The sequence below is a fragment of the Lampetra planeri genome, chromosome 39 (assembly GCF_965212315.1).
Source record: "Lampetra planeri chromosome 39, kcLamPlan1.2.h2, whole genome shotgun sequence".
In the NCBI taxonomy this organism is placed as follows: domain Eukaryota; kingdom Metazoa; phylum Chordata; class Hyperoartia; order Petromyzontiformes; family Petromyzontidae; genus Lampetra; species Lampetra planeri.
In genome coordinates this window covers 5,349,682-5,493,860 of record NC_136145.1, presented here as the reverse complement: position 1 = coordinate 5,493,860, position 144,179 = coordinate 5,349,682, and the positions used below count along the sequence as shown (strand labels likewise).

The following is a 144,179-nucleotide window of genomic DNA, read 5'->3' as shown; positions in this document are numbered from 1 at the left end:
GGGTCAACGGCGGCGTGGTGTATTCCGCAAATATGGCCGACTGTGAGGGCAGGCACAAGCCGGCGTGAGTAGGTTAAACGTTGAGTTTTATAAGGGCACCACGGGGTGACCAGTCCCTCCCCACCCAGCCCCACCCTCTCCACCCAGCTCCTCCCCACCCTCCCCACCCAGCCCCTCCCCCCCTACTCTCCCCTCCCCACCCAGCCCCTCCCCACCCAGCTCCTCCCTCCCCACCCAGCCCCTCCTGCACGACGGACGGACACAATAATCCCCTGTGGGCTGGTGTAACCAGGAGGTTCCTACCAATAGATCCCCCTCGTCTACCTCCACTCAGCAGTGTAACTAAACTAACTGTTAACTGCTTTTTAAATTGTATTTTACCAGGTAAGGCCAACTAAGCTATACAGCTCTTTTTCAGACGCGACATGACCACAAATGATAGCTCAGCGAAGTGGCTTCTCACGCGGAAATGCAGCCAAATGCTCTGCACGCATATTGATTCTAAGCGTGGAGGGAAAAAACTGGAGAAAAATCCACGCACTCACGGGGAGAGAGACACGCAAACTCCAAATATACAACAGGCGTCAGGGTTGGGATCGGACCCACGACCTCCTCCATACCAGGCGAGGTAATTAACATCCTTCCATCGTGGCGCCCTCGAGTGTAAATGCGTTGCACGACAGTTCGTCGATGGGTGGGGTAAAGTGTGGGTACTCCCACCTTCTTGAAGATGTCTGATCAACATTGAAGAGTATCCCAAGAATATCGTCGAGAGGGGCTGTCTTCGAGTGGAGGCCCTTCTGCCAGCAGTGACATGGGCGAGCAATTGCAGGGCTGCACCTTTAACATTTTGTTTTACCTTTCACATTATGTCCACGAGTTAGTATAAACTTGAACGAATTAAAACAAAAAATATTCTGGGCCTCACAACAAAGACATCGTCATCTTTCGGTTTGATCCAGCCTTTGGCTTGACACCTCCTTGGGCACGGACCTCTGTCGAGGGAGGGAGGGAGGAAGCTTTAGAAATGGAAATAAACAGCCCGTCAACGGGGGTGCAGTTAAGTGGCAGCTTTCTATTTCGTGGGGGAGTGGGGGGGGCTGCGTCACGTGCTCCCCGGCTGGAAACGGGGCGCAATCGAAGCCCTCTCGTCGCGGAGCCTTTCGCAAAAAACAGCCGTTGACTGGAACAGGATCTGCCAGTTTGTAATTTGCGTCGGCGGCATTGTCTCATTTGGAAGAGGAGACGGGGATCGAGCAAGAAGTCTGGCTGTGGGTGGGGTGGTGGGGGGAGGGTACATCACAGGGGTGTGCCAAGCGGTGTTCCAGACCGACTCAACGTGATGAGATTTGTCCATTTACGTTGGACACTTGGATCTAATGCATCTCCAAACAACAACAAAAAAACCCCAGGTCAGAAGATAACCATGGCAGCATTGATATTTCACACCAGTGCTGGTGGAATAGGTTTTTCTACGACTAGAGGGAGGAACCCCTATCAGTAGTAGATGTGTGTGTGTGTTTGGCCTACTCTTCCTCCACGCCGGCCAGACGTCGCTCTTGGAAGAGGCATGAGGGCCCACGCTTTGCCCCACTGCGTCCGTTCGTAACCCCCGCGTTAACCTTAAGTCCGCGTGACGTTCAGCTGCAGCGTAAATTGGCGAGGGCGGGCGGGGGGGTCCCGCTAAAAATAACAACGCTTTAAAAAAAATGAATACGCGATGTGGCTTTCCAAGCCAATGAGTTCGCATCTAATGAGACGGAGCTGTTGACAAGTGCGCGTTATTGTCCCGTTGGCAGCGTCGTGACAAATGACAAGAGCTCAAATGATCTGCGCGCAGAGCAGAGGAACCGCGACCGTGCCCTTCGCTCCCGATGAGTGCCTTTTTTACCCAGTAGCATCGGGTTTCAACACCCGCGCAGTGACACCCGCGCATCGCAGTTTAAGCAAGCAACGGAGCAGGCTTCTTGTAATCCCCTCCACCCTGGCCTCTGTCAGTGTGCGCGCGGTTGCGCCGGGGCTAATCGCTCGGCAGGTCGGATGCGTTGGGGGTAAAAGATGCGGAGAAAATCCCGCAACCTCCCTTCGCGCCTCCGATTTGCGCCTCCCATGGGCACGGTTGGCTACGTGCGGCGCGAAAGAGTTTGTTCAGCGTGCATACAAAACATCCCGAGAAGAAGTCTGGCCGGCGTGCAAGAGTAGGCTAAAGTACTCATGGAGGGAGAGGGGCGCTTTAGAGCTCTGTCCGGTGGAGGTCATTCAGCCAGCAGGGGCCCGAGAGTGCAATTGCAGGGCCTGCGCCATGACCTTTACCACCGTCTCTGTATTAATCTACGACTTTAACTTGCGGATAGGAGGTGTAGTTTGCGTGGATTTAACGCGGTTAAATGGGTCCTTCCCAAATTGCCTGATATCAACATGGACATGATATTGATACTGCACTGTGTAATTGAGTTCTTTCCTTGTTTTTTTTATAAAGTCAAGAGGTGAAAGTGTCGCTATTGTATTTCTGAATCCATTGATGGTCTCCGTTCCACTCCATTGAGGTCGGGGCCAGGCTTCTCGAGGGATTAAGAGAGAGGTGTGCATTTAAACGAAACTCTTTGTTTTACCAGGCAAGGCCCACGGAGCGATGCAGTTATTTTTTTTTATCAGAAGCGACCCATCACAAATGATAGCTCAACTAAGTGGCTTATCATGTGAACATTTAGAGCAGATAATTACTCCTAAACGCGTGACGTTGATTCTAAAATCCCACCGACCACGGGGACAACACGCAAACTCCAAACATACAGCAGCAGGCGTCAGGGTCGGGATCGAACCCAAGACCTCCTGTATGCCAGGCGAGGTAGTTAACATCTCGCCACCGCTCTGAATGGAGCCCTGACTTTATAAGATGTTAAAGCTAATGCTCCACAGCAATGCACAATGAGTTTGTTTTACACTCCATCGCTTATTTGCGTTGAGCAGGGCCCCCCATTGTCCAGAGCAGCCCTCTGCGGCTCTGGAGCCGTACGCGGTGGCTTTTGTTTGAGGGTAGCTTCGTATCGTCATTTATCAAGGACCCATCGTCTTGTATTCGCCACGGGTATTGCTGCTCTTGAAATATTGATTTTTTTTTTTACCGAATTTGATAAAGAAAAATTTTCTCTTGTCGTTATTTTGGTTGCCGACCACTGGTTTATACGCTCTTGCCAATGGCATCTGGCCACCCAGCATCATTTGCTTAATCACGCTGCTTCTGCTGATGAGACCCAGTCAGTCGAAACCGGTGCACAGTTGTGCTCGCTGAAATAAATGCTGCTGAATAATATGCGTCTGGAAAGCCAGTAGGCTGATGGACTAATACTAATGTTGTATTTATATGTGGAGATACGGAACGGAGTTTTTTTTTTACATATATGCATTTTTTTCATCGGATGGTCGATGTCAGCTTTGCACAAATTGGTACGTATTTGATTCATCCCAAGGGGGTGATGGTCTGAGTTGACCGCCAACTGGGATTTGATTTCACTACCTTAGTATATTTCCAGTGATGCCGTCTCACCCACAGTTTATTTTTTACCAGACAATCTACGTATTAATATATATAATGAATCAAAAAAAAAATTAGAATACGCATTTTGAATGTGACAGTTAATGAAATTCAGAGCAATGTTTTATTTTACCCTGAATACATTAATTTTGCCTTCAATCAAACAGTTTTGTACCCATTGGGGAAAAGCATGATGAATGTAATTCCCGTCTGCTACAGCATACGTTTGGAATGAGGACAATTTGCAAATTGCATGTAGACCACCACTTCTTTCCCACGTATAACACACCTGCCGTTTCACGTAGTGCAGCACAATTTGTGCTGATGTTTCAAAAGGCGTTTACGTGTTAAAGTCAGGAGTTCTGAGAATGCCGATTAATCAGCCACGAATTGCCATCGACATCCTCGCTTTGGTGGGCACGGCCGTGGAGTTGCAATCGCGAATTCTAGATTTGAAGCTTTCGTGACTGCAATGATTCATATTCTCAGGTTTTTTCGGTAAAGTCACGTAGGTAAAACATTAAAAGTAATGAAAGTAAAATAAAACAAAACAAAAATAAAAATAAAATTCACGACGTTTCGGAGGCAACACAAGTCTCCGTCATCAGGTGGGACCGTCACAGCCAGATTAGCTGCATCAAGGTGCAGCCTTGATGCAGCTAATCTGGCTGTGACGGTCCCACCTGATGACGGAGACTTGTGTTGCCTCCGAAACGTCGTGAATTTTATTTTTATTTTTGTTTTGTTTTATTTTACTTTCATTACTTTTAATGTTTTACCTACGTGACTTTACCGAAAAAACCTGAGAATATGCAATCGCGAAGTCGACGGCTCGATTCGACCTCCCGGCGCGGCAGCTGAAACACCGAAATCGTTTCTCAAAGCAACGGAGCAATCACCGCCTCTGTCCACCCAGAGGTTAAACAACATGGGTTACACCCTCAGGTCGCGCGTGGTGTGGTGAAGAATGTGTAGTGTAGCGGTTAGCGTGCTGCGCTATGAACCCGGCGACCCGGGTTCGATTCCCGCTCACGGCCAACATCAGTGACGATTATCTGAACCGGTCCCGGGCCCTCCCCTAGGTCGACTCAGCCTCAAATTAGTACCTGGTGCGGTGTGTAAACATTGCCACTAGGAGACAAAGGCGGTCGGGCGTGGTGCTGGCCACCCTACCCCCTCGTGTACCGTTCCGGCCTTCATAGGTGCTTGCTAACAGCACTTGCCCCTACAGTCTGTCAAGGCTGTATGGGGGATCTTTGTCTTTGTATCCCCCACCTCTTCCAATACGGTGGAAGAGTAGGCAAAATATCCTATAAAAGGGCTCCATTGAGCTCTCTAAAGTGGCGGCCTTTCTGCCAGCAGGAGAGTGAGCAAGTAATTGCGGGACTACGCCTTAACCTTTTCCAAATTTTGTGCGGTCGATTAATCGGTTTCTCGGGCTCCTTCCCGTGGCCAGGTTCGTAGCGCAGTGCGCTAACCGCTGTCCCACTACTCTCCACATACATGCAGACACACACAAGACGACAGATACTTCGTACAGCCTCAACAGACTGTCAGGGCAAGTGCCCGCTATCGAGTACCTCTGACGGGCGGCACGGCACATGAGGTGGTGGGTGGCCAACACCACGCCCGCCCGCCTTTGTCTCCCCCAGTGCCGATGTTTACACATCGCATCGGGTACTCATTTGAGGCTTAGTGGACCTAGGGGAGGCCAAGGACCGGTTCAGATAATCGTCACTGATTTTGGCCGGGAGCGGGAATCGAACTCGGGTAGCCGGATTCGTAGCACCGCGCGCTAAGCGTTATTTTGCCGCTCTCCGTATATACACACACACGAAGCACTATTATAACATGAGAATAGGTTTTCCCCCTTTTTTTCTGGCAACAAAACTGAAACCTTTTTACGAGGAATCATGTGTGCATTAACCACAATACTTGTGGTCAGAATGCAAACAAAAAACACACTCTGATAATGTATGCATTGTCCATGAAACTGATTGGTCCACACCAGAGACAGCTTTCTTTTGAGCCTCGTCTCAAACGGTGCTAGACCAGAAGACGCCAAAAGGCGTATAGCTCAATTTAACAACAGTGTATAACTGCGATCACTCTCGCCAGCAGCAGCAGCGGCAGCAGCGAGCCTTTCCAGGAAATGCAATATCAGCGCCGGCTTCTCATTAATTATACCAAAGGCACTGCAACACTCGGTGTAATAAATATGCAAAAGCAGTTGTCTGTGCTTCCGTGGTTGATTCTGGGCCGCTTCCTTTCATCAGCCTGAAAACATAATTTGCCACCGAGATGGGCAATAAAGGGCTTTCATCAGTAAATTACACAAGAGCGTTTAAGACTCGAAATGCGAATGAAAGGGCAGCGATGTTGCGACCAACGCAGAATTTGTCGTTATCCATTGTACACACGACTGGCTTATCGAGTGGGCTTGATTATCTTTGATATATGATGATGATATTATTATTATTATACTGTACTTATATTATATTCAGTATAATTAAAAAAATACATTTTATATTATTTAATAGAAGCTAACATAGTTTCGTGTAATAAAACACGATGAACTCATTAATTCGGTATAACTTAGAATTTATTAATTTAATATAATTGTAATAAATATATTATATTAATTATTGCGTATTTCCTTTGAATATCTGGGCTTTGGTGTCATTGTTGGGAGGCAGGTGGCTTTGGGTTCAAGCCACGGTGGCGAGATGTTAACCATCTCGCCTGGTATACAGGAGGTCGTGGGTTCCATCCCAACCCTGCCGCCTACTGTACATTTGGAGATTGCGTGTCTCTCTCTCTCACCGTGGTCGTGTGGATTTTTCTCCGGGTCCTTCGGGTTTTCCCTCCGCATTAAAAATCAACGTCACGCGTTGAGAGTCTTTGGCTGCCTTAAATCTCCACGTGATAAGCCACTTCGTTGATTTATCATTTGTGCTCATGTTCCTTCTGAAAAAATAACTTCATAGCTCAGTGGGCCTTACCTGGTAAAATAAAAAAAAAATCTATATTTCTTAGTTTAGCCCCCTCTAACTGTCTATGTCTGCAATCATAATCATCGTTAATCATAATTGGCATCACTATCATCTTCACCACTACCAACATCATCATCCATCAATAACTGAATCATCACGAATGTATGAGACAATCAGCTTAAATAATGATCATCATCATTTACATTACCATTTCCATAATCTCCATCACCACCACCGCCACCATCATTGTCACCATCGTCAGTAATTCATCATCATGATAAGTCACCTCACCATCATCACCACCACCACCACCATCAGTCAATAAATTGTTACATCGTCATACATCATTAATCACCATTAACTTACACCATCGTAAGTAATTTCATTAGTCATCACCATCAATCACCACAATAATCATCATCATCATCATCCTTTCACGTCAATAACCTGAGTTCCCCTCTATTTAAAGTAAACAGTTGTCATGTACAGTTACTGGTCGTGGCCATGGAAATGTGGAATTTACTCCATTGGCTCAGGGCTGTTGACAACAATGCGCACCCTACCCACAAATGTTTTTTTTTCTAGACAGACAGCATTTCCCAAAGTCGTACGCGGCATTTCCATTTTTCACGACGGTCCTCAGACTCTATTTATTGGGGGTGTTTGGCCACTTCCTTTTACGACGATTTGTCTCCAGGAGTCCCCCAAGAGACGACGAGCCGAGTACATACGAGATGATGACACTCAAAAAAGGAAACCCTTACTTGCTGTGCTGCACCCCTACAGGTGGTCATCTCGCACACGATGCTTCCGTCTCTGCGTCATAGGGGCCGTTCATAAATGACGTCACGCACCTAGGGGGGGGGGGGGGGTCAGACATTTGTGACGATGTGTAACGGAATGTGACGTCACATCAAAATTCGCAACTTTAAATAAATATAGACAACACGTTCTACTGAATTAAATAGACTTTTTAATGTTTTCTCCTACAACATCAGAGTGTAGCGCCACATTAAATACGAACTATAATAACAATAGTTTAAAGCGATTTTAAGCATGTTTTTTTTGGGGGCAGAACTTTGTGACGTCATATTTGAGGGGGGGGGGGGGTCTGACTTTTTGTGACGCCGTGTGACGAAGGAGGGGGGGGGAGGTCAAAAATCGTCCAAAATCGCGTGACGTCATTTATGGACGGCCCCATATCCCACCGAACCATGATGCTTCCCTGCAAGCTTGAACAGCGGTGGATCGCGTCGCCACCGCACGCGGATCATTTATTTGCGACCGTTATTGCCGAAACGCATTAGCTCAACGTAATTCAGCACTCAACCCATACATTTTTAAATATAAACTGACTGCGGGATTTTTCATCTAGTTGGGGGGTGAATTTATTGTTTACAATGTGTCTCCTGGCTCTCTCTCTCTCTCTCCCCCCTGCACGGGGTGAAATGTCGAGACGTGCCCACGTTCGCAATCCGATGGTTTGGTAGCAGTGGCCGCGATTGTTTATCCCCGGAGATGGCAGTACAGCAAGTGGGTTTCGTGAACCCATTTGCGTGGACCCTTTAAGCGTTATATCCCTGTGCGTCTTGAGACTTGAGTGAGCCTTGCCTGGATAAATAAACAACAACAACGACAACAACAGCAGCAACAACTATTGTTGTGTTGGTGTGCAGTGGTCATCGTACCCGAGTAAGATTCCGTGACAGACGGCTACCACCAGGCCACGCGAACCAATGTGGTGAAGTATGGTTAAAACAAGCCCCACGGACGATGATGCCATCGGTGGATTGACAAAGAGCTGAACATGTGTTATCGTTGGTTTGTTAAATATGGAAGTGTTTCGATTTAAAGCTTTCGTGACTGCAGGGATTCATATTCTTGGTTCTTTCGGTAAAGTCACGTAGAAGGGAAATAATACAATAATACAAATAAAACAATACAATTCAATTTTTCTTGCCGTGGTTTTCACACCTGATGATGATTGCTTGTGTTGATATCGAAACGTCGTGAGAATTTTATTGTTTTATTTTTATTATTTCCCTTCTACGTGACTTTACCTAAAGAACCAAGAATATGGAAGTGTTATTAAATGAACTTGCAATCCAGAGGTCGCAATTATGCAAATCCCTCCCCTCCGCCCCCTCCTCTTCCGCCCACCCAGCAGTATAAATGGGCACACCACACAGAGAGTCGATGGTCAGGTAGAGTGTGGTGAGGTCAAGCGGCGTGGGTGCTCAGAAGTCTAGCCACCGTGGAAGAGTAGGCCAAATGCCCTCCAGTAGAAGATCTGTCTCGAGATGAGGGCTGGGCAATCTGCGGCTCTTTGAGCGCTGCCTTCCGTGAGGGTTTTTCTTGTTTTTATATTAGGAACCCCTGCCATCGTCTCGGATTCACCACACGAATTACGCTAATTGTAAACAAAAATGTTTGGCCGGTGTTGTCATTTTGGTCGCCGCGCCCTGCTCTAGATTAGAGGGGGATCCGCTCGAGTGAAGGCCATTCCACCCCCCCCCACTCCGATGAGCACGGTTGGCAACGTACGGTGCGAAAGAAGTCCAACGTACATGAACACACACAGCGGCAGCAGCAGCAGCAGTAGCAGCGGCGTGCGCGAGTAAAATTTCGCTCGGGCGAGATGCAGACCCGGGTCGCGGGGAGCGGTGGTGCAGCGGTTAGCGCGCTAAGCTGCACCACAAAAAAAAACCCGGCAACCCCAGTTCCCGCTCACGGCGAACACCCCGGTGACGATTGTCCGAACCGGTCCTCGGCCTCTCCCTAGATCGACTCGGCCTCAAATGAGTACCTGGTCTGGTGTGCACAACGTCGCCACTGGGGAGACAAAGGCGACCGGGCGTGGTGCTGGGCTCCCACCGCATCGTTCGCCGTGCCGGCCTTTGTAGGTGCTAGTCGCTAACAGCACTTGCCCCAGCAGTCTGGTTAAGGCTACACGGGGGATCTGTGTCTTTGTGTTGCCCACAACAATCCACGCGAACGAATTGAGTTGCGATTCGCAACGGAAACGGACCGAGGAGGCTTCTGCGCTCTTCCGACTGCGTTTAGACAAAATACAAAAAGAAAACACGCGGAGACGGAACATAAAAGCGATGAATTGGGATGGAGCGACACAACAATGGCATTCGGGTGAATTAAACAACGTACAGTGTGCGTTGTGCAACTGGGCTTGGAGATTTCCATCTGGGAAATAGAGGGAGGACTGCAAAGAGTGTTTGTGATAAATTATTCATTTGAAATAAAAGCATTAAATCCTTTTTTCCGCCTTTTTTTGCGGTCGGTCGGTAGGGGGTGGGGGCAAAGCGATGCATGTGTGTGGGTACGTGTGTGCGTACGTGTGTTTGTGTACGTGTGTGTATGCACATGTGTGTGGGCACGTGTGTGTGTGCACGCGTGTGTGTGTGTACGCGTGTGTGTGCACGTGTGTGCACGTGTGTCTGTGTGTGTGTGCACGTGTGTGTGTGCACGGTTGTGTGTACGTGGTCAAGGTCTATGATACCATCAGTAGGCCTGGGCTCTGGGTTGTTCTTCGTGCTTTCGGAGTCCCTGACCTTCTGCTCACGATCATTAAGGACCTTCATAATGGTGAGTGGGCCCGGGTAAAACTACGTGGCCGGGAGTCAGAGCCATTTTCTGTACACCTTGGGGTGCGACAGGGATGTACTCTGGCTCTCACATTATTTAACATATATTTAGACCACGTAGTTCGTGAAGCCTTCAATAGCTGTACCGGAGGAATTTCCATCTGGTACAGATACAATTGGAGACTGATCGATGCCCGGGTGCGGTCAAGGGATGGCTCCCTATTGCTCAAGCATGTTATGTATGCCGATGATCTGGTAATTACTGCTCACTCTGAGGAGGAGTTGGAGGCGCTGCTGCTAAACCTGGAGCTTGCCACTAAGAGGTGGGGACTTACCATCAGCCCCACCAAAACAAAGCACCTGCCTGGGTATTTTGTACCATCGGACACTCCACCCCCACAACTCCCAATTGGTGATAGGGCAGTTGTGGAGAGAGTGGAGAGTTTCCCATACCTGGGCAGTGTGCTCATGACCGGCTCCGGTTTAACAGCAGAGGTCTCACTCCGAATCAGTCGAGCGGCGATATCTTTTCATCGGTTGCGTAACGCTGTGTGGAAGCTACCGGGTCTTTCGCTCCGCACGAAGCTTCAGGTCTTCTCGGCCACAGTCATCCCCTCCCTTCTCTACGCTTGCGAAACGTGGACGCCTGACCTGTGGCATCTGGTCTGCCCCGTGACCTCGTGCCAGCGGGCGTTCGACACTTCACGTGGCCTCAAGGTGCACATAGCCTGGCACAAGCATCGTGGTGACGTCACCGCCACTTAGTGGCGAATGGCGGTTGTTGTACGTGTGTGTACGTGTGTGTGCACGTGTGTACGTCTGTGTGTGCACGTGTGTGTGTGTGTGAACGTGTGTGTGTACGTGTGTGTATGCCCGGCAAAACAACCTCCTACCTCCTCGCGGTGCCGGACGGGCAACATTGTCGTGGGCAGTGCTGTGGGGGGAGGGCCAATGCCCATTGGCCTCTCCCCTCATGGCGTCTGTGACCACCACAGTGGCTAAACGGGGGCTCTGGACGGGTGCGAGGGGCTGGTAACCCCTCCACCTTCAATTAACCACCACTAAACTACGAAGTAAACATAAACCTGTAATTAATAAGCTTGTGCCGGAGGCCCCGGGGGGTCAGGCTTTTATGACGTCTCCTGGCCAAACCCCATTTGGCGGAGCCAGGAGATTGAATTTTAACCCTCGGGGCTCCTCCAGAAACAACGAAAAACCATTGCGGATGGCCACGTGGAATGTTCGAACGCTCACTGCGGAGGAGAGGCTGCCACTCCTCTGTCGGGAGCTGGACCGGTACCGCCTGGATCTCTGTGGCATTCAGGAGGTCCGGTGGACCGGTTCTGGCTCCTGCCACCATGAGGGGTGGACAGTCCTCTACTCGGGGCAGGAGACTGCCAAACAACAGGGTGTGGCTCTTCTTCTGAACAAAAGAATGAAGGGGGCGTGGGAGCGTGGCGGTGAGGTGTGGGAAGCTGTAAGCCCCAGGATACTTTGGGCTCGCCTTCCCATCAACCAGAGGCGAGGAGTGGTGGTCGCGGTTACTTATGCCCCCACCGAAGACGAACATCTGTGGAGGGATGCAGGCAAAGCCGATGAGTCGGACGCTTTCTATGACCTCCTGTCACAGGTGCTGGCTAAAGTGGCCAATCGGGACAGAGTCATCTTGTTGGGTGACTTCAATGCCCGAGTTGGTCATGATGCTGGCACCTGGTCTGGAGTGATTGGAAGGCATGGGCCAGATCAGCTCAATAATAACGGTAGGAGGCTGCTAGATTTTTGTGCAGCCCATGGGCTTGTAATTACTAACACGCTCTTCCGGCATCGGCGCATCCACACAACATCATGGATGCATGCCGGGTCCAAGCAAGAACATCTGCTGGACTACGTAGTGACGGACCAGCGGATGCGAGCCCATGTCCTTGACACCAGGACCTACCGTGGAGCTGATCTGCCCTCTGACCATCGACTAGTCATCTGTAAGATGCGCCTGCCATTCTTCCACTCCGGTGGTGGGTGTACACCCAGGATCCCATTCCAACCAAAAGTGGCCTGGTCTAAGTTAGCTGATGAAAGTTGCAAGCGAGAATTTCATCATCGCTTGCAGCTGGGGTTGGCATCGTCCCCCACTCCACCTGATGTCGAGGGTAAATGGGCGAGGTTTAAGACTGTGACTCATGCAGCTGCAATGGCTGCTTTGGGTACGCGGTCCAGACCTCCCCGGGAACCCTGGCTGACGGAGGAGGTGTTCAGGTTAATTGAGAAAAAGCGACAGGCCCACTCTCATCGCCTACAGCATCCCACGTCAGAGAATGAGGAGGTTTACCGCAGTCTTCGCTCGGAGGTTCGGAGAGCCGTGAGGCGCTGTAAGGATGGGTGGTGGTCGCGGGTTGCTGAGGAGATGGAGTCTGCCTCAGTGGCCCGCGATCACAAATCACTATTTAACTCCATCAAAAAAGTAACCTGCAGCGCCACACCTATTACCATCATTAGAGGAAAAAACGGTGATCCAATCTCCGACCCCCAGGAACAGGTTTGCAGATTTGCTGAGCATTTCTGTGAGGTCCTGGGGGAGGGAAAATCTCTCAGCCAGGAAAACATCATGGCACAAAGTGGGGATAACCCTGCTGAGGCTGCGGTGCCTCAAATATTGGAAGAGGTCACCCCCTGTGAGTGGCTGGCTGAGGTACCGGCTGTTGAGGAAGTACTGAGGGCGATCCGGAGTCTGAGACCAGGGAAGGCACCGGGCAGAGATGATCTCCCAGGCGAAATGCTGAGGGAGGGTGGCGTTTGTGCACAGACTGCCCTATATGACATCATAACAACAGTCTGGACCACTGGACGGGTTCCGCAGGACTGGAAGGATGCCCTGGTGGTCCCCCTCTTTAAGAAGGGGGACCGTACCGACTGTAACAACTACAGGGGCATCTCACTCCTCAGTGTGCCGGGTAAGGTCCTGGCAAGGATTATTCAACATCGCCTTGCTAGGCACGCTGAGGAGAGGCTTGCGGAGCCCCAATGTGGTTTCAGGAAAGGGCGGTCCTGCACAGATGCCATATTTTCTGTCCGTCTGCTACAGCAGAGGTGTAGGGAATTCCAAAAAGACCTACATCTCTGCTTTATTGACCTGGTCAAGGCCTATGATACCATCAGTAGGACTGGGCTCTGGGTTGTTCTTCGTGCTTTCGGAGTCCCTGACCCTCTGCTCACGATCATTAAGGACCTTCATGATGGTGAGCGGGCCCGGGTAAAACTACGTGGCCGGGAGTCGGAGCCTTTCCCTGTACACCTTGGGGTGCGACAGGGATGTCCTCTGGCTCCCACATTATTTAACATCTATTTCGACTGCGTAGTTCGTGAAGCCTTCAATAGCTGTACCGGGGGAATTACCATTTGGTACAGATATAATGGGAGGCTGATCGACGCCCGGGTGCGATCAAGGGATGGCTCCCTATTGGTCAACCACGTTATGTATGCCGATGATTTGGTAATAGCTGCTCATTCAGAAGAGGAGTTGGAGACGCTGCTGCTGAGACTGGAGTGTGCCACTAAGAGGTGGGGCCTTACCATCAGCCCCACCAAAACTAAGCACCTGCCTGGGTATTTTGTACCATCGGGCACTCCGCCCCCACAACTCCCAATCGGTGATGGGGCAGTTGTGGAGAGAGTAGAGAGTTTCCCATACCTGGGCAGTGTGCTCATGACCGGCTCCAGTTTATCAGCAGAGGTCTCACTCCGAATCAGTCGAGTGGCAATATCTTTTCATCGGTTGCGTAACGCTGTGTGGAAGCTACCTGGTCTGTCGCTCCGCACGAAGCTTCAGGTCTTCTCGGCCACGGTCATTCCCTCCCTTCTCTATGCTTGCGAAACGTGGACCCCCCTAGCGGAGCATCTTCGCCGGTTGGAAACATTTAGGCTGGCCTGCATACGATCCATCCTGGGTTTAACCAGGCTGGATTGTGTGAGGAGCTCACAAGTCCTTGAAAGATCTGGGCAAAGTCCCATCAGTGAGCTCCTCCGGCAGGCAAGGCTGCGTTGGCTGGGTCATGTAGCCCGCATGCCCAGCCACCGCATGCCTAAACAGCTTTTGTTCGGCCGGATCGAGGGGGCTAAACGGGCGCGGCACGGGCTAGAGAAGAGATGGAGTGATGTGGTACAGGAGGACGTGGAGCTGAGTGGACTTGCCGATGACTGGTACCAGCGGTGTCAAGATCGGCCTCAGTGGAGGAGGCTCGTGAAGGACGCTACTGGGCAGTTGGAGGCAGTCGCCCTCCAGCAACAACGGAGGGCGGAGGAGCGACGCTCACAACAACGAGCGGAGCGCCGGGTGGCTAAAGCACAGCAAGTTGGCACAGTAGGGGGCACAGGTGGTGCATCAGCCAGTCATCTCGGTCATCTCGGTCAGTCGACCCGTGGCACCTGCTGGGTCTGCCCCGTGACCTCCTGCCAGCGGGCGTTCGACACTTCACGTGGCCTCAAGGTGCACATGGCCTGGCACAAGCGTCGTGGTGACGTCACCGCCACTTAGTGGCGAATGGCGGTTGTTGTATGCACGTGTGTCTGTGTGTGTGTGCACGTGTGTCTGTGTGTGTGTGCACGTGTGTGTACGTGTGTGTGCGCACGTGTGTGTGTGCTCGTGTCTGTGTGTGCACGTGTGTGTACGTGTGTTTACGTGTGACATGCACGCGTGTGTGCACGTGTGTGTGCACGTGTGTGTGCACGTGTGTGTGCACGCGTGTACGTGCGTGTACGTGCGTGTGTACGTGTGTGTATGCACGTGTGTCTGTACGTGTGTGTGCACGTGTGTGTACGTGTGTGTGACATGTACGTGTGTGTGTACGTGTGTGTGTACGTGCACGTGTGTGTGAGTGTGTGGGGAGCGGTAGTGCAGCGCTTCGCTGCTTTGCCACCACCCGAGTTCGATTACCGCTCACGGGCCAACATCGGTGACGATTATCTGAATCGGTCCTGGGCCTCCGCTAGGTCGACTCAGTCTCAAATGAGTACCTTGTGCGGTGTGTAAAAATCGCCACTAGGGAGACAAACGCGGCCGGGCGTGGTGTTGGGCACCCACCGCATCGTGTGCAGTTCCGGCCTTCATAGGTGCTCGATAACAGCACTTGCCCCAAGAGCGCGTCAAGGCTAGACGGGGGACCTTTATCTTGTGTGTGTGTGTGTCTGCTTTGGAAGACGAAAAATCCATGAAGTGATACAGTGCTCCCACTTATATTCGAGCACACATTTCCCATCAGGAGCTGTTTTGATCAGAGAACACGGCGGATTAAAGGGGTTTAATGTATAATTCACAGCGGTATGAGGATGTTTAATATATAATTTAGTTAAATATGAATGCGGTCGGGGGAGAGAGCAACTAAACAATCTGCTCCTACCCAGATTTTTTTTTTCATTTGGTTAAAACAGACCGCGATTAATGCGGCGCGGGATCCCAGATTGATTATATTTGCGTGCACTTCATTTGCAATTGTGTGTGTGTTTTTTTTTAAAGGAAGCAAAATAATTGATTTTACTCCAATTGAAATGAACATCGCTGCACTGTATTAATAAACAGTAGCCCGCTACATTCTGGAATGTAATTTTTTTGTTTTAATGAAAATAAAACGACGGTAGAAATTAAATCAACATCCCTCTCAGTAAAAAAACAAAACATAGGGGAGCGGTGGCGGTGTGGTTCGCTCGCTGCGCTATGAACACGACAATCTGAGCACCCCACACTGTGACCAGCGTGGTGAAGTATGGTCAAACATGCCCCCACGATGCCACAGCGTGGAGAGGCCTGAACATTATTTGTCGATGTTTTATTTTCTATAATTGCGACAAGGAGCTGTGGGTGTTTTATTCAGATTTGTCCCCATTTCTTTTTTAACAGCATTAATTACGGTGGTAATGCATATTTTTTTAATCTGGGAGTAACCTAGGCTAGATTCACATATCCATTCTTTTTTTACATCACCAAAACGTAAACCCAGATTACACCCGAGTGTGTAAAACCACCGCTCCCATATATCCTTAACAGACTATTGGGGCGAGTGCTGTTTGCGAGCACCTATTTTCTGCGTCAGACGACACACTGGTAGAGAGGTGGGAAATTGGTTGAGCAGGGACCCACACTGGTAGAGAGGTGGGACCCAGACCCAGCCACCTTTGTCTCCCCTGTGCGGAAAGTTAACGCACGGCGCGTAGGGCACTCATCTTGGGCTCCGACAATGATCTCGCACGTAGCCCACTGTGATGATTGCGCGAGTGTTGACGAGGCAAGGCCCATTAGCGGACACATATTCAAGGCCGGCGAGACTCACTGTGGTGTGGCGGTCGTGGTGGTGTAGTGTGGCCAGGACCACACCCGGCCCCCCTTTGTCTCCCCAGTGCGCGATATTCACACATCACGCCGGGTGATCATTTACGGCTGAGCTGACCTACACACACACACAACGACCCCCCATGTAGCCTTTAACAGACTTTTGAGGCAAATGCTGTGAGCGAGCACCACGCCCGACCGCCTTTGCCGAGTGGCAATGTTTACACCAGGCCATAATTTAAGGCTGAGTCGACCTAGGGGAGGGCACACCACCGGTGCAGATAATTGTCAATCTCTGGTGGCCGTGAGCGGGAATTGAACTCGGGATGCCGGGTTCACAGCTCAAGCGCTAACCGCTACACTACCGCTCCCCCCCCCCGACACACACATTGCATACATGTACACACGTCCATGCTGACACAAACACAGAAGACAAAGATCCCCTGTACAGTCTATTGCCAGTAGCCTTTAGGGGGTAAATGCTGTTAGCGAGATCTATTAAGCGCCCTAGCCAGCACCACACCAGAGAACCTTTGTCTCCCAGTGGCGATGTTTACACACCGCATCGGGTACTCATTTAACGCCCAGTTGACCTAAGGGGCCGTCCATGAATGACGTCACTCGATTTTGGACGATTTTTGATACCCCCCCCCCCTTCGTCACACGGCGTCACGAAAAGTCAGACCCCCCCCCCCTCAAATATGACGTCACAAAGCTCTGCCCACCCCACCCAAAATAAAAAATGCTTCAAATCGCTTTAAACTATTGTCATTGTAGTGCGTATTTAATGTGGCGCTGCACTCTGATGTTGTAGGAGAAAACATTTATTAAAAGTCAATTTAATTAAGTAGAACGTGTTGCCTATATTTATTTAAAGTTGCGCATTTTGATGTGACGTCACATTTCTCAAACCTCCCGCCCCCTCGTCACACATCGTCACAAATGTCTGACCCCCCCCTCCCCCTAGGTGCGTGACGTCATTTATGGACGGCCCCTAAGGGAATCCTAGAACCTGTTCAGACATTTATCAATGTTCTTGGTTGTGAGTTGCAATCGAACTTGGGTTGCCGTGTTCGTAGCACAGCACGCTAACCACCGCAACTACAGCTCCCGAAAGACGCACACACACACATACCACTCCACAACTAGAGTGTATTTATTAATCAATAATTTACAATCTGCGTTTCGTATCGGCGCGGTGTGTTTTAGACTTTCTCACACGGTGCTCTTGAATTGTACGCCACACGATGGGTTTTTTTTAATCTCCACCCCCCCCCCTCCATTAGAATTCCAGCGACACTTTGGCAGTGTTGACATCTCTTCTTACCACCCCCGCCTCCTCCTCCTCCTCTGCTCCGGGCTGCTTCAAGTCGGGCGGCATTGCGCACTTTTCGACGAGCGCAGCATTAACAGGCGCAGAACGGAATATAAGTCATCTTCGGGCTCCAAGCCACGTGGCACAATTATCATATTACCGATCCTCATCACCTATGGCAAGGGCCCGGAGAGATCTGCGGAAGCCGACACTTTCGTAGGTTTTGCAACATCGGTAACATTATTTATTAGCCAACAACGTAAGGCAGTCACGTGGGCTGTAAATTGTGTTCTTTTTTTTATTGATAGCCCCATGTGCGGACCGTGTGTTTTTAAGGGTACGGGAATTGCGTTTTTGGCTCGTCACCAGAAGTGTCGGCTGTTTATTGTTTAATTGCAGCGGGAACGCCTCCGCGGATCTCTGAGCAGCCTGCTTTTGTTGGTAAGTGATATTTACGCACCCGATTTGGAGCCTCCCCCCCCCTAAAGATAAATAATATTTGGGAACCCCATGCACACCACCACCCATCCATTTAGATTTATAAACTTCTATTGAGATGACAGAAGAGGTAGACAGGATACAGAGATGTTGGTGAGATGAGAGCCGCATAGACAAACAGAGTTAGCGATATGAGACGTTCGAAACGGATATTTAGACAAAACGAGAGAGAGAGAGAGATTCGGACCAGAGGCACGGGGTAGCGTTAAACGAGAGATACAAGATGAGACAGTGATGAGAGAGATGAATTCGGATTTTTTTTTGTTATGTTACGTAAATGTGCTTTTTGATATTTGCTCGGATTTGAATTCGAGCTGATGCCGTGCGTGATGTACGCCCATGGGTTTTCATTCCTCCGAGCCCCATCAGCTGAGTTTGCTTCATTCGCGTTACGCCTCGCGCCGCCGCCGAAGAGTGACACATCATCGCTTGGCCGAGTGCGATTCTAGCAGCACGAAGCGAGTTGTGCTCGAAGCGCGTGACATCTTCTGGACGCAAATATCAGCCGCATGGTGCTCATACGATCAGCTCCAACAACAACAACAGCAGCAGCAGCGCCACCAACGCGGCTCCGATCGCAAACGAGGCGTCGGCGGCGTTGACGGGTGAGCCGTCGGGGGAGCCGTTCCGCTGCTCGAGTCAACGTGGGACGGCTCTCGGCTCCGGAGTCGCAACCGATGGACATTCCACGCTCCCATGCCGGGGGCCAGGCGCTACAAAGGGCGATCACCGTTAACCTGATTATTGCCACGGCTGGAGTAGACTAAAAACTAATCAGTTTTCTTCTTTTATTTTACCAGGCAAGGCCTACTGAGCTATGTAGGTCTTGTTTTCATAAGCGACCTAGCCATGAATGATAGCCCAACGAAGTGGCTTATCACGTGGAAATGTATAGCAGCCAAATACTCTAAACGCGATCTGATTCTAAATGTTGGAGGGAAAACCCAGAGGACCAGGAGAAAAATCCACGCGAGCACGGGGTGAACATTCAAACTCTAAATATACAGCAGCAGGCGTCAGGGTCGAGATCGAACCCCTCGACCTCCTGTATACCAGGCGAGGGAGTTAACATCTAATGATAACCACATGAAGAGGCGTCGTCTGCTTTTCAGTGGACGTTAAAGATTCCCTGACGTCATCCTCAGGACGAGCTCATTATGTTCCAGCATCAGTATCCAATGTTGCTAAATTCGAAAATTACACCTGCAAATTACTAAATTGGGATCTCATACACACACACAGCAGCAGTCATTACCCCCTAATAGCAGACTATTGCCCCAGGTTACTCTTGAAAATGAGACTCGATCATGTCCTCTTGAGGTCTCAACTGGTTAAACTAAATAAACCTGAAACTGTTCGACTTCCCACAAAGTGGTACTTGTTTATTGACCCGGTAGAGATGATTTGCTGAATCGGGATAGAAATGCGGCGCCAGTGCTTATACAGCCGATTCCAAAATTCACTGAGTTGAACTGCAAATACAAAGACCCCCCTATAGCCTTAGCAGATTGTTGGAGCACGTGCTGTTAACGAACACGTATGAAGCCCACACAAACACACACGAACAAATTACATTAAATTCGAGAATTAAAATATCGCTTTGCTTCTCCTGCGGTGAACATTATGGTCACGTGTAAAGCGGGTGGGAAAGTGCTGCCCTCCCCTGAGTGGACCAGAGGTCAATTGAAGAAGGCATCTCAGAAGCAGGTCTGTGATATCCGCTTCCGTGGGTCGTTCTCGAGAACGAAAGGTCCTTATTTGCATGACATTGCACCGATTGCACAATCGGAATATATGTATAATTTTTTAAAAGTTAGATGACACAAGAGATTAGTTTGATGACGCAAAGAGACATTAACAAGAGGAAGAGAGATTCAGCTAGATGGGACAAGCGAGAGGAGAGGAAATAGCCTAAAACACAAATAAGCAATCGCACCGGTCAAAACCCGAGGACCAATAAACCCCGTAGCTTCCAATCTTGTCAGATTTATGTATGTATTTATTTATCTATTTATTTATTTTAATGCAGCGTTGATATAAAACAAGATACGCATTTCGGGGAAGGTCGTTAGGCAGCCTTGTCCCGTTCACGTGACCTTCCGTCCACGTGACCTTCCGTTCACAAGGCCGGGGCACGTCGTGGCGGCGTGTCAAGCATAAGCGCCAACTCTTATTTATATATTTATCTACGCGGGGGTTTTTTCTTTTTGTTTTGGGCTCCAGCAGGGTAGTTCGGGTTTCCCATTCATCCAGCGGGCTGCGCCACGGCACCAAACACGTAAGGTTCCACCGGGGTGATTAGGAATAAAGGGGGCAGTGTCCAGTTTGGGACTGATATAGCCGCTCTGTGAGCAACGGAGGCTCATCATTTAGGGACCCCAGGAGTGAAAGAGAAAATAAATGCCCCATTAGCAATGCTCTTACTTACCTGATCATGATGCTGGGCGGTGGAGTCGGGCTACCGTCCTTGGTCATAGCGCACGGCGCTACGAAGGAGGGTCGATCGCCGCCAACGTCAACTATTAGATATTTACATTTTTAAGGCCACACTTTTATTGACCAATGTTGGAGGGGTTTATATATATATATAATGTGTGTGCTTATGCACCGCTGCCAATGCGGTATCACCAGATGATGTGCTCTTTGTTATTCTGGAGATCAGTGTTCTTCATTGCAAGGCCCGTGGGCCCCTGGCGGCCTTCAGTTCGGCCCCTGACCGTGCGGCCCCCGACAATCCACACAGAATGAAGTCGCCCCCCACCATCATCATCATCGTGCTGCTGTCAAACCCAGCAATGGTTTCAAACGCGTGGCGGCCCCCACACTGACGATGTCTCATCGGCCAAAGTGGCCCACTCTTAAAATTAGTGAAGAACACTGCTGTAGATTATGAACTGCATTACACCCTGCCTCCCCCCCCCCACCTTTGTTTGTATGTTGAACTTCTTTCGCACCGTACGTAGCCAACAAAAAATCGGAGGCAGGAGAGAAGGACAGCACACTGAACTCATCACCCCCACACACGTGTCCATGCCCCACCGAGATATTTACCCACCAGCCACCACTGTCCGTGAGTTAAAGACCCATGCTCTCATTCGTTCATCATCATCAGCAGCAGCCATGGTCAATCCACTGCTGGATGAAGGCCTCCCTAAGCCGCCCGCCACCTCTCGCCATCGTGCGACGTGGTAATTCCACCGAGCGCCTGCACACGAATTTATTCCATCGTTCCACCTCGACGGCGGACGTCCTCTCGGAAGCGCTCCATCCCTTGGCTCGCCACTGCCGTGATTATCGAGGGCCGCCAACCTTCTACCATTCCAGCTGTGACGCGTCCTGCCCACAGGGCCCCACTGTCACGAGCACTCTGGATGAAGTCGTGAGCCCTGCGCATGTTCTCTGATCCATGGCTCCTCATTCTGTCTCTCGGTGTAGTTCCAAACTTGCATCTCTCCACGCACTCTTTCGTTCTCTCTTTTTGCATTCATGGCCACGGTTCTGACCCATATGTCACAGCAGGTAGTGCACACTGTTTAAAAAGCATTTGGCCTTAATTGATGGGGTTGATGTGAATGGCACCTGAAATAAAGTTGAAATCTTGGTCGGGTGTCAACTTAGCCCATTATCCCACCAGGATGATTAAATGATGTACTGCAGTTGTCCCGTGGGGTCACTCGCCTCCTGTCGTAGGAATGTGGAATTTCTGGTTTTATTCTGCGCGCAGGAGATGAGCGTCACATCACACTCGTTTGTTTTTTAAGCACTAAACCACCTTAATATGTTGATTTAAAGCTTTTCTTCACCTGAGGACGGCTGCATGCGTTGTGGCCGAAACGTCGTAAGAATATTGTTACTTTCGGTAAAAAAAATCCCGGGAAGAAATGTAAGTGATCTTGTTGAGGACACGTCACGAGAAGGGTCGGTGGCCCAGACTAATGATGGAGTGCCAGCCAAGGGAGGGGAAAACGATGGAGAGAGAGCACGTTTACCCTGGAGACGGGGCGATGAAATCAGCTGGTCGTGCAGATGCTAGGTGGACCGTCCCATCATCTTTCTTGGTTCTTTCGGTAAAGTCACGTAGAAGGAAAATAAACAAATAATAATAAAAATTACATCATGAGATAAAATTCTCATGACGTTTCGGTCACAACGCAAGCAGCCGTCTTAATGACGCTATCTTTCCGACAGCCCTTTTCGTCACCTGAGGACGGCTGCTTGCGTTGTGGCCGAGACGTCGTGAGAATTTTTTCTTATTGTGTTTTATTTTTATTTTTGTATTATTTCCCTTCTACGTCACTTTACCGAAAGAACCATGAATATGAATCCATGTAGCCACGAAAGCTTTCAATCGAAATCGTCCCATCATTGTACGAAGGTGACAGCTGAGGGAGGACCTCGTCCGGCAGTGATATGATCATGGGTGACGATTAATAATGATACGAAAAAAAACAACGCCATTCATTACCTTTGCCCAGGAAAGTCTCACAGAATCTCATGAATGAATTCTAGATTTGAAGTTTTCGTGACTGCAAGGATTCATACTCTTTGTTTTTTTCAGTAAAGTCACGTAGGCAAAAAAAATAAAATAAATTAACTCACGACGTTTCGGAAGCAACACAAGCCTCCGTCATCAGATGTAAAACTCCTCCAGTAAAATTGAATGAATATGTTTCAAGAGCGCCGTGCCGCTGTTAAATGTTTATCCAGCTCCTTTGCCGAGTGTTCTCTCTCCTCGCTTTTGAGCGCATTAACGCTGCAACCAATGCAAGCGCAATCATTGTTTGTCATTTTGACGCGCGAATGTTCATTATAAAACAACAACAGCGACAACAAAGGACGGCTGCTTGCGTTGTGGCCGAAACGTCGTGATAATTATTTTATTATGTTTTATTTTTATTATTTCATTATTTCCATTCTACGTGACTTTATCGAAAGAACCAAGAAAATGAATCCCTGCAGTCACGAAAGCTTTAAATCGAAATTTAAAAGTCGACGTTGTGCGTTAGTGGCTGTTTTTTTGTTAAGCCGGGGTCTCATTGAATCGAACCCAAATTGCACACGAGGGACGCCAGATAAGGCACGCGGCGCCTACGCGCACAATGTACTTGAGCACAAAGGTTGACGCTAAGATTCGTCGTGTTTTGCCTGGGGCGAGTGTTGTTAGTGAACACCTATTCATGCGCAGCCCACAGAGGAGCCGTGCGGCCAGCTGTCTGGAGTTTTTGGTTTCTCTTCTCGACCACAACGGCGTGCTGATTTTGGGCTGAGTGGGTCTAGCGGGAACTCACAGCTGCCAGATGTGGTTGCTGATGCCCGTTATTGTCTCGGCAAGAATGTTAACTCAGTGTGTGTGTGTTGCGAGGTAAAGCAATTGGCTCATACACACAAAGGCCAAGACCCCCCATATAGCCATTTAACATAATGTTGGGGGCAACACGGTGCTTGTGCCAGGCTCGGTGCACTTTAAGGCCGCGTCAAGTATCAAAGGCTCGCTGGCAGGAGGTCGCGGGACAGAACCAGGTGCTATGGGTTGCCTGACTGAGATGACTGGCAGTGCGGAAACACACACAAATACACACCGATAACCCCACCGTCATACGCTGCTGCCAAAGCACCTTGAACGTATGCCTCATTTGCCAGATAAGTTAAGCAGCGCTGAGCCTGGTTATTACATGGATGGGAGACTACCACGGTGTAGCAGGTGTTGTAGGCTTTGGCTGCGACGCGGCCAGCGGATGGTAGAATAGCAGCAAAATCGGTGAATAGCCACGTGCCAAGTTTTGAGTGTTTCCCCCTCGTTTGCGTGGTGCGTTTTTCTCCGTGTTCTCCGGTTTCCTTCCATGGCATTGCCCAAACCATCCCAGTGCGGCTGGACCTCTCCTGAATAAGCAGTTTTGGGACTCAGCTGAGGCATTTCTGGATAAATAGAGGGCATCATTATTTTCTTTTTGTAACAGACGCAAGCACGCACGCACACGGACCCCGAAAGCTGTCGGCTAAAACGGAATTTTACTGCTTTTAAATAAGCACCCACGAATTGGGTTGTGCCTTCTTATTTCTGCCTCGCTCAAGGCATTTCATCAGGGCCCGGAGCTCTCATAGGAAAACAAGCAATTTGCGGCCAAATGTTTAACATTCCTGCGTAAATCCACCCACAGCATTGAATTACACGCATGGATGTGCCCACCGCTTTTATTTAGCAATTCTGTCGGGCTTTAACGACGACAATGCGCCGCTACCACTGCTGCTGGCACAGCGGTGCGTCCGACGGTACAGAATGGTTTAATTTTACGTGACGTTACTTTGTAGGACGCGAACGAGGACTGCATACTCCCACCGAGGCGCCCACTCACACACCCTGCGTCTCTCCTGAAACAGCTGCTAACATTTCCGTGTATGGTTGTGATTAGGGCTTTGCAAAATAATGTTTGTGCGTGTGAGCGTGCGCGCGTGTATTATGTGTGTGTGGCGAGTGGTGGCGCAGTGGTTAGCGCGCCACGCTATAAACCCGGCGAGCCGAGTTCGATTACCGCTCACGGCCAATACCAGTGATTGTTGTCTGAACCGGTCCTGTGCCTTCCTTGGGTTGACTCGGCCTCAAATGACTACCCGCTGCGGTGTGTAAACATCGTCACGAGGGAGACAAAGGCGGTCGGGCGTGGTGCTGGCCACCCGCCCTCTCAGGTACCTTTCCGGCCTTAAAACGATGCTCGCTCACAGCATGTGCCCCAAAAGTCTGTTAAAGGCGACATGGGGGGTCGTTGTGTGTGCGTTTGTAGGTCAACTCAGCCGTAAATGAGCGGTGTGTGAATATCGCGCACTGGGGAGACAAAGGGGGGCCGGGTGTGGCCACACTACACCACCACGCCCGCCACGCCACAATGAGTCTCGCCAGCCTTGAATGTGTCCGCTAATGGGCCTTGCCTCATCAACATTCGCGCAATAATCACAGTGGGATACGTGCGAGATCATTGTGGGAGCACGAGATGAGTGCCCTACGCGCCGTGCGTTAACTTTCCGCGCTGGGGAGACAAAGGTGGCCAGGCAGTTTTTTTTTTTTTTCCTGCCACACCAATCACTGGCAGTAATAGTCGCTCGCTAACAGCACTCGCCCCAACAGCCTGGGCAGCCGAACATGCATTTGTCTATGCGTGCCTATCAGCACTGGGGAGACAAAGGCAGCCAGGGCATTGTGTTGATCGCACCATCTACAAGGCCTTAATAGGCGCTCGCTAACAGCTCTTGTCGTATGCGTGCGATAAATGCGTAGTTGTATTTCCGTACCGAGTGCGCTGTTATTGCGATCCCGGCAAATTCTGGGTTTCCCATTTCTCGCCGTGATCGTTTCCACCTGCGGCCCATTGGTGTCGGAAGCTGTGTCGGAGCCTCCCTTAGGTCAACTCAGCCATAAATGAATACCTCAATGATGAAATGTGATGACAAAACAAAAGTGGCCAGCCACGCGTGATGCTGGCCACAATCGCCTTTTTAGTGTGGCTCTGTTGACCTTAATAGCCGCTGCTAACAGCACTTGCACAATCTTTAAGTTTGAGCGGGGGATTTTTTTCTCTTTGTGTGATTGTGCGTGCATGCGTGCGCGTAACCATACTATTATTACCATGTTTGTGAGAAAAAAAACATTATCATAACCAAAGGTTGTATTCCTAGTATGATATATGATTAAGTCTGCGTGTGTAAAAAAAAATATTTTTACAAGGGTGTTTTTTTTAATGGCAGCAGATGTGTTCTAGGAATTGTACTTCATTGATTAATGTGTTTCTTCTGGAACAGACATTATCACATTACTTCACTATTAACGTTGTAAAGTATAAATGTGCTTATCGTTACTTAAAGCATGGTTCCCAGCACGGATAATTCACGGTTTTTCGCTTGCAAATTACGCACGTGTGATTTTTATTTTATCTCTTTTTTCTTTTTGATAAGTCGTTTAGTGCAGACGCATTACGAACAAAAAAAATCAGTCACTATTAACAAAACCCCGACAGCATATTCTCGCACCTGCGAACAGCACGGCTGGCTACATTATGGTGCGAAAGACGTTCAACATACACACCGCATATGAATGAACATAAACACGAGTCAAGAAGAAGAGTTCCTCTGCTCAAATGATCGCGGGGTGCTGCTCATCTCTGTTGGCAGCCCAGCGTCGGCAGTGGAAATTCCACATTTCCCATGGCAAGTGTCAATCTCTCCATAGAACGAGGGTGGGGGGGGGGGGTGTCTGCATGGAGCCTTCCTCGAGTGAAGGTCCTTGCGGCCGGCAGTGGCACGGGGAAGCGATTACAGGGGGATTGCACCTTTACCTATTCAGATTATTTTGCTGCTATAAATGTCCACGTGATAAGCCACTTCGTTGAGCTGTCATTTGTGGCCAGGTCGCTTCTGAAAAAGAAGCTAAGAGCTTAGTGGGCTTTACTTGGTAGGGTAAAGCAACGTTGTTTAGTTTCATTTGCGTGTATTTTTAAGTGATCTGTTTACCTTTCCTATACTTTGAACTCCTATGGTGTGTTTTGTATTGTTTGTCGTTGTGACGTTTTCACCTGGAACTACTGGACATCTGTGAAATAGAGCTTTACAGCGCATAGGATTCTTCTAGTATATAAATATAAATTCTGATTCTTACCTTCCTACAACGTTGTAGATGTCTTTTTTGGCCCCGGTGAGATTGCTTGATATGTTGTTATATTTACTGCTGCGGTTGTGAGCCGCATTGCTCCTCCGATGGGAGCTCAGGTTCCAACGCGAGTTCATTCGGCACGATGTCCGACGTTTCAATCAAGTCCAATTGGAGAAAAAACGCATCGGCAGGGGTAATAGCTGACGGTGTACATTAGGCCAATGTAAAGGCATATTCCTTTGTATGGCACGGTGAACTTCATCATCATCTTCATCGCGATCCATGGGCAGGTAGCACGGAGGTGTCCACTGCACATTTCGCCAATTGTTTCCACTTCCCGCCGTCTTGTTCCATTTTGCTCAAGTGGTGAGAACTTAGCAGCATCATATGCGTACATGTATGTCGATATTGTTAAGCTCTCCAGTCGCCTGCGTGGAGGCTCGGTGCATATAGAAAGCAATGAAACCTACAGACGTGTGTCCGCTCGGACATGCCACACGGAAGTATGAAGTCAATGTTTTCCAGATTAGTCACGCGAATTATCCAATATTCCTCCTCGGTTACAATCATCCGCAACAACCCCAGAGGATGCATTCCTGACTCGCTTGCGGTATGCGGTTGTGAGTCAGTTTTTAATTATTGTTTGTGAACAGCTTCTGATAAACCACGTAGGTTGCAAACACAGTAATGACTTCTCTTGTTGCGTGTGCTCTGTGTTTTGGTGCCATTTCTCAATTCGTCTATTCATTTTTTTATTTTGCTTGGTTGTAATTGGGCTTTCATTCGCTTGGCAGTGGCTGTCTATGGGATTTGGTCCTTGTATATAATGAATGTACAGGGTTGTGGCATTCCATTAGCATGAATGACGCAATATCAAATGAAAGGATTCATATTTTGTATTGAGTGTTATTATTATTAAATACTGTACGTTAGATTACAAATATTTGGCAATCCACTGCAGGAGGAAGCCCCCCCCCCTCCCTCGCGCCTATCTGGGCGTGGGCGTTCGTTTGGCCATACTTCACCACTCCTTGTCAAATAAATGATGCCCTTTCTTCTTCTTCTTTTAATCTATATATCCAGGAAAGCCTCGTTGAGTCTCAAGACTCCATTGAAATGTCCCGGAGATAGAAGTACAGGATGAATATTGAATCTGTCTGTGTGGAGCTTTGAGTGTTATCCTCCGTAGTTGTGCGAGTTTTCTCCAGCACCCCCTTCTTTCCGTGCACGCGACGGAAGCGAAACGCTCTTGAAGGAACGTGGCCAAGCATCTCACAGCAGGACCCTCTTGTACGGGAGTCTTGAGACGCATGGACACTTTTTTTTAGGGGTACATGGCACATATTGTAAAATCACACTACACATAAAATCAAACATATAGGGGTACAGAGTGTTGGGGCAAGTGCTGTTAGTGAGCACCTATGAAGGCCGGTACAGCACACGAGGCAGCGATGTGATCACCGCCGTCTCCCCAGTGCTGATGCGTTTACACACTTAGCAACTGATTTAAGGCAAATACACAAAGACAAATATTCCCCGTGTTGAAACAGACTCGTCGGGCAAGTGCTGTTAGCTGCATGGCATACGAGGGGGAAGATGGCCAACGCCACGCCCGGCCGCCTTTGTCTCCCCAGTGCTGATGTTTACACACCGCACCAGCTGCTCATTTGGGGCTGACTAGACCCACACACCCACACACCCACATTCTCCGCACATAAACTTAAGTCACAAACGCCGGGGGCAGGCTGACGGTGCGTGTCATAACAGTGGCAGTAAAGGCATCACAATTGGGTTAAAGGGGGATAAGTCAACGACAAAGCCAGTGCCCGCACTGGGCTCACAAGAGGTTATTTTAATGTGCCAGATACATTGGGGCCTCTCTAAACAGGCGGCGATGGATGTGGGAGGGGTGCTCGGTAAAAGTACAGGGGGGAGCTTTGAGCGAATCTCGGCATTCCAGGGGTGAAGAGCGTAAAGAGAAACAAGCGGAGACTCTATTTGTATAGTGGTGTGGGAGGGTGGCCGGCCTGTAAAGTTTGTTTGAAATGTTCACTAAGAGCCTCAGCACAGCCCGTAAGTAGCTATGGGTGAGCGACTGCGTGCGGGTATTTAATTTACGGTAGGGAGGGGGGGGTGGGGATTACCCCAAGGCACATCGTGTAATATCATTGTCTACTAATGCGTATCACCAAGTCGCCCCCAAATGCACTCCGATCACGAACGCTGGCTGAGCACATTGTACAGGGTTCGTACTCGTATGAGGTTGAGCTAATCTAGGGGAATGCCCAGGCAGGCACCGGTTCAAATATCACCCGCCTCTGATGTTAGCCGAGGATAAGGGATCAAACCCAGGGTGACTCGGATAGTAACTCAGTGGGAACCGGTGCGTAAACACGCACACAATGCATGTGCACGCACCGGCACACGCTAAGTGATTCACGTTAAGAACTATGGCCAAATAACCTTCAACGCATGCCATCCCATCGGCTCTCTGAAGCTAAGCAGTGGCGAGACGCTATCTCCCTCGCGTGCTATGCAGAAGCGTGTGGGTTCGATCCGGGACCCTGCCAATGTCTGTTGTATATTTGGAGTTCGCGAATTATCTCTCTCTCCCCCCCGTGGTGGTCACGTGGATTGTTCTCCCGGTCCTCTACAACATGTATAAACGCGCGTTCAGATTATTTGTCTGCTACCATAAATTCCCACGTGTGATGTTAAAAGCCACTTCGGTGAGCGATCACGCGTGGTCAGGTCACCTTCTTGAAAAAGAGCTAATAGCTCAATGCGCTTTAAACGGTAGTAGTAAAGTAAGTTTAACTTTAACATCTGGGCATCCATCGGAGTGTGACCTCCCACCGGAAGGCTGCAGTTTCACAAGATTGTTCCGTGACCTTCGACCTCTGGGTAATAACAGCGATCGTGTGATGATGCACGGAGTGAACCAACGGCGTGGGGTCACAACTAAGTCCTTTTGCATTCGCTCGCCGTTGGATCGGCAGATGGATATTTATTCTTCATTAACTGCCTGGACTCCATGCGAGATTGACTTTTCCCTGCTGTGCTCTGCTCTTATCACACAGCATCACAAAGCCAAAGCGATTTCCTGCTCACATGAGCAACTGATGCTTAATCTCCTGCTTACAACCCAGTGCGGAGCCAGTGGTGGAAATTCCGCATTATTATGGCAGAGGCGAGTTCATCCATAAGACAACCACTGTTGATTACCTACCCCCCCCCACCCCCAACAAAGTGGTACGACATGTATCGACCCTGGCGGTCTGATGGGCTGACTCGACCCCCAAATCAGGATTTGAACTCGCTACTTTCCAACTGAGAGCCACTTGTTCTACCGCTGTTCCCACCTGGCCAGGTTGCATTACGCCCACCTGTACACAAGCATACGGAAGCCGCACGCAGATACAAACACACGTGTTCAAGATTTTTTTGCCCGATAGAGATGCCGTGACAAACATTTAGCACGCCGCGTCGCGATCGAGCAAAGCCTGCACGAGTCAAATGTAAACTTTGCCAACGTGTACTGTACACGCGAACTGTATACAGCTGTCAGTGAATAATCCGTAAGTGCAGGGGGAACAAGATTGGTCACGCAAGAGGACACGATCAGGAAAGCAGCTAATAATTATTGAAAGCTTGCGACTAATCAACTGGGAAGGCGCCGTAGTGGTGCAATAATCGTTTTGCACACTCGACTTTCAACGCAGAGGTCGAACAACGGGGCGAGTTTATTCAATCGCCTCGACCTCCCCGCCTCCGATCATCGTGTCTGTCCCACCCAGCAGCGGTATAAAATGGGCACAATCACGGCCGAGTTTCGTCTGCAAGGTTGGTGTAAACTGCAGGGGTGGGGATCGTCCGGCCCGCGGGCCGTATAAGGAGCGCGAAATCATTTGGTGTGGCCCTGCCAAGGCAACCGCAGGCTGGACTCGAAATTCAAAAAATCTAGGAGCGAACCTGGAAAAGCAGTTGCGAGTAGCAACATCATCAATACCGGCTAACATCACACGCCTCACCAAAGAGAAGCAGTTCCAGCCATCACATTAGGGGGTGAGTTCATTAAACGTTTGACCAAATATAACAGGCACATTTTTAAGTTGATCATTTTGTATGGCCCGCGAATGATGTTATAAATGTCCAAATGGCCCTTGGCAGTAAAAAGGTTCCCCACCCCTGGACTGTAAAGCGTGGGTACGGCCAAGCCGCAGCCAAGGCGGTCTGGCCCATCTTTGCAGTTGGTAGGTGGCATCCTCTCTTCGTGCAGACAAGACGCCTCGTTAATTATCTTTAGTTTGTTTAACGTTTCGTGTGGCGTAAGAAATAATAACCTCTCGCCGCGATGAAGAAACTGATTTCACGACCGGTGATGGGGCTGTTGTTTTTTGTCCAAGGGTTCTCTCTTGGCCTTGAAGAGACTTTGGACAAATCGCGGCGCTTTTTTTTTCAGAGGGCACTTGGATGAAAGTCGAGGGAAACGTTTCTTTTTTTAAAAGTCTTATGACCCACGCACACACACACTCACGGAGGGGGAAGGGTAGCTATCGCCGCCTGCTTGCACTTTGTATAGCGGATAGGAGCGCTTTGTAAGGCGAATCGTGTGTTACGGCGGTGTTGTTAACCTTTTTTTATTTTAATGGACCTACACGTTCACGCGCTGGTTGCACTCTCTTACAAGTGACCGCGAACGCCTCCAATGAGTCTCTGCGATGCACATTTTATTTTCAAGAGGTTTCCCATCGGGGTGCGTTTTTAGTTTTTGGCCAATTCGCTTTTAACGAAGCCGTAATTTTCACGCGCAGAATCAAAGTAGACCTCGACTTGTGAGAATATCTAAATAGATTTAAAGCCCTTTGTTGTTGGTTGAAGGCGGGGGGGGGGCTGATTGATTGATGGTCGAGGTACCACTCGCCACTGATGTTCGCCGTTGCCGGGAGTCTAACTCAGGTCGCGAGGAGGTAATACTGAAACCCACTTGCCCTACTTCCTTTCCGTCGATGTCTCTCGCAACAACATACGACATTCGCCACCCAAAGTGGCGGTGACGTCACCACGGCATTTGTGCCAGGCTAGGTGCCCTCTATCTCACACCAAAGGCAAAGATCCACCCCCCCCAACCCTCCCTCCATATAGCCTTCAAACTTTTGGGGCAAGTGCTGTTAGCGAGCGCCTTCGAACACACACGCACACACGCGAGACTCCATCTGTACGCGATCCGTCTAACCCCAAGCTAAATGTTGTTGCAATTGGAGGCGCAAGAGGCGTGTACAATGACTTGATTGTGCGCCGTGAATATCCGTCCGTGTGTCCAGGTGAGACCTGTACGTCGGAGGCGGTGTCTCTTCTAAAAAAAACACCGGCAGAGCTCAAAGCGCGCAAGCTTTTATTTTACACCTCCACCATTATTGCCCTCCGCTGGAATGTCAATTGGTGCCACAAAGGTGCTCGCAGCTAACTTTAACAAAAGTAAATTTAGCCGTCCCCTTTGATCGCGCTTTGTACCTCTTGTTATGTATATAAAAAGACGGAACAAAATGTTTCGTCGGCGGGCTCGGGCATTTATGGGGCAGGGAGGTAGAGAGCGTGACATTGTTTTGCTGAGGGCTGACATCGGACAGCTATTAAAAAAAACGTCGCCGGGAATGTGCGTGCCGAGTCACTGCGATGAGCAACGATGCAGCCCCGGCCGTGGGGTCTACACGCACGTGTGCGACATGGAAAATAAGAAAAGGTTTTTTACCCCTGTCTGGCGATAAAACGGGTGGCAAGATTTTTCGAACGCCAAGTGGGGGATCGCTTTTTTGGTTTAACACGTGGGATTTCGCGACCAATATTATTCATAATAAACGTTTTTGGGTTAGATCGCGTTATTTATAAATGTGTCGTAACCCTCCTCCACCCGACACGGCCAAGTCAGAAAAAATGTGTCACGTTGACAAAAGACAAATAGTTCACTACTTTAGCCCACCGGTGTGTTGAAGAGTGAATCCACAACATTTACAATTTTTGAGTACGACGTTTCGCTGGTAATTACATCCAGCATCATCGGGCAATTTTTTGTTTGTTGTTGCAAAGAATCGAGTGTGCATGTAACCACACGTACACGTTTGAACATCTTAACACCTGTTTTATTGCCAGAAAGGGTCAAACCAATTTTTCATACATCGATACTGGCAAAAAGGGTCCCATAATATGTGTATGTTTAACACGTAGGCTTTCGCGACCAATATAATCCATAATAGAGTTTTTTTAGAAATGAGTTTTCAACCTAGATGTAAAAGTAAATAGCTCCAGTGGTTTCCAAATATCGGAAGAGCGTTCCAGACGGCCGCATCAGCACATCTGAAAGCGCTGTGCGATGCGGCCACAGTCTTTGTTCGATAGCTAGCGAAAAGTCGCCGCTGTGAGGATGACCGGAGTTTTGTGTGATGCTTTGACGAGATCGGCAAGGAAGTGGTATTGTGGCAAGCACTCTGTGCAATGAGCGCTAAAAGGCCCAAAACCTCTTTCCTGAAGGCCCCAACTATATTCTTGGTTCTTTCGGTAAAGTCACGTAGAAGGGAAGTAATAAAATAATAAAAATAAAACATAATAAAATAAAATAATTCTCACGACGTTTCGGCTACAACGCAAGCAGCCGTCTTCTTTTTTTTTCTTCACCTGAAGACGGCTGCTTGCGTTGTAGCCGAAACGTCGTGAGAATTATTTTATTTTATTATGTTTTATTTTTATTATTGTATTACTTCCCTTCTACGTGACTTTACCGAAAGAACCAAGAAGATGAATCCCTGCAGTCACGAAAGCTTTAAATCGAAAAGGCCCCAACTATTTTAAAAACAAAAAGCTCCACATCTTTCACCCGACTTTCGAGCGACACTGAGCTGCTTGCCTCCGTGTCTCAAGAGCCGCGGTCGCTTCACGCCCGTGAGATATTTGTTGTGGCGCGTTACCAATTGCCTTCTTTCTCAAGTCAAAGTGATGTCCTTCCTTAAACGGGCATTGAGGTGGGCATTGGTGTTCCCCTCCTGTCGCCTAGTGGTGGGAATTTTCACGTTCAGAATCGTAATCTTTTATTTCAGAATCTTGTATTTGTCCTGGAGGAGGAGGAATTTGATGAGCTTCTGCAGATCGTGTTCAGAGATGTCCGGCAGGGGTGGCAGGTCGGCAAATTACAACAACAAACATTACAAAAAAACGATAGATGCGCGAAAAATAAAGAAGCGGTAAGGAGGTCACTTAAAATAAATAAATTAAAAATAAACTATATTCGTATAAATTGCATAAGCATATCATACATGCCTGTCGATTTGTCAACACTAAATGCAAGCATACTCTTTGGTTCTTTCGGTAAAGTCACGTCGATAGGAAATTAATAGATCACGACGTTTCGATCGCAACACAAGCAACCGTAATCAGGTGAAGCAAACACAGCAGGAGAACTGCTGACGTAGGAAAACGAGCTTTTTCCTACGAAACGTCGTGATCTGTTAATTTTCTATCTACGTGACTTTACCGAAAGAACGGAAGACTATGGATTCCTGCAGTCACGAAAGCTTCAAATCAAGACTAAATGCAAGTTTGGGCAAAGAATCACAACGAAAGACGTTACTGTGGCAGGGGCGAGTCTATCCAATATGACAACAGCTATTGACTCCTCCCCCCCCACAAAGTGGTACTCCTTTAACTGACGCCTGAAGGGATGATGGGCTGAGGCTACCCCCAGCCAGGATTCGAACTCGCAACCTTCCGATCGCAAGCCGCTCGCTCTACCACTGAGCTACTTGGCCGCTTTCTGACCTCGGTGGGTCTTGGTGGTCAAATTATAATTAAGCATCGTAGGGGAACATGTTAGTAAAATAATGTCTCCTTACCATATTTGAAGCTGCACATATACAAATGTTTAACACGACCTATCAGCCACACGACCTTCTGATAGTGCAACACATCGGCAGCATTGGTTCAATATACAAGCAAGCTCTTCACTGGTTTCGACATCCTCATAAGCAAAGCCAGGCTTGCTTAAACCAATATAATCTGATTAGAAAAGTTTGGCTGTGTCGGGTGGTGGCGGGTTTAATGACGCATTAATATTTAAACGATCTAACCCAACAAAAAAACCTATATTATGGATGATATTGGTCGTGAAAGCCTACATGTTAAACTGCTACAACGTATGTGTATGCATGTTGAACTTCTTTCGCGGTGTACGTAGCCAATCACGTGAATGGGAGATGTGGATAATAGGTGCTTTCCAACAGATAATAGGTGCTTTCCAACAGCACTCGCCCCTACGGTCAATATGATTCAGAAGGGGATCTTCATCTTTCGTGCGTGGGTTTCCAGTGATAATAATAATTTGCAATTATTAGGCGCCTTTCACAACATTTCAAAGGAGGCGCCGTGCACAAAAAGGACAAATATAATAATGGGATCGTGTGGCAGAATAAGAGCCAGAGATGAACAATGCCGATTAGAAGTAGGCTTTAAAAAAATATGGTGTTTTTTTGTGTGTGGACTTAAAGAAATCATCAATGTGCGTATGTGCATATACATTGATGCTCGATAACATAACTTGCTCCTAAGGGTCTGTTAAAAGCTAGACGGGGGATCTTTGTCTGTACACATGTGGGTGTGTGGGTAGCTCTTGGTGTGGTGATTAGCACACTGAGCTCATCACAGTATCGCAACCAGTCCTAGGCCTCGCTTAGGATTAAATCGGCAATCGATGCAGTGTGTAAACATCGGTACTGGGAAGACAAAGGTGGCGGGTCGTGGCCACATTACACCCTCACGGCACGTAACCAGCCTTAATAGCTACTCCATAACATTAATAGCATGGTTGACAGCACATTCCGCCATTATTGACAATTTTGAAATTTTTGTTCTGAAAAGTAATGCACAAAACAACACGACACGCAATCTCGGTTCATTTGCTAGCCGTGAAACGCATCCTCCATCATTTGTTGTTTGAAAATGGCCTGGGTCTCCACTAGGTCAACTCGGCCTAAAACGAGTAGCTGCGTGAACAGCATCAGCGATGAGGAGACAGTTGACGGGGCATTTTTCCGGCCACCTCCTAGCGTTCAAATGCTGCCCTTAATAAACTAAACTATCTTGATTTGAAGCTTTCGTGACTGCAGGAATCCATACTCTGGTTCTTTCGGTAAAGTCACGTAGGTAGAAATAAATTAAAATAAAACAAGTCACAAGGTCTTGCTGAGGTCCAGAATCAGGTCTTGCTGATTTGTTTAATTTTAATTTATTTCTAACTACGTGACTTTACCGAAAGAAAAAAAACATCTTCGTGTTTCTTTCGGTAAAGTCACGTAGAAGGGAAATAAAAAAATAAAAAAAATAAAACATAATAAAATAAAACATAATAAAATATTTATTACTTTATTATTTCCCTTCAACGTGACTTTACCGAAAGAACCAATAAGATGAATCCCTGCAGTCACGAAAGCTTTAAATCGACCCATGTTTTATTTTCTACTTTACCAGATAAGGCCCAATGGGCTTGCTTTATTGCTCCTTTTCAGACGCAACCTGGCCACAAATGAGAGCTCAACGAAGTTTGCTTATGTGGAGGTTTCTAGCAGCCAAATACTCTAACCGCATGGTTCTAGATGCGAAGGGGACAAACCGGAAGGCGTGGATAAGAATCCACGCGGCCACGTGGGGAACACGCACACTCCAAATATGCAGGCGTCACGGTCGGGATCGAACCCACAAACCTCTTGTAGACCAGGCAAGGTAGTTAACATCCCCCCCCCACACCGGGGTGCCCTGGTAATAGGTTGTTCGCTCAGTAACACTCGGTCCAGGAAACTTGCAGTAAAAACTGTGTAGGCTAAATGGGTGTGTGTATGTGCGGTGTGTAAACATTTCCACTAGGGAGACAAAGGCGTTCGGGCGTGGTGTTGGCCACCCACCCCCTCGTGTGCCGTGCTGCCCTTCATAGGTGCTCGCTAACAGCACTTGCCCCTAAAGTCTGTTAAGGCTATACGGGGGATATTTGTCTTTGTCTTTGTTTATAGGGAGCCGTAGTGTCGCGGTTAGCGTGCTGCGCTACGAACCTGGCGACCCGTGGTTCGATTCCCGCTCACGGCAAACACCAGTGACGATTATCTGAGCCGGTCCTGGGCCTCCCCTAGGTCGACTCAGCCTCAAATGAGTACCTGCTGCGATGTGTAAACATCGCTGCTAGGGAGACAAAGGCGGATGGGCGTGGTGTTGGCCACCCACACCCCCTCGTGTGCCGTGCCGGCCTTTATAGGTGTTCGCTGACAGCCCTTGCCCCTACAGTCTGTCAAGGCTATACGGGGGATCTTTGTCTTTGCTTATAACCGAGGCTGTATCATAAAAGTAACAGCTTTCTCACGTGGTCGAAATAATTGCAGTGGAACATTTTTTTTTGTTATCTACGTGTGGCTTAATAATACTGAGAAAGTGTGGGTTCACTGGTTTCCTTGAAGTCCCCTGAGCAGTTCAGGCCCAAATAAACAGGCAGAATTAAACACGTGTTTGCCCAGTTTCGCCCTTTGAAGCCAAGCACAGTTGACCAATGCTTAACTGCCAAAGCCTCAAGCCAGGCATTTGTAGTCTTTGTTTGCGACTCGTCTCTAGCTGGTGTGGGTTTATCTTTTTTTCGGGGTGGCATTTTGACACGAACAACTGGGTCTCAATTACATTCATTGCCATCAATGCAAGCGGTGGGAATGTTTCGCTGGATATTGAGCGTGTAACATATTCGTTGTGTGCGGCCGTTGAAAGTGGTGCACAAGCACATGTAATAATAATAATAAAAACTACTCAACAAGTTTGTTGACAACACACCCGACCCTTAAAAAAAAGAAACAAACATATTTTAGTGGAGACGTTTGACGGAAATGGCTCAACATAATTCCTCATCTCATCTGCACTTAAGATTGGCCATTGCTCGAAACGTTGCCAAATATTGATTTTGACGCATGTTTTGAAGTTTTTGTTGTGAGCATCTTGTATTGTGCGTGGCTCTTTATTGTATATATTTTTGCACGCCCATTTATCGGTGCAATGCGGAATGAAGTCCTCTCCACACCGTGTCCGTCATGGGGATTTGGTTTTTGACCATACTTCACCACGTCTGGTCAGTGCGGTGGGTTGGGGAAGTGGTGGAGGTCCGGAACCAGGTCTTGCTGAGTTGGTGACACTTTGGCCAGGAATTGAACCGAGATTGTCAGGTTCATGGCACAGGTTAAAATGTGTTTAGGGGGGGATTAATTATGTTGTCATTTGGTTCATTGACCTTTTACAGACGGATGAAAAACCAGCAGCACAGTTATTCATTTTTTTTTAAGAGCACCCTCTGGACCGGAGTTTACCATTTTTGGGTGGCATCAGCAGCGTCGGGCTTGTATCTGTGGCACGATAATTTTCGAAAACATCAAGGAGCTTGACATCAAGCCCGAAGCTCATCATCTTGGCAAATTGCCGCGTGGGTGGTAACGGCCAAATTGGCACGTTGCTTGCACTGTACCGTACTTCTATGCTCCTCTCCACCAACTGCACTGAACAGCGTGGTACAGTATCATACTGTAATCACCCCGAGTGGGGAAGACATCATCCAGCAGTGGATTGACCAAATGTTTTGCAATGTAAATATTAGATCATAGTTCCAACAAATTAAACGGAACTTGTTAAACATGGGAATCGGGGTCAATGTGGCCGGCTCTTAGTGAGTGGTGGGTATTCAATGTACAATTGCTGTTGACTGCATAATATAATGTAGTACTAGTTTTAGCGGCCCTGAAAGAGATGATGGGTTGTCTGTCGGCCTCCTACTGGTATTGTTTGTTTTCTTTCTTCCATCCACCATGCTTAATAACATTGCATTTTAATGTAAAATCATTTTTTTTATGTCCGTTTGCAACACAATACCTCCTAATTTTAAGTCAAATTCTTTTTTAAAATGTGTATTTAACTTTAAATTAGGACGGTACACGAATTACACTGTGTAACAAAAACATGTTTTTGTTCCTAGGTAGTAAGTGTTATTTCCTAATTGCTTATGCCTCAAAAGTACAGAACATGGCTATTATTCCCCACAAACTTTGCTTTTGTGACCAGGACAGTGATATTTTGAAATGTACCTATTTTCAATGAGAAAACGTGTGCATTTGTGTATTTTGTTCGCATAAAGTCCTGGTCACAAAAGCAAAGTTTGTGTGGAATAATATCCATTTTCTATACATTTTAGGCATAAGCAATAAAAAAGATAACACTTAGTACCCAGGAACAAAAATTGTGTTACATAGTGTTATATTTTGAAAGCTCGAGGGGAATTCATGGTTTGACCTTGTTTCTAATAGTTTGTCAGAACAAAAACATTTCGAACGTAGCTTAAATATTTAACAAATCCCCCCCACCCCCATCATACCATTGTTTTCATTTTAAAATGTAGAACTCATTACAGTTTGAAAAGTCAGCACCGCATAATGTCATACTGCGCCCCTCATTTGAAGTTTAAATACACACGCGCGCGGAACAAAAAAAAAGTTAAACCTCTTTAATATAGATGCGCTTTTTTATATTTGAATACTCTTCAGCTGCCCGCAAAAACAACTTTGATATTTATTATACTTTTGAGATTCATAAACCCACACGGAGGTATTATCCCCCTCTAACTTGTTTCATGTAGCTCTCTTAAAGGTCCCCTTTTAAATAACTCAAGGCTTATAAATAGAGGTTATTATTATTTAAACTTCTGCACAAAAGGGGGGGGATGGATGCAGGCTTGCTTGCTCTCGACTTGTAGTGCCGCCAGGAGTTTGCCTGCCATGTGCGCATGGGGGAAGGGAGGTTTTGTGGTCAGTTTGCATTCTTAACTGGATCAGGGGCTCCTTTCAAAGAAATAATGTGGGTTGCGAGAGTGAGAGAGGGAGGGAGGGAGGGTGGGTGGGGGGTATGTGTGGTAATGGTCTGTAAACAAATGAGTCCACTAACACCTTTTCTGCTGGCCAGAGTGAAAATTGTTGGCAGTGCGATCAGCTCACATTTGGAAGGCTTGCAAGTTCAAATTAAAGTGTGGGGGGTGGGAGCACGTCCATTATCCGATGATCACAATCATCATCATAATCATCCTCTTCATATTCGTCGTGATGTATAATAGTCAGCGTTATCATAGTTGTCATTCCTGTGTGCGTGTGGGGGGGAGGGGGGGGGTGTCACTAAATGGGGGGAGCGGTGGTGCAGCGGTTAGCGCGCTGCACGACGAACCTGGCGACCCGGGTTCGATTCCCGCTCACGGCAAACACCAGTGACGATTATCTGAACCGGTCCTGGGCCTCCCCTAGGTCGACTCAGCCTCAAACGAGAACCTGGTGCGATGTGTAAACATCGCCGCTAGAGAGACAAAGGCGGCCGGGCGTGGTGTTGGCCACCCACCCCCTCGTGTGCCGTGCCGGACTTTATAGGTGCTCGCTAACAGCACTTGCCCCTACAGTCTGTTAAGGCTATATGGGGGATCTTTGTTTTTGTGTCACTAAATGAGTGCCACCTTTAGTGTTTGACCACTACGGTGAAGCTCACTGCAATGGGAATGTGGAATCAACGCAACTGGCTTGCTCCGAGCCCAGCAATGGAGATGAGGGCTGCCCTCCCGATGCTCGTCTTGAGCAGGGAGACTGGTGACCTTTGGGAAACTAAGACCCCGACTATGTGTGCACGTACAGACACCCATTCGGTAAATCCGCTGCCAGCTGAGGGCCTCCCAACACCGTGCACGTCGTGTGGATTGGGGACAATTTTGACCACACTTCACCACGCGACTGTTATTTAATATCGCGGTAAACAATTTTACAATCAGCCAGATACAACCCTCCTCCCCCCCCCCCCCCACTTTTAACACGTGTAATATTTTCTTGGGTCTTTCGGTAAAGTCACATAGAAGAGAAATTATAAAATAATAACAAATAAAACATAATAAATTTATCACGACGTTTCAGGCCACAATACAAGCATCCGTTGTGTTGTGGCCGAAACGTCGTGAGAATTGTAAAATGATAAAACATTATAAAATTCTCACGACGTTTCAGGCCACAACACAAGCAGCCGTTTTGTTGTGGCCGTAACGTCGTGAGAATTGTATTATTGTTTTATTTTTATTATTTTATTATTTCCCTTCTACATGACTTTACGGAAAGATCCAAAAATATGAATCCCTGCAGTCACGAAAGCTTTAAATCAACATGTGTAATATGATGACGGTATTTTCTGGACACGTCGCCTTAGAAGGGGGATTCATTGCCGGCGTAACCAACAACAAATTGACAGCGAGAGGAGGGAAATCGCCCGAGAAATCCGACAACCGCGGAGATGGAGCAAAGAGATGATCTCGTGCGTAGGTGTTAAACGGAATCCTGCATCGCAGGGCTGTAACATGAATTACAGTAACATGTAACGTGTTTTTTTGTAACACATGACATGTTACGTAACCTTCCGATTAGCATGTTTGGCTACGTACTGTGCAAAAGAACTTCAACATACGTACGTGTTCATGACGGCTTAGGGGTGACCTTCATCCAGCAATGGATTGATCATGGCTGATGATGAGGATGATGGTGTTGAAGTATTTGAAAATTAATGATGGGGAACCACTCATATAAGAGAGTGCCAGACGTAACTAAGCAGCAGCACCATGAGAAAGCAAAACAATAATCTTGCATAAACATGTTTGAGAGAGTCCAATTGGTGATCCTGAGGCTTGTAGTAGCAATTCCACGTTCCTGTGACAGGAAGCCGGTTTCACAAAGTCGACAACTGTTTACTTTCCCAGTGGTGGCTTAGGTCACTTGGCACTGGAGGGGGGATGGTCAATGATTATGATGCTGATGGTGATGTTTGCTGATTGACGGGGCTGAGGTTACCCTGGCTGGGATATGAACTCGCACTGCTGTTATGATTGGAAGCCAAGTCCTTAAATTTACATCTCGTGTAAGTGAAATGTTTTTTTGTTGTTGTTTCAAAATACACAATTCGGATACACAAATTAAGTGCCGACTGCTCCTTGGTTATGGTTGCACCGTTCGCCAATAAACTGAGGGTGATGCTCGTTCCAGGCTAGGTGCACTTTAGCTCAAAGCCTCTCCTTCTCACTGGAGGTCACGGGACCACAGACCCATGCGTTATGGGGTTCACTGATTATGGTGACTCGCCTATGCACCACCTGCCCTATCCACTGTGCCACATCGACCTCCCCCCCCTCCTCCTCCTCTGCTCGCCGTTGTGGGCATCATCCCTCCACATTGTTGCTGTCAGAAGGCGGCTGCTGCCAACTGTCCGGTAGCGCCTTTCATGAGCCCGTTCCGCAGAGACCGCTCTCGACACTGCGAGCCCCTTGTCGAACCCATTTAGCGCCTCTAACCGCATTGACACACAAAGACAAAGATCCCCCGCCCCTATAGCCTGAAAGACTGTTGGGGCAAGTCCTGTCCCTAATGAAGGCCAGCATTGGCACGAGAGGGCATGGGGTGGCAAGCGCCACGCAATGCGAGTGTTTACACAACGCACCAGGTTACAGTTCTCATTTTAAGGCTGAGTCGTTTCTGGGGCAGGATGAGTTCAGACAACCGTCACCAATGTTGGCTGTGAGCGGTAATTGAACTCGAGCCACCGGATTCTTAGCACAGTGCTAATCACGACACTACCGCTCCCCTCCCCTCCACTACACTGCAACAAAGACCCCCCGTGTATACCCTTTAACAGGCTGCTGGGACAAGTGCTGTTAGCGAGCACCTATGATATACGAGTATGTGTGTGGCCAACACCACTGCCGACCGCCTTTGTCTCCCCAGTGGCGATGTTTTTTTACACCGTACTAGGGTACTCCATTTGAGGCTGAGTCGACCCAAGGGAGGCCCAGGATCGGTTCAGAAAATCGTCACCGGTGTTGGCCGTAGGCGGGGGGAATCGAACTCGGGTCGCCGGGTTCGTAGCGCAGGGCGCTAACCGCTACACCACCGCTCACCACTTACTTATTCACACTTTCTGCTCGATAATGTGGCAATGACCATGACTCATGATGATATAATGTCGTAGATGAAAATTCTGATCACAATGTAAGTAAGTCCATAATACCTAATTAAGGTCAATTAAAATAAGCATCACATTTTGGTAAGGCATTAGTGGTTGTCTTGTGTATAGACTGCCATAGTAATGAGGAATTTCCACCAACGGTGGAAGGAAATGAGTGCAGCCTTGTTGCTTTATTTAAACAGGCAAACACTGACTTAATCAACCCGTCTGTATTGAGTCCTTGGAGAATAATTATCTTTTTGTAAGGCAGACCTGGCAGCAGAGACTGAGTAACACTCACACACAGTGACACATCACATTGTGTGATACACACACACACACAGTTAAGACTCGCAAACATCAATTACATGGACACGTTTGAGGCACACGCAGAGTTTACATACACACCATGTCGTACACAGTAAAAGATCAACGAAATAGACTTTTGCCTTTTTTTACCAATACAGGCTGGTGGGGAAAGTGCAACGAACGGGTGCACATATTTGGGATTCGCGGTGCACAAGATGACTTTAGGATTTGTGGTTGCCAAAAACTACACTCGGCCACCTTTGTCTTCCCAGTGGTGATGTTTGCACACAGCACCAGGTACAGCACTTATTGAAAGGTCGATGTGACCTAGACGAGGCCCAGGCCCGGTTAGGGTATAACATGCCACTGATGTTATACACAGATTTGAGAGACGGACACAAAGACACACATAGTTATTGCCATACAGACACGTACTTAGACCCATATCTACACATCACATATTACACGTGTATTCGACAAACAACATCCAATGGTATACACAGTTAAAGACCATTAGACCACCACGTAACACATTCCAGCTCAGAAATGCAAAGACGCACACACAAACCACGTATACACATAAGCAACTCTGGCATGAGCACATCATTTAATAAACATAAGCAGTTGATGCAGGATGTAACATAACAACCATATCAATGAACAATACAGTTCATATGTACCTATCTCACTATACTGGTTCCATATTAGTTTGTTTTGGGCTTAGACCACGTGGTGGCACTTTTATGCCAAAATCCTGGTCATTAACCCTCCACGTTGTCTCGCTCACAAGGAAATTATTTATACTTGGCCAATGTTATCGATACAATTCTGATCGATACTGGCCTGAGACTGTGTGTGGGGGGGGGACATGTGCTTCTCCCCAACTGCTCTAGAGCTTCCTAGGGTAACGACCTCGGACGCCATCGTCGAGCGAATTGAGGCCACCCCACCTCGTACCCCGACTGCTGCTAAAGTCGCCGCACTGCCCACAGGGCGGGGGGGGGGGAGGTGTCACTCCCGTTGTAATTTGTGACTTGTGTGTTTTTTTTTCAATGCTAGATTCTTTTTAAACGGCTTCTTTTCCCGAGAGAGAAAATCCATTCCCAATGGTTCGTCGGCCGAAGGTGCTCGACGTGGCATTCAAACATGAAAGCAGCAATTCTGTTGATTTGACGACGGCCCAAGCACTCGGTGATTCACTCCAATCAACTTCACCTGCTTATAGCTCGCCCGTGGTCACGATTACCGTGAACTTCACCCACCTACTTCCTGCACCCCATGGCGAGGACTCGGTCGAGCGGACTGACAGTTCCGTCTCGTCCACCCAAACACGCTGCATTCAACAACCACCCAACACTGCAGGTCACGGCAACGAAGACGGAGATGATCAGATCGCAACAGCCTTGAACAGACTGTTGGGTCAAGCGCTGTTAGCGAGCACATCCCATGGAGGCCGGAAGCGGCCGCCTTTGTCTCCCTAGTGGCGATGTTCACGCACCGCACCAAGTACTCATTTGAGGCTGAGTCGACCTAGGGGAGGGCCCAGGAACGGTTCAGATAAACGTCACAGGTGCTGGCCGCGAGCGGGAACCGAACTCGGGTCGCCGGTTTCATAGCACGGCCTTAATAGGTGCTCGCTAACAGCACTTGCCCCAACCGTCGGTTCAGGCTGTACGGGGAGTCTTTGTCTTTGTGTGCGTGTGTGTGCGCCAAAGCTATTTTTGTCAAGCCTTAAAAAAACAAGGAACTGAAGTGACACTTAGCATTGAAAATTTGGTGTACAGTATAGAAGAAATATACTGCAGGATTAACACGCTTTTACATTTAATAATTAAAAACCCATAAATGATTAATTCATCTGCTTTGGCATTCACTGATGTGTCAATTGATCAATTGTTTTGCAATTGGGAGGGGGGGGTGAAACAAAGATCGAAAAAGACCATAACCATTATCATCACGAAGTGTGCGTTCTCTCTCCCACGTGGACACCAATCCGAGTGAATTTACGCTTCCAAATTTACAGATCGCAGCAGTGAACTGTAAAAAAGCGCGTCGAAAGGTTAATGTCTGACATTGCAGAGGGAATAGGGGAATAAAACACGTGAATTAGAGAAGATACAAAAGTTAACGCAGACATCTTGACTCAGGGTCATTGGACATTAGTGAAATATCTATAAATGGATCATCCTGTGTTTATTGTTAAACCATGGCTGCTGAGCCATAGGCCCAATACGCCAAACGGCCAGGTAACAAACAGTACCATAAAAGTTGTGATTTATGTAACGTTTAACACGTTGTTCTTTTTAATTCAGAAAGGTTATATGAGCTTGGGGGAGGGGGAGGGGGGGCACTTCGACAGGTTCGAATGATATACATTATAGATGCCATCGTGGTGCAATGGAATACGCATCAGACACAGCACAGGCTCTGTAAACTTCGTGGTTGGCGCGTGTGGTAGTACTGGGAACATCGCTATGGGTGTTTTAATGGGTTTGTAATAAGCTGGAGGGTATCGGGCGGGGAGGGAGGGAGGGAGTGAGTGAGGATGGTGTGGTGGTTATTGTGGGAGCAGGAACACGGCTGGTTTAAAGGTGTTTGTGTAAGCTTTGGGGTAACAGAGGAAGGGAAGGGAGTGGTGATAGGGATGGTGGCGATGGTGGGGGCAGGGCTATGGGTTTTAAATGGATTTGAATAAACTGGAGGATAACAGGGAAGTGAGTGAGGTGAGGGTAGTGATGGTGGGAGCAGGGCTATGGTTTTTAAAGGGGTTTGTCTAAGGGGGGGGGTGGCAGGGGAGGAGGGAGGGAGGGGAGGGAGATGCTGGTGGTGATGGGGGATGGGTGGGTGGGTGGCTGTAGGGATAAGGGATGGGTGTGTGTGTGTGCCGGGTTGGGTGCTGGGACGGAGTGGGTGGGACGAAAGTGAAGCTTGTTCGGGCTGAACGTGGATCTTAGCGCAGTCGGAAGGTTGAGGCAGTGCCGTGCTGCCCATAGCATCGTCTTGTGTGTGTGTATATGAACGCGGACGGATGTACGCATAAGGTAAGCGTATACTCGCATATATAAAGACATACACAATGTACATATATGGTAATAGATACGAGCAGTTTCCGCAAGCGAGTATTTACTGCATACCGTACGACTACACACACAGCGCCGTGTACATGTGTGTGTATATATACACACACACACGTAAACGTGTACAATAACTATGCATGGAATACGCGTGCAGTATATCTAGACATACGCGCCCGTAGGGATGCACACACACACACATAGAGACGTAATACATCAAAAAATATACGTACATTTTCAAATCTACATTAATGCTTAATAAGCACAGAAGACGCACACGCACTCGCACACTCGCGTACAAAGATGCGAAGACAAAAAAAAATTCGCCGTGTAGGCTACACACGCGTTTGGGGCAAGTGCTGGTTAGGCTATGGTTGTAGCGGCGTGGGTTCCGTATAACCACGCCCGTCCGTCTTTGTCTCCCCGGCGTTAATGTAGCCACAGGCGCACACAAAGGATGAGGCCACGCAAACGCCACTCGTTGCGATTCAACTCTATCGCCGTCGAATTGGCCGCATTGAATGCCCAGCGTTGCGCTTAGAAACGCGCGCGCGCGCACACAGACAGACACTGCGCGCTTACACCCCAAACAACAATGCAACAATAATAATAATGACACAAGGCATTTAAAACGGAGCCGAGACGTATATATCGGGCGACAGGCGAGCGCACAGCAGCGCGTTCGCGGAATGTCGGTCGTTGGACGGCAAACTCGTGTCATCTGCTGGTCATTATAGAATATATCTCTCTCTATTCGTTACGTTGGGGGTATTAACTAACGCCGCCTACGCCAAACGCAATGACAGAGGGCATTTAAACGGACCGAGATTAATAGAGGCAGCTGTATCATCCGCTCGTGGATATCAATAGACGATAGCGTGAAACTAATATCGTCAGCCGGACAGTACTATATTTGGTGCATATTCACGTATTGCTATAGACTGTGCACGGTGAATACGTGTTTTGTATTCCGGGTAATTAATTTCATGAGCTGTCCATTGTAGTAGTATTATCATCATACGCGCGCGCGCGTGTGTGTGTGTGTGTTAGACGAGTGTGTATTGTTAAGTGGATCGTGGCGCCTTGCCTGCTATTACATTACATTAACACCATGTCGGTTTTATATAGCATTGAGCGAATGTAGCCACAACAGAGAGAGAGACGCGTTTACTCGATATGGGGGGGGGGGTGAGATACGATTTGTGATTGCGTCTGGCCGCTAACTGCTGCTGCTGCAGCTGATGATGGTGATGACGATGATGGAGACTCTGATGTTGGAAATATCATCTTGATTGCGACGCTGATGATGATGGCAAACGATTAATGATATCACACTGCGGTGACATCGGTATAATAAAAATAATTGATATCGTTGGCATCGTAATACGAGTCTGGGAAAGGCTCTATATGCTGGATAATTTTTTTTTTAATTGGACCTCTCTGGTATTGTTCTATGGGATGGTTGGATGGGTGGTGCTGATGGTGGTGGTCGCGGCGGCGGCGGCGGTGGTGGTGGTGAAGGTCTGATAGAGACGAGGATCGGAGACGGCTGGACGCATGGCTTGCAATCTGCGGTCGCACAAGCATGTCCGGTGAACACTACGACAGTGGAGATGACTGGGAAATCGGAGTGGGCGATCTGATCATTGACCTCGACGCCGACTTGGAAAAGGATCGTCAGCAGAAGCTGAAGGAGCAGCAGCAGCAGCAGGAGGAGGAGACCGCGAGCAGCAGCAGCGGCGTATCGCCTTCCGGGAATAACCGCAAGAATAGGCACAGCAACAGAAAACATACGAACAAAACGAAGGGCTTCCCTGAGAGCGAGTGCAGCGGGGATACCGTGGACGCAGGAAGCGGCGTGGGCTCTGTAATTGTGGACAATAAGGACTCTGATCAAGCGGCAGACATGAAGTTGATCAATAACAACAGCAGCAGCAGCAGCGCCTCTGAGAAGACTGGGCGTGTGAAGGCGAATAAACGAAACAACAAGACCTCGAAGGCCAGGAACTGTCGACCGTTGTCTACTGAGCAAGGCACTTTAGCTGAAACTGCCTCCACAACCACCCCCACATCCACGATCACAACCACCACCAGCAGCAGCAGTCCCACCACCACCACCACCACGACGAGTGAAAGCGCTGTCCCATCCAGCCCACAGACACTTGGAAGAGTTGGAGGTCGCGCATCTGGGAGCTCGAACAAGCGAGACAAAGCTAAGAAGAGCCTAAGTGCTGGTGGACAACATAGTTCGATTGACGATGATAATGATGGTGGTGGTGGCGGCAGCGGTGGTGGAGATGGTGGTGGTGACAATGTCAACCATCAGCATAATTCTAATCGTGGAAGCGGTGTCAATGGAGCTCAGTTGGATGATTCGGCCGAGGATAAGACGGTGTCTCTGCGGGAAAGCTGCGTGGATGTTTCGATGATGGACTTGAGAAATGTCGATGAATCTCAGTCCAACTCGAAGACTGCCAAGACTGGATTGGTAAGTGATTACAAACGCATCACCGTCGTCATCATCTCACGATCATTTACATTTTTTGAGATGTGATTTTTTTAAATTAAATATATATACGGGACCCGAAGAAAAAAAAACTGCTTCTTTAAGAAATATATACATTTGGGCAATTTTCTTTAAAAAATTCTACGTTGCTTGCGGAAATAAACTGGGCGCTTGTGGCCAAAGAAATTCCACACGCGCGCGCACACAAATAACGTAAAAAAATACTAACATGATGTCAGCAAACCTGCTTTTAAGACCCACAACACAATCAAACTATACAATAGATGCCGCCATACCATCCATACACGTGCCTATAACCATGATACATTGTTGGCATGTACGAGCACATGTTTGTTTTAAATGTATAATGCACATAATGCAGTCCAGGAGAATCAACGTCAATGCACCAAGTCAGTACTGTACAGTATATTTCGGTCAACATGCGCCTTTGTGAATGCACAACACCATGCAAGCAAGACGATAATTGCCCATATCTGTCTAAATTAAATTAAAGTGCACGTGTAATTTAACCATGTTCAGAAAATTAAGTGGGCCTCGACAGGACATGTCATGTGTACAGATGATGATGATGATGGCCCGGTAATGATCACGTCCAAGAGAACGTCCACCGTGGAGATGGAGTGATGAAATCAGCTCGGGTGCGAGGTGGCACTACTAATAATATTATACAATCGCAGGGTCGTGAGAGATTGCGTGGGTTCGGGGGGGGGGGCTTCTTCATCCATCCAGCGGTGGATTGACTGACTGATGATTAACTGTCTGCAGCATGTGAGCGAGCCTGTTGAGTCAACAATGTCTCGCAAAAAAAATACCACGAAAGGGTTATATATACTGTGTGCTCCTGCTATTAGTAAGTATTTATATATAGCCTTGTTAATTCTGGTGTATTCGTTCATTGGATTGTTTCAATGGAAACACTGGGAAAGCTGTCAATGCCAGCCAAGGTTTACGTATATTTTGTATGTATTACGTCTCTATGTGTGTGTATCCCTACGTGTGCGGGTCACGTTTACGTGGGGACAGTAAAAATGATGTTGCCCTCACCCGCTCCTTCTCTGTATTGTTTGCCATGGAATTTTTATCACCCTCCCCAACCTCCTCCTCCCCCCGTTCGTCTTGTTCAGTCGTCTTGCGACAGCTCTCCCGAGTCGAGCATTCTGGGCTAATTTTAGCGAGCGAGCAAATGCACACATTGCACCGAGCAAAAAGGCGTGGTTACAAAAAAAAAACCCAACACACAAACCCACTTGGGAGCACCCCAAGTGCGAATTAACTTAAATGGCAAAAGGCACACATGTTAACAGGGGACATCTAATCTCAGACCTCTCATAAATGTCCTTGGAGCTGTACTGTTATTATGTTTGGCAGCGAGTGTGTGTGTGTGAGTGCATGGCGTGGTGATGTGGCTACCTACCCCCTCGTGTGCCGTGCCGGCCTTCATAGGTGCTCGCTAACAGAAATTGCTCTAACAGTCTGTTATGGCTGTACGGGGTGTCTTTGTCTTTGTCTGGCGTGGTGCTGGCCACCTTCACCCCCCTGTTGTGCAGTACCGGCCTTCATAGGCGCTCGCTAACATCACTTGCTCCTCCATTATGTTAAGGTTATACGGGGGATATTTGTCTTTGTGCGTATATGTGAGCGGTGGCAAAGTGGTTTACAAGCTGCGCTACAATCACCAGTGACCCTTGGTTAGACTCCACAATGGCGACGCAGAACATTAATTGGTGGGAAGTTGGTAACTGGACCTCTGTGGGTCTCAGTAGGGTTGCCTCGGCCTTAAATAAATACCCCCCGGAACGGTGTGTATGCAAGGGTGGGGGGACAATGGTGGCTGCGGTGAATGTGGAGATTACCATACCTTTAGCCCTGATGTATGCGGTGCCAGCCTGAATCGGTAGCTCACTAACAGCACACTTGGACAATTTAGGTGCGCAAAACGTGAACCGAAAAATGTTGAAAGTCCTTCCCTTTCCTGTCAATGACGGCGTAAGAAATCTGTAATTATTTTTTGTAATTAACCTGTCGCATTTTAATTACCAGCTATATTACGTGTAGGCTCAATTAAGTGGCAACTTGATAATCCCGTGGTCCGGGAGGGGGGAGGGGCACGCTCCTTTTTGGTGGCGAGTCAAGATAGGAAAACAAAAGTGTTTATTTTAAACTGCACGCAAGGAAATGTCCCCCGTGCCCCGCATTCAAACCCATCCCTCGATTTTGTTTTTTAGATTCTACGACAAAAAAATGACATCTCTTTTTGAAAGCGACCTTGAGGTTCGAATTGTGGAGATAACATTTCGAGTATTTCGCAATGCCACACATGCCATTTGTAAATGGCAGACACACAAATGCGCGCGCATGCACACGCATGTCCTCCTGACACGATGCTTAAACCGCTTCTTGTTAATGTGCGACTCAAGCGCAGCCCTCCGCCGCTAATTCGACGTCCGCGCCGTAATGGCGATGCGCTTTTTTTGGGTAGTCTCCGATTTTATTTCGTGACAGATTTGAGAAGCGCCCGAAACAAGCCACCGCGTCTATAGGCCCCATGCGAGCCGTAGATTTAATTTGGCTTATTGTGATGATCGGTAGGCAGCGGGGGACAATCAATTTGTGGCATTTTTTGCTTGATTGAGTGAGAGCTGTGTAATTATTTTGATCCCAATCACATACATTGGCATTTGTGCATGCTAAAGAAATGTATTTCGCTTCTAAGCAAGAACCTAGAATTGGTTTGAATTCGTTCATATGTCTCTACCCTTTGGAAGCATATGTGTGGCGAAGTAATATATTATTTAGCCGCTTTAACAAAGCTATATACAAATAGCAGTGTCTTTTTTTACGGAGAGAAATGGCTTTCCATGATCACAAAAATATATATATATACCCCAGACTAACGTATCCTGCTGGGTGGCCCTTGTGGTTAAAGCACTTGGCTCACAGCTGGAAAGTTGCAGGTTCAAATGCCGGTCAGGGGTTGAATTTAACCAATCATCGTTTTGTGTGATTGGTAAAAAAAAACGTTTACCGAGGAAGTGGTTATGACACACCAGCTGCACGACGCGTTGTGACCCACACACACCCGAGTTTCGGTCAATGCTAACGTCGGAGGCAAGTCATCTGAAGCGGTGTGTCTCTCAACCCCCTCGCCTGCCACTTGGTGTCTCTTGTCAAGACTGGCTTCTGCCAAATGTGGAATGTCCATCACTGGCTCTGATGGCCACCATCAGTGATCTTCTGCCCCACGCTCATTTTAAGCATCGGAACATTTCCACGAATAAAAAAAGAGTAATAGTCAGAAATACTCTCGCTCGCAGTGTGGAGAACGAACATCCATGGATTCAGATATCCACAATTTTACGCAACTTATCTGGAACAATCGGATTAACTTCACTTATCCGGATTTTTTTAGCAGATAACAGGAGTTGGAATGTCATTACCCCACGTACATGCTGAGCAAGAATATGACCGTCCAAGACCCACGAAAATAGGATGAATTTGTTGTTGAACTCCACTTGTCTGCAAAACATTTGCGGATAACAGGAAGACGTTCCACAATGACGGATGGGGAACATCCGCAGATGATTGTGGATAGCAGGTAGAATTGGGCAGCGGATTTAGTGGGAGTGTTTTGTGGACCGCACAACTGTCGCGGGTAATAGAATCGCGAATAAAAGTAGTTTCTACACTCCACGACTGTTTCCGTTCTATTGACAACAAACACTCTACCACAATACACTAATTATTAGATTTTAAAATTGTCTGGCCTGTGAGTGTGCGTGCGCGCGCGCCTTCGGCATTTGTCTGCGGGATCATCTCTTAATACTCTGGAAAGATTGAGGGAGTGGTTGTGGGAGGGGGAGGGGGGTGCTGGAGAGTGTGTGTGAGCAGAAGGGGGCTTGATAAGACATATTTGCACAGCATCCAAAAAAAGACACCGAGCAGTGTTCTAAATCACTGTCAAAAAGACATCGCAGTTCGCCAGTGGCGTTGTTTTTTTTACGCGGTGCGTTAAAATATTGTTTCCGAGGAATGTTGACGAATCCTGGAAGATGTTGGGTTAACCCCTTTGATAAACATTGTGGGTTTTTTTTCTAACCCCCCCACCACCACCACCCCCTTTGCAACACTGTACAAGGCTGCTCGATGGAAATTGAAGGAGAGTGATCTTTCCTTTGTGCTCGGAGCCGTTTTAAAGTAAAACCGTGCCACATAAGAGAGAGGGAGGGGGGGCTCCTCTATTTTTTTTCTTTATTCCCTCGACGTCTCTTTTGTCCCTTGTGCAGCTTTTCTTTGAAAACTTTAGCTGCTCTGTGCAGTTTTTTTCTCCCCTCGCTCTCTTTCTCTGTGTGTGTGCCGAGTTTGCCCTGCAGCGATATATGGAGGCAGATGGCAATAAAGTGGGAAAAGGAGAAACGCAAGCAAGCGCACGCGCGCACACACACACACGCATTCGAAATCAACCAAAGGTCTGGAAGTTTAACAAGATGTATTGAGTCGAAACTTTTTTGGGGAAAGGTGTCGCTGTTCATGGATTCAGAGCAATGGAAACCTACTTTTTTGTGACGAGACAACCGCTGATGGTTTGCGTGGCGTGGTGTGGAACGGTGGCTCAGCGGTTAACGCACTCATTGCGAAACACACCGCCCTAATATGAATCCGATCCCCCCCCACCACCACCACCACAAACGGTCATCATCGGTGACTGACATCCGAACCATGGCCGTGTCTTCCCAAGGTCGATAGGTCTTAAATGAGAGAGACAAAGGTGGTCGGCGTTGTGTGCCGTGCTGGCCTTTGCAAGTGTTTTTTATTTATTTTATTTTGCCAGGTAAGGCCCACTGAACTATAATAGCTACTTTTTTCAGAAGCGAGCTAACCAACACAAAAGATGAGCCCAACGAAGTGGCTTGTCGTGCAAATGTATAGACGTCGGACGCTCATAACGCGTGTTTTTAAACGCTTACCAGCATTTGCCCCCAAACAGCCTTCTTCTCTGTATGCTATGCGTGGGTGATCTTTGCCTTTTGCACGCGTGCGTACGTCAATAGAGTCCCTGTGTGTGTTTGAAGCCCCAAAACAGCTGGCAAGACTGCACCTGTTGCAACTAAACTTGGCAGGTTCGTGAGAGCCAGTGGTGTTTGGAAAGGTTTGCTCGATTTTATTTTTTTCGCATTGGGCCGGATCAATTGTTACTTTGCCTGGCAGCAGCTTCGTTTGATGTCCTCCTGTTTTATCAACAAAAAAGTTTGCCTTTGGCCAAACTTCGATAATAAGGTGTTTACTGCAACTCGGGCGCTCGTAAAACTTATCGGCAGCCAGTGTGCGGTTGTAATCTACTCCTGGAATCGGATTACAAAAGGCAGGTGGTGTTAATCCAGATTTTTTTTTTTACAGTTCAGTATTCTCTGACCCTCCACGGTGGTTGATAAGTTTAGCGCGGTAGAATCTGGCTGTTAAGCAGCGCCGTACGCGAGCAACGCATGCCGTATGTCATCACACTGGTGGGAGAGGAGGGTAGGGGGGGGGGGCAAATGTCAACTTCTGATATAAGCAACACTGCTTCACTAGATGAGCCTTACTCCCAAGTGGTGTGCTTCTACCGACCACTTTGTGGGACGTCAATAGTGGCTGCCATTTTTGATGTACTTGCCCCTGCCATATGAATGTGGAATTTCCATTACTGGTTTTGCACTGAAAATGAAAGCTGATTGTTGCTGAGTGATTTCAATTTTAGTGGGAAGTCGTCACTTTTTTTTCTCCTCCTGTGAAATCGGTAAAAAATTACCATATACATGTTAATTACTTTGATCACTTAATTAATAATATTAATAATAAAAGCTACAATTATTCAAAGGGGGGAAATTATGCTGTCACAAGCTTAAGAATGTGTGAGAGAAACCGTACACTGCATGCAGGGCACGAGGAAATGTTCGGAACATTTCATGCTTTAAGTCTCTCGCACAAAAAAAAATCTTTGCACAAAACTATTTCCAACTCGTAACATTTTAAGGGGAATGGAAATGGGGCGACAGCATTTTCTAAAAGCCCCCCCTATCATTAGCGCTGAGAAGAATTTTTATGTCATGGTTTTTATTACCGAGGGTCAAAGGTCATTGGTGTTGTACAAGGTACAATCAAACCCCATAGGTCTCTTGATCCTTCTGATCACAAAGAGCCCTTGCCTCATTACGATGACAATTACCAACGGGAATGCCGTGACTTTGACAGGTGGACAAATTAAGACCGTCGCATATATAGATGCTGTAAAGCCTCTAATCGTAATCCTGCAATCTATATCACTTATATGTGCTGTTAAACCAGTTTTTATACTGTACAAGTGCACGTCCATCGTTTTCAAAATCTGAAATGTCACCTTTGCTCACTCGCCCGGCAGTGCACAGCCACCACCTGAATTAAACCGGGAAGAAAAATCCCGCACGTGCCTGGACTCCGTGACACTTTCCAGGGAAGTGGTTTTTAATTGGCGATAATAACCTCGCCTTCCGAGCTGCGCAACGAGACGACGCCTCTTGACGTCACGGGGAGGTGAGGCTTGCGATGTCATTGTCCAGGCCAAAAAATATGTTTTCCATTTTTACGCTGTTTTTTTTTTCAATTCCTCGTTTTTTTGGGTAACCCGTTTTATCGATCAATGTGACCGGTTTTGTTGTTACGGGATAAGTCTTTCCGCCTGCGATTTTCAAGTAAACATTTGATTTGGCTCGTCCTTTTAAAGGACATCGTGATGCCACGCTGTAGATGGATGGCCGGACGGCCGCAATGCAATGGCGCTTCGCAACCGTGGTTGGAGAGTGTTTCAAAGCAGCCGTTCAAGTGCTGTAACATAATGTTTCGCTCTATCTGCATCAACATGAGGTCAAACGTGTTGGCGCATGAGGACTTTGCTTCTAATTAGACTAAGGCGTTTCATTTCACACGGGCAATTGCATATCATCAAAGCGAAGGCGGCTGTCGCGACAAGTGGGGATTCGGGAAGTGATTAAAAGTTGACCTAACGAATGCGGTGCTTTTGTTTTAATAAGCCCCGCAGTGGCTGTGCGGCCACGGGGAAAACAACTAAAGAGTGTTGCTGTGGTTTACAAGGCCCCACGTTTTTTTATATTAAAATCTCCTGCACACGACAATATGAGCTGCGTTGTTCAAATTGAATAGAAAAAAAATGGTCCCGCGTGCTCCGGTTTGCCTTCGCCCCATGAATTATGCTGCTGCAGCTGCTGCAGTGTAATGTGTAATCAAGTCTAAGTCTGCGTGTCTGCCAACTCAAGTGAGTCATGGGGAGGGGGGGGGCACATATCTCCGTCCATGGCCCTGAAACAAGCGGTGGAAATTCCACATTCCCATGACAGCAGCCAGGTTTTCCCACAGGACAGCCGATTTTGTTGCTCTCGCCGTGCGGAAAGTGGTGCTCGTGTCGATAGTTCCCAAAGGGTCAATCAGTTGCACATTTTTTTCTTAACACTGACAAGTACATATAAAAATAACACACCTCCTGTTTGACTTCATACGCAGGGGAAATGCTATTAACGTGAACTGAGTAAGGTCGGCGTGGGGACGCGAGGGGGCGGCGTGGACAATCGCTATGCCTGGCCGCCTTTCTCTCTGCAAGTCGTGAAGGGTGACAAGATGAATCATGAGCTGCATTACCAGTTTTTTTTAATTAATCTTGAGTAGTATGAAAATAAGGCCCGGATACAATGTTTGGGATAATTTTTGTTTTTGGTTTTCGGATAGATCAACAACAACAAAAAAGCGGCGCGACATCGTTAAATTACGTCGCTTGAAAATGAAATTACTTCCGTGGCATTGGGTGACATCACTTTTGTGAGCACGCAGATATGTTAAATTGTTACGTAATAATGATCGGAAAATCCTCCCCAAAAAAATCTGAAATTGTCTTTTGGAAGCCAAACGTTCGAAATGTATTATTTTTAATTCCTGAAACCCATCTTTAACGAACTGATCTCGTATACAGTTTAATCAGTTGACCCCCCCCCCCCGCCCCCATACAATATTTTAAACATGGGATCTTCCCCTTTCTGGCAACAAAACAGATGTTAAGATGTTCAACACGCAATGGATACCTTGCAAGAAATCAAGTCTACATTTAACCACGCGTACTTGGGGTGAACATGCAAACAAACATGCTCTTTTTAATATATGCATTGTCTTTTGAAACTGTTTGGCCTCCATTTACTTTGATACTGACAAAAGGGTCCCACGATATTGGGACCTTCCGATTTGGGAACCTTGCATGCTGACCACTGCGCCACCCACACCCGGCTTCGTGGAAATTATTTAATTAGTACGTAATAATTCCATTTTATAGAGCGCCATTCGTGCAATTGCATCCCACAACGCTGTACATCAATTTGCCAGTCCCCTTGCACAGACGATACAAAAACAAAACCCCTCCGCTTGCCCAGCAAATCATAAACTTAATAGATGAATGCATAAAATAACGAGGGGAAAAAAAAAACGGACCCGGCAACTGGCATCTCGTTAACGCAGCTGGCGAGAATGTGTTGGTCTGTGGCCCCAAAACCTTGCCAGCGTAGTCGAGACTTTTTGCGGGCGCACCCGGCCGTTACTGCCGCCAGACTGAAATCCATCCGAGCTTTTTGGGCAGGCCCGAGATTGCGGGGGTCCTCGCCACCTCGAGGTGAGGCTTTATCTGAGGCGCGCGCGACAGCTCCACGTTACTTATAGTCAAGTGCTCTCCGATTGCTTCGCAGCAGTTTGGCCTGGGGGTGGCTTCCTCCCCACCCACCCCCCCTCTCGCAGTGGTTGAGAAAGGTCGCGGGGTATCTTATGGGGATGTCACGTTTGCCGGCGGCGGCCGTGTCAGTGGTGCTGTGTCACGGTAATGTTACGTACGCCTGCGATGGTGCAGCACCGTTTGTCAATCCGCTGCTGGATGAGGTTTGAGGTTGCCTCTCCACCGTGCCCTATGTAGGGGTCGTGGCAGTTGTTTGACCCCTGCTTTGGGCACGCTGGTCAGTGTGCGTTGGTGAAAGAGGTGGGGGTAGGGTGGGTGAGCGTGTGGGTGATAGGTTTTTTTCTGATGCTTTGGTTCCCTCCCACAAACCAAACACTCGATAATGGGATTGGCCAAACATCCCATTTCAGGTCCCTATTGATAGTCTTAAGTCTCGGGAAGGCTTTCTTGAATTAAACAAAGGGAATTATGATAGACATTGTACTAAATTAATTGTATGATCTTCAATACAGTATAAAAATAAGCCAATGGTATCTGGCGATGCTGCAATGGCAGTGGTGCACAGGCACAATTAACACAAAAAAATAATTATTAACACCACCTTAAAAAAAACACAATAGCCATTTTTTTTTTTACACGGCAATGGCTTGCTATTTAACGAGCAAATGTGCCGACGCTCAGCCAGTCGTGAGAATTCCTCATTCTCAGGTTGGGAGGCCCAGTCCATCCATTGGTACAAGCTCTGCTGTCTCCACCGATGTTGACGCTGCTCATTCCCATCAACCTTAGGGGGGGGGGGAGTGGGGGGGGGAGGTTGATGGGCTCGACCCACTGAGCCTGGGGATTTTAAAATCGTGACCTCCGATCGTGAGCCGAGTGCTCTGACCTCTGAAACAAGCATTGGCTCTCCTGGTCACTAAAAACCCTTTAAAGCCACGGCCGTGTAACGCTTTAAGTGGCGGGTATGAAAATTGGACGTAACCGCATTGTCAGGAATGCCTTGAACAAGATGCCGATGCTTTACATTTCATGTCGGAGCCCCCCCCCATGCAGCTGTTAAATTACATCCCGTGATCTTGATCGATCTCCCAGAGAAAAGAGGGAGGCTGGGTGGGGAAGGGGGGGGGTAAACGGGAGCAATGGGAGCTTGAGGGAGGAGGAATGGAGAGAGAGAGAGAGTTCCTTTGTTGGAAGGAGGGGAAAAACACACACATCTACTTGAGTTTTTATGGATTTTCAGCATTTGGTTTCCTGGAAATGTACAAGTTGGCTTACCCCTGGTGTAATGGAATGGCTGCTTTGTATGAGCGATGGGTGCGTGTGCGTGTCGTGTTTGTTTGCGTTGCCGTTGTTGCATCGCTAAGTTATTCACATTTGTTGAGTAATTTCTGTCTGCGTGCTTCGTGCACGAACTTTTAAATTGCGTTCCAAAAAGCGAAAACCGCTCCTGAAATTCCCCAGCCGCACGTTCTGCATAAAAAAAAAATAAAGCCTCCCTTTCCAATCGGAGACTCGTTAGCCGCTGGTGGGGAAATTCCACATTCATATGGCAAGCGCCAGTGAAGCCGCAGGACAGCCCCTGGTGATTGATTGGTTGAATCGAGTGGTGCAACCTCGACATACGGTACTAATTTTGCTGATCCTGAAATGGACGGTGATTATTTTAATGACGAGCCGGGCTGCGTTAACTGAGATAAAGAATTTAACGTTAACCCGATACTTTAAACTCACGATCCTTTGTTAACCAAATAAGCAATACTTTACCGTGCATTATCAGCATCGGCTGCGGTCATTCCACTGCGAGATGAAAGCCTCCCACAGCCATCGTCATCTCTCGCGGTTCTGCAGTGTAACGATCCATCCGGTACCATCACATAAGCTCATTTCATTGTAGCCTCTCCACTGTGGATCTCATCTCGGGTGTGTTTCCCTCCTTTTGATGACCATTCGAGACGGCATATTCACTGTTAAGACTTGCGCAGGACATTGCAAGAGTGCAAAATGGCCTTACCAATACGTAATTACACTGGTCAACACACTTTTTTCTGGTATAAGGTATTCCAACGGTTTTAAGGTAATTTTGGGGTGCTGATTCCAAATCTGGCATCAGTTTTTGTCTATCACATCAGGTTTTTTGAGATATCAAATATTGCATGTATTAATAAAAACTGCAGAGGAAAAATATTAAATGTGGATATCTACATACAATGATATTATAAACACTATCATAAAAATAGAGCACCATATTTTAACACTAAAGCAGTCACTGACTCGCAACAACTTGCAATCATAAGTGACAGAGTTAATTTCGGGTAAAATCAATGAAAATGGGGTATGCCGATAGCATACAAATTAGATGTGATAGAGCAAATCTGAGATCAGATTTGGAATCGGCACCCTGAAATTAGTCTGAAACAGCTGCAAAAGTCCAGGCCAGAAATTTTTTTGACCAGTGTTATAAGATGACGGTGTTCGGCTTTGCTCGTATATATACACACACACGTGTTTTTACGGAGGCGCCGTAGCATTGTTGTTAGCATACCGTGCTACATGAATCTGACGACCTGGGCTCGATTCCCACTCCCGGTTAACATTGGTGGCTAAATATTCGAAAATTCACGGGCCCTCCTCCCCCTATGCGTGTATCCAATAAAGCCTCAAATGCGTCTCAGCACTCCCATTTACAGGAGCGGGGGGGTCCTGCTTTTTGGGATGGTTGGCCGTTGTTTGGTTTCATGTGTCCCTACAGTCTGGTCAGACTATACGGGGGTGGGGTGGGGGAAATCTTTGTCTCTGTTTATGCAACAGAGATATTATTGGGGCCAATGACAATTGCCAAAGCTCAAGTGACAAGCTTGGGTCACGTGGCTCCGTTTTTTTACTGGAGCCGAGTCAATAGCTTGTCAAAGTAGATCTCATTCCTCTCCTCTGGCAGCAAACATCGATATTGAGTACACGGTAAACGTATTGGGTGTCGTGGATATTGTGCTGTAGCAAAATATTGCTGTGCGGGGGGGGGGCGAGCGGTGGCACAGCGGTTTGTGCAGCTGCACTCGGACTATAACCCGAGTTCGGTTCCCGGCCGTGGCTAACATCGTGGTGTTAGCGCTTGGTGCACAGCCTATAATGCTCTCCATTACCAGGCAGTCTCTGTTAGCCAGGCTCAAACCTGCTTGGCGTTGAAGGATCCGACTACTTCGCGTGTGTGCGTGTGCCTTCGCGTGGTCTGACCGTGGGGAAAATCACGTTACCAAGTGCAGCATAAAATATTTTAAGTACAGCTCCAGATTTTTGTTGGAGGGTAATTTTGCAAGCTGACACGTGTGTGCTTTCAAATGGAATGTGTGAACACCGACAAGCCGCGAGTATATTTTATGTATGCGGCTGATTTATTTTATGACTGCCAAGACGCCCGACGTCGCAGACTTTGGGTGGTGGGGGTGAATCAGCTGTAAAATAAACGAAGCAGTCAGAGCTGTCTCTGCACTAAGTGGATCTTCGCGCAGATTAGGGGGAAGCGAGACGCAGAGAGACACGGAGAGAGAGAGAGATACGAAAGAGAGATGCAAAGATTGAGGCACATCGTGATGGACACACCACGTGACAGCAAGAGCGATAGACAGACAGCGAGTGAGCGAGAAAGACAGAGGCACACAGAGACACGGATAATAGAGGCGCGCATGCACACAAAGGCAGAGAAAAAAACACACAAGGAGACAGACATGCAGAGAAACAAAGAGCGAGATATATGAAGAGACCGATTGGAAGAGGCACAGAGTGAGATACAGGGGAAGTCGCTGAGAGACAGGAAAGGGCCAGAGAGTGGCACACTGGCACGCTGACAAGAGAAAGACATGCACAGAGAGACGCAGGGATTATACATTCTAATGACTGTCATGTGTACAGTATAAACATCAATTTAAATGTTGCAGTGCGGACCGCTGTGATTCACAACTGTGAGACGCCACAACCTGCTTGCTTGGCTGTGAGCTGTCAGGAGATGGCAGGTCCAGTAGGTGGGTTTTTGAACCCATCTTTACGTTGCTTCAGTGTCATCGCTTTTGAGAACCATTATGGGGTTTTTCCCTTCCATGTGCAATGCATCGTTGAAATTAGGTAAATGGCCAAACATCTCAATGCGAGACCCTCTTGAACAATAAAGGTGTTTGTAGGATTCTAAGCTTTTTTTCTTTCCTGGATATATAAACGTGGTGGATTTAAATAGACGTTTTGCGCCATTGGAGATTTTGATTAACTGTGGGAATTTCATTACGTATCATTTGGCCTGTCCAAGACCAAAAACATTTAATAACGGTTAAATTGCTGACTTTAGGAGGTGTGCCGACCTCAAAAAAACAAATCCCAACAGCCCATTTAGAATTGCAAAACAGAATTTTATCTCTAGTGCCGCATGGATTTTTTTTGTAAATAAAGAAGTCGCAAATCCTCCATCCGCAGCAGAAATACATTTGGAGGGGGGGGGGGGGGTGCAAAATCACCTGTTTTTTTTAAAAAGGAAATATTCCACACCGCGTGAAAATTGAAGATGATTTTGAGGGTTCTCCCGTGAGTTTTGCATGTTGGGTTTTTTTCTTCTCCCAAGCGAAATGTGAGTTGCAAAAAAGAAAATGTTTGGCTCTTGCTGTTTACCGCCGCCACCCCCTTAAGTCACATTTTCATCGCAAGTATGGAATTCATCTTTAAAATGACAAACCTGGAATGAAGTTGCTAAAAAATATATATTTTTTCGTGCTAAATCTTACAGTGGTACAATGTAACATTTCTGGTTTATGCAATTAAATTTTTTAAAAAACATTTACATGGATAAGAAATGTGGGCTATTGTTTCAGATGCCACGCCTGGAGATCGATTGCAAGCCCACTTCGCTAACCGTTACGCCACGACAGCATTTCTAGAGAATATAGCGTGCCACGTTTATTCCATCGGTTCAAAATCGGCAACCAGTTGGGAAGCTGCCTGGTGAAAAGCCACACCGAGGGCAATAACACTCCAGACGGATTAACCAATTGTTTTTCTTAAGTATACCCGCGTTTGGCAGTGGTGCACAAGCATAAATAACACATTCAACGCAATCGTCGCCAATAAACGCTTGCCCCAAACGGAAATCTGAAATATGGAAGAAAAAAAGGGGACATTTTGGAAAACAACGCCATGGCCTGAAATGTTGGCTTGGCGTCGGTGAGGGCGATCTTGAATTTTAGGCTGAGTCAACCTAGTGGGTGGACGACGATGATGTTATCGACGAATGCGTTGCTCAGATCCGCGCCCCCTCCCCCTAGGTTGACCCAGCCTAAAATTTGAGAACCGCGTGTGCCGTGTCGCGCACGGCACATGACCATTAACGTTTGTATTTGAAAGTCTACCACCTTTTTTTCTCTTGTGGTGAAATTTGTACGTTCGAACCTTAATGGGGGTTTGTTTTTCTATTTATAAGTCTCTGCGTTATTGCAACAACCGTTTCTTCCCCAGCCTTTGTGTGCGCATTCGCGAATGCGTGCAGAATTGAATGCAACGAGGCATTTGGCAAGACTGCGCTACTGTGCTCATTAATAGCCTATTGAGTTAAAAGAGATTTAACAACCCAGTAATAGGAGTCTGGCAATCCTCAGCTGATGTCATAATACATTAGATTGCTTTCATAGCGTGCTCTATAATAGACTTGCGTAGCCTTACACTGCTCATCCGCTGTTGCGTTCGTATGGGTGCGGCGGTGCCGGCGGTTGTGGGCTCCGTAAAATATTAATTACCGAGGAAATTAGATTTATTGACTTGTCGTTTTTGCAAATAATTTTTGTCTGGGGCCCCCCACCCACCCACCCACCCTTTCTGGTGATTGCGAGGATATAAAGGGGGCGATGTGATGAAAGATTTGCCGTCGCACGCAGGGGATCTCCCCTGTTGTCTTTATTGAGGTTTGGGGGGTGAGGATTTAGTGGGCAGATTGGCAGCTTCGTAGGCCACGTGATTACGCCAACGGCGTCCGTCGGAACTTCACTCGGGCCGGCGATGGGAGAAATGAGTTGCGCAACGATTTGAATCTATTCGTCGGCGCGACGATGCCGACCCCGGTTATTGATCCTGGCGGCAATCGCAGCGATTCCGGCGAGCGGTGATGGTGGATCACGATGACGAGCCATTTGACCCCGGCCCGGCAAAAAAAACCCGAACTGATTTGACTTGTACAGCGCTGACGGTCGGTAACACAAAGCACAGCCGTGACAAATTCGTCACGATATACACATCCGTGCGGTGACACCCCGACACGATCAATCGCACGAGAATCAACACGCACGCACGCGCGCACACCTTAGCGCGGACACACGATCATCAGGCACGACCGCATCCGCCCCAAAACAAACGGTGGAAGAGAAGAAATAACCGCTCGGCATCTTCACATTGAGTGCAGGGCAGGGCGGGCGGGTGGGGAGGGCAGTCTTGCGCGTACGGCCCGTTATATAAACAGCGGTTCTCGCGTGGCTTTTTCTCTCTCTCTCTCTGCCACTGCGCCCGAGTATTTATGGCCATCATCAAGGTCACGTTTTCGCCCTTGCTCCGCAGCCCGTGTGTATGTGTGTGTGGTATCGTTAGGCGCGGGGCATTCGCCGCTCGCTCGCTCGGCCGGCAGGCCGGGCGCTGTTGCACGCGACCGCTCCTGGCAATTGTCGCTGGTGTTCGCGTGTAAATAGGGGTTGACATTTATTTTCTTTGTATTTGTTTTGTTGTAGTTATTTTTATTGCTCTTTGGCGTACGCGTGCGACCCCAGCGCGGAACGAACGTTCGATCGTTTGCACGTTTTGTGTAACGTATTGCTTGATTGTATTTCTTCCGAGTGGTTTGTAAGTGTGTAGCTCAGATAGTAATTGGACCTCTGCTATTAACCCGTGTGGATTGCAATGTTGACTCTTGCTGATGCGTGTACTTGTCCCCCCCCCCCCCCATGCTGTTTCTGCTCGGGTTCAGCCATCGGCTGTTTGAACAGTTTGCGTGTGTAATGTGTGTATGGGGGAGCAGCGGAGTGGTGGTGGTCTAGTGGTTATCAAGCACACTGTACTATGAACCCAGCCACACGAGTTAGATCCACGCGCAGGTCCAACATCATTGGCGGTTATCTGAACCCACCTTGTCTTGCACCGCCCAGAGGTTCTCGCTAACATCACTTGCCCCAACAAGTCTGCAGGGCTATGGGGGGACCTATCACTTGCATGGAGATTGGTGGTGCAGTTATTATCACGCTGCGTACAATCCCAGCAACCTCGGTCTGTTCAATGCACAGCCACGAGCAACACACGTAGTTGGTCAGTTGGGATCCGAAGTAGTTCTGTGGTGCCATATTTTTTGTTTTGCGAGGGCTGTTGCCTGAAACGACGTGCGAGGCCCTGCTGACTTCCGGGCAGGTGGATCCAGGAGGACTGCTGCTCAGTTTTGTTTGCGGCTTTGCTCTGAAGCTGTCCAACGTGTGCTCACCTCGCCGTTGTTCAATGGGACATCCTAAAACTAAAACCTATTTCTTTAATTTTATCACTGAAGGTTCACTGAGCTCCATAGCTCTTTTTTTTTTTCAGAAGCGACCTGGTCACAAATGATAGCTCGGCAAAAAAAAGTGGCTTATCTCGTGGAAATTCATAGCAGCGGCACAAAAAATACTCGTAACGCATATTTCCTCGATGTGGAAGAGGGGGGGCGGGGGGGGGGGGGAAACGGGAGGACCTGTAGAAAAATCCACGTGCCCACGGGGATAGAAACATGCAAACTCCAAATATACACAGGCGTCTTCTTGGTTCTTTCGGTAAAGTCACGTAGAAGGGAAGTAATAAAATAATGAAAATAAAACATAATAAAATAAAATAATTCTCACGACGTTTCGGCTACAACGCAAGCAGCCGTCTTCTTCACCTGACAACGCAAGCAGCCGTCTTCAGGTGAAGAAGACGGCTGCTTGCGTTGTAGCCGAAACGTCGTGAGAATTATTTTATTTTATTATGTTTTATTTTTATTATTTTATTACTTCCCTTCTACGTGACTTTACCGAAAGAACCAAGAAGATGAATCCCTGCAGTCACGAAAGCTTTAAATCGAAATTTATACACAGGCGTGTTAGGTTCAGGATCAAACTCCACGAGCTGCTGCTTACAGGTGGCGCCCATATCCGACGTTCCCCCTCCACGCGATGCTGGAAGTTTTTGAGGAAATGAATAGCACGGCTTCTCACTCCGTCCCTCCGATCGTTTAGCGTTGGCAGCTGCCGCTGGGAATTCCCCCCCTCTGTTCTTGGGCTGATCATCTCGTTCTCTCCAAGAAACCCAGTGTCGTCCGGTAGCCTCTGCGTGCTAACCATTGCACACTCTCGAATGAAAAGAGTGATTCATATTTTAATTGCTTGTATCGTTACAACATTTGACAAATATTTGCTTTGCCCCGATAAATTTTTTTTCTTTTTTTTTTACAACAAGAACATTGCACGCTGGAATACATTCGCCCGTGCGCACGGGCTTATTTAACATCGTCTTAATTCTTAATCCAATCTCCGGTAATGAAATGCCATCTAACCCCTCGCAGCCCTCCTGCTGCTCGTGTTACTGTGGATGGCAGAGGTGTCAAATTTAACACCCGCTAATCCTCACCCCAGTGGCTTTCAGGCCCCCGTGTTTTCAATAGCAGTGGGTGGAGATGTTCAATTGAACACCTCCGCTGGAGTAGTAGAGCAAGTTAACCTACAAGCAAAATAAACTAAAAATAACTGAATGGATTTCTTAACCCCCCCCCCTCCCTCTGTTTGAATACAATATTTAAGTTAAATATGAACTATTGAAGCGGTGAGACGCTTATTAATGACGGATTTTTCTCACCTCCTTGCTCTTGTGAAAATACGTGTTTGTTAGTAATAGGCCATTAAAGCGATTTAGTCGTCATGTTGTTAGATAAACAATAATTTACAGCCATTTGTCGGTGCCGCTGCTGGATGAAGGCCCCTCCCCCGTGCCACGTTGGTCACGTGGGTTGTTTCATTGCCCTCTGTCACTCTTTGTGCTCACTCACAGCACGTGCGCCAAAAGTCTGTCACATCTATATGGGGAGAGGGTCGTTGTGTTTGTTAGGGGGTGAGTGGGGGGGGGTCGTGGTTAGGCCCCCCCTGCGCTACGAACCCGAGCCAACCCAAGGTTCGATTCCCGTTCTCGGCCAACAATATCCGAACCAGCCCTGGTCCCTCCAGCTCTGAGGATACAAAGACGACCGGGCGTGCTTGTTGGCCAATCTCCCTCCTCCCCCTCTCGTGTGTCGTGCCGGCCTTTAATACGTGCACGCCAACAGCACTTGCCCCGACCGGCTGGTAAAGGCTATCGGGGGGTGGGGAGAGATCTTTGTCTCTTTGTTTTGGTAGGTGGGGGGAGGGGTAGTGGCAAGGATTGGTTCAGATATCACTCGCCACAGGCCCTAGCCATGGCTGGGAATTCAATTCGTGTGTTTGGGTTCTCCGAGTGCAGTGGGAGCCCCACTTTTGTCCACAACTACACCCGCCACCCCTGGTGTTGTTTACTCGATCGCGTGAGCCCTATCTTGCAATATTTTAATTGGCCAAATGAATAATTGAAGCTTGGTAATTGAGCAGCCCCGCCGTAAATACATCGAACAAATGAACGAATTTGTCGTGAGCATGGGTTCGCGATTCATCTCGGGACCATAATGTTGTGCTGCGTCAATAATTTCCCCTGGTTCGATTTCTACGCAAGGGGCCGTCCATAAATGACGTAACGCACCTAAGGGGGGGGGGGGGGTGGTCAGACATTTGTGACGATGTGTGATGAGGGGGGGGGGGGAGAAATGTGACGTCACATCAAAATGTGCAACTTTAAATATAGATAACACGTTCTACTTAATTAAATAGACTTTTTAATAAATGTTTTCTCCTACAACATCCGAGTGCAGCGCCACATTAAATACACACTACAATGACAATAGTTTTAAGCGATTTGAAGCATGTTTAATATTTTTTTTGGGGGGGAGGAGGGCAGAGCTTTGTGACGTCATATTTGAGGGGTGTCTGACTTTTTGTGACGTCGTGTGACGAGGGGGGGGGGGTCAAAAATCGTTCAAAATCGCGTGACGTCATTTATGGACGGCCCCCAATCCAGTGCAGTACAAACGTTAACCTAATTGAAATTGTCTCCAAATTTTCCACGCGTGGTCCTATGAGCATAAGAATCAATTGAAATAATTGTGCTGAACACAAAAAAAAGTCATTACCTAATAGGTAAAGGATGCAGCCCTGAAAAACTTTCTATCACCACTGCTGGAAGCCTCCACTCGAATGAGCTCTCGAGAGGGTGCTTTGGCCTACTCTTCCACACTCGCCAGACATCCTGTGGGAAGAGATGGGAGTGTGCCCCCCCCTCCCACGCGTTACCTCCACCGCGCGCCAACCTGCCGATCGACTCGCCGCGCATGAGAGCTCGTTTGGTGCATGCTGGGAGATTGAACCGTCAAGCTGAATCTTGCAAGTCCCAGTGCTTGCCGCGTGCTCACCATTTACGGACACGGCAAATTTTAAAATGGTGGCGGGGCTTTCAGCGATGTAAGGCGCGGAAAGAGCCTCGGAATAAGGGTTACGCTGCAATTCTTTGCAGGTTTCATCGGCCGTATTGTTATTCTCTTAACTCGGCTAGCGCGCAGTTTTTTTCACGGTGTTCCACATTTTTACACACGCTTCCCTCCATACAAAAATAAACATCGCGTGTTCGTGCACAAACGTAGACGTCCAACCTTTCTGGTGTGATGCCTGTGGGAATATAATCATCGCCGCCGCCTTTATTTCCACAGTCGTTGACTTTGAATATGTCCTTTTGTTTAAATCTCAGCGGCAAGCAACCAGCGCCGTTAATGTCACTTCTGATTGATACTGTTTGGACTTCCCTTCACTGAATGTTAAGGTCTTTAGAATTTATTGTACTTAAATCTTTGTTTACACTTGCTCATCCCTTACCTTGCAAAGCCACTCTGCATCGTCCTCTCCAGGCCCTGACTCACTGCTCGACGTATTTTTTTGCGAACGCTCTTTAACACTCCACAAAGCCAAATGGCATCTCGTTAAATCTTATTAATTAGCTGCTCGACAGTACATTTTGTGGCGGCCTCCGTGGCGCGTTCTATGGACGCAAGCTTGACACGAGCCGCCTCCTAACAATATCGCTGCCCTCCCCCGCAAAGCCATTCCATGAATTGTCACAAATTGGATTCGGTGGTTCGGTCCCCACGCCGTCGTTCAATCGTCCGTTCCGTTTTCACCGTCCTCCTTAGTGTCGTTTTTTTTTCCCTTCGTAAATTTTACTCCTGTTCATTTTGTATCAATTGGCACAGCTTTAACATTGCCATGCAATTTGCAAATACGCACTTGTAAGTTGTAGGGAAAAAAAGGTCTTAATTCTCATGTGCTCGCTTTAATGGATGAATGTGTTTCAAAGGTAATGATTGATTTTTCGGTCTGTGGATTAATGCGTCGCTCTCGTACCCTCTAGCTTCTTATGAGAGGCATCTGCCAACTGCACTGCAGGCCTTTTATTTACCACCTCGGACGTTTCAATTACCGCTTTTGATATCGTTACTTATTGTATTCGCCATCGCTTGCAAATTCCCCGTCGCTTCCAAAGTCCCAATGGGTTTAAATAGACCCAGACCCGATTGGGGATGGGGAGAAAATGGAGTGGACAATTTACGTGCACAAAAGAAAATTTAAAAAATGCCGTTAACACATTCGTCAGTGACAACACACTGTGGCCAAAAAAAACCGTTTCGGGCAATAGCCCTTTATTTCACAAACATTGAGGCCAGAAATACAGTGGATAGTAAGGCGTGGAGACTACAGTTTGTGCACCGTGTGGCCTGCTGATAATTGCGTAAAAAAAAACAATTCTGATGGACCAATTTGTCCAAAATGGTATAGGAATAGTTACAGCCGCTATTGCTTGTGCACCACTGCCGCCAACAAAGTGTCAGCCAAATAATTAGCTTTAATTCCGTGTAACGGCTCCATTTCCAATCTAACTCGGGAGACCCCCCCCCCCCCACCCTCGGCGCATTGCGGAATACATTGCCGGGTCTTGCAGAGAATTGGTCCTGGTGAGTGAATTAGCATTGCGTGATGGAATCGGTTCCCAGGGGGCTCTCCTTCACACAGCTCCTTGCCAGCCTCGGTAGTCGAAGTGCAATGTCTACTTGCAGCTGGGATGCGTTTTTAGGGGGTCTGGCTAGGAGGAGGAGGGGTGGTGGGTGGGTGGGGGGGCTTTGATCCCATCATCTGTAGCTCTTCCGCAACCACTTCCCATTTCGCCCGGACTCAATCTCCATCGCGAGAAAGTGGATAGGTCAACAGGAAGCAAATGCGATTGCAGGAAATTGCATCATCACCAGGAGGCACGCGTAACTGATATCCCCATGCCCCCCCTCCCTGTAAAATGAAATTCCCCCAAAAATGGGGTTCCCAGTGAGGGGGGGGGGGGGTGAGAGGTGAGGAAGGGGGGGGGGATGACACGAAATAAAATTGAAAACAAATCAATAAAAAAATCCCAAACACGTAATGAATTGTAGATTACTGTTATACGAACCAAACCCGACGGCTGTAAGATCATAACTGACATTCACATGGGTTAGTAAATAGAGGCAAAGGTGCAACCCTGCAATTGTTTTCTATTACCACTGATGAGAAGAAGAAGGGCCGCAACTCCTTGAAGGAGGGACGCATCTCTCTTGGCCGGTAGCTCCAATTCACGAGAAGTTAATTTCATCGAACGGAGTTGGCGGCAACACTGCTCTGTCAGCTGGAGGTCGGGGCGTGGGGGTGGGAGATGGGGAAGTGTGCTGAGACTCGGAGGTGCATTCGCAAGCACATGTTGCGCTCGTTGGCACTTATTACATTGATGGCACCAAGGGAGCTTGCTCCTGTGCTCCTGAGCAAGAAACATTGTGTGCTTATCATCAGAGAGCGTACAGACTCTTAAGAATGCCAGCCCTGACACGCGTTAATCGCTCCCGAAATCGCCGGACTTCATGGTCCCTGCGAGCTTCTTTTTCCTCTGCGTCTGGGCGAGCAGTTGCGCGCGGCATGGGAAATCAAACGGTCGCGGGTTGAGATTGTTACGATCAATCGTAGTTCGCAAACGTGTCCACGTGGCGATGAAATGCGTCGCTACGAATCTCCGCTCGAAAGTGGCGTGTCGTAGCAGCAGGTTGTTAGCAACTTGCGAGCGATGGTGGCGGCAGCAGCAGTACCAGGTTGCGAGCAACGCACGCGTATAAGCAATTCAATCGCATGGGGTGTGGAGGTGTGATGCTGATCTCCGGGGTGTGGGCCCGGCTTCACAAGAGCATTAGCCTCCTGAGCTTCAGAGTCACAATCGCATGAGAGCCTTATAAATGCTCACCGTGCACATAGTGTCCGACGGTAGGTGAATAATGGTAATTACTTATTTATCCAGGAAAGCCACACTCAGTCCTCGGACTCCTTTTTCAGACGAGTCCGGCAATTGAGTTTGTTTTATTTTAAGATGCTTTCCGCCAATTGGCGATGTTATGCACGCGCGAGGAAAGCACAGAACGGGCGTGGTGGAAATACTCCACCTCGTTACAGATGGCGATGAGCCTACTTGCTGTACTTGCCTTCTCCTTGCGAGCCGCAGGATGGGCAGCTCGACGCGACTTGTTTCTGGATACGTTCGCGTACGTAGGTATGTTGAACTTTTTTTCGCTTTGCTCGTCGTCAATCGTGCAAATCGCAGGTGCAGGGCAAGGACAAACAAACGAAAAAATACAAAGCCGTTCTAATCAAATGAGTTTTCAATCGAGATTATTTTTACAAGTGCACAGCTACAGCAGCTTCCAAAAGTCGGAAGGAAGAGGGCCGTGGAAGCTCAGCTGAAAGCGCGTGATGCAATGACCGCGACCATCTCTGTTCGATGGCCAGCCCTCTACCCCAGTTTCCTGCAAGTCAAATGCGATGTTGCATCAAACTTGTTTAACCGATGGTGGGCCACCTAAAATTCCAGTCGGGAGCAGACTCGGCCCACCATCCCTGTAGGGTCCGTACAATGTGTACCTTGTGTACCGCTTTGTGCGGAAGGCACTGCTGTTTTTTTTCTTCCTCCCGTGGATAGGGTTGCGTCTTGTCCATAGGAATGTGGAATTGACACCAACGCTATACACTTTGGTGCTTCTCAATCAAGCAAAGTGGGGATGCGCTGACTTTTCAAAAAGCTGCACTGAAAACGTTGGCACTAAATATTTTCTGCCAGATCTATGGGACCTTTTTTGCCAGTATCAAAGTATGAAAAATAAGAATAGGTTTCACCCCGGTCTGGCAATAAAACCAGAGGTGTTAAGGTGTTCAAACACCAAATAGAAACCTTTTTTCCCCATGGAATCAAGTCTGTGTTAACTGCACACAGTACTTGTGGTGAACATGCAAACAAAACACGCTCTGATAATATATGCTTTGTCTTTGAAACTGATTTTCCTACACCCAGAGAGAGCCCTCTTTGTGTCTCAGCAGTGTCAGACCAGAAAACGCCAAAAGTCGAACGATACAAAACCTCTTTATTTTTCATTTTTTTTCTCCCTTTTATTTTTTGCGCAATTCGTGGGCCCTACTTTTAAACGGCATAACATCCTTATTTCACTCCCAACAAAGAAATCCTCTAAGTGCTTTTATCTGCAAGTGGGAATGCATTTGCGAGGCAGCGTGCGTGTCCACACCCCAGCTGTGTACATTGACTGGGAGCAAAACAACAGCGCGCGGAGGGTTAGACAAATGCTCTGTTATGACTGCCCGGGCAGCCGAATACGTTAAGACCATCTGCTACAGAAACCTCATTGTTTAAAAGCCTTTTCCCTGGAAAGCCATCTCTTGTTAGGGCAAATGAAAACGGATTCTCCGTAGTAGTAGTAATGGTATTATTTTTTTCTTACCACTGTCTGGTTGCTTGTGAAGAGGGAAATGGTTCGGTGGGGAGAAAAGTGTCCGTATTTAATGGTTCACCCTCCACTGTGTTAGAGGAGTCTAGGAAATATGTACCCTGCAACCTTTATAACGTTTAATTTAGAAGTCCCATCATTGTGATATATAAGCCGTGACAGGGTTTAATATTAATAATTATGTATTTACAGGAAAGCCTCGTTTGGCCCCAATGGAGTCTCTGTTTTGCAAGCTGCCCCTCCCCCCGCCACACTGAGATGTTTGTCCAAAACCCATTAACGAGAGTGTTGACTTCGTGGTGCTTGACGAGGAGGAAACCGGAGAGCCCGGAGAAAACCACCAGCAGCAGCAGAAGCGCGCGTGCGACGGGGGCGGTCGTGACACGCGCGTACGTAGCAAGCGCCGCCCCCCCCCCCCCCACACGGCTAGCGACACCTGGCCAGGGCACTGGCGGATCACCCCAATCCTCGACGGCGCTGGCGAGCGTTTGACATGCGGGCAACGTCTGTCACCGGGTGTGGCAGGGACCTTCCTGAAAAAAAAAATTGGGTAGGGTGCCTGTCCCCCCCGCCCCCCCCCCCCGCCCCGTTAAATGAAGAGTGTTATTGTCGTCACTGTTAAATCCTTGGGAATTGCAGGAAAGAAGTGGGGTGGATGGTTGTGTGGGGAGAGGGGTGTTTACATTCGGCGTCCCTTACCCACCACAGTCCAGACTAGATTACATTTACTTCTATAAACACGGCAATGCAGGGGGTCAAGCTTAAAGCACTTACTACGAAAATAGACACTCATCGGCTTTCAGCGAGATACCCGAACACACCCCCCCCCGCCTCCTAAATCTTAGGGCCGCTTCCACTTACGGAGAAAAGGTGTAATTTTCCTCTCGTCGACATCGTCGTGAGCCACGCGGGGCTGGGCGAAGGCCCGCTCCATGCCATCCTCCACCGCTTCACGGCTCCACTATCCATCTCCTGTGCTCCTGTGTGCACGGTGAACTTGTTTCGCGCACCGCACGTAGCCGAACGTGCTAAGTGGAGGTGCGGTGGGTTGGTGGGGGGGACAAAAAACTAAACGTGAACAAAAGCATCTTCTTGGTTCTTTCGGTAAAGTCACGTAAAAGGGAAATAATAAAATAATAAAAATAAAACGTAATAATCTTAATTTTAGAACTTTCGTGACTGCAGGAATTATTATTTGTTTCTTTCGGTTAAGTCACGTCTAAAGATAAAATAATAAATTAAATTAAATAATAGAATACGACGTTTCGATTGCAACACAAGCAATCATCATCAGGTATAATGAAATAGCGACATAAAATCTAACCAGAAAACTATAGACAGACATATTAGCAGACAGATATCACCAAGATACATAGTGAGAGCAACACAGAAACAAATAATAATTCCTGCAGTCACGAAAGTTCTAAAATTAAGATTGAACCACTTCTACGGGGAAGTTTTAAGCTTATCTTTTTTCTCTCTCTCTGGCGACTTGTTTTCTCTGCCTGTGTCCTCTCTTTAGATTGTTCACACTTAAATTCTAACTTAGCAATCTTTGAAATACGTAATCAACCAGGCTATGCGTTAATTGTGTGTTGACCGACCCTCTGTGTTGTATTACATTACATTTCGATATTTTACTAGGTTATTTAATTTTAGTGTGTCCTTCTCCTGATTTTCAGGCTTGCTTGCCGTGCCATCGCATTCGCAGCACCACGTCTGTTGACCACTCATTGATATGCTAATTTTTTCTCTAACCCTCCTCCCTCTCTCTGCCTCCGCCCCCCCCCTCTGTCTATTTAAGGCCACCACACAGAGACGATCACCCCTCTCTGTTACCTGTGTTGCTCTCACTATGTATCTTGGTGATATCTGTCTGCTAATATGTCTGTCTATAGTTTTCTGGTTAGATTTTATGTCGCTATTTCATTATACCTGATGATGATTGCTTGTGTTGCAATCGAAACGTCGTATTCTATTATTTAATTTAATTTATTATTTTATCTTTAGACGTGACTTAACCGAAAGAAACAAATAATAATTCCTGCAGTCACGAAAGTTCTAAAATTAAGATTGAACCACTTCTACGGGGAAGTTTTAAGCTTATCTTTTTTCTCTCTCTCTGGCGACTTGTTTTCTCTGCCTGTGTCCTCTCTTTAGATTGTTCACACTTAAATTCTAACTTAGCAATCTTTGAAATACGTAATCAACCAGGCTATGCGTTAATTGTGTGTTGACCGACCCTCTGTGTTGTATTACATTACATTTCGATATTTTACTAGGTTATTTAATTTTAGTGTGTCCTTCTCCTGATTTTCAGGCTTGCTTGCCGTGCCATCGCATTCGCAGCACCACGTCTGTTGACCACTCATTGATATGCTAATTTTTTCTCTAACCCTCCTCCCTCTCTCTGCCTCCGCCCCCCCCTCTGTCTTTTTAAGGCCACCACACAGAGACGATCACCCCTCTCTGTTACCTGTGTTGCTCTCACTATGTATCTTGGTGATATCTGTCTGCTAATATGTCTGTCTATAGTTTTCTGGTTAGATTTTATGTCGCTATTTCATTATACCTGATGATGATTGCTTGTGTTGCAATCGAAACGTCGTATTCTATTATTTAATTTAATTTATTATTTTATCTTTAGACGTGACTTAACCGAAAGAAACAAATAATAAAACGTAATAAAATAATTCTCACGACGTTTCGGCCACAACGCAAGCAGACGTCCTCGGGTGAAGAAACAGGTCTGTCAGAAAGACAGCGTCTGAATGACCTGTTCTTCACCTGAGGACGGCTGCTTGCGTTGTGGCTGAAACGTCGTGAGAATTATTTTATTATGTTTTATTTTTATTATTTTATTATTTCCCTTCTACGTGACTTTACCGAAAGAACCAAGAAGATGAATCCCTGCAGTCACGAAAGCTTTAAATCGAAAAGTGAACAAAAGCAGTTGTAAAGGAGCGAGTTGTTTTCAATCTAGACGATTTAAAAGTGCGTACCTCCCGTGGCTCCCTTAATATATCGGCAGGAGGAGGCTTTACAGGCGGCCGTGGAAGCGCATCTGATGGCGTGCGATGCGGTTGACCGTCCCTCGTTTGACGGCCAGCCAAAAGCGTCTGCGCTCGGCCGCTTCTCCTCCTTGGCACAGTGCCCCTCCTTGGGCTGCCATTCCGTCGCCGCTCTCGACCGTCGGTTGTCGTTGCTCTCTTAGCCCAGGATGCGTCTTGCCCAAGCGCGCTCGGCTCTTCCGTAAGTGAATGTGACGTCTCTAAACTTGCGTTTTGCTCTCCCATCCATGTTGTGGCTTTTGTCTGTCTCCGTGTAATTCTGCAAGAAGCTCACGCTTCGTTGTGCACAATTTTATGCTTGTGTTGCATTTTTTTTGCCCTGTCGGTTTTCATGCTTCTGATACATAAATCATAGCTGCAAAACGGGCACCGATTGAAAACTCCCCCCTCCCTCCCCCCACAGACTCACAACTTCACTCCCATGCCTGCAAATGCGGCATTTACAGACATAGATTGTTTGTTAATTCCATCGGACACCCTTTCAATGGAGATATTTTTTTGTCAATACGGGATTATCCTGGTGGAAAATGTTCTCCATCTCTGGAATACTTTGGCACCGGTACGTGGGCGTTCGTGCTAATCGGACTTGCGAATAATAATGATAATGCAAAGATGACTGTGCAGAAGTTTCGTACGAGCTACATATCGCTAGGCTTCCAGTGATGGCACTCAGACTTAAATAAGCAGCAGCAACAACAAAAACGGCCCTAGTCTTTTGGTTTGTTTTGTTCGTGTGCAGTCTCTTCCGAGAGCTTTCCCGGCCTGCACAAACCAAGCGCGACGGGCTGCTACGAGTGAACGCTGTAAATGGTTGTGTCGAGTGTGGAAGAGTAGGCCAAGGTGTAACCCCCCACGGAGAGGGGCTCAAGGTGCTCCCTCCAGTGGTGGGGGGAGGCTCGTCTGTGAGCATGGGAAAAATTGCACGGCTGCGCTTTTACCTATGCTTTGGTTCTTTCGGTAAAGTCCCGTAGATCGAAAAAATAACAATAAAAATAATAAAGTGAATAAAAATATCACGACGTTTCGATCGCAACACAAGCGGGTCGTCGTCAGGAAAAGAAGGGGTTGGCCTCCAAAGGCAAACTGTTTATAAAGGTTTGGAGATGGGCGTATACCAAGTGTCTCAGCAGCACCAGCAGCGTGGCCATTGCAGCAGCAATGCCATTGCAGCAGCAATGCCAATGCAGCAGCAATGCCAATGCAGCAGCACATTTACCTGTTACTCGCAGGGGTTGTTGAGCTGATTCAGCCAGTCACTGATTAACCAATCTGAACAGCTCGCTAAATTAAACATTACCTCGGGATGGGGGTTGTTCAATGGCACACACACACACACACATCCCTCCTCCCTCTCATTACAAGTTACAGGTCGTTAAGTGCGCAGTTAATTCGAGCCAGCATAAAACAACTTTCAGTGTGCTTCGAAGAGCAGGCTTGCCCACTCCTGCTAATTTTAGTTTCTCCCCACTTGCAATTGCTCTGACTTGCCAACGGGCACTCTAAGGATGAGGGAAAATTGCCTTTACATGCAGTGTGCAGAAAAATGATGTTGTCCAATTTTCAGAACATTGAGTAATACGTTCATGAAGCACAAGTACATCTCTGCAAAATGATATTTTGGTCTTACTCTCAGTTGTGTGTGGCCTTCGGGAATAACTTGTCATAACAGTATTTAAGCAGGAAAACTCTGGGCCGATTTTGACCTTCGGGGTTTCATCAGCAGGGTCATGCCCGTTAAAAGAGGATGGCTGTTACGTTCCCAGAGATTAGAACTGGGCTGTGGGTCAAGTGCTTTGACCAGAGTCACTCTAGAAATATCAGCGAGAATGTTTGGTCCATTGTTGAGCCACTGCTGGATGAAGGCCTTCCCTTGCCGCGTTTTGGCCGCACCTCACCACGCCAGGCAGCGTGGGTTGGTGAAGGGCTGAGATACGACTCGCTACTGATATTCGGTGTGGACCGGGATTCAAACTCGGATTGTTCGGTCGATCGCACAGTGTCAACGACTGCGCAGCCACTCCACAATTCCGTGCGGTGATATCGCAAATAACATGAACATATATGGCCGACGGTGAAGTATGAACGTGCGTTTTTAGAGTTTTTGGCTGCTGTAAATTGCCACGTGATAAGCTACCTTTGTTGAGCTATCGTTTGTGGGTCAGGTTACTTCTGAAAAAATAATCTATATACCTCAGTTGGCCCTTAACTGGTAAATGTAAAAAAAAAAGTTTTTTTTTTTAAACCAATGGAGTGACAGCCAAAGGAGTGGAATGCGTCCGATAGAGTACGTATACCGAGGAGATGGAGCGATGAAATCTGTTCGTGTGCAGGCGCCGGGTGGATCGTCAAATCGCAGGATCGCGAGAGGCGGTGGTGGTGGTAGTAGCGGTGGCTTGGGGGGGGGGGAGAGACATTCATCCAGCAGTCGATTGAACATAGCTGCCTGCTGATGATGAATACACAACTAATATTACACTGAAATGAATAAGCTTGCCACGATAACAACAAAAAGTGTGGCTTTTTGGAATAGGTTCCTCAAAATGTGTGACGGTCAACGACTGGCTGTAATATCCACATAAGCAGCAAGGTGGATTTACAGTATAACTGAAAGCAATATTAGGCTCTTTTTCCCATTCTTCTTTTCCCTCCCTTCTCTCTGCACGGAGATCATATCGTCAAAGGTCATCTATATCAAGAGAAACGACGTCTCGCAATAATGGGTTTTAGAGAGCGGGAGTGACTTTGACCTGCGACTCGTTCACCGTCGAAGCATTGGGGGTCACGATACCCAGGCTCCGGGGCCTTCCCCAGACACGCTGTCGAGATTGATTAAGCATTTCAAGAGTTATGACAGGGTCGCAGGCACAGCGCGGGGACGGGCGCTTGAAAACGCCGGCGCTGTGCTGAGAATTTACCGGGCGGGCGACACGGGCGACGCGGCACCAGGCACCTTCCGACCGATGTAGCGATGAGTTCAGATCCCGGTGAGGGTTCGAGTTGGTCCCCGCAGACATTGCCCGGGGCTGTAGTCGTCGTTTTTAGTGGGTTTGCGTCATCGCTGCCCAGATACTGGAGTGAGATGTAGGCTTGAGCTTCATTGTCACCATCATCATCGTCGTTCTACATGCAAATGTTAAAACAAAAACTCAAAGCGCTCGTCAACGACACTGTGGTCTTAAAAATATATAATTGGCGATGGTTTGGCCAATAGCCCTTCTTCCCAGCACACGTGCCCTTCATGGTGTCATCGTTGTAATCGTCATTATCAGTAAATCAGTAATATAGTGTGTCCATTGTCATCATCCATCATCATCATTACTTGGTTTCTTCTTCAATATGATCATTACAGTTGTTAAATTACACGCTTTTCATGCCTTCATTTTTTGTTCGTGAAGCAATGTAGTCGTGTATTTGGCGTTTTTCAACCAGTTCCCTGTTCCTGTAACACGTGACGCACGGACCGATACTCTCTGTTTGTACCGCGACCTATGTAACCATGATTGTGTCATCCAAGATCTGTACTTTACAACAACTGTACAGTCGAAGGACGCCCATGAAATACAGCCGAGCAGCAAATTGGGGCCCTTCTGGCTGAAATAATAAAATCTCTAAAACTCGATCACCATCATCATCATCTTCGTCTCAATATTATTATCATTATGATCAGACCGTAGTGTCAGCGTCAATACAGTAGTGCTGTCATTGTCATCACCAAAGGCATCGTTATTTTAACTTAGTATAAATCATCATTGTGATCATCAAAATCATTATTACCATCACATCATCGTAATGAATAACATGCAACATGTTTTGTCATATCATCTTCATTTTCATCATTTGGCACCGTCATCATTGTCATCACTGTCACAGTTATTATCATCAACAGCAGAGTATCTTCATAATATTTGTCATCTCGCTAGGATGGGTGCAGGAAAGTCAACAGTAATGTCATGGTATAGACTGGTCCCCTGCCACAGCAATGTAGAATATATTGAAGGATTGGCCTATCCAATGCATTTCATTAACAGGCTACACCATGCTGGTAATAATTGATAATAAAAAAGAGAGAGCTTAAATAATCAAATGTCATTTGGAAACGCCAAGATGTTGTTAATGCATCAATAATTCAATAATGTAAGTGCTTGTAGTTGCAAGTGACTGCAGTGCAGATCATTAATTGTGACATTAATATTTCCACGTGTATTATTTAGTGTGTTTACATAAAAAAAATTGCGGTCTGTTTACATTATATTGATATTAGGCATGTAATGAGGCATGGTTTCACAATTTAGTATCAATTCTTCAGCTGCACTTCTACGCTGCCCGACCCTTTTGTTGGTTTTACAACACGCACCGGCTTGCGTGGCGAATAATCTTTCACATAACCTTCACATCCCGATTGTGGTGTGGGGGGGGGAGCCCTTAAGCCAGCAGTAGCTTGACAAATCGACTGTGGCACGAGTCGCGGTGTACAGTACACTCTTAGTGCCCTGCCGCCACAATCAAACGCGGCGTCTAAGAATGCCGATTCCCCGCCCCTGCCGGCTCCGTCCATGTTAAAGCTTCCACGTGGTGAGAAGCACGAAAGAAACCCCCCCCCCCCCACGTGAAGCCTGACTCTGCACAACTCTCCAAATCCTCCACTTTGCCGCCGCCGCTCGCAAAGCTTGCCTCGACGGAGGTCAAGAGGTTAACCTGCAGAAGCGACGGTGTCGGGCTGTGGAGAGAACCGCTCGCAAAAAAAATAACCCTCCGGCCCCCTTCCCGAAAACAGAACGCACGCTAATTGCCAAACGCACGCATCAAGTGCCCTTTCTTGCAGTGGGTTTTTTGCTCGGAGAAATCGATTTTTACGGTGTTTTGTGCGGAAGGCTCCCCCCCCCACCCCCCCCCACCCCACCCCTCTTTTTTTTCACGTGTTACCCTGCCCGAGAATCCAACGGTGGGGATGGGAAAGGGGCCCAGACTCTTGTCGTGGTTCTTCAGCCCCGTGGTCTGTTCCAGATGACCCGTCGCTCGCACGCCGGAGAGAGAGAGTGTAAAATATAAAAAAGGTGTCCCAGTGTGCGGTGCGACCTGTGGTCATCCCAGAACAGACCATGCAATTGTGTAACGACACACGGTGCCCGATCCGCAAATACGAAGGAGACATCACGACGATACACTACTCCCCGGCGCCTGACGCGGTTGTCTGGCTTGACCACCTGAATGTGAAATTGTGGTTATTGTTGCTCTGCGTCTACATCAGCAGTCGTACAACAACGACAACAAAAAGCCTGTGGCCTAAGCCCTGTTTGCTCTAGGTTAATGCGAGCAGCTCGCCATAGGAACGGTGCGAGTTCAAATCCTCGACTGGGGGGGGTTTGACTCAGCCCATCGTCCCTACTTTGTTGGGGGGGGGGGATGGGGTTTCAAGCAGCGGGTTGTTTCATGGATAGACTCGCCCCCGCCGTAGAAATGTGGAATTCCCTCCAAAATGGCTCTGTGGCTATGAAAGGCAAGGCGAGCACCGCCATCGATGCTCATTTGAGCAGGAAATCACTTTGACGACTTGTGGCCTCTTCACCGGCCGGTCTCTCCTGCGGCTCGCGAGAACCGCTCACCCCGAGCCACTAGCGGCGCAGCCTGCGGGCCTCCTACCATCCTCGGGCCAGCTGAACAAAGGGGAGCGGTTTGAGGGGAGTGGAGGAGGAGGAGGGGGGGGGACGTTATGGAAAGCCAAGCTCTCGCAATCAATGGCAATCCACTCTCTGCTCGGTCAGGCGTGCCTTATGGCAGCTGTGGTTGCATGTTCCCCTTCTTTCGACTTAATCCCCCCCACTCCTACTACCCCTGGCAGTTAAAAGCCCACACTTGTGTTTTCACATGCCTGGCTACATATGTGCTGTACTGTATATACACGGAGATGTCCATAAATATATCATCCGTTTATGAATAAAGGATTTGACAGTATTTTTTTCTTTTTACAAGCACACAAATCACAGTTTGCCGAGGGACACGGCGCTGAAAAGCCAAGTGGCCACCAAAGAGCGTCGCTCAGAAGTTGTTTCTGGGATCGAGCAAAGGGGGGGTTATCGTCTAAGAGCTTGGGGAAAAAGATGCCATGGGAGGGAATTCCAAAGTGTGGAGTCTGCGCCAGGGTAAGAAGCGGAAATCGGTGGTGGTGGTGGTTGACCCCACGGTGTTGTGGATTTGGATGAACCGGTCGGTCTGATGGACGGAGTCGTCGTCCTCGAACTTCGCAGTTGAAATGGTCTCTGACCACGTCGCTTAACTTTCATAAGTTTTTTTTATTTTACTGAAAAGCTTTTGAGCGATCGTTGACGGCGCATGATAGAGAGGCGTTTTGAAAACGATCGCAACCGACGAGACGCTGGCTAAACCTGGGACAATGGAAATGTAAAAAAATAACTCTCCGATGCCGTGACTGTGGTCACTGAGATGGGACCGTGGAACGTACAAATGACTCGACGCCCGATTTCATCAGAAACATACGAAAGAGGCATAGCCACAGCGACGGTACACTCGGCTATTTCTCTCGACTCGATTATCTCACTCAACCCACCTACAGTGTAAAGTTGACGAGTTGTTGCTCGGCATCGGCCGTACGAACCTGGTGAAGTATGGTCAACCAGTCCCCCCAACAGTCGTGGTGGTGTGGGAAAGCCGTGATTTAGCAGGAGATTGACAGAGGGCTGAGGGTTTATTATTGTTACTGAAAAACAAAGAATGGCCCCTTTGGAGTGGCGACTTGGGAGGGTTGTTTTTAGAGGGACTCGTCCCTGCCACGTGAATGTGGAATCTTTACGCCGCTGATGTTGGGGCCTGAAATTGGTGATGAACTCTGACCTCCCCATGCTTATTATTTTAAGCATGGAGGGCCCCCATTGTTATGCCAAGATAAGTGGTCTCCCCATTTTTTTTAAAGCTCTACGGTATGGATATATTCACTGCGAGGCTGTTGGCAGGCACCTATTAATAAAGCAGGCATGGTGAACGTGTGCGAGGAGGGTGATTTTTACGGGGCACCCCACGCACATGCCGCCTCCTGTTTGTTTTAGACTCCAGTTCTTACATCGACTTCATTACTATTTCTGGTACACATTTTAAGCCATACTTGACCTATGGGGGAGGGCCAGGCCCCGGGCCTGACACCAATAGCCACTCGCCTTGTGCCGAACTTTATCCGTCGCTGTTGTTAACACGTGATTATAATTATTGTTATGGATTGCGGGACTAATTCGGCTGTGAATAAGTGTACAAGATGGTAACATCTGACGGCAATCGCAGATACGTGTAGGAATTTTCGTGAAACGATGTGTTGCGACAGTCGTGACTAATCTGACATCGTAAAAAAATACTTGGCAGAAAGCGCCCTGAAATAGTTGTGGGGATTAAGAGGAATGTTACTGTTTATATAATCCACACTTAAACTGCCACAATAAGTCATAATGACATGAACCCTTATTGGATTTCCCTGGGCAAAATTTCCCGACTCCGGCAACGTGCTTAAACAAAGCGTTCCATAGATTGGAGAGAGAGGGGGGGAAAAAACCGGTCACGTTTAAAAGATCTTTTTTTTACAGTCAGCATCATCTGTCCATTCCCGGTCAGCTCATTGATGCCGATGGAGGGTGGGGGGGTGGGCAAAGACACATCCCGCCACGATTCTCAATCTTTCTCCCAGTATCACCGCTCCGCTCGGTCTCAATCCATTCTTTTTAGGAATCTCTTTTTTGCACAATTGCCTCGCTTCCCTCCCATCGTTTGCCGTCTGTCTCCCCCTGCTCCCGGTTTCCTTCGCGAAGCAAAAAGGGGGGATGTGGTTGTCTCAGTCTCGCGCGGTGCTTGTGAACAAAAAAAAAATGCTTTTTTGTCGCGGTTAATGTTTGTTGACGAGCAGTAAAGTGTTTTACAAGTTTAAAGGCAAAATGGGAGGCGGGCGTTATACTTTGTATCCTTTTTAGTTCAGGATGACGGATGCTTTACACAAGTGTGTTGAAAGGCCCACTACGTTTTTGTGCCAATCCTGCACTAAAAAAAATGATTGTAGTTTTCCCTTAGCTTTTTTTGTAAGCGGCTGTGCGTGTAGATCGAAGTCTGCCAGCTCTCTCTCTCTCTCTCCCTCCCTCCCTCCCATCCCAAATCCTGACATCTTGTAATGTTGCTCGCGAATAAATACGTTCCAGATTACAATAACTGCCCGCTCTGTTTATCGTTGACATAAATGAATGGTAATGAATGCCAGCTGCCACTAATCTGGCTATATAAAGGATTTTAAAACGGTTTTGGTGGGGGGCGGGCGGGGGGGAGAAGTGGTTGGGGGGGTCTGGATATTTGTTTGTGACGTTTTTTTTAATTAGTGAACCCGGGCACTGAAAAAAGTGTTGGTTTAACAACAGAGGAGGTCGCACTTGCAAATTGGCAACTGTCACGTGGTAATGAGATTAGAGGCTGTCGTTTTCTTGTTGACCGCAGCAGTTATTGGTGGCGCAATATTTACAACTTCGAGAAGGGATTAAAGTCTACGTTTATTTAACCTTTTGAGAGGACCCCTCCCCCCCCACCCCATTTAACGTCTCATTACTTAGTGTAAACACGCCTCATTCGGATCATCTAGCGGTGGTTTGGTCAATTTGAGTTTCGGCTGAGCCAACTTGGGTTTGCGTTGCTCGTTTATTGTTGCGTTTTAAATGCCACTTGGGCCTCTTGGCATCGCTGGGCCCTCCCCCTGCAATTGCCCACTCCAACAGATGACTTTGCGCCCAACTTCAACAACAACAACAACCAATAGACACCATCATCCACCAAAAAAATGACCCACCCCCCCCCAGTCAATTCCGAGCACTTGATTTGATTTGCACCGTGGAAAATATTGTCGAAGTGTTCCGCTCGCACAAGTTTATCTCGTAGCCGGCTCGTGGAATAAGTGGCAAAGCAGGAACTTGCGGTACCCGTCGTAACAAGAGGAGACTTAGAATATATATACTAAATAAACGTATAGAACGGGAGGGTTCAACAATGGGTACACAATAATACTGCCACGCCATGTGGCCTTTTGTGACTGGTTGTGTGTGTGCGCGCTGACTCGAATGGCTCCAGGTCAGGGGGCTAACAGGACGTGACACGCGGTCGTTAATATTCCGAGAGCGTACAATGGATGCTGTTTAAAATTTTAAGGAGTGGCGTGTGTGTGTGTTTTTTTTGAAAGGCGCGTTGACGGACACGTTCTCATTTAAACGTGTTCAACGCCGAAACTGGGCTTTTTACCCCCCCCACCACCGTCTTTAACACGCGCTTATGGGTATGAACGGATGAGTTAACGTCTTGGGAAGATGGATTCCATTTTTAAGGGTGTGTGTGTATAGCTAGCTGTGTGATCAAGCGGGGAGCGGTAGTGTAGCGGTTAGCGCGCTGCGCTACGAACCTGGCGACCCGAATTCGATTCCTGCTCACGGCCAACACCAGTGACGATTATCTGAACCGGTCCTGGGCCTCCCCTAGGTCGACTCAGCCTCAAATTGAGTACCTGGTGCGGTGTGTGAACATCGTCTTTGGGGAGACAAAGGCTGCCGGGCGTGGTGTTGGCCCACCCACCCTCTCGTGTGCTGTGGCGGCCTTCATATGTGCTCGCTAACGGCACTTGTCCAAGCAGTCTGTTAAGGCTATACTGGGGGATCTTTTTGTGATCAACTTAAGGAGAAACCATTTTCGTCGGCTCTGATATAAATATCTCCCCTGCGTTTAAGAAAAATGGATAAAATACACGCAATCGTCAGCATTGCATTTCTAAGCTTTTAACACGTTTCAATGGGAAATTGCTCATGCTAGGCATTTGCGGCACATGTGTTTCCTGGCCCTATTTGTGGATATTTCCCCTTTTTGCTTTGCGTGGGTTTTGTCCGGGTACTCTTAATTGCTTCCCAAAATACAACCTTGCGTGCGGCGGTAACGGCGCAACACTCCCCTGCTATTTCTTAACTGATGCCACTGCTGGCAGAAAGACCACCACGCGAGGGAGCTCGAGATAGCCTCTCTGAAGGTTTTTGTTTTGTTTTGGCCCAGACATCTTTTAGAAGACTTGGGAGTAACCCACACTTTCCCCTACCGCACGTGACCACCTGCTCAACAATAACTGGTGGTGGACCCATACCCATTTATACTGCCGGATGAACGGGGGTAAATACACCCAGAATATAAAATGGCTAAAGGGCCTCAGCGGGGTGGGCGGGGGGTGGACCCATTTGAAAAATAATCTAGACACCTCTGCGATGGGGAGTCATTTCCTCATCACTGATCATCAGGCAGCAATCCATCGAACAGCTGCACGCGAGCCGATTTCCATCGCTCCATCTCCCTCGGAAAGACGTCGCTTGGGTATAGTAATTATTATTTTTTTTATCCTTAATTATCACAACCGCATCTGGACATATTTAACATATCATGGACGCAGATTGAATAATGAGATGTACAATGGGGGAGAACAGAGGGTTATTAACCGATTACTGCGTTGCGTAGCGTCTCAAAAGCCACAAAGCTACGGGCAGATTATTATTGCATTGGCACCCGTTCAAGTGCCTGCCAAAGCAGTCGATAAACGTCCAAAAATGTAAGTAAATTATCAACGTTTGCGCTAATGCGTTTTTCTGAAGGGCATTATTATGAAAGAGACTGTTTGAGGTTAGTGTAAAAATGACACGCAGTTGTGTTTATTTTTCCCCTCAACAATAATTAAAACGCACTGGCACATCAACAAAGAGGCCCCTATATTTGTCCGATGCTGCAGCAACAGCTGCGCAAATCCGTGTGCGCGCGCGAGTGGTAGCGTGTATTTACGTTGGAAACTATGTTGAGGTTGTTAGCAAACTTCGCTACCATCCCCAGCGGTCCTGGTTCGATTCCCCGCCCGTGGTTCACTTAAACAACACCTGTGGTCTTGCTGACAACGAGGTCAACTCGGCCTAAAGTAGAGCGCCTGCTGCTGTGCAGTTAACAGCACCAGTGGGAAAAATACAAAGGCATTTCTTTGAAAAATGACTGGCCTTAATAGGTGCTCGCCAACAGCATGTGTCCCAATAGGCTACTCGGGCTAAAAGGGGGATCTTTGAGTGTTCGACAAAGCGTGTGTGTGTGTGTGTGCGCGTGCGCGTGACTGTGTGTATGGGGAAGTGTGGTTAGCGAGCTGCGCTATGAACCCGGCGACCCGAGTTCGATTCCCGCTCACGACCAACACCAGTGATAATAAGCTGAACCGATCATGGGCCCTCCCCTAGGTCGACTCAAGCTTCAAATGAGTACCCAGTGCGGTGTGTAAACATCATCACTGGGGAGACAAAGGCGGCCGGGCGTGGTGCTGGCCACCCACCCCCTCGTGTGCCATGCCGGCCCTCATAGGATCTTGCTAACAGCACTTGCCTAAACAGTCTGAGGTTATGAGTTGGGGGGGATCTTTGTCTTTATCTTTGTGTACATGAGAGCGTAGGTGCAGCAGTTTGTGCAACTTTGCATTGAACTCCATAAGCGGCGAGTGGTATCCACCCCTACTGTGGGCCCTCCCTTAGATCAACTCGGCCATAAAATGAGCACTACCTGGTGCGGAGTGGTAAACATGTACACTGAGTGAACAAGGGTTTGTAAACGCCAATCTTTATTCGCAGAACATTGCATACTCTCAGACGCCATGCGGCGTAAATTCCGTTGCGAATTTTGTTTTATTCTCTTGCAAAAGTAGCGCTCAACGCATCCACAAATAAGAAACGTTTGACCTTTTTGAAACGTCTTGCAAGGACGATGATTTTTTTTTTTCACGGGTTAAGCGACGCAATGATTTGTCCAAAATCTGAAGCCGTAAGACCTTCCACCGCACGTCATAGCCCAACATATGATTGTCACGTGGTGTAGCGTTTAATCAACAAGCGAACCCATCATTCTAGATTTGAAGCTGTCTTTTTTATATACCTACGTGACTTTACCGAAAGAACCAGAGACTATAACCCATCATTGTTTCGGTTCGCCAAATTTTGGCCAGATCATCCTCGGCCTCGCCCCGAAGAAATCAAATTACGAATCCCAACATTGGCTGCGAAACACCCACGTGGTTACGCGGTTAAATAAACCAGCAAAACACGCTTTATACAAGGCCCCGCGATGTATTAAACGCGCGCACGCGCACACAAAAGGCTGGTGGGGGAACGCGCAGTGAAACCCAAATACGCCGCAACACGCGTGCATCTTTATAATGAAACTGCGGACTTGATTTCCCCGCCATCAACAAAACCAGCGTCTCTCCGCTGCACCAGTGTTCTCTCGCCTTAATTCTCTCGGCTCGTAAAATCGGATTTTGAGAGGCTTTTGAGAGTTGGGGGGGGGGTGAGCTTTTGCATGGTTATAGACGGAGGCGTCTCGCTCGGCCTGGACTGGCTTGAATCGGCTTTTTGTGTGTGTGTGTTATCATTTAGATGTTGGCAAACAGACTTAATGTCTGTAGCTGGGGTAATCCACCTGACAAGCCAGGCATGCCTTGACCCTTCCTTTCACAACGGCATTGTTCTCTTAGCACTTCATTCATATGCATGATAAAACCTCTTACGGTTTTTAGTTTTTAGATGTGATGGTGGTGGGTACGTGGTTAGTGGTGTTGGCCATTAAACCCCTTAGTGTGTCGTGACGGCCTGCATAGGTGCTCGCTAACAGCACTTGCCCCATCAGTCTGTTAAGTCTATACGGGGGATCTTTGTACAAATGCCACAGATCGTTGATTTCGCCTCTTCCGCAAATTTCACGTGCCCCCTCCCCCGTTTCAATCCCACCCCCCCTTGTGGCACTTGCGCGTTTATCCGCTTTGCGTCTGTCGGGATTAAACATGGCACTTCACATTCATTGGGCGAGATGAATAAGAAACGGCGCAAAGGGAGTCGTCACTTGCTTGTAAAAATAAAAATAAAGTATTTTTCTGCCCGGTGCTAAACATCCTCGGTACGGAACCTGCCGTGATGTACTCGAACACGGCGTTCTTGTTTTTTTTCGGGGTCTTAATTTGGCCCAGCGAGCCTTGGGTTTGATTTCTTTTCAAGGTTTATTAAAATGTTTTATGACTTTAACCAACAGAATGGGTTTACACCAAGTAATAAAAAAAAAAGACGCAAAGAAAAATCGACTGCAAATATTCGTCGATTATCGGCCATGATCAATCCACTGCTGGATGAAGGCCTCCGCAATCGCGTCGCCCTTCTCCCAACGCTTTCGCGGCATAACGATCCACCGGGCTCATGCACGCGAGAGCCGAATTCATCGCTCCGTCTCCGTGGCGGACGCGAACCCTCTCAAGGACGCAAAACCCTCTCAGGATGCGTTCCACTCGTTGGCTGCCATTCCGTCACTTTACTTCAACCTTTGGCCATCGTCGCTTCGAGCGACGCCTCGTGCTTCCCCGAGCTCGCTCTCTGTTCATTGCGGGCTGGTTGTTGATGTACTTTTAACCCGCGCGCGCGCGTTTCCGCGAATCCCACGTGGTTTTCTCTTTCCGTCGCTCCTCGGTGTAATCCCAAGTAATGCGCTCCTCTCCACGCACAAAATGTTGTGTACCGTGCTGTCACCCGGCGAGACGTGAGATGTCAATTGGACGTTAATATCGCACGCGCGTCAATTTCGCACGCACGCGCGAGGTCTCTACATGTTGTGCAAGCGCATCTATTTAAAGCAAAGATGAAAAAAAAACGTAGGATGTCAAAATAACTAGTAATTTGCCGTTTGCCCAAGCGAGATATTTAAAGGAAACGCTGCCTGTGTGCTAAGACTGAAAAAAAAACCCACAGTTGCCCTTTTTTTTTACCGACACAAAGACCTTAACCATCCCTTGTTAAACAACCATTGACGTGACTGCTACAATCGCCACAATCACCGGTTACTTCCTGCCTTAAAGCCAGTAAAAGCCATTAAGCCAATCGCAGTTGAGAATTGTACCCACGCGTATCGATTATTCCTGATCAATAGCCCACTGCGCGCGTTGCAAAAGCTTTTGTTGAATATTTTTATTTTTTTATTGCCGTTCGCTTGAAAATACAATTTTTACGACCGCAAAAAAAATGGATCCATTACTGCGTAGGTTCCGTGTCCAGTATTTTGTTGAAGCTACTTACAATGCAAGTTGATTAAAATCAACCCCCCCACCCCTTACCGCCTCTTGTCCACCCAGAGTATAAAGGAGTACACCACCACGGTTTTGTTGAACGGCAGATCGGACGTGTGGTGGGTTATCATGTGGGAAATCGCACACCTCCTTTCGCCACGTCGAGGCCAACGTGGAAGAGAAGATTGAAAAAAAATGACCCCCCTGGAAGGAAGGGACCCATCAGCCAGCAGTGACATTTTTACAAGCCTTTTGTAGTGTAGGACATTTTCCATTGACCCCTTTTTGTATAGAGCACTGTATTGGAGTGGTCATGTTCAACAGCGCTAATACACACTCCGTATCTCGGCGCGTAGCTGTTACGGTATTTGTGTTACGGTCCGGTCAAATTATTGCGCTTTTTAGCCACGTGTGTGCGCACACAATTCTCAAGCACATTTAGGTCGTGCGCGCGTGCCATTGCGCTTACGAGTTAATCATAACATCTGTTCCTAAATACTGTACGGCGCATTTGGAATAAAACGTTACGAGGCAACAACAATATGAATATGCCTCTCGCGGGCTGCAACTTGCGAGGTCGGACGAGCAATTTTCGTCGCGGCTTTCAAATAACGGACCCATTAATCGACACGACGTGTACAGCAAGTGCAATAAGGGAGCACTTTTGCAGGGATTTTTTTTCTCTTTAGGAAATCTGCTTTATTTGCCGTCCATAAATGACGTCTCGCGATTTTGGACGATTTTTTATCCCCACCCCCCCCTCGTCACACGGTGTCACAAAGTCAGACCCCCCCTCATATGATGTCACAAAGCTGCCCCCCCCCCCCCAAAATAAAACATGCTTCAAATCGATTTAAACTATTGTCATTGTAGTGCGTATTTAGTGTGGCGCTGCACTCTGATGTTGTAGGAGAAAACATTTATTTGAAAGCCTATTCAATTAAGTAGAACGTGTTGTCTATTTCTCAACCACCCCCCCTCCTCGTCACACATCGTCAAAAATGTCTGACCCCCCCCCCCCTAGGTGCATGACGTCATTTATGGACGGCCCCTTAGCTGGTGGTAAAAGTAAAAAAAAACGGTTTGGCTTGAGGGGGGTGGGGGCTGGTGACGCTTTACACAATTCTCACGCCGTGTTAGCGCAACTGAAGCCAGCAACTGAGCCAACATTGCCCAGATTCTGGGGTTTAGAATCCGGGTTTCAGCCACCCGTGATCCAAACCGGTTTCTCGAGTCTATCGCCCCACACTCAGCAAATTGGTCTGAGGTTGCCCGCCCTCTGGCCTTTCAATAAAACAAAAACTGAATAAATATAGCTTGGCTTGTTTGAGTTAACACATTTTTTTCAAGTTATGTAAGTTGAAAAGCTTACATTTTTTTTAATTACGGGAATGTCTTTTAGCATAATGTGCTGCGATTTAAGCGGTGTGTTTTTTTATTACAGTATCACATTCCCAAGTGTAGGGAACGATGCCCTGGCAATAATGGTTAAGCACACTGGACTTGCAATCCAGCGTTTAACGCTTCAAATCTCCCGGCACCAGCAGTTGAAACAAAAGAGGCCTCATTCTTAAATACCCCCCCCACACCACCATCTGTCCACTCGACAGAATAAATCGGGTCCAACCACAGTTAGTCAATTGGCAGGTTTTGCGTAAGGTTGGGGGCAAAGTGTGGGTTGCTCCCCACGGCTCTTCCAAATTGTTTGGGACACTTTGGGGGGTAGGGTGCGGAAAGAAAAATGGGCAAAATAATCTCGAAAGGAGGGCTTCGTAGCGACCCCTCGAGTGAAAGGCTAGCAGTGGCACAAGCGATTGCAGGGCCATACCCTCATCAGCCATTGGAATGTATACAGCACTATGCACTTTTTTTTTACACAAAGAAGACAAAGATCCCCCATTTAGCCTTAACAGACTGTAGGGGCAAGTGCTGTTAGCGAGCACCTATGAAGGCCGGCACGGCACACGAGGGGGTGGGTGGCCAACACCACGCCCGGCCGCCTTTGTCTCCCCAGTGGCGATGTTTACACCGCACAAGGTGCTCATTTGAGGCTGAGTCGACCTAGGTGAGGCCCGGGACCGGTTCAAATAATCGTCACTGGGTGTTGGCTGTGAGCGGGAATGGAACCCGGGTCGCCGGGTTCATAGCACAGCGCGATAACCGCTACACTACCGCTCCCCACGATTTTTGTTACACACACACATATATATACACACACGCAACACACATGTTCTTGGCCACGGCTTTGTAAACGCCAGCGGTGGGAAGATAAATGCGACCTTGAATGTGCGGTGGTGCTGTACCCCCGCCATCCCGCGGTTTTTTGTAACGTGTGACGTTGACCTTAACAGGGAAAGTTGCTGCTCATGAGAAGTAGGCTCAAGTGGGATCTCTCTGTGTGAGAGCTTGTGTGTGTGCGTGCGTGCGTGCGAGCGTGCGAGTGTGTGTGTGTCAAAGAACGTGCGGACAATTTGTCAACCCGTTGGCTTGGAATCTTAAAGCACTTTGTAAAAAGCTGCCTTCTACTGTATACGCTTTGGCAGTCAAGTGCAAAGCAGTGGCCTTTTAGGTCGCTTGACACGAAAAAAAAAGTCTTGTTTTGGTCCACTCAAGCTCCAATGTGTCAAAATAACGATTTTTCCTTTGCGCACTTTTCAACCGAGCTCTTAAACCACTACTTATTATCATACTGTCGCATCAGGCCGCATTGAGGAATAATCGGGTCTTGTGGTCAGTACTGTGTTACTACAGCAGAAGGGTTTCGCTGCAACAATGGTGCAAGATACGTGGATAAATGTAACTGGACAAAACAATATGTACGTGCAGAATCTCTTGTGTGTATGCACGTTAGACTTCTTTCGCACCCGTACGTAGCCAAACGTACTAATCGGTTGGCTACGTGGAGCGGTGGTGCTGCAGTGAGAACAGCGCCCTGAATCCGCTGACCCAAGAATTTGATGCCCGGCCACGGCTGACGCTTGTCGTGAGTGATATCTGAACCGGTCCTATCCCCCCCCCCCCCCCCCCCATTCACTAATGTGGAACTGGACCAAGAATACAGTGAAAGAGTGGTCAAACAATGCTCGTGGCCAATATGCCGTGGGGAGGCCATCGCCAAACAGTCGATTGACAAAAATGCGGAAAATGATCTCATTGTATTTATAGAGCGCCTTCTTAGCTCAACTATGACAGTTTAAAAGCGGTGCAAAAATAGTGGTTTCGATGGCAAGGGGGCACAGTAGCAAGGGCCGAGGAATAAGTGACCCTATCAGAGGGCACGTGGGGAGGTCACGGAAGGGCTCAAGGGGAGGGACGGGATGTACTGGAGGGGGGAGGGAAGGGAATGGGCATCAGAGAAGAGGTGAGGCTTTGAGAGGGGAACGGGAAAGGAGGAGTGTTTAATTGATTTGGTTGGATGCGTATGAATTAAGTGTTCATTGTGCGGTGTTACCATCTGCCTTGTGTGTGTGTGTTGTTTTTAAAGGGAAGTCGAGGTGTCCACACGCTTTCATTAGCGTCGGGGAGCACTATCTCTTCACATCCGTTAGCCAGCAGTGGTGCTTCCCGATTGCCCACGGTAGGGGCCAATTTGTGTGTATAGGCCCTTCATCCCTCAGCGCCTAACATCCATCCTGTGTTTTGGCCACTTGATTTTCTATAATGTAGCACTCGTTTTTTTTATCAGCCTTCTGCAGATGATGGGCTGAGTCGACTTTCGACCTTAGGTGTTACTCAACTTGCAACCTTCCAGGTTGTGAGGCGAGCATTCTGACCACATTGACACCGGGAGGGATCATTACTGCTATTATTATAATCTTATCGTGTAATGGACAGCATGCTGAACTTGCGATCCAAAGGTGGCCGCTTCGATTTTCCCGGTGCAGCAGTTGAAACAATGGGGCAAGTTTCTGAAATCCCCCATCCGTGTGTGCACGTGTGGGCCCCAGCGGTACCAATGGGTTATCACCACGGTAACTTGATCAGAAGGTTGCGTGTGGTACGGTAAAGTGTGGCTACTCCTGAGCGCTTCCAAAGAAGTCTGGGCAATGTGTGAAACTAACAAAAAAAATGTCCGAGCTACTCTCTAGAATACTGTTTGGTTTTTACGGTAAAGTCACGTAGGTAAAATTTTTTAAATAAAATACATGGAAACAACTAAATTAAATCACGACGTTTCGGAAGCAACACAAGCCTCCGTCTTCAGGTGGAACACGCCACAGTGATTTTTCTGAGTGAATCCTTGCAGTCACGAAAGCTTCGAATCTAGAATTACTCTCTAGACGTTCGCTCTAGAGCTGCCTCCAGTGGAGGCCCTTCCATCAGCAGTTGCATGAGCAAGCAATTGCAGTCCTGCACCTTTACCCTTTCGATTTTTTTATTCCAACAACAACACAAAATCATCGCTGCAATATAACAGTGATTCAACTCTGAATCTGGCAGACGCTTGAGTCACTGTATACACATTCTGGCAGCAGAAGAAGTTGTGTGTGTTTTCTCCTCTCTCTCTTTCTCGCTCTCCCTCGCTCTCTCTCTCTGGCTTTTTTCTACTATCCCACGAGTCTCATCCAGCCCAAAACATTGGCTCTGCAGCAAATCGAAATCTTTGCCTTCGTAGCGTTGGTCATAAATAATTACCACATTTTTCACACGACTTGCCAGTTCATTTTTTTTACCTGCCAAAACATTGAAACCTCAAATGCGCATTATATCTACGAGTTGGCTGGCTTTGTTTTTTTTCAAATGGTTTTTGAAAGAAAAACATACATTTTCTCCCGTACTTTTCAAAGCCAAGTCTGATGGAGTTTATTTTGTCGGCTTTTACAATAAAGCGGCTGGTAGTTCTGTACACACAAATGTGTGTGTTTTATTTATTTAAAGGCCGGTACAATAGAATACGGTTTGCTAAATATTATTTATAGGGTGTCTGTCGATATAAAACGGTCAGGGACATCGTGGCGAAAATTAGGAAGTATGTATTATATACATCATCATTGTCATCAGCAGCCTTGGTCAATCCACGATCCCGCGCAATCCAGCCAGCTCCCGTGCACGCGCAGATTTTGTCAATCCATCTCCTCGGGGAACGTTCTCTCGGTGTTGGCTGTCACTCGGTTGTGATTTTCGACCATTTGCCGTATGTATGTCATGCACTTATATAATTGTTTTTTATGGGGATAAAATGGTCATAGACAGAGTAAAGACGTGGAGGCTCCCAAGCCCTCGGCTTGAACAGGGCCAGGGAGTTGCAGACAGACCGGAAGCAGCAGAGGGAAGGGAGCGACCTCCCACCGAGCAAAGGTTGACTGAGGACTTTGACAGATTTCTGGAGTGGGAGAGCACATGAAGGGCGAGGAGTGAGATTATCGGGAAGAGGTAGCAGAGGGCATGGATGGATGGGAGTGAGGCGAGTGGGGAGAGGTAGGTGAGTGCGTGGGGTGAGAGGAGGGGGGGGGAAGAGATAGCTGGGAGCGAGTCCTTGTAGGATCTTGAAAATGATGGACTTAATTTCAATATATTAAAATTATTAGAGCATGTTTTTTGTTTGCATGTTTTTGTTTGCATATTTACCACAAAGTATGTGTGGTTAGTGCGGACTTGGTTCCTTGCAACATATTTCTATTTGGTGTTTGATCATCATAGCACCTGTTTTATTGCCAGAAAGGATAAAAGACCATTTGTTATTTTTCCATACTTTGATACTGGAAAAAAAAAGGTCACGTGTTGACGAGGGAATTCTTGAAGTTTATCCGGGGATCGTATTGGCAGGCGAGCGGCTGGCTCCGGAGTACGCGGTCACGTCTTCACGGGCGCAGTTGAGGAATTTGACGGAATCGTTTCGGTGGACGGTCTCCGGAGATTGGAGGTGAGGGATTTGGCCAAGGCCCGAGAGGAGCTTTGCCAAATTCAAGATGTGACGGAGAGAGGGCGCGCGGGTGAGAAATTCGGCAACAGCTGGGGGGCAAGCAAGTGCCGGATGTGGAGTTACGAAACATGTGGTAAATGTAACAACTATTTTTTTTTCAAGTGTTAACATGTGAAGCGAACTTAACAGTGGGGCCCATGTGTTTGTTTTAGTTGGTCGTAGACAGTCTGCACTCTAAAAGACTTAAATGTGACGTAGAGTAATAACATATTTAAGTAGACATCCGTTCCGTGTCTCCCCGGGAACAAATAGAACTTTTTTTTGTCCCATCGGCCTACCGGCTCTCCAGACCAATATTACCCAGCAGACGTTTGTTTTAGGCGAGTGAACTGTGCAGCTTTGAGATTCTGGATCTCATCAGCTGAGTCGGAGGTCGGCAATGTGGTACAAAAAAAAAGAATGCTGCTGGATAATATCGATCTGCAGAGCCAAAAATGTTGATGGACTAAAAGTGTTTCACTTGCACGTGGGACGCAGGTGTGCTTCTACAAGTTTTCACCCGTAATATTCCACAGACTCAATTAGGTTTGTGCCCAATATATATCTTTTTACATTGAACAGGGGCCCTATCTAAAGCTTTCGTGACTTGCAGGGAATTCAGCTTCTTGGTTCTTTCGGTAAAGTCACGTAGAAGGGAAGTAATAAAATTAAAGAACATAATAAAATAATTCTCACGACGTTTCGGCCACAACGCAAGCAGCCGTCCTCAGGTGAAAACCAGGTCTGTCGGGGAGACAGCGTCTGAAGACCAGGTCTTCACCTGAGGACGGCTGCTTGCGTTGTGGCCGAAACGTCGTGGGAATTATTTTATCATGTTTTATTTTTATTATTTTATTATTTCCCTTCTACGTGACTTTACCGAAAGAACCAAGAAGAGGGGCCCTATCGTTTAGACGGTGTGCTCTTGCCAGTAACATCCGGTGATCCAACAGCATTCGTTTTTACGCAAGCCCTGGTCGACGTTGAATAATGCGTTTGTAGCGTGGAGTGATGTATTTGATTGAAGACAAATACGATCCGTCCTGTTGGGAAACGCAGTTGAACTGAAGAGAAATGCAGTGACGTCTGGTTTTCACCAGTGACATAATGTTCCCGTGTGAAAGTGCCAGCGATTGGTACACCCCCCCCTCCCCCCAACGACATACAGACTCTCTAAAGCATCAATGCAGCTTTACAGATGTAAAGATCATCTAGTGGGGTGCAGACAAATGTCAATAACACATTAGCTGCCAAACTTGAACGAGTGGGAATGTAAAATACCGTTCCTCGATGAGAATAATACAGCTGTACTCGTTACTTTGCATGGTGTATTGGTGAGCACACTGGACTTGCGATCCAGAGGTCAACGGTTCGATCATTTCTTCCAGAAACGGTTAAAATAATTGGCAAGATTCTTAAATGCCACCCCCTCTCCTCCACCACCTCTGTCCACCCAGCTGTAGAAAATGGACACGCCACAGTCCGAACTGGGCATGTCGTATGTGGCGGCGTAATGTGGTCGTAGCGGAAAAGTAGGCCAAGTTCCCTATAGGGCTCCCTCCAGCGGGAAGCCCTTCTGTCAGCAGTGATGTGAGCAAATAATTGCAGGGCTGCACCTTTGACTCTGACTGGTGTTTTGCATTAGTTCGTCGTTATGGCACCTCCGATTGGCACGATTGGGCTACGCACGGTGCGAAAGAAGTTCCAACGTACAGTGAGGGAAAAAAGTATTTGATCCCCTGCTGATTTTGTACGTTTGCCCACTGACAAAGAAATGATCAGTCTATAATTTTAATGGTAGGTTTATTTGAACGGCGAGAGACAGATGAACAACAAAAAAATTCAGAAAAACGCATGTCAAAAATGTAATAAATTGATTTGCATTTTAATGAGGGAAATAAGTATTTGACCCCCTTTCAATCAGAAAGATGTCTGGCTCCCAAGTGTCTTTTATACAGGTACTTTTTTCCCTCGCTGTACGTGCATGCACGCACACATGCTAACGACCCCGACGGCCGTTTTGTGACGTCACGTGCAGTCGACCAGCGGGGTAACGAGCGATTCGCGAGTGCGGCCGTGCTTTTGGGTGTTCATCAATGATGCGTCCTTAAGGGGGGGGGGGGGGGGCTGCGCAGCAGGGTAGGTTTGCCAAGCCCATCAAGAGGAAAGTGCTGGAGCAAGATTTTTGGTCCCACCTTGGTTTGAATCGCTTTTTTTTTTATCGGTGAAGTTTTTTTTTTATATACGTGGCCAATAAATGTGGGATTACGTAAGAGTATCCAATCAGCTGTGCGTCAGGTTTACAACCCGTATAGTACCTTAACCTTCTTCAGGCATCGTGTCCCCACAGTCGAGGACTGCTGCGATGTACATGACTGCTACGAGACGTGTACCAAGAGTTTAAACACACACATTTTGGCGAGCTCCTTTGACTCCTAAAAAAACGATTACTCCCCCCGCCAAGCAAAATAAATGCCATGCACGTGATGGGTTAACATGGCGAAGGACCAACGAAAATTACGTCACGGATAATTAACGTGCACCTTGCTAGAGAGACCGCAGGAGTTTTACGTTTCTTTTTCACCTGGTTAAGTAAATAATCGTCAATTTACGGCCTTTCTCAAGCAACGACCAGATGGACTCCTGACGCCCGTGTCAGTCTTGGGAGTTATTCGACCGTACTGCAGACAAAGCACGTAGGTAATAAAACATGTGTGCCAAACAGCAACCCTTTGCAAGGAGTCCTATCTGCATTGACCGCACACACTTGGCGGTGAACACGCGAACTCAAACATGCTCCGATACTGGCAAGAAAGAGGGCCCACGACGATAAAGCACATGGGTGTCCGCAGCCTCTTTTATGGCCACATCATTGCATGGCCTAACCCCCGAAACAAAAATCAATTGTGTAAATTATTCTTCACCTTGCTCGTGGTGGCGTGGGAGGGGGGACTATGGCCAGGCCTGGTTCGGACACCGCTCGCCACTGATGTTGGCCGTGTCCTGGAGTCGAACTCGGGTCGCTGTGGTTTTTTGTTGTTGTTGTTGTTGACATCGTGCCGCTGGTGAAACGGTACAATTTCGAGCCCGTTTTTGTCACTCCGCTGCTGGGGGAGGTGGCAGAGCCTAGACACGGCTTGAGGGATGGGGTGGGGGGGGGGGGGATTTATGACCATACTTCACCACGCTGGTCAATGCGGATTGGTGAAGCTGGGGGGAGAGTGCATAACAGAGATGGTTAGATAAAGGGTAAGAAAAACATTTTTCTCCTTCATTTAATGTCGCCTTAAAATCCGTTTTTTCTCGTTCGCATAAATGTGAAACTACCACATTATCTTCGCCATTGATGTAAGCAATGTCACGGCGGCGTTTTAGAATCGCATTTTAAAGTCCGATAAATGTGCGCGTGTTTTTCGGCTAATTCATTCCTGCACAGCATCGTGAAAAATGATGAAACGGTTCCTATACAGATGGATTGTATCGTCCGATTTCAGGAATAGCGCACGGCTAGTTGGTTTTTGCAAAAATTCATTTCCTATGCGGCACGGCTCACTTAATGCAACTCCCACTTCAATTTCACCTCCCAAAGATTTGTTATTGAGCCCTCTATATGTTCTCGGTAATGCGATAGATACAACACGGGCAACTTTACTTTTGACGAGCGAGTCGTCCCCATGTGTGCTGTGTGTGTTGCTTGCACACTACTGCTGTCTGCTTACTTGTGGTTTGATGAACATTTCACGTGAATTGATTGTTTAAGTGCTCCGGTGCATTTTAGGGTTATCAGTCAGGGTCTCTTTTTGAGAGCGATGTTGCCAAATCCATTTATACATTTATACTAATGCGTGTGCATTTTAACTGGGCGGTGTGGTTTCCTCCAACGTTTAAAAAATATATATACTCAAAGTAATTGATGAAACATTCCGAGCAGTATCCTCCTGAATATGAGTCTTGTATCTATTCTAGATTTGAAGCTTTCGTGACTGCAAGGATTCATACTCTTAGGTTTTTTCGGTAAAGTCACGTAGGAAAAAATAAATAATAAAAGATAAATAATAAAAGTAATAGAAATAAAATAATAAATCACGACGTTTCGGAGGCAACACAAGCTTCCGTCTTCAGGTGTAACCATCGCAGCACGATTGCTGTATCAAGTAAAGAGAAATCCCAAGAGACCCGACCTTGTATATATACTGGTTGAGGGGGTAGGAGCCAGGGTAGACCCCTGGAGAGGAGTTTTTTATGAAAAGTATGGTGCGAAACGTCGTGATTTATTATTTTATTTCTGTTATTTCTTCTATTATTTGTATTATTTATCTTGTATCTATGTGCGTTGAACTTCTTTCGCACCGTGCGTAGCCAGCCGTGCTCATTAGAGGTGCGGAGTCGTGAGACTCGGCGAGTTCGAACGCAACAGTGGTTTTCCTTCGCGGACATTATTCCCTGCCATGGGAATGTGGAATGTCCCAACACCAGCTGAGGATCTCCGACAGAGATGAGCGGTGCCCCCATATATATATATATTTTTTTGGGAGCGTGACATTTTTGACCGATCTCATATTAAATTGGATGTAAAAAATTCATTTCCGGTTTAGTTGCGTTTGATGGGCCCAGTGAGATCATAACACTCAACTTATGTGGTTGTTCGGCTGCAATAAACAGTGAATAAAAGAAACGTTTTATTTTCTAAATTAATTACGTCCCGCTGCGATGAATAATTCACTGTGGATGTTAAAAGGCTTTGGCTCTTGTGGCCCATGTCAGGTTTTGTCGCTTGCCAGTAGAATTTACACGGTGGCTGGAAACAGGGCTCGAACATTGATGTTTTCGTTTAATTCGGCTTCCCTCTTAAAGACGTTAACAATTGTAAATCTTCTAGAGTAAATGAAACGGTGAAGTATGTTTATCGGTCCGCAAATGTTTTCTTTTTCAAATTGCATTAAATGTTATCAAAGTTAGGGATCTTTCTGCTCTTCTATCACGAGCATTGGTCAGTGTTCACCTCCTGTTTGCAGATCTGAACCCTTTGGTGGAAAATCCACATTCCTATGGCTGGACCGACCACGTTGCGTTCCGCGTGGGTTCTTCACGACTGTGCCGCGTGGCTCTTTGGGTTGGTCGTGCCGCGTGTTTCTTGGCGCGATGTTTGACGTTTCCTAGCTCCACGCGTGCTGTGAGCTTCTTGGGCAACTAAACCCAATTCCGGGAACTGAATTTAAACTATATTAGCTGTTTATTTTTTATTTCACCAGGAAAGGTCCCACTGAGTTATATAGCTATTTTTTCAGAAGCGACGCGGCCTTAAATGATAGCTCAGCAAAGTGGCTTATCACGTGGAAATGTACAGCAGTCAAATATTCTAAACGTGTGATGTTGATTCTAAATGTGGGGCGAAAAACCGGAGGACCCGGAGGCAATTCCACGGGGAGAGAGAACATGCGAACTTCAAATATACGGCAGGCGTCAGGGTCGGGATCGAACCCATGACCTCCTGTCTACCATGCGAGGCAGTTAACATCTCCTAGCTACCGTGACGCCCATCAGTTGACGAAGGTCGTGGAACGAAACGTCAAACCAAACTTCCCGTGTGGGTACGCCGCGAAAACGCATCGAAGAGAGCGAGCCATACGCAGGATTTGTTGAACTCGTGCGAGTTTCTCGCCGCGAAGTCTCCTGTCCACAGTGAATGCTGGCCAGATGGGACCGGCGTCGATGGTGGCGTGGGTGGGTGGGGGGGTCGAAGTTTATATTGCAGGGGCCATTCTTATATGCGTGTAATGCAACAAATTGGTGGATCCAATAGGTCTCGCGAGTGCTGTAAGGATGGCAGACTTAGCTGTTAGAAGCCAGCGGACCTCTGATTAGCATTTTACGACCCCGCTCACTGCCCCACCCCCACAGAGACAAATGCAGAGATCCCCTCTTGAAACGTCTTGCCTGTTGGGGGGAGCAAAGGGTTGTTAGCGAGTGCCTGTTAAGGCCAAAAATGCAATCCTCTAATAAGACGACGGCACGTGGCGTGTGCAGCAGCCGTGCCTCGCTGCCGTTGTTTCCCCAGCCGCATCAGATGTTATAATGACCACACAACCCTGCCCAGGCACTCGTGTGTGTGTTTTTTTGTTGTTGTTGTTGCCGAGTTGACCTCGAGGAGGACCGGCACGGCTTCGGTTGGCACCGATGTGCACGGCTTACAAACCGCGCTGTGTCTCCTCTCTCTCTCTGCCTTGTACCGTTGGCGCGAGTGCTTTTGGCGAGCACCCATGAAGATGATCGGCAATGGCATTATCCGAGGGGTGATGCGGTGGGAATCACGCGTGCCATGCTCCCTTTGTCTTCCCCATTGCTTGCGATGAACCCGGAGCGCTTACTGTAGGATCGCACGTACAACACGGCAGGAGGCACCGTTCGGTGATGTCACCGCAGAACTGTGGCCAGGCTAGGTGCACTTGGAGATCACTGCTCCGGTTGAGGTCGTGGGGGCAGAAATCGGGTATTGTGGGTGCACAGGCCAGGGTGATTGGCAGATCGCACCGCCTACCATCAGCAGTGTCCAACTGCTACACGTCCGCCTTTGATGCCACACCACTCCATTTTGCGTGCAATAAACCTGGCTCTTTTTCTCGGTTCTTTCGGTAAAGTCACGTAGATAGAAAATAAAATTATTAATAAATTTAAAATGAAAGCAAAAACCTTTGATGTTTCGAGGTTTTTTTTTTTGCTTTTATTATTTATGTATTTTTTATTTCATTTTTATTTTATTTTTATCTTCTGTCTACGTAACTTCACGGAAATAACCAAGAATATGAATTCCTGCATTCACGAAAGCTTTAAGTCAAAATATGGCTCTCTATACCGACAGTTGAGACCATTACTAATCCATTGAAGAAGAAAAAACACTGCTAAAATAAAATTAACACTTACCAAACAGGCAACGGAGTATTTCATCACCTACACGAAATAAACTGTCCCGCTTACATTGTAGGCTAATGTTTTCCAGTGGTCTTTGTTTGAGTAGCGAAATAGTGGCGAGGTTTTACTGGTAGGAACCTCCTGGTTACACCAGCCCACAGGGGATTATTGTGTCCGTCCGTCGTGCTGAGAGGGGAGGGGCTGGGTGGGGAGGGGCTGGGTGGGGAGGGGCTGGGTGGGGAGGGGCTGTGTGGGGAGGGTGGGGAGGGGCTGGGTGGGGAGGGTGGGGAGGGGCTGGGTGGGGGGTGGGAGGGGTGGGGCTGGGTGGGGAGGGGCTGGTCACCCCGTGGTGCCCTTATCAAACTCAACGTTTAACCTACTCTCGCCGGCTTGTGCCTGCCCTCACAGTCGGCCATATTTGCGGAATACATCCACGCCGCCGTTGACCCTGGCCATTGACCGAGCAACCCAACGGCTCCTACGAGCTCCCTCCGCAGGAATGTGTTTTGTGACTTTCTGTGATTCATCACCAATTGTGTGGGCCCCCTTAAACACGTGCGCACGTGTGTGTGTGTGTGTTGCCTTGTTATTGTTAAAGCAAGAGGCACCCATGAATACCGCAGGGGGGGGAGGGGGACCCCCTTGAGTGCGGTACGGCAAAGTTGTACACAATCCACTATTCGTTGTCTTACAATGGGGCCTAAAAGCTCACTGGGCTCTTTCTGCCGAAATGAATTAAATCTAAATCTGGTCGTGCAGATTGCATTGTTGTTAGCTATGGCTTGATTTGAAGCTTTCGTGACTGCAGGAATCCATACTCTTTAGTTATTTCGGTAAAGTCACGTAGGTAGAAATAAAATGAAACAAATCACGACGTTTCGAGAAAGAAAACTTGCTGTGGTTGCCTCACCTGATGAAGATTTGCTTGTGTTGCGATGGAAACGTCGTGATTTGTTTGGTTTTATTTCTACCTACGTGACTTTACCGAAAGAACCAAAGAGTATGAGTGTAGCTATGGCTGTTTTATTTGTGTACTAGTGGAACAACAGGGTAGCCTATCTACGTGACTTTCATAATCAACGTTTTTGCGTTTAGATCGCGTTATTTATAAATGTGTCGTAACCCTCCACCACCCGACACAGCCAATCAGTAAAAAAGTGTCACGTTGACAAAAGACAAATAGATTACTGCTTTAGCCCACCGGTGTGTTGAAACGTGAAACCACAACATTTATAATAATAATATTGGTCGCGAAAGCCTACGTGTTAAACTACGTGACTTTACCGAATCGGTAGAGTGGAGCAGTGGTGCAGTGGTTGGCTCACTATCGCGATCCCTGCGACCTGGGTTCATCGGTGCGAGTGGCATCTGTCCCTGGTTCTGACCACCCCGCGACCGCCTTTAGCAACCCGCAATGACCTGCGTGGTGAAGTATGGTCAAACAACCTCGATGATCTAGTGTTGGTTTGAATAACGTTTGTAAAGCCTTATATCCCGGTAGTTGTATACGTTTAATAGGCTATGCTCTGCTGATGACTCAAAGTTGAAACTGGTCCAGACTTTGCCCGTTTTTTTATTATCACGGTTGCTCAGGAAAGAGCCCAAATGCAAATAACAAACATGACGATACCTTCTGTAACCATCGTAAGACATTGCATGGGGACTGAACAAACAACCGTAAACATTTTTTTAAAGATGCGGTCGGGGGGACTTGGGCCTCCGAAACTTGCACCGTTGTAGTCGCGGAACGCTCGCGTCGCCGGGTTCCAACATGAGATGTCTGACGAACCTCCTTCAGTTTTGACTTAACACTTTCGTGACTGCAGGAATTCATATTCTGTGGTTATTTCGGTAAAGTCATGTAGATAGAAAAAAATAACAATAACATAATAACAAAAACATATTTTATTAATAATGTTTTGTTATTTTAATATTTTATTCTGATTTACGTTACTTTCCCGAAAGAACCATAGAAATATGAACCTCAACTTGTATTTTTTTTGTTCTTCACACCCCCCTCGTCCGCCCGCCGCCCCCCGTTGATAATGAGGTGGCGGCATCGGCCCTTTATGCGTCTTTGTGTTATTCTCTGCGTGCCGGCGTGCTGGCTTCGTTATGCAAAGGGCATCGCTCTGCTCCCTCCCGAAGTTTAATACATTCAAATACAATTTGCGCAAATGCACATTGGCCGCCGCTGCCTCTGCCAGCTCCGACTGGTCTGGTGTGGGTAAGTTTCCTTTTTCAAAAAAAAATGCGGCCGTGGCAATCTGTCAGGGGTGGAATGCCTTCTCCTCCGTGCGCTCTCGCTCTCTCCCTCTCTCTCTCTCTTCCCCCTCTCCCCACTTTCTCTCTCTCTCTCCATGCCTCAGTGAGCTTGCTCGATCGTCTCCCTTTCATTTGATCACGCGAAGGAATGATTAACTGGAGTAATTTCATCCGATATTTAACTCCTTGCCTTTCCCGGGAAAGCTGCAAAGTTTTGCATTAATATTAAATTAAGTGCAGTCGGGAAACGTTATGATATATATTCAGGGGTGTATTTGTAGTCGATTGAACCATTATTTTAACTGTTAGGGTTATAAAACGTGGATTTAGCTGTTAGCTATGTGTTTAATGTGAATGTAGATTTATGCTGCTATCTCTTTAATTTCATCGTTTCATTGTTCTTGTTTATTACTTTGAATACAATATTTCGTCTCACTTGAATATTTACACTTTTTTTTCCTGTTTGGAGCAGCTAATTAGCAATAATAATGATAATTGCTTGTTCACATCGCTGCTGGCGGGGAAGGGCCTTCACAAGCGGGAGCTCGAGAGAGGCCCTATCGTGGGTATTTTGCCTCTGGGGAGGCTGATCTGGACAGAGGCATGGAGTGGGGAATAAAAAAAAGATAATGGTGATGCCACAAATAAAAATGTGGCTCGTTGTGAAACATGTGCATGTGGTGATGTGCCTCTGGTTGGCCAAGCCTGAAGCAGTTTTTTGGAAATTCCACATTTCCAGGTAGGCCCCCGTATTTGAATCCACTATTTATGTTAAGTATGTAAAGGAAGTGGAGTATCCAGAGACGATCGACGTGCACCAGCGACCTATTAAACATTATGCAGTGAGTCCGTGAGAAACCTATTTGCTGTCCTGCCCTATTATTAAGGGAAACAACTTGCTGTCAGGCAAATGTGGGTGCCTCTTAATTGTCATCAGAGTGTCGCGGGTTCAAATTCCGTTTGGGGTTGACTCGTCACGTCATCGACTATCAATAAAATAAATAGTACCACTTTGATGTGGTCGTGGATAGACTGGCCCCGTGCCATACTAATGTGGAATTGCCACCACCGACTGGGTTGCTGTTGCATGTTAGCGGCACCTCCTCACTGCTCGAGGTGAAGCAGATGCTGACTTGAATTTTTAAAATAAATGTATGATGTGATCTATAATGCATAACTCGGGAAGTGAACGGCTGATTATGATATGTGTACAGCAGTTTAACATGGTATGCTGCCATCGTGTAATGGTTAGCACGCTGCAGTTGCAATCCAGATGTCACTGGTCCATTATTCAAACCGCACCTCCGATTTTAGTGTGGTTGGCTGCGTATGGTTCAAAATAAATTCAACATGCAAACATATTCCGGTTTAGCCGTTGAAATAACGGTGCAAGTTTTTTTTTTTAATCCCTCGCAACCCCCCACCCACCTATCTTTCCATCCAAAAATCTGAATGTGTAGTACGCCACAATTGAGAGGTAAAGTGGGACTGCTCCCACCACTTAAGAGACGCCTACCCAGGAGTGGACGAGAAGGCCCAAAATAGCCTCTAGAAGGGTCCCTTGAGCTTCCTTGAGCGGGCGGGGGGGGGGCGTCTTCCGGCAGCAGTGGCGTGAGCAAGCAGTTTCAGGGCTGCTCCTTTACTGTTGTTCGGGCAAGTATAGCGTATACGTGATGGTCCTACATAGCCCTGGGACCCAATTTAGTAATGGTCAATTCTCGGCGTGAGAGGCTGTCTGTTCAAATTATCCATTGATTAAAGGTTTGGTACTGCGCTAATGCTTTATGAAAATGTGATTAATTTTCCAAGACATGTATTAATAGCCTGAGACTAATGTAATAATAACTGGCTCGGGAAGAAGCGCCACTGTGATTTACACAACAAGGGGGGGTGGGGGGGCAGGGGGGTGCTTAATGTGAAACACGACCACCATAATGCAACACAGAGTCGTCAGCGTCGAGAGCAAAACTAGAAAAACTAAACTTTGAACCCCTCATCCTTGACATCCACTCCTCTGCTCATTGTACGACGTACTTAAAAAAAAAATATCCGTCTTTGAATTGAATGCATGGTTAGTTCCAAATGTTGACCCGCACTAGAAGTCACTTGTATTTGTCAGCGTTTGATGTTCCTGCAAGTAAATTTCGGAAATTAATGATTACAAAAAATTATAGTTGAAAAATAAAAATTAATCTTCCACAATGTTATTACTCTTGTTTCTATCAACACACTGTCGCGATGAAAACGTCGTTCTTTTGCGAACTTTCGCAGCTAGCGGTGTATCACCCATGGCTGCGAGAGATGACCGTGTGCATTTTTTTGTACCTATTTATTTTTATAATTAAGTCTCCTATTGAACCCAAACCGAGGAGGGCTGCGTTCGTGTGATCTGCAAAGTGTATTCACCGCATGTCAATCAAACAAAACGTTTCGATTTTCAGAGCTGCAATTCAGCCAAATCAAGTAAAGAACTACATTTCACGTGATGTTTTTTAAAATCATTATTGATTGAGCAGAGACCATAAACTCGCCCACATATGAGATCTACGTTTAAGCACTAGTGGCTAAAACCTGTATTCGAACCCAGGATGTCTGCAGTGCCTGCTCAGGACTGCAGTTATTTGGCCATTTCCATTTAAAATCTGTCCCTGCGTGTACGAATCCTGTATTGTTGATGATTCCTATACATTGCCTTTATAGCTATTGATTTCGATAGATTCTATAGATTACTAGCCCTATCCAAGTCTTCATGCACTACATACAAGGGAAAGTACATCCATGGTCATCTTTAAATTGTGACAATTCATAGAGTCGTGACGGAAGTGAATAATTGTAAACAATTAAGAACTCGTTCAGAGGTGATTATCACGTTGCAGAGTTTTAAGTCGCTGCTTGTCAACTTCTGAACTGTGATGTGTTTGCCCAACGTCTGTTCTGGGCAACAACAAAAAAAATGGCACAGCTCGGATCAAAGACGTTAGTTTAAATTTGTAAAAAAAAAATACTTCATGTAAAGCACGTGAGATCCCACCGACAAACATGTGCCAGACACGAGGGAGATCTGGAGTGGTGGGGGCGGGCGGGGGGGGGCAAGACCATAGAACAAAAGCAATTACCCGGACAATGCATCGGAGCACAAATTGACAAGCGGCCTTCCGGACAAGCACGTGGTGCAGCAACGACGACGCCTGAATGTAAATCGAGCACGTGAGCGGCACTTAGCAATAAACTTTTTTTATTTTTCTACGAGAGAGAGACACGCAAAAGCGTTAACCCCCCCCCCCCCGCATGTCAAAAGGTGAACGGTAGAACATTAAACAGCCACGGCAAACAGAGACCTTTTTAAACGGCCACGACAAACGGAGCCCTTTTTTTTAACAAAAATGCCTGTCCTTGACCTATGGAACAAACACAAAGTTGCGTGCCATCCTGGGCAGGGGGGGGGGGCTTCACGGCGCTTATAATGAGTCGGCCGCATGAGCACATCAAATGGATCGCAGCTTCGGCTGCACTTGCCTTAACTCCTACTCGGATACAAAAAAACACCAGGCCCACCACCGCTTTGTGTTGATGGGGGGGGGGGGGGTTGTATGTGGGAGCGGCGGTGGCATGAAAGTTAGTTCCAGCCGATCGGGTTTCCAAGTCGTCCTAATCGTCGTCCTAATCGTCATCCTCGGTGGCTTAAAATGAGGTTGATTGTGAACAATGGGTGGTAGCGTGAGACTTGCCGTGACTCAGCCCGATGGGTGTCCCAGGGATGTGTATATCGGTGGCACTGTGCCACGATGGCGGGGCGATGGTGATGTGATGGGGTCTGCACATCGGGCTTTTTAATTGGAGTTTTTTTTTTAAATCGATCTCCCCGGCGGCGCGGCAAGTGGGAGGATGGCAGTACAAGTTGGGTAACGCGCTACGGTGAGTCGATCCAATTGGTGGGGTCGCGTGTGGATTGAGGAAAAAAAAAGTACTTTTACTGACACCCCTTCCAAGGTGTCTGGCCGGAATGGAAGAGAAGGCCAATAGCAACATTGAAGGGCTTTCTTACAGCTCCCTCTAGTGGAGGCCCTTCTGCCGGCAGTGGTGTGAGCAGGCAATTGCAGGGCTGCTGCTCTGTCTTTATTTTTTTATTATTTGGATTAAATGGCTGCCATAAATTTCCACGTTGTGTAAGCCACTTCGTTTAAATATCATTTGTGGCCAGGTCGCTTCTGAAAAAGAAGCTAATAGCTCAGTGGGCTTTACCTGTCAAATTCAAAAGTTCAGTTTTCCTATTTTTTTAATATATTTGTTTACTTTGTGCTCCTATCGTGTTTTTGTATCGTTTGTTGCAACTTTCTGACCCGCCCCTTCTGGACGTCTCTTGAAAAAAAGCTTAATAGCTCATCGGATTCCTCCTCCAGTATAACTAAAGATTATAATTATTTCGTGCCACTTCGTGGGAAGTTTGCCGGCCTGTGTCTTTTTTCCCCTCTCGCCCTCCCACCGCGTAGATGGGCGCTGAATCATTGCTCGTTTGTGCAGCAGCGAGAGACGCTTTTGACTTTGTCTTGTCGAGTCCTGTCTGGTTAGCGGACGAAAATGGGTCCCGTGTCCCAGGGGGGGAGTCACAGCGGCTGTGTCTGATCCACTGAGCCGGCACTGTTAAGATAATGCGGTTTTAATTCCGTGCAGTTTTCATCCCGAGTGCGTAGCTCAAACGAGTGTGTACCAACCCGCTGGGGCAATGAGCACACGTGTGCGGAGACGGTCTAACTTTTAAACCTTGTGGGTAGTTAACCGTGGCCGTTCCCATGGATAGACTGACCTCCGCCAGGGGAACGTGTAATTTCCATCACTTTCTTGCCGGCTGCCAGTCGAGACGAGCGACGATGGCCTTACATCTTCTTGGTTCTTTCGGTAAAGTCACGGAGAAGGGAAATAATAAAATAATACAAATAAAACATAATAAAATACAATTCTCACGACGTTTTGGCCACAACGCAAGCAGCCGTCCTCAGGTGAAGAACAAGTCTGTCGGAAAGACAGCGTCTGAATGAACACCACCAAGCTGTCTTTCCGACAGGCCTGTTCTTCACCTGAAGACGGCTGCTTGCGTTTGTGGCCGAAACGTCGTGAGAATTGTATTTTATAATGTTTTATTTTTATTATTTTATTATTTCCCTTCTACGTGACTTTACCGAAAGAACCAGGAAGATGAATTCCTGCAGTCACGAAAGCTTTAAATCGACGATGGCCTTACACTTGAGACACTTGGACGGAATGGCTCGGCAATCGTTAGTAGTGGCTAAAGGCAGAGCTTGCCTTTTGGTTAGTTAGGACGCAGCTGGCGGGCGCGCACACACACAAGCACACTGTCATTGCATCACTCCCACTCCAGCCTTGCGACACAGCGCGTGGTGGCTGAGTCTTGGGTGCCCGGCGAACAATGCTTGGAGAGCAGCACCGTGGAGAGAAATTCACCCGCGCGATTCGCTCGGGCCCTCATGTTGTTCGCGGGGCCCCACCAATTACGTGTGGCGGTAATCCGCCTAGAAACCGCCCCGCCCCGAATTGAGCCATTATGCGCCGGGTGTCATGGTCAAACCAACAGTCCTGCGGAGTGCCTTGCCGTTGCATCTCCCACCCTCCCCACCACCACCACCACTCACTTCCAAACAAAGAGCCCCCCCCCCGCCAGCCCCGCCAGCCTCGCCAGCCCCCCACTCCCTTTGACAGGCACGTTCACCCGAGCACTGACTCAATAAGGGTGACAAGCTTGTGTGTTCGCCGTGTTGACTTAAAGAGAAAGCGCTGGCTGTAAACAAGGCTTGAGTCATATTGACCCCCCCATTCATGCCGCTTGGCTGAAAAGGCTGACGCGCCGCATTCGGGAGCCGTTGGCGTGAGCAATGGAGTTGCCCCCGTTGGGTTTGATTTCCCGTGAACTCGGAACTGTTGACACGAGCAACGCCAGTCGCCGCTGTTGGCAAAGTTCCCGTTGACTCGAGCGGACGTTGGGTCGGTCGGAGCTGCGATGCCTTCCCCGTGTCACCAACTGGTCCAGCGGAGCACGTTTCTGAGACCCGAGTTCGAGTCGTGTTGCTGGGCTGGGACTGTGTTTGTTTCCGTGCAAAGAGCCAGTTGTTTTTTGGGGGAGGTGGTACGGTCAGTTTTTTGTCGCAGTGAAACTCCTCTTATCGGTGGCCCTGTTACCCGTGACTCCTACTATTGACGTTCCAAGTTTTAATCCTTTTTTCCCAGGTCCACTTTAAACTAGAGTGTTTAATGGGGCTGCTTCTTCTTAAAATCGGTGTAACGATTCGCCACCTTCAAGATGCAACGGACCGTCTCGATTTATGACCACAAGTTCGTTCCAGGATTTACTCCATTATGTTTAACAACATTTCTGTAATTGTAGCAGCTTCTTGTGGACGCAGGTGATATTCCAGAATTAGCATCTTTATTTATACCGGAGGAGGAATCCGATGAGCTACAAAGCTTTTTTTCCACAGATGTCCAGTCAGGGCAGATCAGAACATTACAGCAACAAACAATACAAAAACACGATAGGAGTGTAAAGTATAGGGAATGTAAACAAATCACTTCGAATAAGTACAAATAAAACCATATATATATTTTTAATCTTTCCAGGTGATGCCCACAGGGCTCTTAGCTTATTTTTCAGAAGTGACCTGGCCATCACAAAATGATAGCTCAATGAGAAGTGGCTTATCCGCGTGGAGATCTATGGCAGCATAATTATCTAAATAATCTACAAGCATGTTTCTAAATGTGGAGGGGAATAAGTGGAGGGCCGCTTGCAGTGTGACCTGCGCACAGTGTACAAAACGAACAAAAGAAAACGTAGATCCTCACGCGTGCGATGCTGTTCACGTGTGTCCTATGACCTGGCCACCACCGTGAGCCTGAGAAAAATCGACTGCCACTGTAATGGAAACAAATCGATGCATCACTCCACCGACACTTTGAACTAACGTGTTTTCGGTGATCGCGCTGAACTGCCGGGGTAATGTTCCCACACTTTGGCGCGCAGTAAATTATCACGAATGTTTCTGCGTCGGATACTCGATGTACGAACCTGAGAGCGATTCACAATTGAGTACTCAAATGGTAAATGCTGTGAGTTTACTCTCCAACACCCCGGTGTGCTGACCAATTGGCACGTTTGGTTTCCGTGACAAACCTTACTCATCGGCTGTGGCCGGGTGGTGGCGGTTTTAACGACGCATTTATATTTACCCGACATAACCCAACAAAATGTTTATTATGAATGGGTCATGTGGCCAGTCAAAATTTGCGTAGCCTGTGGGCACATGAGTATACAAGCACGCATTACTATGTCACTCGCACAACTATGCACACCAGTCACATCCCATGATTAGTCAAGCATATCGGTGCTTCTCTGTTCTCCATCGCACATTGTTTCCACGCTCCCATTTGGCAATGATTGCGGTCTGATACTGCACATGGTTACAGCCTGTGCGTAATCGCTAACGCCCAACGAACACAACAAACATTACCATCGGACTTCTTATTATCGTGTCAAACGCGCTATCAGATGGCTTTTGTCGATAACATCTGGCGAGGCGGCGGCATTTGTTTTAATCAGCCTGGCTGCTCATGAGACTCTGAAGATTGAAGTGGGGCCAGAGTTTGGCAGCTTAAATAAACGCTGCAGTGAAACATTGGTCTGTAAGGCCCTTTGCTGGTGGCCTTGATTTTGCTGACCTGCCCCTCCTAGACATCTGTTAAAAAGAGCTTCATAGCTTAGTCTAAATAAAAAAATATTCTGAATCATTAAAACAATGTCCGTAGAGGCACAAACCTTGATTCGTTTATTTATTTGCACCATATATCGTGAGAATTAAGGCTCCTGAACGAGTAAAAAACACAATACCGGCTTTCGGCTTCCGCTCGGCAACTAGTTTTGGCCGAGCAGCTTTAAGTCAGAATCTGGGAAGTCAGAACATCAATATCCCCTGACCCAGATTCTTAAATGGGTGTTTCGCAGAATTCACCTGAGAAACAATCCGATTCAAATGAGAATAGTATTGACCGTGAAAAACTATGTGCAATGCCGAAGCAGATTTGTGTATTGGCATTCTGTGTCTGTGCACAGCTGTTTCATCAGTCCACTGGTGGTGGGGTGAAGGCCTCCCCACACCACCGCGAGTTTTCGCAGTTATTTGACCATACTTTTCCCATGCTGGTCAACGTGGTCCCATTTAAAATATCTATATTCTGGTCATTTTGCTATGCATCTTTTCCCGCAGGCGGACCCAGCGTTCCTGATACCGGCCGTGCCTCCGTCCTCCACCTCCCCGGGCTGTACGACGTCCGACGGGGAGGGCGGCAGCCTCGCCGCCGCTTCACTGCGCTCTTCTCCAAGCCCAGCGACGACAGCGACGACGGGAACTTCGTCGGAACCGCAGCAGCAGCAGCCGCAGCAGTCGCCGCAGCCGCAGCAGCAGCAGCGGCGGAGAAGATCCTCGGGAGGAGCGGCGGTGGCGGCAATGGCCGGGACTGAGATGGGACCCGGCCGGAAGCGTTGCGTGGCCGGGACGGCTCGTGATGCGAGCACGCTGACCGAGCCGGAGTGCCTGGGCCCTTGCGATCCCGGCACCACCGTGTGCCTGGAAGGCATCGTGTGGCACGAGACATCGAGTAAGTGGACGATAGGGAGGATGTGTGACCTCCTTTTGCATTCCTTGTCACAGCGGATATCGGTGGAGGTGAGCGGTATCTGAACCCAGTCTTCCTATTTTACGAAATTATACTGACCAGCGTGGTGAAGTATGGTCAAACAACCTCCACAACCGACACGGCATGCAGAGGGTTTTGTCCGCGAGGGGGATGGATAAAATGGTGCAAAAATAATCATTATTATGATATACAATCACCTTCACTTTAGGATACAACGCATCTTTCTGACTGATTAAAGTGCTTTAGCCACGTCTGCCGGATCGCAGGCCAAATGTGCACATCCTGGGTGTGTTTTCGTCAGTTGTGTCTTCTATTTTTAACTGGCAAGGAGTGTATGAAATAAAATAAAAAAAACAAGAGAGAGACCACACACTGACAGATAACAAATGTCCAGAGAAGATAAGATTGTACAAGGCCCCTTTGATGCAGAGCTGTGCTCAGTGTTTTTGTAATCTCGAAACAAGTTGAGATGAGCCCTTAATGTCTGTAACACCATCCCCCTTTTGAAGTGCTGGAAGAGTATAGCGTGCCAGCCGGATATGAAAAGTTAACCAGACAAAAGTGTTTTTTATATTTTTTTCGAGATGGCCAGATGGCACGGAAGTCGTGGTGGCACCGAAGCTGGCAACCGCTTAGATGCCGAGTTCCAATCCCGGGTTTCAGCCGCCTGTGAATTTAACTGTGTTCTCATCTGTATTGGGGCACTGTTTATCGGTTCGGTTACCAATGACTGCACAGTACAAAATGTAATAAAAGGTTGTTTTTTTACTTGGCCTATTCCAAGCCTAAACAATTTGGTTTGATTGACGTGCAATAAACACAACACAATGTGTGTCCCCCGAATGTGGATAACGAGACCTATTAAAGTGACTTCAGAAGTGGGTCTCTGACATCATGGGACCTCCTTTGCCAGTACCAAAATATGAGAATAGGTTTTCCCCTTTTATCTGGCAACAAAACAGATGTTAAGATGTTAAAACACCAAATTGAAACCTTTTACAAGGAATCATGTCTGCATTAACCACAATACTTGTGGTCACAATGGGAAAAAAAAACGTACTATGATAATACATGCATTGTCTTTGAAATAGATTGGTCCACACCAGAGACCGTTTTCTTTTGAGCCTAGTCTCAAAACGGTGTTAGACCAGAGGACGCCAAAAAGCGTACAGCACAAAGACAATGCCAACTATCAGAGTAATGAGGGCTCTGGGAGAGAATCTACATCATGGGACCTCCTTTGCCAGTACCAAAATATGAGATAGGTTTTCCACTTTTTTTCTGGCAGTTTCAAAGACAATGCATATATTATCAGAGTACGTTTTTTGTTTGCATTCTGACCACAAGTATTGTGGTTAATGCAGACATGATTCCTTGTAAAATGTTTCAGTTTGGCGTTTAAACATCCTAACACAACTGTTTTGTTGCCAGAAAAAAGGGGGGGGGAAACCTATTCTCATAGTTCTCCGACTTAATTTTCTGGCCCATTTGCTAACACGAGGTGTGATGCACTGCTGCAAGCTGCGTGGGCATGATGGCACAATTTAAAATCTAAAGGGAATATAAATTAATCAAACATACACGAACAATGTGACAGTGCTCACATCTCCATTCTAATCACCCGGTTGTGGAAATGTCACATTACTATGGCAGGAGCGAGTCTATCCGTTTGATGAAGGCACAGTGTTGAATTTCCCACATGCGGGGTACGCATTTGATTAACCCACCCGACCTCGGATTTGAACTCTCAACTCTACTGCAACCGTGCATCGGTCGCTCTAACGACATTGCCACCTGGCCAGATTATGTGTTTTGGTTTGTGTGTGTGATGATATTGTTGTTGGCTTCTTGCCAGTGGTGTTTTTTTTATCACAAAGAGTATTTTGGCAAGAATTGATGCCTCTTTCGATCGCGTGTTTGAAAGCCGCAAACAGATTATGTGTGTGGGGGGGGGGTCGTGGGTTGGGGGAAAATGTGCCGTATTGAAAGGAAGGGGCCCTTGCCCAGATGTGCGTGTGTAGTCGCTGTTATTGTAAGTTTTCTTTGAGCTGGCAATGCTGAGGATAGCTGGGTTCGAATTCAGGTTTCAGCCACCTGCGCCATGGTGGTAAGATGTTAGCTCCCTCGCCTGGTATACTGGAGGTCCTGGATTTGATCCCCACCCTGATGCCTGCTGCATATTCGGAGTTTGCATGGATTTTTCTCTGGGTCCTCCGGGTTTTCCCTCCACATTTAAAAACATGTATTTGGAAATTTGGCCGCTATACATTATTCACACGGTAAGCCACTTCGTTGCACTATCATTTTGGGGCCAGAATTGCTTCTGAAAAAGAGCTGTATAGCTCAGGGGGCCTTACCTGGTGAAATAAAAAAAGTTTTAGTAGTTTAATAGTTTTAACTGGGTTCTGCATCAAATTTAATAACAAAAACAATAAAAAATTATTAAGAAAATTAACATGTATAATTAAATGAAAAAAAATATTTACTTAAAAAATGGTTTTAGTAGTTTAATAGTTTTAACTGGGTTCTGAAGTTTAGCAAGTTGATGATGGTCTCGGAGCCGGTAACCGGCGACTGCGGACGCAATAGAATGCACATTTATTTTTTCACTCAGTGTAGGCAATGTCTGGCGCTCGGAATTAAAAACCAGTAGGTTCGGGCCGCTGTCGTGCGGCGATTTGTCTCGTAGCAGAGCGATGTGGGGAAGTGCGACCACTGCCGCGCGAACGAAAAAAAGCGCCGCTTGAGGGAATTTTAGGTTTTCGGAAGCCGTGTGGGGATGAAAAATAAATCGCCTCCCGCAGCCGTTGTACGATGCGCGCGCGCGCGCGCGCGCGCGCGCGGGGTTGCAGATTGCCGCTCTGCGAGATTTCCGAATGGATTCTTCCACTCGTGACACTCCGTTAATATTGTGTCAGCGGCGATAACATGGGGGGTGGTGGGAAGGTGGGGTGGATGTAAAACCAAACCATAAATAAAATAAAACACATTCTAGCAAAGGCCATTAGCACAATCGCTGACAGGTCGGTATTCATGCAGGCAATACTAATTGCAGTTGCTGTGTTCACCCGAGTGTGTTTTTGAAAAAGGTCTAATGATTCTCGATTGACTCTCACTTGGTTAAAGGGCATGTTGATAATTGTGCTGCTGCTGCGTACCATCTGGCCGTGTGGCGCAGTGGTTAGAGTGCTTAATTTACAATCGGAAGGTCGCGAGTTCAATTCCCAGTCGGGGTGCGAGCAAATCGGTCCATCGTCCTCAAATGAGCAACGCCGCTCTCCGCATGAAGCTAATGGTAGTCCTGCGGATAGCCTGGCCTTCGCCACCGCAATGTGGAATTTCCATTACCGGAAAAGGGGCCATCGACGGAGATGAGTTGCCGGCCAACATCGGTTTGATCTGCAGAACACTTTGGCTCAACTCTTAACCTGTAAATTGCACCCTGCGACCCAGAGGACCGTGAATAATCCCTGCCATTTTTTCTCTTGCAGGCTTGCTTGTTGTTAATGTGGCGTGGAGAAATAAAACGTACGTGGGGACGCTGCTGGACTGCACAAAGCACGACTGGGCTCCACCAAGGTAATCCTTTAACTTGGACTAACGTAGAGATGCCGTTTTATGATTAGTGTAAAACATCTCCCGTTATCCGTAAAAGCCTCGCCAAGTCCTCAGACTCGTTTTCAGGAGGGTCCTGCATTTGAATGTTGGGCACTGAACCAGGTTTACATGGTCCTCTGTACATAATGCGTTTACATGGGTCTTTTGTATGCGTGTGTGTCTGTGTGTGTGACTTGGGGAGTGGAAGGGCAGTGGCTAGTGCAAATATGCCACAACCCGAGTTTGATTCCTGCTCACGGTCAACACCAGTAACGATTATCTGAACCCCACTGGAAGACTAAGGTGGGGTGCCGGGCGCGATCCTGGCCACCCCACACCGCCCCTCGTGTGCCGTGCCAGCCTTCATAGGTGCTCACTGACAACACTTGCCCCAAAAGTCGTAAGGCTTGCACGGGGGATCTTTGTCTTTGACTTGCAATACGTGCACATTAATCTGTGTGCGTGCAATATGGCACAGTGCCAAGCACAGGTGGTGCATTAGCCAGTCATCTCATTCGGTTAACCCCCATAGCATCTGGATCTGTCCTAGTGGCTGCATGCCAGCGAGCCTTCAACACTTAACGTGGTCTCAAAGTGAACCTAGCCTGGACCAAGCTGCGCTGTGGTTACGTCCTCGTCGCTTACGCCACCTGAGAGCCCGGTGCGGCTCAAGTGGCACGAGGTTTCTGCTTTCTTTCCCCACTGCAAAAAAGCCAAGCTCGTGTGGCGAACGAGACGCGCACAACGAACGAGCCGGGACGCATGCTGTTGTGACCCCGTGTGTCGTCAATTGCGTACCAAGCGACGTCGCACGCCGTCGTGAACCCCATCATTAGCCTCGCCCCCGCCCGTCCTTTCCCCCGTGACCCAGAGCCAGGTTTGGAATGTCTTGCGAGGCCCAAATCGTTCCGCTTTGGTTCCGTCTCAACTCGGCGAATAGCCAGTGGAAAACCAGCTGAATGGGAATCAGAATATTTGTTCATGCTGGAGGAATCCGATGAGCTAGAATGCTCTTTTGCACAGATGTCCAGTAGAGGCGGGTCATAAAGTTACAACAAACAATACAAAAATACAATCGGAGTGCAAAATATAAGAAAGGTAGCGAAATCACGCAAAAAAATGAAAAATAAAACTTAACAATTTTTATTTTACCAGGTAAAGCCCACTGACCTATTAGCTTATTCTTCAGAAGCAACCTGGTCACAAGTAACGACTCAATTAAGTGGCTTATCACGTCGAAATTGACAGCAGCCAAGCTGACTCTGCTCGAACACACGGCAATAGGGGTCATCGGCGGCGAATGGCGGCTGTCATCTTCGCTGTGGCGAGCGCGTGCTTGTACCCGTGCGCTCGCTCACGTCATCTCCCCCGCCAGGTTCTGCGAGTCGCCTGTGAGCGACGTGGAGGCTCGTGGCAACGGCGGCGGTGGCGGTGGCGGAGGCGGTGGCCGCGGGCGTGGCAAGCGAACCCGCGCGACCTCCAGCTCGGGCACGCCGGGCGAGCCGTGCGGCACGGGCGACGCTGCGCGGGTGGCCGTGCAGGGCAAGGGCCGCGGCGGCGGAGCGGGAAGCGCGGTCGGCGCCGGCGGCGGCGACGTTGCCGCCTCCTCTTCCGTCAATACCGGCGGCGGAGGGAAGGGCCGTAGGGGCAACCTCACGTCGAACGGGCACTGGGGCTCGTTGCACCACGGCGAGAGCCCGCGGGCGGGCCCTGGCGGCAAACGGAAAGGCCGTCCCTCGTTGGATATGTCGGCGATATCTGGGGCGGCCGCCGCCGCAGTAGCGTCTTCATTGCTGTCATCGGCGCTGTCTAAGCAGCAGCAGCAAGCGGCGAGCGAGGAGGGCACGCGGCCCGGCAAGCGGTTGCGGCTGAGCGCGGCGAGGACCGCGGCCGCGGGCTGCGGAGGGAACGGCGCCGGATCCGGTGGCGCCGTGGCAGCCTCCGCCGACGGCGGTGCCACGGAGCAATTGGGCCTCACGCCGCCGTCGTCGTCGTCGTCGTCCTCGTCGTCGTCGTCCTCGTCGTCGTCGTCGCCCACGTTCATCGACTGCCCACACCCGAACTGCAACAAGAAGTACCGGCACATCAACGGACTCAAGTACCACCAGGCGCACGCGCACCTGGAGAACGAGGACAAGGCGGACCCGGGCAGGGGCCGGGCGGACGACGAGGGCGGCGGAGATGGCGCCGCTGCCTTTGGCGCCCGTGCCTCCAGGGCGAACGGAATGTTGGAGCATGGGGCGGGTGGCGGCGGGGTTAAGACGGAGTGCTCGGAGCGTTTGAAAGGCGCTCGGGCCGAGGAGAGCGTCGCCGGCTTGAACGGAGCGGACAACCCGAGCAGCGCCTCGCCGCCAGCACTCGGCGGCAGAGCGAGGGGTCACGCGAAGAAAGTCAAGGGGGAGCCCGCGGACGTGTCGAGCGAACGAGCCGCAAACCCCGCTGTCGCCGAGGCCCCCAAGCCGGAAGCCGAACATTCGGCCCGCGGCGCTTCTCGGCAGGAGGCGGATGCGGAGGCGGTCAAGAAGGCGAGCGGCATCAAAACGGAAGGCAAAATGTCCCCGCATAAGAACAGAACGGCCGCCGGTCAGGAGGCGCCGCCGGCGGGCAAGGGAGCATTCGGCGGTCCCGGTGGCGGTGGCGTCGGCAGCTCGGTTCCGCCGGAAGCCGGCGACGAGACGAACGGCGCTCGCGCGAAAGACGCCCGTGCCAACAGCCCCTCGGAAGGCGCCGGAGCCTCCGCCGCCAATGCGCTGCTCGCCAAGGAAAAGAAGAAGAAGGACAAGAGGAAGTCCAAAGAGCGTGACGCCAAAGAGACGGTGAGCCTCAAGCTGAGCCTGAAGGTCATCGGGCGGTCGGACGAGGCCAAGGAGGCCTCGGGAGGCGAGCTGCTGCAGTCGCTGAAGAAGGATTACGTCGTCAAGACGGAGGGCCTGACCAACGGCTCGGCCGCCGCCGAGTCGCCCGAGAGGCGCATCGCGAGCATCAAGGAGGAGGCGGCGAAGGTCTACAGCTTCTCAGACAACACGCCGAGCCCCTGCATCGGCGTTGGCTGCAAGGCCGAGGGCGCGCGCCCCCCCCACGTGCCCAATGGCAAGGCGGCGCCCGCGGCGGCCCAACCGCAGGGCGCGGCCCTCCTCGGCCTGGAGGCTCCGCCGGCCTCCAACGCCGGCAGCCCGGCCTACTCGGACATCTCGGACGAGGAGGAGCGTGGCGGAGAGAAGTCGAAGAAGTCCTCCGCCGTCCCGAAGGGTCTGGGCTTCAGCGACGCCGAGCTCACGACGCTGGACACGCGCGCCCTCCGGAGCGACGACCCGGCTTTCTTCGGCAGCTACAGGCCGTACTTCTCCCCCGTGGAGCCGGCGCCGCAGAACGCGGCGGCCGAGGGCGGCGACGGAGAACCTCCCGCGGCCGCCGCGGCCGCCGTCCACAACGGCCAGATGATAAAGAAGGAGCACGAGGAAGCGGCGCCGCCGCCGCTGTGCAGCGAGCGCCAAGCGGTGAAGAGCGAGCGCGAGGACACCCCCCCACCCTTGACTCAGCAGCTGTCCCGGCTGTCCCCAAACCTGTCCAACTACCAGCAGTACATGTACGGCTATCCCTACATGGAGCAGCAGCAGCAGCAGCATTATGGCTCGGCTCCGCCGCTCGCGGTCGCCGACGAGCAGGAGGCCTTGGCGAGGAAGCACGGTGGGGACAGGAAGGGAGGCGGAGGCGCCGGCGGTGGCAAGCACCGCGCCAGGGACCTGTCGAACGGCGCCGACGGCGCAGCCAGGAGGAAGGCTCGTGCCGCTTTCGGTGGCGAGCGCGAGGCGAGCCCCAGGGACGAGTGGTCGCTGGGCGAGGCGCAGAGGGGAGAGGGCCTGGCGGCGAGGCAGATGCAGGCCAACGAGGAGCAAGGGCTGAAGCAGATGGTGGGAGCGGTGGATCACTGCGGAAGCGGCCGCGATCAGTACGCTCAGGTGAGCGCGCGGGGAGGGGGCGTGGGGGTTGGGCGGTCTCCAGCGTGGGCCTTTTGTAACCGCGGTGGGGAGGGGGGGGTACTCTGATAGGCAAATAGTGCAGCAGCACATTTTACTTACTCAGAATCAGAACGTTTATTGAGACTGAGAGGAGGAATCCGATGAGCTGATGAAGCTGTTTTTTTCACAGATGTCCAGTATGGGCACGGGGTCGGCAAAGTCACAAGAGCAAACAATACAAACACATCTTCTTGGTTCTTTCGGTAAAGTCACGTAGAAGGGAAAGAACCAAGAAGATGAATCCCTGCAGTCACGAAAGCTTTAAATCGAAATACAAACACAGTTTAACACGTTGGCTTTCACGACCAATATCATCTATAATAGAGGTTTTTTGGGTTAGATCGTGTAAATATGTAAATGTATCGTTAAACCCGCCACTACCCGACACAGCCAACTAGTAAGGGTTGACACGTTAACAGAACGGGGCCAATTCGTCACTCGTACAGCACACCATTTACAATGGTGGCGGGTTTTAACGACACATTTATATGTTCATGCGATCTAACACAAATAACCTCTGTTATCAAAACAAACACCTTGGGAGTGCAGAATAGAGAAAATGGTAAGCAAGTCAGAAATATAAATAATTGTAGAAGTACATTTCATTAACATCGGGCAAGGCAGCCAAAAAACAAAACGGTCCCAGACCCACACCAAGATAACACAAAGTAGCCCCTCAATACAATGCCATATTAACATTGGACTATCATACACTGGTAATTTGCTACACTTGAACCCGGATTCATCACAGCTGTCTGAAACCCGGATTCTAAGCAATGTTTTCAGTGGTGCCAGCTCAATGTTTCTGACCCCCACCCACCATGCCGCCAACCAAACCCACCGCATATTCTCCGCTTAAATAAACATCCCATGCAAGAGTGAAACGACGAAAGTAACTTCACCTCGAGCACACGAGTTTCACAACAATCGGTCACATTTGTGAATCACGTGAAAATTCGTTAATTTTAGCTGACACATTTTTAAGGAGTGCAATATTGCGCAGCTGCGCCCCCTTAATTGTCTTATTATGCAAGCTCGCGTGTAACAAAACGTTGAAGTACGGGAAATGTTAAAATCTGGGCCGCTGGCACGCGGTGTAACGATGAGCGCAATGGAATTGCGATCCAGAGTTCGCCGGTTAGATCTCCTGGCGCGGCAGTTGAAACAACGGGGAATGTGTTTTAACCCACGAGCGGAGGCCCTCCCACCTTTACTTTTTGTGCTTGAAATGAAACCTCTAAAGTTGTACAGCAACTGGTTTGTTTGAAACGTCGAGTCAAATTCACGTCGGCACACCCATATGTCACGTGCGTATGTAACAATTCGTGCTTGAGTCATTTGCATGCGAACAGAAAAAAAAAGTATCTTTGGCAAACACAAAAAAATACAACGGGGGTGGCAGCATGCGTTGCATGTCGTGATGACAACTGACCATTCTCTTGTGCATTGTGTGTTGGACTTTTTTCATCTGTACCTAGACCCCAACCATAGACGTGCACGAGAAAGGCCGTAGTTTCCGTGGCATTACCGTTGACATAAGTGGCAGGTTTGGCCATTGTGTGGTGCTATCCATGGCCCTAAATATCACCGTGATAATAGCTCACACAGCTCTGTTGTCAACACACGACTACCTTAAAATACAAATATATAATAGGAAACGTTTCGGCCAGTGACCTGATTTCACGGCACATGAATAATTTAGTCATTATAAAGGGACATTGCGCAAAATGCTGTCTATTTAATCAATTTTCTTCCCTTTTAAGGCCACCGTGTTATTGACGAATGTGAGGCTTTTGTTATCTTTGCCTGTGCACCACTGCCAAACGCAGTATCTGCCAGATAATTAGACGTAACATCCGCATGTTCAAGCAGCTAACCAATTGCTAAACGGATAGTACATTTTACATTGAGTTTTGGCAGAACGTTTTGGAGACATCGACAAATATATAAGTTTGGAGGTTCTGATTTTACCTGTATTGCCAGGCAGCAATCTCTGCTTTTGCCAAAATGTAATCTGCACTTGCCAATGCAAAACGTCTGCTGTGCTGGTAAAGAGGCCACGTGATAGAATTGGGTTTGGTTACGAATGCGCACGTTAAGAGGCGTGTATACTCCGCGTTGTTCCTGCACTGTAATATGCATGCATCATAATATACAACACAACGGTAATGCAGATGAAGGCCTCCCTGCAACCGTGTCAGTCGTGGGAGTTGCTCCACCATACTTTGCCATGCTGGTCAGTGTGGGTTTGATGGGGGGGGGACGACTGTTTCGGATACATCGCTCGCCACCGATGTTGACCACCGTGGCAAAGGACGAAATTTGCTGACACGTCCTAAGTAAGCCCCCTTCCTTTACCTGTTGAAATTCGTGGATAGTAGGACGGAAGTTATCCGCCACTTTTTGGCTGACTCCTCTAACTGCACATTAGAGTGCGGAACATGGGAAAAAATAGCCCCCTTATAATTCGATTAATTAAGCAGAGGATTGCGTCAGGCGTTGGTTTTTGCGCTTTATTTTCACCCAACGATTTAATTGGCGATCCCAGCGACCGGTATCGGCGTCCGACTCGCGCTCATGGTGTATGTGTGTGGGACACCGCACGTCGTGGCATTGTTAGCGGGGGAGGGGGGGGGGCGTATGGCGCACGGCGCACGTGATGTCATCACGGCTTTGGCTGTGAAGGCTTTTTACCTGCTGTTGGCAAGCTGAGTTTTTAAACCCTTGAAGCAGTTCGGCCCCCCACCCCCCCCCCCCCATTTGTCTCCCTTACAACTTTGGACTGACGTTTTGTTTTTTACATTGGTTCGTCGTTACGATGGTTACCATGATCCCATCTTTCGAGGACCGACGGAAAGACAATCGGATTGCGCCGTAATGCATTTTTGACGCTTTTGGACAAACTCGTAAGGTGTAAAAACAGCGGATAATGCAAGCGTTCACAGATCTATCGGTTGTGTGTGGATAATAGCCGTCGCGCCTGCGACGCGAGGACCATGGACAACAGGATTCGTCTCCTTCGCGTTTGTGCGCGCGCACAGCGGCACTCGACAACGCTCTTGAGCGCGTAATTGAAATAATGAGCCAGCCTTTCTCGGTTTCACAATTCACCGCCGCGATGCCGCAAATTCGCTTCCACGCTGACCCTATTTCACATTTGCCGGTTGAAAGTCACAAATATAAATATAAATGCGCCGCCGGTTTATTTTTAGCGTCGGCTGTGTTTTTTCTCTCTCCCGGCCACCCAACCCAACCCAACCCTCTCCCTCCCCTGTCTCTCGGACACAAACATTTCCACTGGGGCAATGCATTTCCGCGCACATGTGCTGCTGTGCCTTGGGTAATACAAGCCCGGCGCAAGAACGGATTGACCCTTGTGGTCTGCCTTTAAAAGAAAAAAAAGATTGGCTTGCTCTCAATGGGCTCTTACCTGCTCATAAATAAATAAAGGTCGTTTATCTCGCCGTCTATCGTACAGATCCTACACCGCCACACCACGTGTGCCCTCGTCCCTTGCCATGCCATCTCTTTATCGTCCACTCTACACTCCCCACATCCTCCCTCCAAGGCCCTCTTCTCCACCACCCCCCTTTGGCCTAGTTTCCCAGCTCAAGAGGATACACTTTTGCTGGGTAGTAATCTATGTGAGGCCTGATAGGGGTTGTGATCAAGAACCCAACAGCATTGATCAAACAAAACAAAAAACTGGCTTGTCCGAATCCTACAAAATGGCTAGCCAATGATATTTTTGTTTTCAAAAAGCATCTATGAGTATGAATGATCTTTCAGGAGGGTCCTGCATTGGGATGTTTGGCCAGGTCCGCATTGTTTGTTGAGTTTAGAGATGGGAATGGGAGTATCCAGAGAAAATCTGTGCAAACAAGGACATACAAAAACAATTAAGTACTTGCTTTCCTTATTAAGTCCATTGCTGGAAGAAGGGCTCCCCATGTCATATTGATTTGTGGGGGGTAGTTTGACCGTACTTCACAATGCTGGCCAGTGCCAGTTGGTGAAGAGGAGCCCATGACCAGTTTAGATGTTGCTCACAACTCGTGTTAGCCATGGCCACGTATCAGACTCAGGTCAACGGGTACATCGCACCGTGCGCCAACAATTGTGCCACCGCTCCTTCGCAAGCAAGAAAACAGCAGTTGGACGTCGCGCGGACTAAAACTTGCCGTAAGAAAACTAAATATAGAGGGGGAAACTGCGTGGGTTTTGTCAGTGACGCATAAACGTGGACCAAGAACACATCAACACGACACGCAGCATCGCTGGCTCGTACCCGAAAAAAAACAAAAACATTAGTAGGTCAAGATTTAGAGCAACGGCTCTTCGTCAGAGACGAGGAATTCGTGGCTACAATATTGCGACTGGCAGATTTTGGTGGGGGGAGTGGGTGGGGGGAGTTTTACGACGCGTGGATTTGTGAGCACGCTGTGACATGCTCTGGCTTAGGAGCCGTGCAGGCTACTCGGGGGAGTGTTTTGGCTGCGAGCTCAACCGATTTGTGGGTATTTTGGCTTCCCTTTTGTTCCCGGGAAAGCGACTCTGAACGCCGCCGTTTCTGTTTGGATTGCTTAAATGTATGGCAGCGGGGCGGAATTGGCAGTAAAGCGAGTAAAATAAACACCATTTTATGCACGCACAGCTGTTTGCGTCCGGGCCAGTCGGTTTGATGTCACGCTGCAAGGTTGGTGATGTAAAAATAAAAAAGCCCGTCTGGTTATCGCCACTTGTAAAGACCAAAAGCCCCCTGTTTAAAATGTTTACGTGGACTACGCTCAGCTCGGGGATGGAGTATTGTGACTCGGTGGGGGCTGGCTAATACTTTTACCCTGCCCCCTCCCTTTATTAGATTGTGTGTGTGTGACGTGTATTGGCATATTGTCTGTGAATCTTTATTCGCCACCTCCCCCCCCCCCCTAATTTTGTGTGCACGTGAGGTCTTCTCCTGCTTCGTTGTGTGGTTTCCGGCCACGTGCAAAGATGCTCAATGATGGGATTGGCGAAGCATTCCAGAGGAGTTATCCTTGCGATGAATTAGTCTTTAAAAAATAATACACAATTCCCTCTGTCTATACAGGAAGGCCTCACTGAGTCTTCAACCTTTTTTTAAATCAGGGCCCTGTGTTAGGAAGTTTGGCCAATTCCATTATTGAGCGATTGACTGGTCGGAGGATCTGGAGAAAACACAAATGTATCAGTGCATAGCAGTTAAAAATGCACTCAAATATGCCAGTGAACAGGTCAAGGATGAGTGCTTGGTATGTGTGGCTTTTCTGAATATGAAGGACAAAAAAGTAGCAACGTCGCTGTTTTATTCATGAGCCCACTTCCAGACCACTCGGAATGTGCCCAAACTTACCAGGTCTCGAAAGCTAAGTAGGGTTAAGCCTGGGTAATGTTTGGATGGGCAACTGCCGTTTTTGACAGGTGTTATAGGCTGCTGCGGCGCTACATGCTGGGCCACAGAGGGCGGTGCAGAAAAACAAAAACCCATTGTTAGACTATACTTATATGTTCCCACATCTACACGCCCTGGATTTACCAACTAGCATTGAACAGCGTCGTGAAGTATGGTCGGATAACGCCCCAACGAACCGCTCGGCACGGGGAGACTCTTATCCAGCAGTGGATTGCCAAAAATGGTTATACTCTTAGGTTTATTCGATAAAGTCACGTAGGTAAAAATAAATAATAGAAATAATAATGGAAATAAAATAATAAATATTGTGTTTCTATTATTATTTCTATTATTTTATAATTTATTTTTACCTACGTGACTTTACCGAAAAAACCTAAGAGTATGAATCCTTGCAGTCACGAAAGCTTCAAATCTAGAAAAAATTGTTATGTTTTGGCGCATTGACATGGCCTTGGTTTGCATTTTGGGCTGCCATCTTCCTACTGAATCACGTGGTTAGTTGGGTACAGCAGCCGTTCTCGGTGGATTTTTAACTGTTGTTCACGCAGTCGTTGATATCGAATGGGATACATCTGAGAGGGGAGGGAGGTGGCGTTCAGCAAGGAGATGGGAGCGATACAAATCGGCGGATTATTTCCCACGATTGCGTGATCGTGAGAGAAGGCAGTGGCTTGGGGGTGGAGGCCATCATCTGGAAGTAGATTGCCCACGTCTAATGATGGAAGCGGTGGTGGTGGTGGTGTTTTTTTGTTTTGCTAAAATGTATTTTACTCAATACTTTTCGTGATTATTTTTTCAATACCGATTGGCACGAAAGAAAAGAGGGGGGCCTTTTTGGTGTGAAAACTCTAAAACGCGCGGTCCCTCCCCGCCTGCGCGCCCGCACAGGAATACGAGATGAATCGCTGGCAGCAGCTCTACTACAGCCAGTACCTGGATCGGCAGCGCGCCGCCGAGAAGGAGCTGTGGAGGCGTGCGGAGAAGGAGCCCGACGTGAGCTTAGAGCAGCACGAGTGGAAGGGCCCTACGCTGCTCCGCGCGGGCCCCACGGAGCCGGTCGGCCCCGACGGACGTGGCATGGGGCAGCATAGCCGGGAGCTGCAGGGCAAGCTGCCGCGGCCCTCGCAAGCGACCGCCCTGAGCCCCTCGCTACAGGCCGGCATGCCCGCCTCGTACGGGCAGATGTGCGACTCGGGCCATCCGGCCTACCGCGGGCTCTCTCCCATGATGATGCACTTCTACACGGGTGAGTTTGGCCAGTGGGCCCTCCGGCGGGGCGGGGCAGTTCGTCCGTGCAATCCTTTGTCTGTTTATTCACCTCTTTACGAATCGTGGTGTTGATGATGGTTGATGGTCGGAGAGAACAGTGGAGCGACAGGAGACCTTGGTTGCTGGAGCAGAGAGAGTGTGAAGGGGGGGGGGGTAGAGTGAGGTGAGGAACAAGACGTAGTCCGTGGAGGACCTTTTGAAGATTGTGAGGGGAAAATCCTGTAGTTAATTGTTTCCCAACCTGGAGCCCTGGTGGTGTACAACGCCATGGGGAGTAGTCTTCGGAACTATTGCAGCTATCTGTGATATGTATTTATGTACAGAGCACCCAGTATAGTTCGCAGATACGTTTTGAGGATTTACAGTGGCCAGCAGGTCCAGAGAGGTTTGGAACCACCGCTGTAGTTGACCCAGGACTGGATTTGGAGCCAGTGGAGTGATCGATGGCTTGGGGGAGATGTGGTCCCCATCGATGGGTGTGGGTGAGAAGGCTGGCAGTGGGATATTGGATCCTTTTTGGATGTTGAAGTTGAGGAATTTTGGGGGACGTTGTGGAGTAGAGGATTACAGTGGAGGAGTCGAGGTGTGCGATAAAGGCATGGATGAGATTTTCGACAGCAGCTGAGGCAAGCATGCGGCAGACAAAGGGAAGGGAGACGCAGATGGGGGGGTGGGGGTGGGGGGAGACACCGACGGGGGGGGGGGGGAAGACGCTGACTGACAGATGAGGTCCTGCAGAGTTCATAGACAGCATTGACATTCTATAAAGTTTACAACATCAGCGCCTACTTGAATACATGCTACAGTACATAGCTTTTGAAACGGTCTTCTGATGTGTGAGCTAGTGACTTAATGCGCTTAGGTGCATAATGTTACTCCCCAAACATTTCGCTTACAATCTAAGCATCAATTAGTTTAGCTCAGTATGCCGAGTCGAATCGGCGTGTCCATGCAATTCCTTACCAGCTTCTATTGGTGGGGCACTTAATTGTTGTTAATTGCAATTACCGCAGCATTTTGTAAATTACGTTTAATTATTTTAAATTGCTTTAATAGCCTCTAAAAAATGTAAATGTTTCCATTCAGTTGAGCTGAGCTGAAAGCTGCATCTAGAGTTACAGACTTGCCACACCTAATGCGGCAGCAGCCTTTATTATTTATTACACATCGCGTGTGCTTTTAATTAAATGCTTTATTATTTACGGCAACTTAAGTAACGTTTCAGTAGCCGCAGTTTACGTGTTGCGAGTTACCAAATATGCTTTTAACAGATCTCCCTTGAGGTCACGCATTCCAGTGCAGCGTCGATCGCCTCGACTCTGTTACCTGTGACATGAAACGCAGTGAATTATATTTAGCAAAAATCAAAATGTATGTTCGTCATCAAATTACAACGCTTCTTTTTGCCGGCTCTCTTAAATGTCTCCGTTTCTTGGAGCTCCACGGTATGAAGTTGTCACCTCCAACCGCAAGTCAGCAATTCTCTCTGCCACGTGGTTCTTCTCACTGTACTCTGATGAAGGGCCATTGCTCCAAAACTTCGGCTTCCTACACTCGTTTCGTGTGTTCTTCTTATTTAGCAAACGGCCCGATGGCAGGTCTTGTGCTCAAAGCCCCCTTGCGCCCTATTCCCGTCATAATAATCATGACGTTGACTTACATTTATACGGCGCAATTCATCCAGCGATCTCAGAGCGCCACGCACGAAGTTAGGAAATGGAATACTGCAAAGTCTCAGAGTCCACTGGTCACACACGGGAAGTGTAGGCCAGGCAAAACAGGCGAGTCTTGAGAGAAGACTTAATCGCGGCGAGTCACCTCGCCCATCTCCCCACTGGTGGGAGGGGAAGGCATTCCGTAGTTTTTGCGCAACGAATGTATAGGCTCAGTCAACCCGGGTGCAGAGTCGAGTTTTCGGCACGTGGAGCAGATGTAAATCGGTGGATCGGAGAGGTTGTGACTGTACGTGAATGTAAAATGGTGCAAGGCCATTTAAGGGCCTTGTATGCGAGTGGCGATATTTTAAATTGTTCCCCAGATTTAATTGGAAGCCAATGATCATGAGCTTTCGTCTTCATTTCACTCTTCTGTGGCATCCACCCTCCCCCTCTTCCTTGAAGTCATCAATTCGCAAAAAGATGATATTGTGAATTTCAACACGATGACACCAGATGTAGCAGCAGGCACAAAATTACGACCCTAACAGGAACTGACGGGAAGTGCAATTGTTGCGGTCATGAAATGTAATAACGCAGCGTTAATAATGGATGTGTTATACCCATTGCACGCGTTTTGTTTTCGCAGGCCACTCTGATTTTATTCCCACATGTTAAATCATTTAATCATAGTCGGCCAAGCATCCCAGTGTAGGGCCAAATATATTGCGCTATCTTTGGCTGCCTTCCCCACATGTCTTTGGTTTTTGTCCAGCACCTCTGAATACATTTTCTCTCTCTTTCAGTGAACGGAAACCACGCGCGTTAAAAGCTTGCGGATTTTATTTTGACACGCCGTTGTTGTTGTTGTTTTTTCACACGTGCCCCTTTTAACTGACCAATGTGCGTACACGTTATTCATTCAGGGGGTTATGTTCCACCGAACCTCTACTACTCGAGCTATGGGAAGCTGCCGGGAAGTGAGGAGTTGGACCCAGAGCGACACGGCGACGGAATGTTCAGCATGAAGATGGAACCGCAGAAGTCGAGAAAATCGCCAGGCGTAAGTATCCCCCTTGGGTTTTAACGCAGCCGTAAGGCCAAGCATCCTGGTGCGGCGTGTAAACGGCAGCACTGGATTGCCGAAGGCAGCAGGACGAGGTGCTGGTCACAACCATCCCTCGTGTGTCTTCCTGACCTTAATAGGCACTTGCAAAAAATCGCACTTGCATTCCGCCAACCATTGTGGCTAAAGACCTGCAGAGCAATCGCCATCCATGCGTTGCATGAAACAAATAATTCCCAGATACGGTGTTGCTGATCAGAATGGCGTAGGCCAATACTTGAGGCTTAGCGTGCAGACTGGCGTACATGATCATTTGCCGAAATCTAATGTGTAACACTGGACGTTGTGATGGGAGGGACACGTGTGGTGGCCAATACTTGAGGCTTAGCGTGCAGACTGGCGTACATGATCATTTGCCGAAATCTAATGTGTAACACTGGACGTTGTGATGGGAGGGACACGTGTGGTGGCCAATACTTGAGGCTTAGCGTGCAGACTGGCGTACATGATCATTTGCCGAAATCTAATGTGTAACACTGGACGTTGTGATGGGAAGGACACGTGTGGTGGCCAATACTTGAGGCTTAGCGTGCAGACTGGCGTACATGATCATTTGCCGAAATCTAATGTGTAACACTGGACGTTGTGATGGGAGGGACACGTGTGGTGGGCATAACGGGAGAGGGGCATGGCACTGAGAAAGGCGTTCGCTGTGGATTCCATGAGGATGTGGTCTCATGCCAGATGTTGGTGAAGAGACTGTAAGAACAGCCTTTAGAGGTCTGCTATTCCCTCTGCAACAGTTTTCAGTATTTGCTTTGCAACAGGTCGATGCATTTGCGAGATAACTACCTCGTCTGCTATACAGGAGGTCGTGGGTTAGATCCTGGCCCTGACGCCTGCTGCCCCCCGTGGTCGCATGGATTTTTTTTTCCGGGTCCTCCGTTTTTTCCCTCCACATTTTGAATCGACATTCGTTTTGAGTATTTGGCTGCTATGCATTTCCACATGATGAGCCACTTCGCTGAGCTCTTATCTGTGGGCCAGGTCGCTTGCATAAAATATATATATACCTCAGTGGGCCTTACCTGGTAAAATAAAAATAGTCGTGATAGTTGCGGGGATCTGGCAGAAGGATGGGCGTAATTTCACGAACGGCACTGGCCGACGTTGCTCTGTCCGTCGCGAACTGTCCTGACATGGAACGACCTCTGACTTCAGGCTGCCGAGAGGTCCTCCGCGGACAAAGAGAAGGACGCGGGCGGAGAAAAACGGAAGAGGGCGTCGAGTCCGCCACCTTCGAGACGGCAGCACGCCATGACCCTCCAGGGCACAGGATACCCCGACCCCAGCAGCCCCTACGACCATTACACAGGTGTGGGCGCCACGGTGGCGAGATGTTAACACCCTCGCCTGGTATACAAGAGGTCGTGGGTTCGATCCCGACCCTTGAACGCCCTGCTGCTGTATATTCGGAGTGTGCGTGCGTCTCTCTGCCCGTGGTCGTGTGGATGTTTCTCCGGGCCCTCCGATTTTTTTTCCTTCCATGCGTTTTGAGAATTTGGCTATCATTTGTGGGCCAGGTCTCTTCTGAAAGAATAGGTAATATAGCTCGGTGGGACCTGATAAAATAAAATATTTTTAAATAATATTTATAAACACAGCGTCACCGGTTAAAGCCAATTGCGGCCTTTCCACGGCCGTTGTAATTTAGTCGGACCCGAACCGTGCTTGGCACATTGTTGTAATCGCCTGGCACGGGCTCATTTGTGTTTTTTAATGTTTCACTTCCCATAGTCTTTTCCACACAGAGGCCTTGGCCTACGGACACATTATAACCCATAAGCGGAAGGGGGTTGGTCAGTACCACGTGGGGAGAACAATGCTATGAACGTCCACCATTCCAGAGAGATTAGCGTATTCGTTGTCTGTTTTATGCGCATGGTCTTTATATTTATTGTCTAATTCTGCATATGATTCCAATCTGAATAGTTTTCGTTGAAAACAATATTATCTGTCAAACTGTGACTGCAAGGATTCATACTCTTAGTTTTTTCGGTAAAGTCACGTAGGTAAAAAATGAAATTTAAACTAATAATTATTATTTTAATTTCATTTTTTATCTACGTTACTTTACCGAAAAAACTAAGAGTATCTGTCAAACGTTCTATGGTAGCCTTAATGTATTAACCTTAGTCTGATAAAACGCTACAACGATGGCCTTGCTATCATACATATGTGTGATCTACTGGAGATGATACGGTTTAAAATCAATGTTTAAATTGCAACCTTCGTTGGTACCAAAGAGACAATTTTGGGAGCATGGCTCCCAAGCGTTAAATACAACGCATTCATTGTGACCATCTGTACGCATGTCTATCAGTCATTGACTACGATTGGACTTGGTAGCATTGTAGAAACTTGTACTGACAGTGAACTTTGTGCGTGCTGTTGTACTGAAGGTGTATCTGGCCCACCTGTCTTATCACAGCCGCCTGCATCTGCGACCGTTTCACAGCAAAGGTGATAAAAGGTTGGTGAGCCTCCTGTCCTCAAATTAGATTCACCTGTTCAAAATAGCCATGTAGCAGGGTTTCTTCTGTTTTGGTAGCTCTGAACCAGAGGTGGAAATTACGCATTTCTGTGGCAGGAGTCCAATTTAAATCATAACACAGCCACTGTTGACTTGCACCTCAGAGATATGATGGGTTGAGTCGAGCCAGGGCCAAATCATTGCGCAAGTTTGCTGTTTACTCACCGCGCTGCAATCCCAATCCAATCGTTGGCCATGATGCACAGCATAGGCAGCAACTGAAATCTTACCTTGGCCTGGGCCTCTCCTCTACGTTGGCTGTGAGCCAGGAGTCGAGCTCAGATTTGCTGGGTTTATAGCACAACATGCAAACCACTACTCCTTCCACCCACTCTCTACAAGGATTAACAAGGCATTATTATTGCAAATATATGAATGCATATAGGTTAGTGACTTGTTATTATCACTAACAAGTAGCACGGCTGGCTACATATGGTGCGAGAGAAGTTCAACATATGTTATCTCCACCTAATAACAATATTTAACATTACTCTAGCACACCATCCATAAAGTGAAATACCCTGTGATATGATGCTGCTGCAGCCTGCTCTAGTGTAATGGTTAGCACACTAGCCTTGCATATCCATAAGTCGCTAGTTTTATCTGTCGGCTCAGCAGTTGAGACAGCAGAAACATTCGTAAAATCCCTCCCGTACCTCCGTCCACCCAGCAGAATAAATAGGTAACAGCACTTCCAGTCGTTTGGCAAAGTTGCTTCCAGTGGGGTAAAATTGTGGGTATTCCGTTTTGGCCGGTGTGAAAGAGTAGGCCAAAGTATGCTGTAGAGGGGGCTTTCTTAAGCTTGCTGTAGTTGATGCTCTTCCAGCAGTGGGGTGTGAGCAATTGTAGGGGCTGCGCTTTAACTGTGTTGCTTTAAATTTTACCCTGTGACATGATTTGCATCAGTCGGAGCAATTGCCCTTTTACCAACTCGGCGCAAATTGTCATACGTTTGAAACGTAAGCCTCTGTTTTGTGGATTGGAACCGCCATTCAATAATGATTCATGGTTGCTAGTAGTAGGGTAAGAATACACTAAGCTCAGCCAAATTAAATTCACCCCTGGCTAGACAGCTGTACGGCAGTAATTGGCTTATAGATGAATGGATGAATAAAACATACGGAACTAATTAAATAACCAAACAGAATAGAGATCATACAATGAACATCGGGGACAATGCTGTGCGAAAAAAATGTTCTTAACAGCTTATTCACATGTTAGGGGGGGAAATGTGTATTATGGTGACAATGTTTCATTAATGATTGTTTGGGTAAGAATAACTGTTCTACTAAATACGATTAGGTGACTATTATATGATGAGCCCTGTCTGTTGCATTATTAGTGCGCATTTTGAAGGGAAAACATTCAAAGTGTTGGGAGAGAGGGGGATTCCATTAACTCGACAGTATATCTCCCTTGAAAAGGTCACCCGTATGCATGGGACTAATTTGTCAATTTCCATTCGTCTTCACACTTATTATATCACCGGCCCCCCGAAACAGCTGTGTTCTGCGTGTGCGTCAAAGAGAGAGAGTGGTGGCGAAGTGGTTTGCGCACTGCGATATGAACCCGGCAACCCGAGTTTGATTCCCAAATGTGGTTGACACCAGTCGGGGGGGGGGGGGCGGGGGGGCGGGCACATTCATGAGCGTGACTTTCCTAGGTTGATTCGACCTTAAATAATAATGCTGGCCCAGTGCCGTCACATCGCGTCGGCGGCACATTTGCGCTTCTGAGGCTGACCTGGGCTACCTCTAGGTTGACTCAGACTAAAGTGACTACCTGGTGTCTGAAATGTGAACCTCGGTGTTAGGGAGACAAAGGTCACACTGCCCTCTCATATGCCATGTCCTTAATCGGTGGTTACAAACGGCTCTTTCCCCTGTAGTCAGTGTATGCACGTGTTAGTGTTGTTTTCTTAAGCAGACATGCAATATTATTGTGGTCATATGATAGATTGGGCAGATTTTTGTTATGATGTGGCCCGGGTAGCAATGTGGTTAGAGATGCCTGACTCTTAGGCTAAAGATTGTGGGTTCAAATCCCAGTCAGAGGTCAACTCTTGACCTGCTATTCATGTGACCTATTTTTCGACACGTCGAAAGCGGTTATCTAATGAACTGACCCCTCCATGGGAATGTGGAGTTTCCACCACTGGTTTAGGGACCACAGAAATGCGTGCCACCCCCCAATTGCTTGTATTTTTTTTTCCACATCGGCCAATGATTACAGTTTAACACGTGAAATATTATCTATTAAACCTACAATAGTGCTGTTTGTTGCGGTTTGATTAGCGTTTTAGGTCTCTGGGCATGCGCTCCGCAACCGTGATCTACAAAAAAAACCACGCGATATCCTAGAGCAATAACAAAAATGTCTTGGCCAAAGTTCAAAGTCTGTTTAATTGTTGTAATTAAATCGCGTTATCTGACTCGTTTTAATTGTCTCGTTGCAGGCTGCGAATTGACCTGAAGGAACAATCAATATGCTGCAAATTCATGTGCAAAGGTGCATATGATGACGACTCGTACTGTTGTGTAACAAACATCAGTTTAATGGTGTGTGGTTAATCTGCCTTAACAGTAGGTGGGATCGTTTTACTGGCGCTGTATAAAATATCTTAAAATATCTTTTCAGTTTTTTTTTTAAATCTGTGAGCCTAAAATTCACGAGTGAAAATATAATATTCGTCCACTATATTAAAGATTGTCTTTGCCTCCATTTAAACTGCCTCGTTCTTGCGAAAAAGCATTATCGATTTTTCATTCCTCAAGTTTTACATAAATTATTAAACGGGAGTGGGTGGAGGCGGTTTGCATTGTCTCACGTTCATCGCGTACCTGGTTGGATTTGTCGTCGAAATAAATAAATGCCGTGGAAAAGTGGCGTTACTTTTTTGTGGGACGGTTCGGCAATTGAGAGAGGTGTACAGCTATTGACTTTGCGACGCGACCTTTGCGAAGCGAGGCTATAGCATGCTTCAGTCTGGTGCCGAGTGGTTAAAGTGAGTGCTCAAAATCAATCCTGGTGCACAGCCACATGGGGCATCTTTTGTTTCTCCGCGTTTTTACCCGTAGACTACATCCGGCAATTTTAATACCGCTGGGCTCGATCAATTGCTTTAAACTATTCTTACTACGAGGAGCTCGCGTAGACTTTCAAAGGGATGTTTCTTCAGTTGCTGGCTTTCTTTGTACCTCTACTTTTAAAGAAAATTGTCATATTGTAAAAGGGACATTTGCAAAATGGATTTATTTGGAAGATGGCTGGGTTGTTCATGAATTTCAGATTTTCCTCCTGTGATCTCGGGCCGAGCCAGCTCAGCTAAGCCTATGTGCTTATAATATCAGGTGTTGATAGCGCAACGACAACGTTTCATGCTATACATTTTTTGTACTCTCCATCAATTCACCAGTGGCTCCAAAAACCCAACCACGTTGACGTTTGCAATTGTTCTCGAATCGATCATAACCACGAGTTGTATTCTGACGTCTAAACATTTGTTCATGTCAGAAACATCTGACCCGAGGTGGAACCACCATCAGGTGGTCAGTGAGTGGGGCTTCACTCGCGAGCGGAAGCTTTGCGAGGTTAAAATCCTACTAGGGAGGTCGATTCGGCCAATCGTCCACTACGTGGTCAATATAAAGAACATCCACTATATGGGAAAGTCTCCAGTGGGCTGTTCTATAAATATATGCACCCCTGGCCACAGCAATGTGGAATGTCCACCGCTGCCTTGACCGGGAATAGATTAAGCCACTTCTCCCATGCTTGTGAAAACCAGGAAACCAATTTGACTTGTTTTTACTTTTGAGTGAGGTGCTGGGGTGGGTTAAGCCTTGATTTCATGTCTTTATCAATACCTTTGTGTTAGATTGCATTGCAAGATCGGTAGTTTCTAGCGATGGAAGAGCATTTTGCCCTAGGTCTAACACCACTAGCACAATAATCAAATAATTCATTACAAACACCGCCCGCCTTCTTATGTTAGACAGTATCTGATTTACCCCTTTTATCGGCAGTTCCAGGAAGAGGCTTCTGCGAACCAGCCTCGTCGAACATTATTGCAATGAATTATGTAAAATCAATCGCTTGAATGCCCATATGCACACACAAGCAAATATAAACATTAATACTGTATCATATCTTCATGCAGTGTTTACTGTTTGGTGTATATAAATTATTTACGCGATATGTATAATCCATAAAGTATTTATCTCCTGTTCGCTAAAGCTACTCGTTAAAAAGTAACGTGCATTGCCGCGTAAAATTGATGAAGCTTTGTCGATATGTAATTTTTATCACGTTTATATACGTGCATCTGTAGAATTCAAGTGACTTACCGACCGCAATTTCAATAAAATACCATCTTGTACGGTAGATTTATTTGGTAAAAAAAACAAAACAACAAAAGGTGAAAGTGCACTATTAAAAAATAACTGCTTGATGTCTATGGTGAGCCTAGGATCGTTTTATATTTCACATTTGTTGGCGTACGAGCTAACGGTGATTAAACAGTGGGTATTTATACGACGACGTGATAATTTATGTTTCTGCAAGCGAAGTGTACGAATATTTATTTCAAATGTTGATGACGGTTTCTTTTGTTTTTTGGCTCAATATCGCGTGGCGACTTGAGCGTGTCTAACCGTGTTCGACAATGTCTTTTAATATTTATATTTAACGAGATAAAAAAAACCGCCTGGTCCCCCTAATACAGAAATGAAAATCGGCTGGCGGTGAGATGTAAGAAGAAATATTTATCTACTGAATTGAGTTGGCTTTGTGCTCTTTAACGTTGGTAAACTCCATGGAACCCGTCCTGACCGTTTATTTATTTCACATCAAAAGTCGCCCAAATCTAGAGAGGGGCCTTGTTCAGAGCTCCCTCGAGTTGGGGGCGCTTGTGCCAGCAGTGTCAGCGAGCAAAGCAATTGCAGGGGGGGGGGGGTGGGCGCTCCATCTTTACCTCTTGTGTGACCTGATTTTGGGTCAAGTAATAAGATTCGCCTACTCCTCCCAGCTATTCGACGAATTGTCACGATCGAGTCGCTGTAATGTTTTCATTTTGTACACGATGTTTGTACAATCTCATTGGCTTCATGAGAATAATTTGCACGAACAATTTATTCTCACATTCGCAACTTCATTTTGTCGGCGCGCTTAGAAACGATTTTGATCCTCGAAATCGATCCATCGTTACATGCCTACTGATTTTGTCAACGTTTTATTTGCACAGCAATGGAAGCCTGCACACACAAACCAATGCATGCGTTTTTTTTTTTTTTACAAATCCGCATCCACGCATCAACAACTCTGCGGCATTACCCGCACCGCCTCCCGTAGGTTTTCGCGATCATACCGCGTTGCTCCTTCCAATTGTGTTTTTTTTCATTTTGGGGGGGGGGGGGGGTGGAGGTTGTTTAACCGCGTGCTGTTGAACAACGCACAGCAAGGTCCGAGCGTTTCGCGGCCGCGCTCGCGGATGGCCTCCGCATTCGCGAGCGGTCTCGCAGATAATTGGCAGGGAGAATGTGGCGGGCCGGGGGAAGGCAGTGGAAATGGAGCCCCTTTTTGATCGCTCGCTGCAGGATGAAAGGACGCAACAAAAGCCTGGTGGGGACACCTGTTGGAACGATTCAACCGCAATTGGGCTTGAGGTTTCCAAAGGGGGGGGGGGTGGTGGTGAGGGGGGCGATGGGCAGGAAGAGAGAGAGAGATGCCACGACAACACCCTGGGAAAGTAAGGCCGGGGAGGTGGGTGCGGTGGCTTTTGTAGCGTCTTGATCGTCTTGATCGCGTGGTAGAAACTGTCAGGACGGGGGGGGTGAGGGTTCGAAGGTTAAAATGGGTTGTGGTCGCTGGGGGCAGCAGATCGTTTCGTGAGGAGGAGGTGTCTGTCGCCTCGTTGTTGTTGACGACGATGATGATGCACGTCTCCCCCCCCCCACCACCACCACCTCCACGAGAGTTATTGTTTTGGCTGCGGAGGGAGAATGACGCGCAGTGGTTTAACGTAACCGCGATTGCACTGGAAACTCACGCGGTAGGCACGCCGTGATTCGTCGATTCGAATGAAAGCAGCGCTGGGGGGTCGGGGGGGGTCATGACTCGCACGGTCCAAGCAGCTAATGAGCACGTGTAAGAATCAATTATTTCTGTGCATATTTATTTTCTGTTTTGTTTCGTACAGCATTGTGGAGTCCACAGATTCGTGCCACCTAAACTATGTCGGTGATCTTCTTGGTTCTTTCGGTAAAGTCACGTAGAAGGGAAATTATAGAATAAAAAAAAATAAAACAATAAAATATAAAAATAAAACATAATAAAATATGTTTTATTTTTATTATTTCCCTTCTACGCGACTTTACCGAAAGAACCAAGACGATGAATCCCTGCAGTCCCGAAAGCTTTACATCGAAATTTAATGTCGGTGATGGCCACAATTGGGATTTCACTTCGAAGTGCAAACACATCTCAAGACCACGTGAATAATACAATTAAATGAGCATAGATTTGCGAATCGATTCGTGACCCTGAGTCCGTGACGGTTTATACGCTGGGGGGGAGGGTGGGGTGCGTGGATTGGCCACTTGCAAAATCCACTGTTAGATGTTCTTTCCAAGCAGCCACCACCTCTCACGCAATTTTGGTGAGTTTGGCCCTCCCTTGAAAGCGCTGCATTGACCCATTGGCTTACGATGGTGCAAGGGGGTGAATTGTCACATTCCGAGCAGCAACAACAGGAACCAGAAGGCATGTAAATAGACGCTGTCGCGTGCGTGCGCGCGCGTGCGTGCGTGCGTAAAGGGTACCTCGTTCCTCAGACCTTTACAAATACACACAGCAAGTAGTGTGCGGCATTTAATCAAACTGTCTCCGGTTTGCTCGTGCGCTCTTAGGCAACGGTGGATGGGCGTAATTAGCTGAGGGTGTTGCGTTTTATGACCTTCACAATGACGGTGTTATTGCATTGTAAGCGCCAGCTGACTTAAGAGAAACAGCCTTCGGAGGAAACGAACATACAGTTACAAGGTTACGGCTTTCGTATCGGAGTTGTTTAATTATTATTGCTACTACTACTATTTTTGGCAAGACAATTTGACCTGAATAAATTGAGCCCGCTTTGAATATTCTCTTTAAGATGATCGCCCCCACCCACCCATACACCCCATCACATCATCCACACGCCCGCCCATGCGCCGGCCCCCACCATCTCATCCAAATAGAACCTCTTTGCCGGAGAAAGAGAATGTTGACTGACCGAATAGAAATTGCGCTGTGCGCGGGCAGGGAATTGTGTGGGGGGGGGGCGGAGCAGGGCGAAAGGTGGTGATGGTGGTGGTGGAAAAAACTAATTTATTAGTTGATTTTTTTAATGAGTTTTTATCTCACACGCGTTATCGTAGACGCTTCCCCTACTGCATCTGGCCATTTAAAGCAGCCGTCACCCCGCGAGGCTGTGTGTGTGTGTGGGGGAGGATGGAGGGGGGTGGTCGTCACTGTTTTAAGTGACACGTTTGCCGTGTCACTTTGATCTCGGATGCCGCTTAAGGAAACCCGCCAGGTGGTTTGCCGCTGCTGTCATCCTGAACGCGGTCTCGGGGTTCTTCTTCCCTTTCCTACAGACTTGAGTCTCGGCTAAGAGGCGTTCCGTAAGGGCCGGGCATGGTGGTTGTTGTTGTTGTCGTTTTATTATTAATCGTCCTTTGTTTTGTTTTCATGCGGCGGGTGCGTTTGTTTATTTTTTGGCTCCCAATTGTTACGGACTTTGGGGTACAACCTGTCATTGTGGTTCGGTGGTTGGCGGTGGTTACACTTGAAAGCCCTCGCGATGTTGATATGTTTACACACTCGAGTTGAAGCTGTACACATTTCCTTTCCGACGATGTCTCTTTATTTGGGGAGGGGTGGTTGGGGATGATTCTACGAACGTGTAATTGTATTCTTTGATTATTATTTTTTACATACGGTCTCATATAAATATGTAAACAGTATACAGTGTATTATCTCCTCTGTGTATATTGCAAAACGACACCCTGATCCTTCCCTGTTGTATATGTGCCTTGTATAATGAGGCGTTCTAATAACAAACGAACAACTTATTTCTACACAACTGTGGCTTTGTCATTTTTGTTGTTGTGATTGATGTTTTTAGCCGTTGCCCTGGCAACAAAATTGATGCGATGCAGAATCGGAATCGTTAATTAGCTTCCATTTCATAGGGGAGGTTTTTTTGGGTTAGATCGCGTAAATATTAATGTGGCATTAAACCCGCCGCCACCCAACACAGCCGATTAGTAAGGTTTGTCACGTACACAAAACGCGGCAATTCGTTACTAGTACAGCACATACAGCACACCGGTTGTTTGTAGGAGAGTAAACCCACGACAACATTTACAATTCAAGTACCGTGAATTGTAAATACAACCGGCATCATCAGGTGACAGCCAGATTTGTGTAGAACTCCTCCTCCTGTAAATCGAGGGATGAATGTGATCGCGACAGGCCTCCGTGTTAAACTTTATTCATCGTGTCAGAAATCAGATGAGCTATTAAGCTATTTTTAAATCATTTATATTAAGTTCGTTTGCTTGCTTGCGTGCTTGCTTGCTTACGACCGTGCAAATCTTTAGTTCGTTTTTTAAGCCACTTCCCGTGATCCAATCGAGCTGACATTTTGCACACAGACTCGTTGTGCGTGACAATAAATTTTCGTGAATTTTTTTCCAAATGTTACACTGTTTAGGGGAAATTTTTTATATTTATTTACCAATTGCTTAATGCTGCCAGGCTATCATCTGACCCATAGGTGGTAGCCATCTCAAGCCAGAGGACGAGATGACTCTAGCCGCCCGTTTCAAACACCAATGTGGGCTGAAATAAAACCGATGCCACGCATATAAAGGATTTATAGTGAAAAACTTTGTTTTTACGGGTTAATTTTTTCACAACTGCCCAGTAAATTGTCTCCCCCCCCTCTGCCCAGTATGGGGGAAGGATGCGTCTTATAATCCAGATAACCACATGCCCTCCTAGGACGACGCGGTTGAATCTAATTGTTCAGAGTCATCGTGAGGAAGTCGTCATCCACAATCCATGCTTTTCCACGCAGAGGACAGAAGACACTGCAGCCGATTAGAATCCTCGTCCAAAATGCATCTCTGCCTCGTGTCCATTGAAGCGGCTCAACACAGGAAATGACGTCACCCCCTAGAAGATGCGATTCAATCTAATGCGGGAGTGTTTATTCAAACTGGAGAAATCCGATGCGTTGTGAAGCTCTTTACACACACATGTCCAGCAGGGTCGGGTCAGAACACTTACGACATTTCTCAGTTTTCGTGGCGCTCCGTAGTACAGTGCTCAGGAATATAAAGTTCAATTGTTAGCAAAAAAACACCCCGAGGTGTGGCCCTGTCTTACTTTCCAGGGCATCTTGTTAGCTTAAGAATACGCTTCAATGATGCGTGTGCGTCAAATGCCGGGGAGCAGTGGCATAGTGGGTAGCGCGCTACACTTTGAACGAGGCCACCCGAGTTCCATTTCCCGGTCGTGGCTGACATGGGTGGTACGTGATTGTCTTTAGATGTCCTGGGACTCCGTTTGGTCAACTCTGCCTAAAATGAGTGGTGCAGTGTGTAAACAACAGCACATTGGCGCCACAGTGGGGAGATGTTAACTATCTCGCCCGGTATACAGGAGGTCGTGGGTTCGATCGCGACCCTGACGATGTCTGTATATTTGGAGTTTGCGTGTTCTCCCTGTGGTCGCGTGAACATTTTTCCGGGTCCTCCGGTGTTTCCCTCCACATTTAGAAACGTGCGTTCATAGCATTTGGTTGCTATCAATTTCCACACGATAAGCCACTTCGTTGAGCTATCATTTGCGGCCAGATCGCTTCTGAAAAAGAGCTATATAGCTCAGTGGACCCTACCTGGTAAAATAAAAACGTTCAAATGTTCCGTTTCAAATGTGGCCAGCTGTGGTGCTGGCCATGCCACTTTTTTATGCACCTCCGATTATTAGCACGGTTGGATACGTACGGTGCGAAAGAAGTTCAACATACAAAGAAGCTCCACATACATGCACCGTGACAACCTTCGGTGCTCGTTACCAGCAATTGCCCCAACAAGCCTGTTCGGCATTGTCGGAAATGTTTACATTTCTAAGTAAAAAAAAATACTGTGGAGCATTTGTGCAATGTTTTGCACGTGGCACTACACACTCTGTCACATGAGTTCGATTCCTAGTCAATGGACAATATCACTGGACAAGTATCGTAGTTTGTCTCCCTGAGGTTGACTTTATAGCACAAACGTGGTACGGTGTGTGAAATCAGCGCGGTGTGGTACTGACCACATTGTGTCCGCAACATATTTCGCCTCCGAGCCTGGTCAGAGCCACCTCTAGGTTCACTCAACCTCTAGGAAGGCAAGGGCAGCTTCGGCACGGCGCTAGCCACACCACTGCCTCGTATCCTCTGCGCCTTACATGTGCGTGTGCTTGCCAAGAGCCCTTGCCCCAACAGTCTTATCTGGCTGAATGGAGGGATCGTTGTCACTTGCGTAAATCGTGCGCATTGGATATCACACTACTGCAGTGTCAGTTCCCCAGGGTTCATCCCTTGGTAACACAAGAGCTCCAGTTTCTCTCACCGAACCTTACCTTGGCTGACACTGTAGTGGACAGGTTGGTCCAGATGTCTCGTGACCCCCAAAATGAAATTTTCTTAAAGTATTTTTTTTTGGAGTAAGGTTAATATAAAACATAAATGTAACATGCTAAGGAGAAAACATCTTTGGGGTCATTTATCGGAAAGCGGGGGGGGGGGGGGGTGTCAGAAGACATCTGTGGACCACTATAGATTGGCTCGGCCTAAAATGATGGTGTAAATGCATTACGTCAGAACTAGAGAGACAAAGGTGACCAGGTGTGCTTGGCCCTGGTAACTCCGCCCCTCAATAGGCGCTTGCTAACAG

The 144,179-nt window shown here is 47.9% G+C and overlaps 1 protein-coding gene across 1 annotated transcript; it reads left to right on the top strand.

The window, feature by feature from the left end:
* The first annotated feature begins 46,161 nt into the window (after positions 1-46,161).
* LOC144731526 (zinc finger protein 608-like) lies at positions 46,162-141,315 on the top strand. Its single transcript, XM_078612646.1, has 10 exons — positions 46,162-46,309; positions 47,864-48,830; positions 113,135-113,525; positions 117,056-117,143; positions 118,537-121,120; positions 127,500-127,857; positions 130,462-130,598; positions 131,823-131,976; positions 133,064-133,134; positions 135,650-141,315. The coding sequence occupies exons 2-9, from the start codon at positions 47,928-47,930 to the stop codon at positions 133,126-133,128; spliced, it is 4,680 nt and encodes a 1,559-aa protein (XP_078468772.1). The 5' UTR covers positions 46,162-46,309; positions 47,864-47,927; the 3' UTR covers positions 133,129-133,134; positions 135,650-141,315.
* The last annotated feature ends 2,864 nt before the right edge of the window (positions 141,316-144,179 follow it).

Bases quoted from the DNA above. Each gene is read 5' to 3' on its own strand.
- LOC144731526 (XM_078612646.1), top strand. From the start codon at position 47,928: ATGTCCGGTGAACACTACGACAGTGGAGATGACTGGGAAATCGGAGTG. The intron at 113,526-117,055 runs GTAAGTGGACGA...TTTCTCTTGCAG, and splicing joins CGTGTGGCACGAGACATCGA to GCTTGCTTGTTGTTAATGTG. The intron at 121,121-127,499 runs GTGAGCGCGCGG...GCGCCCGCACAG, and splicing joins GCCGCGATCAGTACGCTCAG to GAATACGAGATGAATCGCTG.